The sequence below is a fragment of the Peromyscus leucopus genome, chromosome 4 (assembly GCF_004664715.2).
Source record: "Peromyscus leucopus breed LL Stock chromosome 4, UCI_PerLeu_2.1, whole genome shotgun sequence".
NCBI classification, from domain to species: Eukaryota; Metazoa; Chordata; class Mammalia; order Rodentia; family Cricetidae; genus Peromyscus; species Peromyscus leucopus.
This window is the reverse complement of record NC_051066.1, coordinates 124,881,624-125,024,018: the sequence shown is the minus strand read 5'-3', so window position 1 is coordinate 125,024,018 and position 142,395 is coordinate 124,881,624. Positions and strand designations below refer to the sequence as shown.

The window sequence follows — 142,395 nt, the reverse complement described above, 5'->3', positions numbered from 1 at the left end:
CTGAAAGGCTTGATTTCCATCTTTCCAATATGGCTATTTTAATTAAAATCCTTTCCTGCCCTTTTCCCATCACTCTGGTCTGTTTTTTCTAGGGCAAATGTGTGAGCTCAATGTGCTGGACTCCCCTGGGATTCCAGGCCTAGGATTCTGGTTATGGGAGGAGCTAAGGAAAGAGGCCTTAGCATGTTCCCTGAGCTGTACTGTGTGGGCTTTCAGCAGCATTACAAGGCCTTCAAAATGAATGGAGGGATAAACTCCACCCAGCCAGACTGGCCCCTAGGACAGTAGGCACAGATCCAAAGAGCCCTGCAAAAGCTGTGACATGGAGCCAACACTGACACCTCACCCCAGAGCGGGATCAGAATCCAGCTGTGATCAACCACCTATTGAAAAACATATTGTTGTAATCTCGGATAATCTTCAACATGTCCAAAATGCCATTCCAAATTATTCTATATTTGAAAAAGCAAGAAAATTTCAACTCCCATGCGTGGAAGGTCACTAGAAACTTCCTAATCCAGATGTTGGAATTTTAACACAGATACTAGAAAAATGTTCTAGGAAATAAACAACGTCTTATTGTTAACACTATACTCCCACAGAAGAGCATAAATCACTCGTCATAATCATATTCTTTATATTAAAATTAAATATTCTGAGAACCATTGAAATGAGTGAAGGTGTTTTCTGTTGCTGCTTAGGACACATGCTGCATACTTAGTGCCTTAAAACAGATCAAATGTATCAAATGGAGAGCAGAGTCTAACATGGCTTTCACTGGACTGAAATCAAATGTCAGCAGGGCTGTGTTCCTCCTAAAGATGCCAGTGAGAGTCCTTCTCTTTTCAGCTTCTAGGGCCGCCAGTACTTCTTGTCTTTTGGCACTTTGTTCCAGAGGCAGAGTTCTCTTGTGCTTCCATGTTCTTCTTGTGGTTCTCTGACTGTTTGTCCTCTCCCCATTCCTACAGGGACTGCTGTGACTCTGTTGGTTCTACCCAGATTACCCAAGGAGATCTCTCTCTACCAAGTTCTTTACTCACATATGCAAATATCTTCTTGCCATCTAAACCTAGCCTCAGGATCTGAATGAAGATGGAGGACATGGTGCCATAACACTTGATTTTTTTACATGCACTATATTGCTTATTTTTCTTGTTACTGTGATGAAATACATAGCAAACATCACTTAATATAGGAAAGCTTTACTGGGGCTCATGGTTTGAGAGAACAATCCAATATGGCAGGAAAGGCATGGTGGTAGGAACAGGGGATAGCTGGTCATACTGGTTCTGCAGTCAGAAACAGAGAGAAATAAATACCAGGGCTTCACTGGCTTTCTCCTTTTTATTCAGTCAGGGTTTCCAGTACAATGGTACCATCCACATTCAGGGTGAGCTTTCCTTCCTCAGTTAAATTTTTCTGGAAATACCCCCATGTATATACGTGTTTCCACAGTGGTTCTATCCGCAATCAACTTAACAAGGAAAGTTACCCATCACATGGACCTTACTTAGCTCAGGCCTCAATGTAACCCAGCCCAGATCAGCAGGACCACCTGCCTGATCACCAATAATAAGCAGAATATAAGCAGATAGACATGAGCTACAGGGGGTAGGGTGTGAGACAGAGACAAAGAAAAAGATTTCCAGCTTATGCTTTCCAAATAGTATCAACAATAAAAGGAACACTTCTAAACACCACACGACAGTCAGGACAGCCACCCATGGCTGGCCTATTAACCTCCAGTGTGGCACCTAGGGAGTCCTAGCTGTTCTAGGAGAAGGAGTTAGATTTCCTGCCAGTGTGGGTGTTTGATGGGGCTCAGCTGCTAAGGTATCTGTCTGTCTTCAAGGCTGAGAGGTAAGACTCTGGTATATTTGTTCCAAAATTAGTATAAATACATATGAGGAATTTGGGACAACCAGCAGAGTTTGTGGAAAGGGTGTTCTTGTGTACTATTGACAGAGTCTAAACCAGGAAATATAAACAGATCTATAAACAGAGTCATGCCTGAACAGACGCGCTGTACAAGATTATCCTTCAAGCAGAACTTCCACTACCTTCATAGATCTGCTATGTCCCCTTAGAAAAGATCATCACAACTATGCCTTGTTGACTATTGCCCTTCTCTCTTAGAAGGAGGGGAGAAGAGGGCTGTGGGATGTAGCCAGGCTGGCCTTAAACTCACAGGGAGCCACCTGCTATGCCTCCGGAGGACTAGAATTAAAATGTGTACCGCCATGCCCTGCTCTGGCTGCTGCCTTTCTTGCTGGCAATCAGAGAACTTAAAAACACACTAGTGCTGAAGGCTGTGTGAGAAGTTTTACACATCAACTAGTTGAACCCCTACACATTCATCTACCTGAAGCAACAGTAGGCAACCATCAGATCAACCCCAAGGCTGTAGCTTCAGACGTTAGACAATCCCCTGTAACCTTGAAAATAAATATTCTATCGAATGTAACAACAGAGTCTTTGTTATTTATGAAAACAGGTGTAAAGCTGGGTGCCAGAGAACTCAAGCTTTTCATCGTAGGTGGAAAAGCCACCTGCAATTCTTGCTGATGTCTAGAAAGGGCCGGAGGTTGGAGAGCAGGTGAGCATGAAATGGTCTCTGGTGCTCCTTCTTTCCATCCAAGTACACATCTTGGATGGGCAGACATCCAAGAATGGGCTGGGTTGAAGTCATCCTAGAATGTGAGAGACATCAAAAGGGGCCCACAAATCCCAGGAAAAAAAAGAGGAGTCTCAGAATGAAAGAGTAAGCCCAAACAGCAGAAGAGACATCATCTCTACTGCTGTGACAGAGCAATGTCCTGACCCATGCTGCCTCAGTCCAAGATTGCAAACCTGTGAATACACTGCTTCCAAGTAAAAGAGACTTTGGAGCTATAGAGAAGGGGTCTTGAGATGGTGGATGGCTTCAGTGACTGGGTAGATACCATGCAATCACAAGGGTCCTCGAGAGAGAGATGCAGAGTCATGGGAGAAGTAATGAGGGAATTCGAGGTTGGAGATTTGGCTGTTAGGAGATGGAACTTACCTTGCTGTATGCTGTTGTTTCTGGTAACTTGAAAGATAGATCATCATAGGAATCTCATCCAGCATCCAGGAGCACAGCAGAGGAGTGTATCTTAGCAGTGAGGGTGGAGAAGAACTGGGAGGGCACCCCAAGGATGTCAGATTTGCATTTCTGCCAAGGCCAGGGCTACTAGAGCTAGAGTCAAATAGCAACTTTCTAGTCCCCCCTTATTTCTCTCCTAGTCCTGGAAACAGAAAGGTCTTGAAAACCATGGCTGAGGTGGGAGACACAGAACAGAAGTAGTATTGTGATAAGAAAGAGAAGCCATCACCTCCACAGATGTAGGCCCACACAGGGAAGAAATACAGTGTGTGATTTGGAGTTTAAATGTCCCCTGAGGGCTTATGTGTGGTCCCAGCCTATGGAGCTACTAAGAAGTTATAAAGCCCTTAAGTGGTACAATCAGTAGAAGTTGGGTCATGGGAGGCAGGTCCTAGAAGGGGAGATTGGAACCCAGCCCCTTCCTGTCTATCTCACCCTGCTTCTCATGTGCCATGCAATAAGCAAACTCCTCTACCAGGCATTCTTAGCATGACATCAACCTTGATCCCTCTGGCTCATTACGCAAGCAGACCCAAATCCCAGACAGATCTCTTCTGCAACACTACCTGCTATAATGACACCAGGAGCAGTGGAGGAAGTCCTACCTTCCACTTCCGTTCTCTCCTTCTTTGGAAGTGCTCTTAGTGGTGAAGACATCAAGTAGGTATGGGGATTTGATGGTGCAAGTCTTAGACCTCAAACCCTTCCCTATGAGGATTCCCATCCAATGGGGCCTCAGATGTGGTAGCAGTGATGTGTGACTGAGAAAGGCACCCCAAGAATGAGAAAGGCATCTTGGGAACCAATGACTTTATTGGAATTATCTTCAGGAATATGGTGAGAGCTTATTTATAGACACATGAGTGACTTAAAGGGAACTCTGTTCCTGAAAAATCCCACTCCAGAATGGGTAATGGCTCATGAAACTCTTTGAGCTACTTGAGAAACTTGCAGACAACTAGGCTGGAGAGGATCATCTCCCCAGAAGTTATTGCTTATATAACCTCAGGAAGGTCCTTCAAGAACTTCCTGAGACTTCAAAGTTTTACTTCCTTAGTCTCAATGAGCCTCCCTCATTAAGAAGAGGATGCTCCAATTCATATGAAATAGCTACACAATGGCCAATGGGAATATGCACTTAGGGTAGGAATGGAGGTGCGTGTGTCTGTATGCCAGTTCATATACCAGTCTGAATGCATACTTAGAGCAGAGGTGTGGCTACATATGTTTGCATGTTTGTGCATGTCAGCATGAGTGCAGGTATATGCACTCACACCTGTGTTCTAGGACCTTTCACTACTTGTCTTGATACTGTATCCTTAGGAGCAATATTCTACAGTAATGGTTCTCAACCTTTCTAATGCTGTGACTTTTAAAAACAGTTCCTCATGCTGTAGTGACTTCCAATCATAAATGTATTTTTGTTGCCACTTTATGACTGTAATTTTGCTACAGTTATGAACTGCAATGTAAGTGTTTTTGGAGATAGAGGTTTGCCAAGGGGATCACAAGCCACAGGTTGAGAACCATTGCCCTATAGGCTTAATCCAAACATCTCATGAGCTGGCATCACACAGATGGCTGCATCCTGCCAGCCTCCATGCCTTTGACCTTGCCTTTCGATACCAAGCTGGAGCTCCTGTGGGGTCTTATCTTTCTGAAACCCAACTTGTCAGGCAGGAAACTCTTGCAATCCCCTCCTTCAACTTCCTGCTCACCTCTAAAACATGGAGTCGGCCACTCAAATGTCACCAGCTTTCCCAAGTGAGGTTCCCCAGGTCCTTGTTTCTTTCTCTCCTCCTAGTCCCTCTGCTCTTTAGACATATTGCCTAGAACCAGTGTCCCAAGAGCCAAGTCAAGGAGAGGGCTTCCTTAAAACCCAGCTCCTCCTCATGAACTTCTCCTTCCCATCATCCTGCTGGTTAGGCTATGTTTTCTGAGACCCAATACCCTTCATGTGTCCTCCATTGCCTATCCCTGAAGTGTTCTTTGGCCTCTCATGACATAAGCTCAGTGGAAAGAGGCCTCTGGCTTAGCGTCTACGAAGGGAATAACAGTCCACAGAAGTGTATGTTGCTGAAGGAGAAACCCCCACAAAATATAAGTGTGTGTATGGGTGCGTGTGTGAAATGAACTATGTAAAAAGAATGAGAGTAGACGTGAGTTTGCCAGTCATTGCAAAGTGTCCCTTGAGTAGGCAGATGGGAGGAGAAAGATAGAGCTGTGGGTGTTGCTGCATGTTGCCCTTAAGTCTGACTCAGGACAGCTGTGGTCAGTATGTCCCAACAGATGAAGACAAGGAGGAAGCTCTTCCCAATATTCTCCAGATGAATAATGATGGCCAGACTTTGGAAGGCACCACGGCTCCTGTTAGTCATTCTGGTGGCCCTTGTGGCCTTCAGCTATCAAGAAAAGAGGAAGACATTTGTAAGTGTCCACGAAGTAAATGCAATAGAAGTTTCTGTCCCAGGCACATTGAAGTATGTCACAGAAACATACAACAAAGAAAGTGATGACTTGTACAACTTCAGGATCATCCGCATCCTGAAGATTGAGAAGCAGGTGAGTACGTGGCATCCCTGTCTCTCCTCCATAGTGGGACCCAGTGCTCTGGTAAAACCCCAGGTATATGGATAGGATCTCACTAGACAGACTAGGTCAGCCTCAACCTCACAGCCTTTTGCCTCCGTCTTCCCAGTACTATAATTACAGGTATATGCTACCATTCCCAACTGAAAGTGGGTGCTTTAAGAGAAATGTACATTTGCTAAAGTGAATGAATCTGTTGTTTCCATGATAACCAACAAATTACACACCCAGGTCCAACTGTCCTGGTCGTGTGCCTTTTAAAGCAGTGCTATTGGAGCCGTCTGTGCTGTGTCCATCTGGGGCTGCCATGCTGCCGAGGTCAGTCTGTAAAGTTACAACACAGAACACATGGCCTACAGAGATTAACCTGTTTACTATCTAGCCATTCTCAGAAAACTTGTACACAGTTCTGCCTGGAACTATTAGCCTTTTCAATGCTGCCCGAAAGATAGAGAACGACAGGTTTTCTGGTAGTCTTGGTGAGATTTCAATGTCTCCTAGTAGTCTTGGTGCTATCCCAATGAGTGACTAAAAGAGGCCTGGAGTCCAGCAGGAAGGAGAGCAAGGATCCTACAATTGTGCAAGACTGGGCCCTTGCCATTGAGCATGGTGTAGAGCTGTCCCCTCATCTAGAAGCCACAATGGGGAGAAGAAGCCATCCTTCATTTCCCTTCCCTCACTACCCACAGATAACAGACCACATGGAGTTACACATCAGAGTGGAGATGCAGAGGACCACCTGCTTCAAGACAGAGACAAGCACCTGTGATGTCCAGAGAGGGGAACTTTACAAGGTACTAGGCAAGCTCATTCACACAAAGCCATTTTCCATGGGTTTTTCTGTGGTTTTAGCATAAGGGAAGGCAGACTTATTTGGAATCTATTTAAGTTTCCTTGAAAAAATCTCATGAGTGATATTTCCTATTTCAAAGAGGAAATTAGAGATGGAAAAAGCAGAGCCATCATTTGTTGGTGCTGGAGGAATCACAAGAAGAAGGAGGGGGTCCAAAGGGAGCAGTTTGGTGGCTGAACTACAGGACACCCCAGGCCAAGGGAAGCAGTTAATTATTAACCATATTTTAGCAGGAAGTGGGAAAATGCATTCTAAAATAATTTAACTGGTGTACAGTGGACTAAGAAAAACAAGTCTGTGTAGGTGGCCTGCTGAGTGACATGCTGAGTGGTCTTTGGCCCCAAAGGCACCTCAGTCCCCTGCAGAATTCATTCTGACCTGGCAGGAGGCTGGCCAGATGCTGCACAACATCATCACCACTTCTGTGTGCATAGTCAGGGTGTGTCCAACACACACTCTGGTTATGACTCCTAACAGCCCTGTAACCATCTCTTAACTTTCCCCAGATGAATTTGAGCAAGAATGGCTGTATGTCCCTCTTTGTCTGGCATCATCCTGGTTGATGTCTAAGTTTTTAATGTAATCATTAATAGCCTCACCTTTTGCTTATAACATGTTCTTGTTCAGTTCATAAACTATACGGTAAACCCAGTAATAAGGACTTGGAGGTTCTCAACACACAAATGTATCCTTTCCTGGGCTCCCTCTTCATATTAGGACATAAAATTTTATGGACATAAAATCTGAATGAATGAAAGGAAGGATAGATAGATAAAAGGAAGGAATAGGTGGGAGGATGGAATGATAAATAGGTGAATGAATGGAACTAGAAGGGTAGATTGTGAGTGGGTGTGTGGATAGATAAGTAGACAAAAGGGAGAAAGAAAGGGAGGGAGGGAGGGAGGGAGGGAGGGAGGGAGGAAAGATATTATAAAGAAGAAGAGAGGAATTGAGAGAAGAAGGGAGATGTGGATCCAGTAGAAGCCCAGGAAGAGAAAATATGATAAACACCACAGGAGTGAAAATGATGAGAAAATAGAACCAGTAACTCCCACAGTGAGTATGGGTTGGACCTTCTATTACCACTCCAAACCTGACCACAGACAGGATAGTCTCCAGAAGAATCACAACAGTGCTTTTGTCGCATAAATGAAATCACATAAAAACCAGGATTTGGGCTGAGGGGAGCAATGAGGCGGTGCTGTTTCCCTGGCCTCCTGTTTGAGGTTCTTTTCCTTCTCACCTTGCATTTTAGCTCTTTATCTTATTTTAATAGAATCTGACTATGCACCCCACTTGAACTCTCTGTAAATGTCCAGACCTCAGATTCCCAATTCCTGCCATTGCAGAGCACTGCCATGCCTGCCTCTTGTTCATCTTTTAAAATATGCATTTTGGTTTTTTGTTTGTTTGTTTTAGAAAATCCAGTGCTACTTCTCAGTGTATGCCAAACCCGAGTTTGAAAGATACAAAATTCTCAAGAAAAACTGTACCGATAGCTGAGTGTCTTGGAGCACATGCTGTGTCCACCAAGTTTCAGCTCACCCTGCAATCAACAGTAATCCTCAATTCACACAATAAAGATGGTAGCCTGTTCTCTTCAAGGTCTTCATGTTGTGACTCCATTTTTTCCCCATAAATTCTTCAGCTGTAATAACAAAATGTGGAGGCCCACTAGGGGGAACCAGTGAGGGATAAAGATGGTTTCTGAACCCATTGGTTTTTTGTTTTGGTTTTTAAAGATTCATTTATTATGTATACAGTGTTCTGTCTGCACATATCCCCGCAGGCCAGAAGAGGGCACCAGATCTCATTACAGATGGTTGTGAACCACCATGTGCTTGCTGGGAATTGAACTCGGGACCTTTGGAAGAGCAAGCAGTGCTCTTAACCTCTGAGCCATCTCTCCAGCCCCATTGTTTATACCCTCATGATAGCGGAGCTTCATTCTCAGCTTCATAGCAAGTAGGGGACTTTAGGACGTTTTTGTCTATCTGTTTGTTTATTTTTGAGATCTGGTCTCAGGTAACCTCATGCTGACCTGGAACTCACTATGTAGCCACCTTGAACTCACTATGTAGCTGAGGATGAACTTACTATCTTCCTTTCTCCGCCTCCCAATGCTGGCAAAATAGGCATAGACCATCACACTCAGCTTTATACAGTGCTGGAGGTGACGCGGGTAGACAGCGTCAAACACAAGACTTCTTGCAGATTAAACAAACACTCTACAAACTGAGCAACATTCCCAGGCCAATTATTCTGGGTTTTAAGACTAGATGGAGAAGATATGGAGAAAGACAATAAGGAGATGGAGGGATATTTACAGTGGGTAACTGAGCAGCAGAGATGTTAGCAAGTGACTCTCACTGTGGAATTCCTCAGGAGCATGACAAAGAGCCCCCCACTAAAGTATGAAACAAGAAGGAAAAACACAAAGAACTAAGAAAGACAAGAACCTTACTCCAGGTCCAGAGTTGAGATGCCCTTTGTTTCTGTAAGGAAACACTAAACTCAGATCTAGACTCCCACCACATTACACCAGCAGCCAGGACCAGAGCAGAATACATCTTGGATTCTGGAGGTTTTATCTATGAGACAAAGGAAAATATATGCCCCGTGGGAAAGAGGACATGGTCCACAATGTCATTTTATTTTCTCCATATCAACCAATGGGATTAAATCCACTAGAAGAGAAAGGAGCATAGTCAGGGAAAAGCCAGGAACACTATATCACAGGGACTGCACTTTCTGTCTTGATCTGTTTCCTACCAATAATAACACAATACTACAAATGAGGTAAATTATTTTTAATAATAGTCTAATTGTACATTAAGAAATTTAGCTCAAAAGGAAAAAACACAAACAAATTATGAAATCTCTTTAATTTGCAATCAGACATGTTTAGGAGTGAAGTATACTGATGTCTTCAACTAAATTTGAAGTACATATGAAAAAGGAGACTGTCAGGTAAATATAAGAATGGGAAAGAGATGCTTAATACCAATACAAAATACAAATTGTAGAGTGTAAGTGGTGAGCATATAGTTGTTCTTTGCAAAATTATTTCAACTTTAGATCCTAAGTTTTAAAATGTTTACCAGTGTTCTGGAAGAAAAAAAACATGAATGCATACATTAAACTACAGAGTTGGACTTTAAATAACTTGCCAGAATGTGCTTGTATTGTTTAAAATAGCTCACACTGGAGCTGAAGAAATGGCTCACAGGTTAAAAGTACATTCTGTCTTGCAAAGGACCTGAATTCTATTCCCAGGACCCATGTCAGGCAGGTCACAAACACCTGTAATTCCAGCTCCTGAGATATCCAAGGCCTGTGACCTCAGTGGGCACCTACACACACACACACACACACACACACACACACACACACACACACACACGCTAAAATAAAATAAAACATCTCACATTAGATGAAATCTATGAATAAAATTGTAGTTATTTATGACATTGTTTGCAATTTATCCTGTGCTCATTATATACAAGAAACTTACAAAATGCCAAAAACTGATATAAAACTTAAACATTCACAGGTATCATTTAAAATATGAATTAGGCTCCTTATTTAACAAGTTAGAGAATAAAAGGCAGAAGATTATATCATTTGTAGGAGGAATCAAGAGGTGAAGTTAATGTTTTCAGCCACTACATTCTAAAAGGATATTTAAATAGAGATTATTAGAGTTTCTACTTCAATTTCTTCAAGTGAAGTAATGACAAAATAACTAAACAAACAAACAAACAAACAAATGCCTCAGTATCACTAGAATCCCAGAATTTCTATTCTGACCAAGGTCTTTTCCACTTACATAGGATTTAAGTGTAGTTTTAAAACATATTTTCATTAACCCTATGGGAATTTTATACATGCATACAATTCTTTTGGTCACTCCTCTCCCTAACTCCTCCCTCTAACTCCTCCCAGATCCACCCCAAACCCTCTCAACTTCATGTTCTCATTAAGAGTGCGGCCCTTGGTAGGATCACCACATTCCAGTGATTGTCCTCACACCCATGAGTATATGACAACAGAAACATGACTGGACTCTGTAGGTTATAAAATAGACTAGTAAATTATAAAGAAAGCTATGTGGACTCATGGTTCTGGTCTAAGGTTAAATAGCACCATCTAGTGATAGCCTTCTTTTTAAAGGCCCAGACCTGAGGTAGCACAGGACATCACATGGTGAGTGCGGCAGGGAGTGGCAGAGACCTTTCTAAACTGACTGGCTCTCAAGATGATTCAGTAAGTCATTAACACAGATTTATCAGACAAGTGAGTTCATCCGCTTACATGGACAGAGACCCACTAACTTCCTAAAAGTCCCAGTGGATCCCGCCTCTTCTCATGATGTAGATGTACGTCTCCACAGGAGTTTAGGAGCACCTTCCGTGACAGCACATTAACAATGGGGACACCCCAAAACTTCAGTTCAGGAACTCAATGTCCCCAGGCTCCTTTCACACAGCTCCCCCCATTTTGTCTCAGGAGAACTATCAGCAATTCACATGTGCTCATTCCCATCTGGTAGAGAAAGATCTCATGCCAAGACTCCAGCAAAAGGCCTGGAGAGATGGCCTGGTGGTTAAGAGCACCTGCTGTTCTTCCAAAGGACCAGAGTTCAATTCCCAGCTCACAAACATCTTAACCTTTAGCTCCGGGGGTGGGGGGTGGGGTCTGACACCCTCTTCTAGCCTCCATGAACATTGGCATCCATATTTAACACAGATACAAACAGACACATAAATAAAGATTCTTTTAAATTGACAAACGCATTCAGCAAAAGTCCAGGGCTTAATACTGTTAGTAGATCCTGCTGACATCATAGAGTCTCTCTCTCTCTCTCTCTCTCTCTCTCTCTCTCTCGCTCTCTCTCTCTCTCTCTCTCTCTCTCTCTCACACACACACACACACACACACACACACACACACACACACACACACACACACTCACCACAGGAGTGGAGCAGCTGGCGGAGTCAAGGTGTTTGTCCAGTTAGGATTTGCCAAGGGTGGCTGCAAGCACTGAGATTTCCCTGCCCCCTATGAGTTGGGGTAGCTCTAGGTCAGAAAAGGCCACAGAGTGCTCAAAGGGAAATGAGCTGGCATACCCCGAAAGGGTAAGTCTACAGGACACAAGCAGAGGACCAACAAGTGTGAACTGTCATCTTGAGTGAACAGAAGACTTACCAAGGCTCCCCAAGTTGGGGGTCGATAGGAATTTATAGCATCTACTCACCCCATTAAAACTCTAGAATATTTGGGGGGCAGCTGGAATTCCTTCTTCCAAATATCTGGGATCACACTAATCTACAACTTTTATTCTTCAGCTGAGGAAAACAGGATATCCTCTTGGAGTTGTTACAACATGTGAAAGTAATGATGCTTATGATGAAGGCAGGAATCAAAACACATGTAGCCTAGAGCAGGAACTCAGTGGAAGCCATGGTAGTAATTTACTGTGAATCACATCCATACTATTGACACATTTGAGCTATTTCATCCCCCAGACAGTGACTGTCCTTTGAGAGAAAGACAGAGATGGAACATTTGGGGCCATTAGTCTTTTGGATTTTTCAGTCAATGTTTGGCTGAAATGTATTTTGGAAATAATCCTATTTTTACAAGAAGTTACAAAGGCAGCAAAGAGAAGTGCCCTGGACCCCTCCCTCTGGTTTTCTCTGATGGCAAAATTTTCATAATTAAGGAAAACAGAGCACCTAGTGGGGATCAGTACAGTGTGTGTGTGTGTGTGTTGTGTGTGTGTGTGTGTGTGTGTGTGTGTGTGTGTGTGTGTGTGATTCATGTAGATTCCTCTAAGTACCACTATAGTGGAGATATGCAGGACCATTCCTACTGGGCCAGGACTTCCATTTACTTACCCTTCATGCAGCCTGCTTACCCAGTTCTTCCTGTTTGTGGATTGAAAAGGCAAAATAGGTTGGATGGGAAAGAGAAAGTTCACTTGTTTAATAAATTTCGAAACAATGAACAAAGGAGATGTTTCAAAAGTTAAGAGCACATAGTGCTCTTGCAGAGGATCTGAGTTCAGTTCTCAGGACTCATGTCAGGCTGCCCACAACTGCCTGTGGCTCCAGATGCAGGAGGATCTGGTGCCTCTGACTTCCACAGGCATCTGAACACATATGCACATAAGGACACACATGAGTGCACATATCCAGAGAGAAGAACAGCGTTAAAAATTCAAAGCAGGACTGGAATGTAGCTCAGTAGCAGAGCACTTGCTGGTGTGCAGAAAGCCCTGTGAGCAAACTGCAACACTGTTCATAATAACACACTCAGGAGGCAGAGGCAGGCAGATCTCTGTGAGTTCAAGACCAGCCTGGTCTAGAAAGTGAGTTGCAGGACAGCCAGTACTGTTACACAGAGAAACTCTGTTTCAGAAAACCAATAAATAAATAAACAAATAAATAAATAAATAAATAAATAAATAAATAAATAATAAATAATAAAAATAGATATAATAAATGACAATAATAAGAGGGCCAGTGAGACAGCTCACAAAGATAAAATGCTTGCCATGCAAGTCTGACAGTCTGAGTTTGATTTCTGGAACCTATAACTGTCAGAAAGAAGCAAACCCTGAAAGTCCTCCTTTGACTTCCACATGAGCACTGTGGCAAGAGCACACTTGCATTCACACTCACATGTTGCACACACATACAACACAACAAATACATTTTTTAAAAAAAGAACCATGTCCATATGAAATCACATAAAATCAAAAACAAATTGAACACTAGTCTCACCATGCAACAAGAAATGAATAAGAACTTAGCTCAAACCAATACCATGGTCTCTTTCTTTCTTCTTTCTTTTTCTTTCTTTCTCTCTTTCTTTTTTGATTTTTTTGAAACAGTGTTTCCCTGTGTAACAGCCCTAATGTCCTAAAACTCACTCTGTAGACCAGTTTGGCCTCGAACTCACAGAGATCTACCTGCCTCCGCCTCCCAAGTTCTGGGATTAAAAGAGTGTGCCAGCACCGCCTGGCCAGTTTATTTCTTTAATATTTATTCATTTGTTAATTTTGAGACAGTACCTCTCTATATAGCTCTGAATGGCATCTCTAACTCATAATAACTCCTCTGACTCAACCTCTTGAATGCTGAGATTCCACTACCATGTCAATGCGTGAAGTAACTAACAATGGAAATGCAAAGTAAGTTAGGGAGAGTGAAAATAAGTCCAGAGCAGAATAGCTTATGCTGTACAAATGCACACCCTGTGGCCTCAGCAAATACCCAACAGAGACACACACATGTCTGCCTTTTACACAGATACACACATGCTTATTGACAAAAGGTATTACTAGAAACTGAAAACTATTTGGGTATGATGGTGCATGCTTGTGATACTAGCACTTAGGAGTTTGAGGCAGGAGGATCTCAAGTTCAAGGCCAACTTGGTCTACTTAGCTAAACACTACCTTAAAAATCAAAATTAAAATAAAAACTCCTAAAAAACACAGGTTTATTGTTGAGTAATGGATAAGAATGGTATGTTTAGGGAGGGGAGAGATGACTCGGTGGGTACATAGAGAAAGTGGAGGGGCATGTCGGACCTCAGAGGCCCCAATGGCATTGAATTTGAATGGCAGGGTGCTTTGGGCTCTCTCTACTAATGTGTAACCTTCCACTCATTTCCTGTGCCCCTTCTCCTCCAGGCATCTTGGTTAATCTGAGGCTCTCACTTGGGGATCTACATTTTTCTCCCCTAAGTGATTCTCAAGTTTCCTTCTGACTGAAAAAGTGGCAGATTCAGGGAGGAAGCCAAGTATCACACGATACACTCAATATGTTCTCAGCTCAAGGCTGTGCCCTCTCTTACTGAGCTATGAGTCAATGGAGGAAGGTAGCTGTAGGGAAGTAAGAATTCACCATGCCTGTGGTCTGGAGACCTAGAGGGAAAGCATTCAGCACAGTGATGGAAGTCCTACCAAAGGGCCTCCATATGTCCGCACCCCACACACACCCCAAACAACACCTGAGCACTGAGTCTCTGACCCTAGTCCCTAGAAGATGGTGTGCTACAGACATCCTCACAGCTTGTGGCTGGGGATTAAGTGCACCCTGTCGCTGTAACGGGCAAGGGCTCTGGAAGTTTCTGTCTTCCCCTGGGACACTATCCTCTACCTTTTTGTGGTGGTCTGAATGAAAATGGCCCCCATAGGCTCATAGCAAGTTGACACTACTAGGTATGGCCTTGTTAGAGGAAATGTGTCTCGGGGTGGGATCTGAGGTTTCAAATGCTCAGTCCAGGCCCAGTGTCACTTTCTCTTCCTGATGCCTGAGGATCCATATGTAGAACTCTAAGATATTTCTCCAGCACCATGTCTGCCTTTATACTGCCATGCTTCTCTCCATGACAATAATGGACTAAACCTCTGAACTGTAAGTGAGTCTCTTCACAGCAACAAAGCCCTGAGCTAAGACATCCCTGCTACTGCTGCTGCCTGCTGACCTATAGCCACTGTAAGTCACAGCCTTGCTACAAGTGCACTTAATCAACACTGGTTACTCAGCCCTGTTTAGTCATGGGACTTCAGACATGCTCACTGTGGCATGTGTGAGTCACAGTGTTGTGTGTAGTGGTAGGGTATAGCGTTCCTCATGCCCAGGCCAGAGTTAATGACCATGCCTGGGCCCAGAGATAGAAGAAGCATAAAGTTGATACAGACAGAACAGTGAGGCTCCCCAAAGCATAGCAGTCCCTGGTGACCACTGCATATCTGCGAAGTGTATGTGAGCTGCAAGTGTGGGAAAGCACAGAGGTTCACGTGTGGAAGTGTTTGTTATGTGTTTGCATGGTGACTGTAAGTGTATGAGAGCAGAGGTATGCATGCCTGTGTGTATGTGAGTGGAAAGTACATGTGTCAGTAAAGGTGCTGCTACTATGCATGTTGTTGAAGTGTCAGTGTTGTGAGAGTGAGTGAGCATGTGTGTGTGTGTAGATACACCCCCAGAGAGAAGCACAAGTCCTCTTAGAGCTCTATAAAAACCAGTACACAACACAGGCATCTGGGTGTCAGTAGGAGCTCTTCACATGGACCCTCTGTGATCCTGGCAAGAGTTGTTCCAGAGCTGGTAGTAGTTTGCCCAGGGCACAGTGTATATCAGTGATGTGCAAATCAGGCTCTGTGGAAGAAAAAGGAAGATAATCAGCTTTGGGGAAAAATAGTTTTCAAAGGTGGAAGAGAAGGCTCTAACTCCTCAGGCCCTGGAGAACCCAGAAAGGAAATGCTCCTCTGAGATGCATGGCAGGTGCCTCTGGAGCCCCAGTCAAAGGAGGACCTGGGATTCCAGGATGGGAGGATACTCTCTCCTCCCATCCCTGCACCTACACCCTGGGACAGAAAGAGGCCCCAACAAGGGACCAGCCAACATAGAAAGGGACAATAGAACTAAGAAGACACAGAGGAGACGGGGACAGTCTTCAGTGCCCCCAAAGAATGGAAGCAAGATAATAACAAAGGCCCTGAGAAGGAACAAACAATGCTTGTACCCTGGAGCTCTGTGGGGAGAAGCAGAAGCCTAGGTCCAGGGCTGTGCCTGCTTGGGTGGCCAGACTGCCCATGCCAACAGCCTTCTTCCTTCTTGGATGCACCAAGAACTGTCAGGTAACCTTACGGCTGGGCATTTGCTGGCCCTGACTCTCAGTTTGAAGATGTTCATTCCCCATCCTTGGACTTGAGGCTTTCTCAGAGGACTCCCACAACACACCTTTTTCATCTTGCTGCTTTGCAGAGGACAGGAAGCTTTCTTTGTCTCATTTTTCTTGCATTTGGTCCTGCCAATCTTCACAGTGACGAAATACTCCACTCCTGTGGTCAGCTGTAAAGGAGCAATTGCACTGCTAATTTCCACACTTGAGTGTCCAGTGTCTGACCCTCTCCAGAAGGACTAAGTGTGACCCCTCTTCCCAGAACTCATCCATCAAAACTCAGCTCCTTCCTCCCCTCCCATTGAGTGAGTCTCAATGGTAACTAGGGTCCCTAATCAGCCACAATCTTTTGCTCTGGACTTTGCTGTGGCAGCCACTTAGTGCTTCTTGTCTCCCATCCATTGTCATGATAAGACAAGCTGGGTTGCCTGGTAACAACAGACCACTGTGGTCCTCATAATGTCCTGAGCTATCTGGCCCTATTCCTTCCCAGTCTTCTCACTCCTTACTCTCCTTCCCAGCCAATCATAAAGTAGACAATTTAGCAACACATCTAAATGTTAACTAGAGGGATGGTTTAAAAGCATGTGTTGATCTTGCAGAGGACCAAAGTTTGGTTCCTAGAACCCACATGGCAGTTCATAACTACCTGCAACTCCAGTTTCTGGACATCCAATGCCCTCTTCTGGTCTCTGCAAGCACTGTGTATATGTGGTACACTTATATACATATACTTTAAGGCAGAACACTCATACATATAAAACTATAAATCTTTAAAAATGAGCTTGGGGGTCAAATTTATTTCAGACATTCACTACCCATATATTAGCTCTGAAACCTTGAGAAAGTAATATAGCAGCCTCCATTTCTTCATTTGAAAGGTACACATAATCATTCGATCTGTGGATTCTGTGGACAAAACAGAAGCACTTCCACTAATGCATAAAAACCAACCTATTGTGTAGCTATTTCCTCCCAACTGAAACATTCCCTCTGGAGTGTGGAGGCTGGCTCATAAGATTCAGCAATCAAATGAAACAAGATTGTAAGGCCTCCTACCCAAGGTCATTGCGGAGACTTTTGGGCTAGCTGAGCCACCTGCAGGAACTTCTGAGATGCTGTCATCATCCTGAGCCATCACCCTTACTGGGATAGGCTTTTTGGTGATATAGCTGCTTTTGAGTCCTCCATATTTTTTTAAGCATCCCCCACCGGTAAACTAAGCTAGACTTGGTTGGAATCATTCCTTTGGTGTGTTGTTAGCGCCCTGTCTGTAGTAAGTAGATGCTGATTCAGGTCTCCCCAGGAAAAGCCACACAATGGTAGCTTAAGAGAATTCAAATATTTAAGTTACTAAATGTTTCTGCCAACTGTGTGGACCAGCTATGACATTGGGAGAGCCAAGGACAGAGGAATGACATGAGCTAAAGGTCTTGTTTTATCTCCTAGGAGCTTTCCACTTGATACCCCCTGTGCCCGGAATCTGTTTCCTCCTGGGGAAGTGGACAGTGTAAGATGATGTGCTAGCCAGAATATGAACAGTCATAACAGTAAATATTTTGACAAGTGCTACTAGGTGGCAGCATTGCGCTAAATTGTTACTTGTTCTGACCCAGTTTGCAGGTGAAGAAGCAGTCCTGAAGGAGTCTAGATAACACCTAACCAAGATCCCACAGCTGGGAACAGCTGAAAGTTGAAAGCAGGCCCACCAGCCCACCATGCTTGTCTACAACCCACTCTTTGCCGCACTGAGGCTTTTAAAGTCACATCCGGATATTGAGATGTCTGGAAACCTGTGTCCATGATCCTCCCCTTCCCATCAGCAAGCCTGCACTGTCCATTTATCACTTAAAGTAACATCAAGGTTTTTTTCTATAACTTTTAAGAAACTATTCTTGACCAGTTAACTGTTAGTGGTAAAAGGTTGGTTTCACACATTAAATTGGTCTCAGCCATACCTAAAGGAAATTGATTCGAGTAAAAAAGTCAAATGAGAACAGCACCGTCTTGTGGTCATAGTGCATAGTAGCCAGGAATCCCTGGGAATGTCTGTGGTGAGAACAGCACCATCTTGTGGTCATAGTGGATAATAGCCAGGAATCCTCGGGAAATGTCTGTGCCAGGATTTAGGAATCCTCTGGCCTGGATATAACACTAATATCGCCACCCCACTCCCATGCCTTCCCCTCTTTCTGCTTACTCCTGTTCCATCTGCCTCCAATTATCTCATCTCCAGTAGTCTTTCCTCCTAGTGAATTATTTCTCCCCAAACCTAACTAGGATGTAACCATCGTTTCTGACTAATTTACATATTTTACTATCTGACCTTGAGGGAACATTGGATCAACAGTTTTCAAACAAATCCTCCCCTCTACCATCTTTCAAGTGATACGATTCACAAGAAATACATGTGTAAAATTGTGTGTAAAACAAAAGAGAAGCTACGGTGACACACATGTGTGATCCTAGCACTCACATTCAGTAGGGTAAGGCGGGAGGTTGAGGGTAGAGAGAAACAGGCCAGCCAGGGCTAAATGCAGAGACTCTGCCTCAGAAGGGGTGGAACTATCTGACTGAAGCCCCTTGGCTCATTCCCTGCCTCTTCCCCACTGCTATCCCCGAAGACTTGTGATTCTAGATGTCTCAAACAGAAAGTGCAGTCCTAATTGACAGTCCTGGACACTGAAAAGAAATGCTGTCAGAAATAAGGACTCTGCAGAGAGTGCTCATGTTTTGTCCAGACAAAACCATTACAGAAAGCAAAACCAGCCCCGTTGCTGCTGTCTGGTAGGCAAAATGAAATGCAGTCCCCTCCCTGGAACAATGGAGAACCTCTACAAACCAGCTTTTGGCTAAGAAGAAGGGAGTAATATTGGCTCCAGACCTCAGGGCCATCTAGATTATGTGGCTGTAGTGATGGAGGGACCTGCTTAGCCCAGAAGCGTCAAGTGCACCCACCGCATATGACGCTCCCCAAAGAGTTATGGGTACTCCAATGTCCCAGGAGCCCAGTCAGAATCCCCATATGTCTGAAAAAGCAAGATGGGGGCTGCGCTGATGTCCAGAAAACCAAGGCACAAACCTGCATCTGACTTTGAATTAGCTTCTGAACTCGAAACAAGTAGGTGTCGTTGCTTGCATTGTTGTAGAACTGGATGAAGAAATGGAGTGTAGAGTTCATGTTTTTCGTGCTTGTGGCCTTCTCCTTGAAGCCCCCCCACCTTTGGATGTAAGTCACATTGGCCATTGCAACTACAGTCACCAGCAACAGCAGCAAGGGGATCCTCAAGCCTCTGGCGTTCATCTCCACGGCTTCAGAAGGCACTTCTCTGCAGTGTTGCCAGGGTAGAAGCGCAGGGACTATCGCCTCGCTCTGCCACGGCAGTCTTACCAGCACAGGCTTTCCTGGGAGACAGCTTCACCTGCACTTAAGCCAAGGATTAAGATCTCAAGTTGGTTTTTCCACGGTGCTAAGGACACTACCCATGGAAAGCTTCCCAGGGGGCCACACACCCTGCTACCCAGCAGTGTTCCTCCCACGTGCAATGACATTCTGTTCTGTAGCAGTCCAGGTAAGGGGTTGTCTCTGCACACTGCCAAGCCAGGGGAGTCCCTACCCGTGCCCGTGTACGCAGTGTGCAAGAAATCCCAAGAGCAGACCTGTTCAGAGCTCTGCAATAAAAAGCTGCTGTGGTAGACAGAGGTCGCTATGTATGGCAGTGGGTGAATGTTTATGGAAAGTCGCATTTGAACTGAGACATGGGACTCAACCACATGGAACCTGGGAGTACATCCAACAATCTTACCAAGCCACCAACATCTCTTTGTGCTTCTTCGGTCAGGTTCCTCTTAATCACTTGCCTCCCACCTGTCACAGATTTCTCCCTGCTGTTTCCCACTCGGCTGGCAAGTTCACATAGTCTCACTTGTAATCCTGTTGTGACCCAGTAGAGCTTTGTGAGGTAACCCCAATCTCCCATGTGAAATCAGCCAGGAGCCTTCCTCAGAAATCAGCCCTGCCCAGGGCCGCCTGTGTGTAGGAGCTCATTAAAGAGCCTTGTATTTTGCTCCAGGAAAAGAATAATAGTAAGAGAATCAAAGAAACCTGGGGGCTACAGAGATGGCTCAGTTCATATCCTCAGCACCCAAATAAAAGACAGATTTGGCGGTGAACATCTGTAACCCTAGTGTTGGGGAGCAAAGACGGGTGAGTCCTAGGGGTCACCAGTCAATCAGTGGGGCCAAAACGCTAAGTTGCAGGTTCACCGAGAGACCCTGTCTCACAAAATAAGGTGGAGAGTAATGCAGTAAGACACAACAGCAGCCTTGGGCCTTCATACACCCCCAGTCCCCCACACCGCACCCCCACAATCTGAATATAATTCAGTGCTTGTATTGTCAAATATTAGCTTCTGAGTTTTACACTTATCCTACGATTATGCCATTGTTTGGGGAGGTTAAGGCCTAAGACAGATTTTACATTTTTTTTCAGCCTTTTTGCAAGGCATATTATTTCTAATTAAAACTTAAAATATTCAAAACTAAATACTAGTCAGTGAGAAGCAGAGTCATATGGCAGACAACACACACATTTTATTATCCAGATATATTCTAGGGATTCTGGGCTAGTTAATCTCCCTTAGCCTAGATTTTTCATCTCCCTACAATATGGATTATTCTTTTTTGAAATAAGGTCTCTTTACATAATCCTGGATGGCCTGGAACTCAGTTTATAGACAAAGCTGGCCTAAAACTCACAGAGATCCAGTTGATTATGCCCCATATTGTGGTTAAAGGCATGTGCCACCACACCTGACATCCCTACAATATGAAAATGGACGAAGGCAAAGAACTTACTTCTGTGTCTGCCTTTGGTGATTTCTCATAAACATCTGTGTGATCCTTCCCTGACTCTGATTCATATGCTGGAACTATTGTCTATGGAACTCCTAGCCCTTGTCCAAGCCACTCTCCATGTGACAGTGTACAATCCTGCTAGGATACATCATGGTATCCATACAGTGCTCCATGGAGTACTAGAACTGTCCGGCTCCAGACATGGCAGCTTTGGAACACTCCAGTTGCATAAGTCAGGGTCACTGTAGAGTAGATGTCTCAACTGTAGCCTAATTCCTACCCTTTCCCCTCTGTACTATAAATGGCTTATAGTAAACTCTGCTGCTTGGGGTGGGGGGAGATTCTGCCTGTGGGACAATGCAACAAACTCTATTAATTAAGCTAAATATAGACAATCAAAAATATGTCACTCGGGACTGCTATGTGGGGAGCCCAGCAGGGGGACAGATGGGCATAAAACAATCTGTTTAACTGAACTTGGGGCTCATGTTCTTCTTTTGTATTTCTACATTTTGTTTTTTGTATGTGAATGTACCATTTGCCTGGATGTATGTATTGTACCATTTGTGTGCTTGGTGTCTGAGGAAGTCAGAAGAGGGCTTCAGATTCCCAGGAACTAGAGTCATGCATAGTTTTGAACCACCAATGTGGGTGCTGGGAATTGAATCCAGGTATTCTACAAGAGCAACAAGTACTCATAACTGCTGAGCCATCTCTTCAGCCCCGGGGCTCAGCTTTTTAAACCAGCCTCTGCTGACCCTGTGTGTGTCAACACTGCAAATTAAACTGCTTTCTGGCCCCTATCAGTTCAGGCATCTTGTTTCCTGATCCAGTTTTCCCTGAACAATACCAAGAAGATCCATGGTATGAGGGAGAAACAGGTATTTAGTTAAAACCATGGAACAAAGGAGAAATAATTGGCCTAATTGTATCAATGGAATAAATGGGCAGTATTTTAGTGTCAAGAAACTAAGGGGATATAGAGTACCAACATGTCCGTGGATATGTGGGAAGTGGGGATCATGTTATATTTGTGGAATAAATATAAAATAAAGACCCTAGTTACAACCATAAGTATGAGAAATATGGTGAATATTGGGAGCCTGACCATGAATTAAGAGGGGCCAGGAGAAATACAATACAATGAGGACAAAAGAAGGAGCTTGTTTATCTTCACAGAATTGGGAAACTGGATTCCTGATTATAGCTGTGAAATAAGAGGAGCATGACAGCCTCGTTACATCCAGGAATGAAAAGAAACACACGGACAGGCCATGTCCAAGCAGCTGTGGAGAATGTTTAAACTTGGCCACACCCAAAGGAAAGGGAAAAATAAGGCTCTTTGCAGGTTATGAAAGTGGAAGTAAAATGCCTCGTAATTTTACAGGCTATAGGGAAGATGGGGACTTGAGAATTCCATGGACTAAAGGGGAACTTACAGGGGTCTTGTTCCACCCATAGCAAAGGAGAAACATGAACTTTGGCTGGATCCATGTAAAGAGGCAATTACAGGGACCTTGGTCTTGTCCATAGGACATGAGAAAAATCCATGGGATGGGATGAGGCCTTATTGGGAAAATTCATGAATAGGAAATATTTAAGCCTTATGTTGTTTATGAAACAGGGAGACTATATTGTTTATGAAATGGAAAATTGTGAGCTCAGACTTTTTGCATGGAAAATAGACACTGTAGATGTCTGGGGATATAAGGAAATCAGAAACATGAGTACATATGTGGAATAAGAGGAAAAGAGTTTCACTGGTCTTGTTAACGGAGGATAGCATGGAATAGCAGAAAATGTGGGATCTGCTTATCCACAGAGGAAGAAAAGGGCATGGGGGGGTGGGGAAATGTCAAAGAGAGGAGAAACTTAGATAATAGATACGTTCATTAGGTAGATTTCAGTGAGTGATGATTCTGCAAGTGAACACAAGTATTAAAAACTTCAAATTGTTCACTATAAATACATGTGATTATTTGTCAATTACAACTCATAATGTGGTGTGGATGGATGGATGGGTGGGTGTATGGGATAAATGGATGCATGATAGTTAAATAGACAGATGGATGGGTTGGGGTGTGGATAGGGAGGCGAATGGCTAGGTAGATACATAAAAGGCATGTGACACTACCCAGAGTACTTCCTATGGAATATGCAATCAGTCAGAAGACACTTCCTTCCACCACTGTTCTCCTTTTCATGACCTATGCTTATGGCTGAGAGAAAAAGGATTGACTTTGGCCAAAGCCATCAGAAGACTAACACAGTGGAGCCTGCCCCATAGCCCCTCTTGCCTACCTGTACCCAAGCCGTCTTATCATTTGCCACCTCCACCTAAAGGAAGACAGCTTCTAGGTAGCTATTTCTTTTTTCAAAAAGGAGTCTTTCCAACATGCTTAGCAAATCTGGCCTTCTATCTGATGAACAAAATTTGGTAACCTGGCCCCTGATGGATGAGTGGTACCCGGCAGATAGGTGGGATTCATCCGAGATCTGCCTGTAATGGTTGAGTGGTGTTTAGGTCCCTCAAGGAACTTGCATGAGTTGCACTACTTCCTCATTTTGCATATGAACATCTAGGTTTGAGATTCGTCAGTCCAGCTCCCAGAAGAAAACAAGCAAGAAATAGAAAAATAATGTGCTTTATCACCACAGGCAGTGTGCACTGCTGTGTGGACTGAGCAGTCTGCAGGCAAGGATGTTTCCTGGCTGCAGCTTTTAGTCATCCTTCTCCTAGTCTGTCCTTGCTGATGCTGCTTTCCCTTACATCATACCCCACCTATAAAGATAAACTACTCAGGCTTCTGCTTGACCTTGACTGAGGTTTCCTGGACCTGCACTAAACCACCCATCAGTCTGGTCCAAAGGCATTGCTCATGGTATTCTACCTCTCACTTGAAACCTGAAGTGGAGTGCCCTTGCTCCATGATGAGGTCAGTTAGCAAACATCAAGAATGCTGGGCTTTTTCCAGTCTAGGCAACAGGATAGACCATATCCTGACCCGGCAGCCCTGTCTAGACATTCGCACTTCTTAGTCCTGGTCTCAGTTGGGGGACCCTGAAAGGTGCAGGAGAGCTGCTGAAAAGAGCATGCAGCTGAGAAAAAAAGTACTCCTTTCCATGGCTGCTCGGCCAGTTGCCTCACCTCCTTAGCTTCACTTTCTCTTTAGCTGGAATTCTAGCATATAATCATAAAAGTAAGTATCTCATAGGATGACGTGCTGGCTTTTCATTAATATGACTAAATATCTCATGGCAGGCAGGACACAGACAGAAAGCAGCAGATCGTGCTCCAGGGGAAATAAATACTCCTCTAGGGTATGCTCCCTCGCTAATCTACTTCCTCAAATTAAACTTCACCTCATAGTTTTTATCACCTCCTAATCACGCCATCTAATTATTAGTGCATCCATAGAATAATCCACTGAGGTTGCAGACTTCAAAGCCCATTAGACGGCAACAAAGTCTTTAACACATGAGCTTTTGCTAGGTTACATTTCACAGCTAAAGTATTATAGATGCTTGAGAATTTTAAATTATAAATTGCACAGATACTTAGCATTTGTAGGTTAAGAGACATCAGGGCTCATATTGACATTAGTGTGGCACCTATTTCAATAAGAAAAGAAAATAAATAAATAAACAAACAAATAAATAAATGTGTAGGGGAGAGGTGACTCAGTGATTAAGAGCACTGACTGATTTTCCAGAGGAACTGGGTTCAATTCCCAAGCTGGCTGGCCAGTGTCCAATCATGCCAGGAGAATAAATAAATAAATAAATACATAAATAAATAAGAAGAGGAACCCTTCACTAGGGAGTGTTAAAAGTGGAGCTGCCTCGGGGCTCCTTGCTATTTCCTGTGAACTTAACCCTAGCTGAGCAGCGGACATCTGTTACCTGTGAATTCAGTAACTATGGAGGCAGTCAAATATGAATAGAGAACTCCTAAAAAAAAATAGTTCTGGACCAAGCCTGTGCCTGAAAAATGGAATACTTACATAGAGCTTTGTGTTTTATTAGGGATTTTAAGAGATGCAGGGGCAGTGAAAAGGATAGAGAGGTATGTACAGGTCTTATGCAAACACTATGCTGTTTTGTAAGAAGGCTAGAGCATCCACAGAGTTTTGGTATCTGCAGAGGCCCCTGGAAGCAATCTCCATGGGTACCAAGGGACATCTGTTTTCCACTGATAAATACAGTGTCAGAACTTGGAGAAGAGTCACAATGTGGCACTCTTTTAAAAAGCCTACACCTATATCTGATGTCTGGACCTTCTTTTCCCACAGGGTAAATAAATAAAATAATTCCTTACAAACAAGAAGGCTGGTATCATTTGGTTTCTTTTCTGGACTTTTCTTCTTAAGCTTTTAAAAGAAGCGTTTATTTATTTTGTAATATGTGCATTATAGGAAACAACACAAGAAGCCAAGAACAGCACCCCCCCCCCAGTCACAAGCAGCTCAGCTTGATGTGTCCTTCTAGATGCTTCAAGTGTACATACATTTAGGGAATATTTACCAACTAAAAACCCCACATTACATGAGTATTTTGATAACCAAGAATATACCATGCTTTTAAAAAATATATTTCTGTACCCCAAATAGTCTGCTCTGGCAGGATACTGACCTGGATATAACACAGACAGGAAGCAAATCTATTTAAGATCCAACCGGTTGCCAGGCACCCTTCCAAGATGGCCATGAAAGAAACAATCAGCAGTCTGCCACCTGCTCAAGTATCCCAGGCTTGACTGTGGGACAGTACTGCCCAGGAAGCCATCAGCAGTCCCCACAGCAGCCCTGGACCCTCATCTCTGGCGCTACCACAGACGGATGTGGCTGACCTTGGCTAGAGATGCCTTCTGGTCCTGAGAAGCAAGCCTGCAGCAGGCACACAGGATGTTAGAGACACACGGTGGTGTTACAGATGGCTCAGGTTGGAATTGACCCAAAGTGCTCTGTACATTTTCTCCTCTAGACTAAGAAAGCTGAGAAGTCACAAGGCCAAGAAAGAGCATTCTCACAGTTACACAGTGCTTCCCTGGGAGGGAAGAGCCGGCTAAGGACTTCAGGGTGGAGTAGCTGGTGGTAGCTTGTCCTCTTCACCCAAACTTAAGTATTTTTTTCCGTCAGGTGCTTTCCATGTTAAAAATAATTTAACAGTTCCTAATCATACTCCCCCATCTAAAGAAACAAGAGGCTCCTATTACGAGAAATCCACAGAGTCTGCTTAAAGCGTAAAGGAATTTATTAGAAAGGGAGACTCATTACAGAACAGGAGATTTATCATAGGGTCCTGGAAGGTCGAGGTACAGTCCCACACTGTTCGTCTGCCTGAGTTCGTCCCAGCACCCAAGCCCATGAGGGAGACAAGAGCAAGCCATATCCGCATCTCAGGTCTTAAGGGTAGCCCTGAGGCCATGTCCCAGGGGCAGGCACTTCAAGGTCATAGGTAGGTAGGACAGTTACCTGCTACATCTCTAGAGGTGGTGCTTCAAGTCATAGAATAGATATCCACTACATCTCCCCCTTCTGTCTAAATAAGAAAGTTCTAACCTAATGTAAAATTGTATATACTAGGAACGATTATCAAGTATTGTCCAGGAGAGGGGAAAGGTAATAACATAAACAAAAAGAAATACAACCAGCAAGAACAACATCAGAGACATATACTAAAATCCAGAAATGTCCAGATCATAGGTAAATGGCATGTTACAGAGATTATTCCAATAGCTGTCCCAAAAGGTGCCTCTAGTTGGGGGCCAAACATTTAACATGTGATCCTGTGTCCGAACTGTGTCTACTATGAGTAGAGAGAACCTGGAACATGGAAAGAGAGATGGCTCAACAGGGAAAGCACTTGCCACTCAAACCTAAGGATCTGAGTTCTGATTCCTGGAACCCATGGGAATACCAGACAGTAGTAAAGCCTCTGTCATCCCAGGGCATCCCTACCCAAAGATGTGGTGCAGAAACAGGAGAATCACAGAAAGTCATGGGCCGGCTCCCCTGGCACATACAGCGGAAAAACAAGAGACCTTGTTTCAAACAAGGTGAAGGATGAGGACCGACACTTGAGGTTGTCCTCTGACCTCCCTATGAACACACAGGAACACAGACAGAGAAAGAGAGAGACACACACACAGAGACAGACAGAGACAGAGAGGGTGAGAGAGAGACAGAGAGAGACAGCAAATGCAACATATTAATGGCTATTATGTACCCATTAAAAAGCATGATATCTTGCCAGGCCTAGTGGGACATGCCTGTAGTCCTAGCAATATGAGCTCTAAAAGTAGAAGAATCATGAATTGAAGGTCACTATGGGATGCATAATAAGGACCTATCTTAAAACAAAACAACAAAATGTTATCCAGGCTTGGAGAGATGGCTTAGCAGTTAAGAGCACTTGCTGCTCTTCCAGAACACCCAAGTTGAGTTCCCAGAACCCACATCAGGAAGTTCACAACCATCTGTACCTCCAGCTACAGGGGATCTGATGTCTCTGGCCTCCTTGAACACCTACATTTTTGTACACATACCCACATGCACACACACACACACACACACACACACACACACACACACACACACGCTTAATAAGCTAAATGTGGAATAGTAATAGGGGAAAATGGGAAGTTGGAGAGCAAGCACCAAAACACCAGGAGTTAGAAAAAGTAAATCTACAGCACAGTGGGTATCTGTAGTCACAGTAGCCTAGTATGCATTTTATAAATAACTCTGAGGAATTTAATACAATGATAAGGAGATGGACAATTAATCACCCTGAGCTGATCATTACATGTGTATTGAATTATCACACTATATGCATTAAATGTGTACAATTAAATAATAATTATTAATCTAAACTTTTTTTTACCAGGTGTGGTGACACATATCTATGATCCCCGAATTCAGAAGGCTGAGGTAGGATTGGGAGTTAAAGGATAGCCTGGCTTCACACTGGCTTTGTCTCAAAACACAAAACAAAACTTTAAAAAAAAATACAGGTAGAAAAAGTAAATTCTAAGGCTCTGTAACCATATAGAAGGGTGAGTGCTGCTCACAGTCATGTGTTATGGAGTCCACAATAGTTCCCAACAGTTCCTATTCTGAAAGAAAATGAAAAGCAAGTGACTCTGGAGCCTGCTCACCAACCGGGAAAGCTAAAGGCCAAGCATGTGTTGAAATCCTCTAAATCTGAAAGTTCAAGGCCTCTGCCCTCCTCTCTATTTGACTGTTTGTGTCCATTGATTTGGAAGATTTCTTTACCCTGGATGATTCTTTTGATTTGGGTATACATATTACAAATATCTTTTTCTGGGTTGTGGCTTGCCTTTTCATTTTATTTTTGGTACATTAGAGGAGAGAAATTCTTAACCTTAATGGAGTGGATGTATTGATTTTCTCTCTTCTGGTTTGCAATTTTGATGTCTTAGGAAGTCAAGGTCAGAAAGCTGCTTAAACATTTTAATAATGCTACTTTCCTCCATGTTTTCCCAAACATTTTAAACTTTAGCATTTCCATGTATGTCAGCAATCCATCCGGATTTTGTGCATGGTATGTGTATTGTGCTTGGTTCATACTCTATTATAGTCATGAATGAAATTGCCCTTTGTTTCTCCATTCATGTTGTTCTCTTCTGGTTTGGGGTTCAGGATCATACTAGCCTTATACAATGAGTTGGGAACACGTCAATGAGGATCTTTGCAGTGAGCAGTGGCAAGATAGCAAGAAAAATTCAAGAAAGCGAGTGCTAGTGCACGCCTTTAATCTCAACACTCAGGAGGCAGAGACAAGTAGATCTCTAAGTTCAAAGCCAGCCTAGTCTACAGAGAGAGTTCCAGGATAGCCAGGGATATACAAACAAACCCTGTCAAGAAAAGAAAAGAAGGAAGAAAGTAAGAAAGAAAGGAGGGAAGGAAGGGAGAAAGAAAGAAAGAAAAGAAAAGAAAAAAGGAAGGAAGAAAATTCAAGATGGTTGATCTAAATAGAATTCTACATAATGGTGAAAATGCAAAGGAACCAGGGGACACAGGGGACAGGGAAGTCTTCTTCGGGTAGCAGTACCCATGCCAGAACTCCTAAGCAAGAACAATGAGGAGAAAGGAATAATCCAGAAAGAGTCAGGGAGTGTCAAGTGGCCACTTTGTGGAGGGACTAGGGAACAAATGCTGTATTAGCACTCACCCCTTGACCTCTCCCTTATGAATGGCTGGCTAAATTCAAGACTCATTGATGGAATCCCTGCAATGCCCTGGAAAAGGGTAGTAGAGAGTAGATGAATTGAGAGACACAGAACCAGTAGGAACGTGTGTGTGTGTGTGTGTGTGTGTGTGTGTGTGTGTGTGTGTGTGTGCATATTTACATATACATATGGAGAGATTTGTTATTCAAGATTGGCTCATGTAGTTATGGAGGCTGAAAGTCAACAATGTTCCATCTGCAAGTTGGAGATCCACAAAATCCTTCAATATAAAAAAATCCCTAAAATGAAAAGTTATGGCACTACAGAGGCTATGAAAGGGGTGCTTATTAACAGAAATGGACCCAGAAGTCTGAGGCTACTGTATTCAATCTTAGGTGGAACACACATGTCAGTCCATTCATGTCTTTCACCACTCTGAATATGTTTACAGTGGCTACAAGAACATCACAAGTGTTAGCAAGTAAGTGAATTTACAAACATGGAATATAGGAATAAGGATTGGCTGTATCCTCAATGCCAATTATTCCAATGTAGAGCAAGTCTGTAGAAAACTCAGATCTTCCAACTGATCAGGAAGAATTGCTAGCATTCTCTTAAGTCAGCTGGTGGCAGGGTGTTCCAGATAAGAGCAATTTCCCTCCTTTTCAGGACAGATGTGAAAATTTCCACAGAAGCCAAATTTCATACAACTCAACTATGCCTCCACGGGAAAGAGTTATATAAATCTAATGTGTTCAACGATTGGCACTTAACAATTATAGTCATGTCTCCTGAGTGCTTTGCATTGGAAATGTTCCCTCTTAGCTGATGCCCTAAAGGCTTGGCACACAAAAAACATAAACTACAAATTTGCACCTTGATGATGTCTATGTATTTTTAAGTTTATGGATGAAGATTAAATGGGAATGCATGTGTTAAAAGTGAAAGAGTGGTTGGGGGATGCCTCTGTGGATTAGAAGCTTGTGGTACAAGCATGGGGATGAATTTGGATCTGCATCACTCATCAAAATCAGGCACAATGGTATCTGTAACCTTGGTGCTGGGGAGTGACAGGAAAGGCTGATTCCACTCACCCACTGGCTGGCTGTTCTACAGTCTAGCCTAAGCAGTGGGTTATAGTTCAATGGGAGACCTTGTCTCAAAAATAAGATGGGGAACAATTAAGGAAACATTCAGCCAGTGTCAACCACATGCACTTACACATTCTCTCTCTCTCTCTCTCTCTCTCTCTCTCTCTCTCTCTCTCTCTCTCTCTCTCTCTCTCCCCAGTTGTGTCTGCACACCTTTTGGCTGCATCTGCAAGGACTTTGAATTGTCATGCTTTGTTCTCTGAAGATAGGCTTCATTTCTCTTTTTTTCCCAAAACGGGGGCCATGGCCCTACAGGTCCCCCTTTTATTAAAAAATGAGCTTCTGACTTGGGTTGCGTGGGACATCAGCAGGTCACCTTACCTGTCACGGAGACGCCTGCCCAGGCCACACAGGTGCTCTGTCTTAGGTTGGTGAGTGCCCCCCAGGCATTACCTGCCTCTGAATACTCATTATCATACAGGCTCAATCGTGTGTGAGCTGCATAGTTGCTGCCAAAGATCTCAAAGTGGCACTGGGCTTGCAATCTGTGTGTTCGATACAGAAAAGACCAACAGAGGTCCTATCTCACCCATAGCCAGTAGGCTAAAGGCAACTGTAGGCTTCATTTCTTTAGCTATGTTTTGCTTTCCAGTCCCCATAGTGTATCCATGAGGAGTTCTAAATCATCAGAAACTCTCATTTGGCAGTGATTCCACTTGCCTCACCACCTCTACATTAGCACTGCCAAGCCTAGACGGTCTAGACATTGTATTAAAAAACAGCTCCCTCTGGGACAGGCCTAGAAGACATTGGCACAGGATTGCAACTATCTATGGATATTTAGTAGATTAAAAATCTTCCTGGCAGACAGGAATTTTGTCAAGATCCACCCACTGTGGCCAGCATTATGTAAAGGATAAAGGAGTTCACTGGCTCATAGCCATTTAACAGAATTCGGTCAATAAAATGAGTGGATTATGCCTACATGGAAGATATGCAACTCATTCTAAACAAGAGGACCAATAGAAATAGAAAGTTGCAGTTTGGGGACGCTTAAAAACAACCCTGAATTTATATTGGGGAAGATGATGCATTTTTAACGTCTTGCTCTCAGAAATTAAAAATAACTCTTTTGGCCAGCTGTTGCTCTTTTTCTGGGAGAGTTGGGAGATGAGGGCACCACGTGGTTGACGAAATTGTGCTGAACTGCTGCATTAAATTATGTTTTGCAGTTGCAGTACCTGCATATGGGTTGAGCATTCGCGGTTTTTTTTTTTTTTTTTTTTTTTTTTAACATTGCCTGGTCAACTGTCTACCCATTGCCAGGTCTCAAGTCATGGTCAGTGATTCCTGATGCTGCGTATCTTAGGTTATCTCTCCTGGAAGCCACCGGTCATTTTCTAATTCTGCACTACTTAAAACCTTGAAGTCCACCTTGGCACAAGACCCCTCCAGAGGGCCACGCCCCTTCTCCCTCCTCCCTGAGCCCGGGGAACTCGGGGTCCTCAAGACAGGCTCCCGTCCGGCCCTGCCCAGCAGCCTTCTGGGAACTGTAGTTATAGCTTCTGACACAGCTGTCACTATAATGGAGTCTAGGACTACAGCTCCCTACAGGCCCCACGCACCGCGCCTGCGTGCCGGCACCTGCTGGAGGAAGGGTTAAGTCGTCCCGCGAGCATCACAAGTCGGTGGAGGAGGCTTTGGCGGCTGCGGGCGACATGGACAACGCAGGGAAGGAGCGAGAAGCGGTCCAGCTGATGGCGGAGGCCGAGAAACGAGTGAAGGCCTCACACTCCTTCCTCCGAGGACTGTTCGGGTGAGCACCAGAGTTCTTGCCCTTAGGGTTCTTGGTGCCTGGTCCTCTGCCCAGCCGGCTGCCACCGCAGAGTGCCCCGCGCAACTGCTTAGGTTTCCTGGATTCCCACATCCTTCAGAACACATCCAAGTGGCCCACGTTCTGCCTTGGGTCCCGCAGCCCCTAGGGACCATCGCATCCCGTGGGCCATGCCTAGGGCGCTCTAGTCTGCACACACTGCAAGACCCAGAACCTTTCAAGGATCCTCAGGCCTTGGGCACCCCCACCTCCCCCCGCGCCCGAAGAACCGGTAGCCCTCACCCCCCCCCCAGGCACCCTTTAACAGCCCAGAACGCCTACACGCCCCCGGAGACTTCTGTGACACCTCCCCCTGCCCCCTCGCGTCGCCTATGGTCGGGTGTTGGTGCCAGGGTCCGCTGCTCCTCTGGGAACGCCACCTTCCTTGCGGACCGGATTCATTAATTTATCCTGGTTCGGGCCTTTTATCATCTAGGGGAGCCAGGACGGGTAGGTCCTGGAACTCAGCCTGGCGCCTGGCAACTGTTAGCACCTCCCAGGGAGCGCGAGGTTGGCGCCCCTATATCCTGGGCACTTGGCGGCTGGCCTCAGCCCACGGGCCTTACAGTCATTTCCTCGGATGGTGTGTTTTTCCTTTGCCCGAGTGATTTGTATTCGTAGCCCAGGCCTCCTGTTTGATGGGCCGTAACATTGCCTCTGTTTAAAGTCAGTATCTTTGGGGATTCCCGTGATTTCGTCTTAACAGGCTGTAGTAGCGAAGGCTTTGCATTCTGAGCTTTCAAAAAGCAGAACCTGAACTGAGAGCTTGTGGAAGAATTCTGGGCTGTTGGTTATGCGAATGATTCAGCTGTTTATGACAGCGGCAGAAATTACGTGTGTGCCTCATTTTTTTTTCCCTCATTTGAAAGCGAAAGATCTTTACTAAGAGCAGATTTTAATTATCGGGAAGGACTAGTGGTACACACTTAACTACTGCATTATGAGACACAATTTTATTTCTGTACAAATTCTATTTGGACGCTTAGTTCTGAAAACACGCACAATGAGCTTTGACTTGCTTTTTCCAACTTCATCCATTTGACTGCTAATTATAATATTTGTTATTATGTAACAGTTTAGTGAAACCCTGTTATGTTTCTATCTCCAGGAAATGCTTAGGGTCACTTTGATACAGTGCATGGTAGCATGATAGCCAAGATAAAGAGGAGACCATCCTTGGGGACCTCTAAGGGCATTTATCACTACTAGGTCCAAAATTTCTCATGTAATATGAGGCTTGAAACCATAGCTGTAAGTTATGGATACTCTGTTTCCCCTTCAAAAGGGACAAGGAGCATTGCTTCGTATTTAATGCAGGTACCAATTACTAATTCCTGTCTATGAGTCACAAAACACAAGAGATTCACTGTGTGAAATTTGGTGGCAGAGTGCCTCACTGTGGGAGGTGATTTTAATGCACAACATATTTCAAATCAGGATATTTGAGCCAGCTATGGACATTTCTTTTGGTCAAGAGGTCCATTGTTTTGGGGAAACTAGGTCAAATCTTGAGGCAGTCATCTAACAGGATTTTGAGGAATATTTTTGAAGAAACATCATTTTGACTGTTGCTGCCCTGTCAGTGACAGGCCATTTAGGAAGACTTTCATCTTCCTTTATTCACCCTCAGTTTGCATAGAGTTACTACATCCTACTCATGTAGAAGCAGCAGGTCAGGTTATTGTCATAGCTTTGGAACCTGAAACAGGTTGACTTTGCTTCTTTGGGCCTCAGTTTCTTCTGCTATAATCCACAGTTTATCACGTGATTAGTGATCAGTGAGTTTATTTTTTTTTTAAATACTTAGGTCTATGGATGCTGGAAACAGCTGTCCGATGATTATCCACATATTCATAAAAGCTGTCAACTCCTCTTATCAGGGAAGTAGAAGGGCAGATGGATTGAATTTTGCAGGATTTTGGAGCCAAAAGCTTGGTCACTAGTCTTTTAGTAAATAAATACCTTAAGAGTTTTGGCCAGGTCAAGTGTCCTTTGCATTATGAAGACTGGGAGGTTTCCAGCAATATTTGGTCCTGGAAAGTTTAGGGGAAGAAGAATATATAGAGCTTCATGAGATTTATTCTAAGTATGTAGTATTTGAAACCCCAAACCAGACCTATTTCTCTTTGAGTTTTAATGGGAAGACTAAGGTTTTGTATCAGAGTTCTATGGTTGTGACATTATGTGCATCTGTCATCACCTTACATGTTTCCCTGCCTGCCTCCCTTAGGTTTTGTCTTTCATTTGTGGTAGTGTCATCTATCCCCATGTGATATCCTCAGGGTAAAAGAGAATTAATAATCACATGTCTTGGTTCACCTAAGTATCATCAGAGTTCTTATTTAAGAGATGCACAGGTGGTTTTTTGAGGACTTGGCTGACATTTGAAAAGGCATTTGGCTTATTGCAGATGTTTCATGTCACTGACTGTTAATCTCCCAGCTGCAGATTAAAGCCTAGCTTGAGTTCATCTGTATGCTGCACAATGCTTTTGTGGCAATACTGTGTTCTCATATTGCTCCATAACTCTGACTTTCTGTTGTTGCTTTAGATGGAAATATGCATGGATATTCTCGAGAGTGGGTCCATTGGATGGTTCCTCGGTGTTTAAGCTACAGGCCTTTTCTGCCTGGAAGCTGAAGTGGGAAGGGGGCATCAGTGCATTTTCTTTCCCCAGCAAAGTCCCTTGCAGCTCCCCTCCAGGAGAGTCTTTGAGGAAGGATGCAGACATGTCTGTCACCAGTGTTACTTTTGTTTGGTTTTCTATCAATTCTGGCTGAAGAAAGATGTGTCTTTTTAGCTGGGGAGTCAAATTAGTTCTCACTTTTTCTGAAGAGCACAGTATAAAACTACCACTGAAAAAGTCGAATTTTCACCTAGTGCATTGCCAGAGAGGAGCTGTGGAAATATGTAGTTAATTTCAAATTCTAGTTTAGAATCTCAACAATCTGCTAGAATGATCATAAGGTTGGCCAAACTGACAGTAGGATACTTTCTAATTGCAAAGACCTGCTTGCTCTCTTCATTTGTTGCTAGGGGAACACAAGTTGAGGCTGTCTTACACAGTGCACGTTCTATACTTAGGGAATGACAGGACAGTTTTTCTGAGCTACCTTTATGTGTTTGTTTGTTTGTTTTCATTTTGTTTGGATGCAGCCCCCAGGCCTTGTACATGCTAGACAAGCATTTATCCTACCACTGAGCTATATTCCCAGCCCCCGATGGTTTCTTTGCTGAAATGTTCCTCAATCTTGGGGCTAATTAAAGAGCTATATATTTGGTGGTCTCAGTGTAAATTTAGTGATGGATCCTTTTGGGTTACTGCAACTAAGCATGAGTCTACTTACTTTGTGAAATTCAAATATTTCTTAGGTTTTTGTAGGCTATATCTATATTCTTCACTTGTTTTTATTCCAGTGAAGATTGTGTTTCCATGTTTAGCATGGTCATGTGATAGCCTTGATAGCGTTTACATCATTCTCAGTTATAATTAATACTTAAATGTAGATTCAACTTTTTAAAAAGTCATTAATCAGCTGGATTAATGGTGGTGCTCACCTTTAATTCCAGCACTAAGGAGGCAGAAGCAGGTGGATCTCTGTGAGTACGAGGCCAGCCTGGTCTACAGAGCAAGTTCAGCCTGGTCTACATAGTGAGTCCCAGGACAGCCAGGAATATGTAGAGAAACATCTCAGAAACAAGAAGAGAAAAAGCAACAGAAAAATCATTACCCATGTCTATGATCCCAGCAATCAGGAGGCTGGAGCAGGAGGGTCTTGAGCTTCAGGCCAGCCTGTCTCAAAAACAAGACAGTGAATGTAGATTACATGTAGGTTTACTTACACAGACGGATGTTACTGTGTAAGAAGATGGGAGTATTTGTGTATGTTTCTTATAATGTAAGAACTAAAATGTGGATAATTGTGTATTATATAGAAGAGAAATAATAATAAATACCATCAAAATCTGTAATTCTGGGATTTTGTACTTTGGATTTTTTCAGATATTCCTTATTTCTGAGAATTACTCATGAATGGTTGTAAATAATATTGCCCTGTCCTGGTTAATTTTTTTGTTTGTTTGTTTTTGTTTTTGTCAAAAAAACTGATCTTCTGATTTTCTTTATCATTTATTTTTCTCCGTGACTCTTTTTTTGCAGGGGTTATTAATTTGCTGTCTCTATTTTACTTATATGAATCTAGTTTGGGTGTGAATTTTTAAACTGCTTTTATTGTTGTGCTGTAGAACCTGATACTTGGGGTTTTTATCTTCCTTTGTTTCTCCTTTGATCCAGGCGTTGTTCTGGGGCATCCTTCTCGGCCCAAGAGCCTTTTTGTGTATTTCTGGTAAATTCCCATCTTATTTCCTTATGATTAGAAAACTAGCAGCTATTTCTTTGCTTTCTTTGCTGCCTAATATGTTATCAGTACTCTTGGATGGTCCTTGTGAGCTCACAAGAAGGTAGATGTTTGCTTCCCAGTTTGATAGAGATCCATAATATCTAACTACTGACTATATAATTAGGACTAGGCCTTTTGTGTCTTTTTTAAAGTATTTGATCTGCTTTTGACTAAGAGAGGTGTGTTAATGTGTTCTCTTCATGTGTTTCTCTCTGTGGCTCTCTTGTAGTTTCTGCTTTAAGAAAGTACTACTTTCATATAAAGATATTCACTTCCATTGTGAGCTTTATCTTTAGTATTATGGAATGAACTTGCTTATCTTATTTGGTGCTTTTGAGCCCAAATTCTACCTTGTCCATTTTTTATTGTGTGCATTTCCTACATTGGAACTATGTATTATATAAGAAGGATCACACATTCATCCAGTGGCCGTGTGCCCTGTGTCAGCCAGCTCCCCCTTCCCCACGAGCCTGCTGTAGCTACATGACTGACTCTGGGGAAGTTCAGTGGAAGAGACATTTGCTTCCCCTTGGAAATGCAGAACCACCCTGTGCTTCTGCTGAATCTTCATTCTATTGAGAAATTATAAAGAGGATAGCCTTTGGTAGAGAGTGAGAACCCTTAGGAAAGAACCAACATCAAACCTACCTGCAGGTGAATTGAGCAAGCAAAGCCTTTGCAAGATGTCAGGGCTGTTTGAGGTTTTAACACATCTAACCAAAATTGGCTGGTGTATTCTGGTTTTATTTTATTTTTAATATAGGGTCTTACTCTTTAGCTGGCCTAAAACTCATTTATCTAGACCAGGCTGGACTCTAACTTTATATATATAACCAGCAGCAATGAAAAGCAGTGATGTAGACAGAGTCTTCCATCCACACAGCAGCTAGCATTGCCGTTATACCCTTTGTGCCAGGCCCTGTGCAGACCTCTCTCTATCGGTTAGGCTAATACCTTCCTGCTGGTGAAGAAGTGTTGTCCTGGGTGACAGCCTCCCACACACACCTCACCATGCTCCCAGGAATTAGTACAGTGGTCCTTGTCTTTGTAGTTTGGTGTGGCTGGATAGCCCTCAGGGTATCCTCATTATAGACCTGAATTCTTTCTGGTTGTGCCTGCACACTGATGCAGGGCTGTAACTGTCATTATTTGAGATGTTTCTACTCTAGTATCTTGTGATTTTAGAGCCAGCTTTATTTCTGCCTCGGCAGTTGTCACCTTTTCCTTTTGGGTACATCTTATGATGTGTGTGTGCCATTAGTTCCCACAAGTCTACTTTGATACCTCCCTCCTCCCACCCACAGTTTTAAAATAGTATGTATTATAGCTGCCAGTGTGGCTCTGTGCTCCAAACAGTGATTCTGCAGGGTGGGGGAAAGTAGGGCTTCGGAGGATTTGGGGATCAATTGGGTTTTGACCGCTTTGCGGTTCAATGACCCTTGGTGGGCTGCCTTGGGGTTTTGAACACAGTGGAGCAGGCTGGGGCTGGATGTGCTGTCTCAGGCGACTTCATTCCCAAAGCATGAGGTTTTGTGAGCACTCGACCTCCCTCCTTAGTGTCGTGTGGCACATACTGACCTCAGCAGCTGTTCGCTCAGTAAGTGACCAAGAAGCTTCTGCCTCCGAAATGAACGGGTGTCAGGCTGGGGCCTCCAGGTGGAGGCAGGGCTTGTGCCTGCTAGTGTTTCCTTTCTTGGTGGAGAAGGTATTTCCTTGTTCAAGGTCAGAAACCTCTAATACCAAAAGACACTGGCTTTAGCTCAGTTCAGCTTCCTTCATGGCACTTAGTGCTGTGTGCTGGCTGACATAATGTTACTTCATAGCAGAGATTCTCTTCAAAATCTGTTGTTTCCAAGACTGTTCTACCTATGGAGCTCAGGGTAGCCATCAGTTAAATTATTTGTAAATTCTGAGTCGTGGTCTTTAAAACCTGTAATATTTAATGTTCATGTACATGAAGTAAGTAATTGAGGTACTTTTCCGAAAGACATTTTCCAAAATGTTTACAGTTATTTGTGGAGTCTGTACTTTCCTTCTGTCTTTACATGGATTGGAGATTGAATTTAGGTTGCCAGGCTTGTGTGGCAGGAATCTTTACCCTATCAGCAGCATACTTTTTGTGTTTATGTGGCTTCCTAAAGGACCCTACCCCCACCCCTTTGGAGACAGAGTCTCATGTTCCCAGGGCTGGCATGATTCATTGTATGGTGGATGACCTTGAACTTCTGATCCTCCTGCCTTTACTTTCCAAGTGCTAATATTACAGGTACGGGCCATCATGTACAGTTTATATGGATTGGGTGAGGATCAAACCCAGGGCTTTGTGCATGCTAGGCAAGCACTCTCCCAGCTGAGCCACATCCCCAGACTGTATTCCCCTTTTTTGATAATGAGTCTTCCTTAGGTTTTTGTTGTTGTTGTTGTTATTTGTTTGTGTTATTTGTTTTGAGACAGGTTCTCATATAGGACAGACTGGCCTCAAACTTGCTGAGGATGACCTTAAATTCCTGATCATTATGCCTCTACCTTCCAAATTTTAGGGTGATAGGCATATGCTACCATGCCTGGCTTTCTTCAATTTTCTTTAAGGTTGATTTTTATGTGTACTTCTGTGTATCTGTGTATGGGGATGTGCACATGAGAGCAGGTGCCTTTTAAGATCAGAGGCACGGGATCTGGATCTAGAGTCACAGGCTGTTGTGAGCCACCCGGTGTGGGTACTGGGAACCAAATTCAGGTCTTCTGCAAGAGCAGTATGTGTTCTTAACCACTAAGCTATCACTCCAGCCCCTTTCTCTAGTGTTGAGAATGCTTGTAGTAATTCTGTTCAGGACAGGTAAGTGTTTCGTGATCTAATCCAGCTGGCTCATCCAGCCTTTTCACAACGATCTCTAAATTTGAAGTCAGGACTCAGCTGCATTGCTAGCCTGTGCTGAGTGGCCAAGGTGAACCACTGGCCTCCAGATGCCAGTGTCTCTTTTATAAGATGAAAGTAGTGTCCTCCCGTTATTATAATGATATATAATGATTAAAAGAAAATAACCTGATGTGGCAATATCTGGTGTGAACTTAGCACAGTTGTTGTTCGCATTTCTACTTGAAAGTAAGATAAGGTACATTTTAATTAAGCTAGTTTTATTTAGAAACTTAATAAGAATGACTGCACTACACTGTAATTACAGTTAAAGATTTCTGGTACTTGACAGAAAAACAAGACACGGGAAAAGGCTAGCTTGTGTTAACTCTGTGGAGCTGTGACTAACAGTGAGAAACTTCTCATGAGGAATTTTCCACTAGGGAAGCCTATTAGTTCATTGCTTTAAAAAAAAAGAAAAAGAAAAAAGAAAAAGAAAAAGAAATGTGGATGGGTTGGAGAGATGGCCCAGAGCTTAAGAGTACTGGCTGTTCTTCTCATCTGGGTTCAGTTCCCAGCACCTACATGGCAGCTTATAATCTTACGTAATTCCAGTTTAGGGGATCTGACACCCTCTTCTAACTTCTGTAGGCACCAGGCACACAAATGGTGCACGTTCATAAATGCAGGCAAAACACTCATACACATAAAGAAAGTAAATCTTTAAAGAAATTAATGTAGATTTGAAGTGGAGAAAAGGGACCAGAAGGTTGAGGTCGAAAACTTTGCTTGTTTTGGCTCTTTGGTTTTGGAATGGCTTGATGACATCCTGTCATTCTTTGTGTGACATGGCCCTAGGTTATTTTATTTGGCAGGCAGTCATAGCCTTTTATTGAGATATAAACTGGCAGATAGGTTACCTGTCGGAAATGTTTGCTGATTTTTAAAAATCTTTGCGTAGTGGAGCTGTGCATCCATGACAATAACCACCCCCGAATGAAACAACACACCTTTTGCCTATGATACCCCTTCCTGCTTCTTTCTCCCCAACACTCTTGGCTTTGATGTGTTAAGTCTGGCTTGTGACATCAGAATGCCTGAGACAGAATAGTTTAAAGGAAGAACAGAGGTGTTTTTCTCAATCCTGGAGAGTAGACCTGGAAAGTCAAGGTGCTGGCATCTGGCGTTATCCTTTCCTGTCCTCACATGGTGGAGGTCTGTTTGTAGGGAAAGAATGTTGCATACTTGGCAATGGAGCAAAGGAGAGAGATTCTACTCCACCGGCCCTTGCTTTATCTGTACTAGTTCACTTACGATCTACCCGAGCTCACGGGAGATGTGCTTGTCTTCCTTCGTCCACTCCTTGTCAAGTCTGTGTTTCCGCACTCTGAAGTTCACATCGTATGTGCTGCACAGTCAGAGTCTCTTGGGCCTTGGTCTTCCCCTGAGATTTTGTTTTTGCAGTATACACAGACAAAATAGACAAATATCTTGTTTGGAAGGGCCTGAGCTAATTAGAAGCAGAGTTGAATTCAGAACTATAGGTGAATCACCAAAGACTAATGTGGTTTTGTGTATGAAGAAATTGCTGAGTGTATACAGCTATCCCGTAGAGGATGGAGAGATGGCTCAGTGGTTAAGAACACTGGCTGCTCTTTCAGAGGACCTGGGTTCAAGTCCCAACATCCACATGGTGGCTCCCAACCATCTGTAATTCCAGATTCAAGGAGCTCTGATGCCCTTTCTGAGATACATACCAACAAAACACTCATAAAATAATTTTTACATTATTATTACATAACAAATTATTATATAAAATAATTTTTGTAATTAAAAATAAACAAAAATTAAGCTATCCATCAGTAGGAATTAGCTGCCCAATGAAGAACTTTCTAGAACTACATGCATTCTTGTTGCTTGTGGAGTGTCCTCTTCTCAAGATGTTTACACAATGCTTTTCTGTACCTAGTGAGAATAGGACTCTGAGGTTCTTCCATTTTGGAGACAGGCTGACCCCTACCAAAGCTGACAGTTTTGTGACTTTTCTGGGGGTTGGGTAGTTGCTTTTCAGACAAGGTCTCACCATTGAGTTCAAGCTGGCCTGGAACTCACCATTCTCTTGCCTTTGCTGCTCCAGTGTGGGGGTTACACGCCTGGACCACCACATCTGGCTTTTAGGATTTATGCTAAACTGTTAAAGAGTGGCAAGATAAGGTATCTTCCTTCAAAATGCAATCTTCTTTGAGAAATACACTTTAATATAAAGAAGTCTATTTACCTAGCCTGATAGAAAACTTGCATTTCTAAAAATTTTTAGATATTATTGCTGCCTAGAGGGCCAGGCCCCAACAGTACAGGGCTCAAAGGGAAATCCACAGAGTCAGCACATACTAGACTTTTCTATCTGAAGGAGTTAGGGGAAAGCAACACTCACACTCTGTCTTGATGGTTTCCTTCTTTATTCTCTATTCTTCTGTGTTCTTTCTACTGTATACTTTTTTCCTACAGCTTATATAACCCAACAAATTTTCAGGCAATATAGGAATTATAATGTGGTTACATTTTGGTTTTCAAGTGAATGATTACAATGAATACAAAACAAACAGTAAAAAAAAGCATGTTTTTTAAAATTTATTCATTTATTTTTCTATTATCAGCTTTCTACAGTACAAATTCTTATCCTAATAGTGAAATGTTTCACTGAGGCTTGCCTAGTAATTGAGTAAAACCAAAACTTATTATCAGCCACAGTCATCCTAGGGTCCCCCCTGCTATGTAGCCTCCCTGGTTCTGTGGGTTGCAGTCTGGTTGTTCTTTAACAGCATGTTTTTTATCCCTTACATGATTAAACATTTTAAGTATGACAGGTGAAAACCAAATTATCCCAAGAACCCACGTACATTCATACCCAAGCAACTTGTTATAGATTAACAGTGTAAGCAAGCAAAGTATTCTTTCACTGGTAGGCTGCATTTTGCAGTTACAAAGAAAGGACCATTGGGGTTAGGGATTTAGCTCAGTGGTAGAGCGCTTGCCTAGCAAGCACAAGGCCCTGGGTTCGGTCCTCAGCTCTGGGAAAAAAAAGAAAGAGAGAGAGAGAGAGAGAGAGAGAGAGAGAGAGAGAGAGAGAGAGAGAGAGAGAGAGAGAGAGAGAGAAAGAACCACTTTATTACTTATCTTGAAAGGTAATCTGTGGTGGTATTGTGTTCCCCAAAATATTGTGCACCCTAATAAACTTATCTGGGGTCAGAGACAGAACAGCCACTAGATACAAAGGCTAGAAAATGGTGTCACTCACACCTTTAATCCTAGCATTACAGAGGTAGAAATCCCTCTGGATCTCCGTGAGTTCAAGGCTACATTAGAAACAGCCAGGCATGGTGACACATGCCTTTAATCCTAGGGAATGGTGGTAGAAAGCAGAAAGGTATATAAGGCATGAGGACCAGAAACTAGAAGCATTTGGCTGGTTAAGCATTCAGGCTTTCGAGCAGCACAGTTCAGCTGAGATTCATTCTGGATGAGGACTCAGAGGCTTCCAGTCTGAGGAAACAGGATCAGCTGAGGAACTGGTGAGGTGAGGTGGCTGTGGCTTGTTCTGCTTCTCTGATCTTCCAGCGTTCACCCCAATAACTGGCCTCAGGTTTGATTTTATTAATAAGATCTTTAAGATTCATGCTACAGTAATCTTATAAGGAATCATAAAGCTAAACTTTTATACATGAAAAACAGTCAGCTTTACTTTAAATCTTGGGCTGCATATCCACTCATCAATAGTTTCTTATATCAGAAGATTGAGGGCAAAAATGGGCACAAAGAATTAATTATCACCTTTGATCATCAACCAAACCTAGCAAGGAAAGTACGTCAGCTAGCAACAATTGGGCCTGCTTTGTATTTTTGACCCTAACCTAATGAATCTATAACTCAGCTATGTGTCCTTGTGAGCGTTAGATTATTTTCTGGGGTTTTTCATCTCAAAGCTATTATCAAAACATCTGATCTAACCTGAAGTTATTTTGAGGCATTGTTTCAGCTAATGATACCTGTGAACATACCTCCCAGCATTACGATTAGAAGAATTTAAACTAGCTATGCTATTGGGACTCACTTGTTTTCCTTAATCATTAACCTAAGTGACAGTCTATATGACTCCTCAGTAGAAACTCATGTGTTCTAGCTGTGTGACACTAACTGGTTTTATTTTTTATCATCAAAACTCAATTTAAACTAACATTATTATTATCAATTAGACAGTACAGTTTAGGAAGAAATCATCTTCATAATAATCCACAGGTGAATGGGATGTTTCCATGAGATAAACACACTACATTACAGACAGTGGGGATCTCCCCACCCTCATTCACACCATGCCAGATACCAGAGAAAGATGGCAGCGGCAAACATGTAAAGGCTCAGCAGAAGCAAAAGACATTCTGGAGTCTGTGGTCTCAGGGCCTTGCCTATCTGAGAGTCACCTCAGGGAGTTGCCTCCTAGTGGGCTGACACCCTTTCAATTGCCACCTGCTGCTCCTCTGACATGGCCACTAGCAAGATATATTTATTTTTGTGTGTATGAGTGCTTTGCCAACATATATGTATATATACCATGAGCATGCCTGCTGCCCACAGAAGTCAGAAGTGGGTATCAGATCCTCCTGGAACTGGAGTTACAGATGGTTGTGAGCCTCCATTTAAGTGATAGAAACCAAACCCAGGTCCTCTGCAAGAACAAGTGTTTTTAACCACTGAGCCCCAAACTTGCATTTGTTATACCTAGAACACTCTAGTTAACGTTGTAGACTCTGGATTCACCAGGTCTTTGTCTAGGTGAATGGCATTGAGTATGTGGCCCAGGACAGTAACTTTAGCCTTCCTCAGCCTCCTCATCCAGAATTTGGGGTCAGGAACAGTATTTAGCTGTTAAGATTCTGTAGTTTGTCTCATGCATAGGAGAGCTCATTGAGTATTTCAGGGTTATAATAATATAGTAATAATTCATGATAAATAATAAAATAATGTCCTTATTGTTTCAGGGAGGGAGGAGAGATGTGGATGATTATTAACAAGTGTAACCTTTAAATTTCTCTTAGAGGAAACACGAGAATAGAAGAAGCATGTGAAATGTATACCAGAGCCGCAAATATGTTCAAGATGGCCAAGAATTGGAGTGGTATGTACGACATTTTGTTTACTTCTCAGGCAAACACTTTAGAACATAATTCTGTAGGAAGACAGGACTGTGTATTTCCTTTAGAGAGTGAGACTGTTGGTCCCAAATCTGAAAGAAGCATTTCATAGACTAGGAAAAGTAGGTGTGCTTCTTAGAATTGTATTCCAGTAAATACAATGCTGTAATTATAGGAAAACTCATTGAGAACTAACAAGATGGATAGAAATGGCCTTAGCATGAGTTGAGAATTTCAAAACAATTCTCTACTCTGAATTCACTGAGAACTGAGTGACAGCGAGAGATCTTTACATAAGCCCCCATTAGCTAACACATTCTTTAAAGTAAGTCCTCACACTAAGATTCTTCTTTTCCTTGTCTGGGGGGATTGCCCTTGCTAACACAAATTGGAAAGAAAAATACCTCTTTTTCCCTTGGAGAAAGAGACTTCTATAGCTCAGATGGTGGTGGGATCTTTATGCAAGTGATTGTCGAGGCAGGCTTGGGCCAGAGAGAACATGGGTCTCTTGCTTAGCAAACAGCTGTTGTAAGGTGCAGAATGGCTCCTGCCTTTTACTAGCTGCTGTTTCCCATGGCCTTTAAGGCACACACTTTGTTTCAGAGGAGAAGATGCTTTTGAGCTGGGTGGATCTGAATGTCAGCATCTGGCTCTGAAGTTCCTTTATCAGCTTAGTTTGCAGTAGAGCTTTAGTTAAAAGGGAGATGGAAGGGTTTCAGAAGGACTTAGGCCCACGTTGTATTTTACTGAAGAACAAATGGAAGACAAACAGAATTGTCCCAGCAGTCCATCTTTTCTATTCAAGTCCTATAATCCCAGGTAAAAGGGGATCTTACCCAGGAATGCTTACCTGTTTCCTCTGAAGGTCAGGTCCTAGGAAATTCACTTGGAGAGGCCCTTGTTCTCTGTGTACCTGTGGAGGCCTTACAAGCACCCTGCCTCTGTCTGTTGCCAGGATAGTGTCCCCAGTGTCCCCAAGTTCTGCCCTTTCTCAGTTTTGTTTTGACAGTGTAACTGACTATGGAGCCTGGGCTGTCCTGGAACTCATTATAAGCCCAGATAGGTCTTGTACTTGGAGCTGTCTTCCTGCCCCATCTCCCAGGTCCTAGGATAGTAGGCATGTGCCACCATGCTGAGCTCCTGGTCAGTCTTACTGAGGCAGAGTAAGTCAGGTCATGTATTGGGTCTGTACACTGACCTTCCAGGACTGTCTTCATCCTTTTTCTGATCTGCTCTGCTCATGCTCATGTGCCTGGCTCCCACCCCACAGCCTTGGCATGTGCTGTTACCTCTGTCTGCATACTCTGCCCTCATTGATTGCTTTCTTCAGGTCCATCTTCAAATGTTACCTTCTCAGCCAGCTCTCTTTTGACTACCTCTTATAAGCAATAATCTACTTCCTGGAAACTCACTACTCTTCCCCACTAGCCATATTACTACCTACCAAAAAACATGGACGTTACATGGTGTTTTAGTTATTTATATTTACATGTATTCATCACATAGTGGCCCTCACTAGCATGTTCTTTTGAAGGTCAGAGTGTTTATGTGTTTCCATTATGACTGCATCTCCAGGGTCCACATCGTGTCTCTGATGTGGTAGATATTCAGTATATTTACTTAGTAAATATAAATAAAGCTTCTAGAACTAACCAAAATAGTACTGCCTGCTAGAGAACAAGCATTCAGACCATGAGCCTGGGCACATGCCTATCTGTAGTCCTGACACTTGGGAGGCTGAGGCAGAAGAGGATTGTGAGTGGAGCTTCAGGGAAGGCAAGATCCTGTCGTAGCAAATCATATCATATCTTCCCCCCAAGGATTTTAAACTCTAAGTCAGTGGTTCTCAACCTGTGGGTCACAACTCCTTGGAGACTGAAGACCCTTTCACAGGAGTCACCTAAGACCATCAGAAAACATAGATGTTTACTTTACTATTCATAACAGTAGCAAAATTACAATTATGAATTAGCAATGAAAATAATTTTATGGTAGGGGTCACCACAGCATGAAGAACTGTATTAAAGGGTCGCAGCATTAGGAAGGTTGAGAACCATTGAATTATGGTTTTAATGCCATTCTAAGTCATGATTTTCCTAGTGGAGTGACATGACACCTGAGTGACATGGGCACTGGGATTGAGAAATGAGTAGATGAATAGCCTTGGCTTCAGTGCTTGGCCTTTAACTGTGTGAGGCTGACTACCCCTTGTTGGGCTGATCTTATGGTATGGGATAGAGCTCAAGAGCCCAGATGTTGGCTGTCAGTCATTGAAGGGTGGGCCAGAGAAAGGTGACTTGGTGTCCAGGATGCCTGGCAGATCCTTTGGAACTATCAGGGAAAGGTGACCAACACCCAGATGCACATGTCTTGATACCCATGGTCTCTGGCTGCGGGCCTTTTTTAGAGACCTGTACCTTATCCTGTGGGCCCTGGAGCCTTCTTTGGGAAGGCTGTTCCTCACTATTTAACTGTGGCATCTTCTTCAGCTGCAGGAAATGCGTTTTGTCAAGCCGCCAAGCTCCACATGCAGCTTCAGAGCAAACATGACTCTGCCACGAGCTTTGTCGATGCTGGAAATGCTTACAAGAAGGCAGACCCTCAAGGTAAGGCCACTTGGTGGCTCTGTGTCACTGGCCAGCAGCATTTCCTATGGTGTTGAAGTTGGTGTGCCATTCTGAGTCCTGGTAATAAGAATTCTTGCATTATGAGATAAAAAAGAAATTTTGGTCATTTTAATAATGTCTACTCTAATCATAAAGACATCGATTTGGAGGAGTTAAAGGACATTTGAGACAGTTTTTCATCATGTAGCTAAAGCTGGCCTCAAACTAGAAGCTCTGTACTCTCCTGCCTCTGCCTCTCATGTGCTGGGATTACAGGCACCTTATCTCATCTTCATGAAATATGTTCTTGAACTAAGAAGGAAATCCTGGTGTTCCCATCCTCCTAAATGTATTTCATTTAGTGAAGGAATAGAGTATTCAGTGGTTAAAAGTATTGTGTCTTAGCCACACAATACTTTTCATTGTTTTTCTAATTGCTTTTCAAAGCTTTTTTTTTTTTTTTTTTTTGGAAAGAATATTGGACATTAAATTAGTAAAATTCTTGCAAATGTTACTTCTTTTTGGAGAATAATTAAACTAAGATATTAAAATCCCATACATGTACATGGTTATCTTTAAGTCGTCTTTTATCTAAACTTCTAGGAATATAGTCCAAAGAAAAATGTCATCAAGCTTTGTTGTGTAAAGATCAGCCATGTTTTTATTTCCAACAGTGAAAGACTGGGCATGGCGGGTGTGAGCTGAATGACTCCATAGTGTAGGATATCACACAGGCATCCAAGCCCCTGGTTTGGGGCTGGTTGTGGTGACACACACCCATGACCACAGCCCTTGGGAGACAGAGGCTGGAGACTCTGGAGTTGCAGACCAGCCTGGGATATGAGACCCTACCTCAAAGAAACCAAAGTGCTGGGTTTCATAGAATGTTTGTTGACCTGGTAAATGGTCACATGCTAATTAAATTAAGGAACCGAGTGTTGCGTGGCCACAATTTCTGAAAAAACCCTTGTGCGTGTAGAAACACATCCAGAACACTGTAAGGTGCTGAAGTGGGAATGCCGGGCTTGAGTGGCGTTATGGATAGGTTCGCTCTCTGTTTTCCTGTAATTTGTAAGGTATAGTGGTGCGTGTACATTTTTAAATACACTTTAGGGGAAGTGGCTTTTTATTTTTGTTGCTCTAGTCACTTCTGTTTCTCTGGTCAAGCTTGCCTCCTTGCTCCCTTTCAAACTGAAGGCAAACTTGGTGCTGTTGGCTACACTGTTCTGTGAGAGGACATTTTCTGGCTCAGCATCTTAGGAAACAAATATAATTTATTAGCATTGCCATGTAACGTTTTCCCTTCATTTCATGGATATGTATACCACTGTAACTTTTATGTAACTTTCAGTATACCAAAAGTTAGCATCTTTGAGCAGTATACACATTTATATATTTGGCTTAAGAGCTGAACAAGCATTACAAAGTGCTTTTGATGTTGGCTACATGAAGAGTGGAGACTACTGAAATGGTCTTCCTTGTGAAGAAGTGATATTTGCCAAAATGAATATAAACACACATGATATTAATGAAGACTGGATTTGCCTTGTATAGTAGTAGGTGTGATTTACCAGTGTGGGTGGCAATCCCTGTGGTCTTGTTTCCTTTGTAATAGAATCTGCCACCTTGATGGACCGCCCTAAGAGTTACTGAACCAGTTACTACTGCAACCACACTGCTTTAAATACCAGTGCAGCTGCTAGGAACAAAGCCACGCTAATGAATCTGGACTGTGCATGATTGTGTCTGCTCCCACTAACCAGCCTGCCCACCCGCTACCTAAAATTTTACCTCCTTACCATCAGTAGCAGCCAAGAAACAGGCTCAGCTGAACCCTCTTTCACTGAATGAATTTTTCATTGTTTTTCTTAAATGCCCACGCTTCAGAGGCTATCAACTGCTTAAATGCAGCCATCGACATTTACACAGACATGGTAAGACATTGCATTGCTTGAATGGCTGTGGGGTGGAGTCCTTGAGCTGCTTTAGAGTTGTATTTTTTCCTGTTCCCAAACTGATTGGTGATTGTGTAGGTAAAGCAGGTGTATGACTCTGCTTTCTCCCCTAGGGAAGGTTTACAATCGCAGCCAAGCACCACATCACGATTGCAGAGATCTATGAGACTGAGCTTGTGGACATTGAGAAGGTAAGCACAGACCACGCCCATGAGCTTGGTGCAGAAGGTGGATGCTTGGCCTCTTAGGAATCCACTCCTCCTCTTTCCCAGCTGACTGGAGTGGTCCAGAATCATTCCAGGTGTCCTGAAGGAGACCGCCTGGGCCTAGCTGGCTGAGTAAAGAGCCGGTTTACCTGCAGTGCCAGGGGTTTCCTGAGCTTCCCTGATGTTGGTGCTGTGAGTCATGTCAAAATGGTCGAAAGGCTTTATACCTGTCTGCTGAAGTTCTCTAAGGCTCTGGAGAGGTGGAAGGCAAACTGCATCCTCGGTCAGCATCACTGCTCTCATCTGTGGCCTGCTTGCCAGCTTTTCTTCTTGGGTCCCACAGTCATCTCTGAGCCAGTGGGTTTTAGACCAGATTCTCTTCTCAAGTGCTGCCCCTACTCCTGAGTTCTCCAGTCAGCAGGTTTCCTTGCCATTTCTCTAGCCCCATCTAGTTTGTGAGGAGGTTTTCGGGTACTGTTCTCACTACTCCCGTGTCTCAGCTCTTCTCCGTACCTGTCCCCAGTTTCATGTGATCAGAGCCCCCAGCTGGTCTCTCACATCTGCTCCCTAGTTCCCTTATCCCAGACTCTCAACCAGCAAAGCAGCCACAGTGAGCCTTGATACTGGTATGCCGGTCTGTCTCTACGGTCTTTTTTCTCTGTCTCTCTCTCTCTTTCTCTCTTTTAAGGTTCATTTTAAGCTGTGCTGTGGTGGTGCATACCTTTAATTCCAGAACTCTGGAGGTAGAGGCAGGCAGACCTATGAGTTTGAGGCCACCTTGGTCTACAGAGCTAGTTCTAGTACAGCCAAGGCTACACAGAAACCCTGTCTCAAAAAAACAAACAAAAAATCATTTATGTGTTTGGGTGTTTTGTCTACATGTGCCCTTGGAGGCCAGAAGAGAGTATTGGATCCCCCTGGAACTGAAGTTACAGATGGTTTGAGCCTCCCTGTGGGTGCTGAGAATCGAGCCTCGGTCCTGTGTAAGAAGTCAGTGCTGTTGACACTGACTATCACCCCAGCCCCTGTGTACAGCCTTTTGTTGACATACACTTCGGGAACAGCTGGAGACCTGCACTAGGTCTTCATGACCCACTCCTGTATCTCTGGGACCTCACATTTATCCTGTTCTTTTGTTCTGTCCACCTTGCTCTAGCCACTGCGACCTCCATGCTGTTCCTTTCCTGATCCAGTGGAGCTCCTGCCCTGGGACCTGGGTACAAGCTGTTCCCTCTGCCTGCCCAACTCTTCTTCACACATCCACAAGCTGAGGCCTTGTGTCCTTTATCACCTTTTCTAGCTCATGGCCCCCTAGTTAAGATTATAGACCCCAGGAGTACTTATTCAGATGACACTCCCGCAAATACGCACTCCTTACTCAGCCCCACCCCATTTTACAGCCACGTGTCACCTTTTATCCTGTGGCATATGCTTGTTCACGATTCTCTTGTTTCTGTCTCCTTCCCACCTCTGGTCTTGATGTCACGACTGCCAAGTTCTGCCACTACTTTTCTTATAGGCCCCCAAGGCCAGGACGTAGTAGGTTCTAAACAAATACTTGTGAGTAAGCAAACATACTGTGCCCTCTCTCTGACATAGTCAAAGATTCAGGAAGCATCCGAGACTGATATCATACCAGCTGCCACAATTGTTGTTTTCTGAACACAGAAATTGCTTTCATTTGCTTCATGCTGTTCACCACCCAACACACACAGACACACAGACACAGACACACACACACACACATACACACACACACACACACACTGCCCCACTCCCTAGTCTCTTTTCTGGGGAAGCTCTGGTCTTATTCTGAAGAGGACTATCCCACATGTGTATGTGTTGGTTGCATGGGGTTAATGGGGGCAGGGAGTGGGGAATAAATAGAGTCCACAATTTATCTCTGGTGTAGGATTAATAAAAGGATAGGAAGGGACAGGTCTGCTGTGACTGGGACTTAGTTTTCTCAGCAGCTGGGATGGACATTATCTTTTCACTCAGTAGAGTGGGTCTTGTGGAGGACATGTAATATGTACAAATATTATTCTGGGTTGCTATAGCAAGTTTCAGGCCGGTTCCAATGACACTGTCTGAAAAATAAATAAAACTTATAATGGATATCTTCCTAATAAATACTAAGTTAGACCAAATGGTTAAGTATGGACTTCTGCCCACCTTCCTGTGTGAGATAGCAGCTCCATATGGCTCAACTCAACCCTGTTCGCTGCTCTCAGTGAAAAACTAGGAAGAGGGTACCTCCCTCTCCCTAGGAGGAGGGTCTGTGGTCCAGGTTTTTCACAGGAGACATGGCTTTTTTTTTTTTTTTTTTTTTTTTTTTTTTGTGCCCTGATCCCTTTGTTACAGTGGAAACAATGCTAAGTAGTTCAGAGAATAAGAATCATTCAGAGGGGGCAAGAGGATGAGGCCAGCCATCAAATCCAAAGCCTCATGGAGGCCAAGCATGTACTCTACCACTAGGCAACACCCCAGGCCCAAAGGCTTTTCTCCCCCCCCCCCCCATCATAAATTTGCTGAAATTTTTTGGTCCTTTGTATTACTTGGAATATTGATAGTGGTCTAGTACAGGCCTTTTATTCATTCACTTCTGGTTACTGAGCACCTGCCATATGGTAGGCATTATCCTGGGCTCAGGGATGCTATGGTCAACAGCAGTCCTGGGTCTTCCCTCATAGAATTTGCTTCTGTGGGATATGGAACCATGTGTGTGACAGTTCTGAGAAGGATTCCAAGTGATTGTATTGTCCTGCTGTTTTTTGTATGGACTTTTGTATCTGTTAAATGGGGTGATAGTATACCTAACCTTTTTCTATCTTGGCACTTTTACCCATTACCTTTAACTGTGTAGCTCACATGTTTAACCAGTGAAGTTGGTGTCTTATTGAAGAATTGTTCAAGGTGGGTGTTCTTGGGATGCCCCACACCCCAGAGACTTCAGTAGTGTTGGCTCCATCAGCTGTAATCACGCTCTACAGACAGGCAGAGGGTATCCGATGCAGTTCTCAAGCCTGCTCTGTTCCATTTGTTTTCTTATTTCTGTGCCCAGCACCTTTAGTCTGACTTTCTTGTGCCACTAGCTGTGTATTTGGGGCTTATTGGGAAAGCCTTGTAAATTAAGGCACAGGACTGAAAACCTATTATTGCTTGTGTACATCTACAAGCCAACAAAGGTGTTTTACTGCTTAATCATCAGAAGCAAAAACATTTGTGGCACATAAAAATCTTTGAAATTGGGCCAGTGAGGTGGCTCAGGGGGTAAAGCACCCGTGTAAGCCTGAGGAACTAGTCCAATCCCCAGAACCCAGACAGCGTGGAAAGGGAAAACCAACTTCACAGTGTCCACTGACTTCCACGTGCCTCTGACCCTCCCTCCCAAAATTAACTTGTTTAAATGTTTAAGTGATGCAAAACTGAAGTTTTACTGTCAATCTCAAGACACAGCACTTATTCCCATGTTGTTGGTGGCTGTACTGTTACAGGATCACTGAGTACTTGCCAGCAGAACTCAATCAGCTCCTAGATCCCAAAGTAGGATTTAAGCCACTGCAGAAAATGCTTACCTGATCTGTTTTATAGTCTCCTATAGACATACTTGTAGACGAATTTCTAAATGGTCTTATTAAATAAAAAACACAGAGCCAAATATAGGGGTGAAAGCCGTAGAGATCAGGGAAATAGTGAGAGCCACCAACCAACCTTACCTCACCAGCTCTGCAGCTCCTGAAAGTGAGCTACTTGCCGTCTACCCACGCCTTTATTGCCTTGCTGTTCTGCCCTCTCATTGGTTCTTAGCCCAGGTACCTCACTTCCTTGTCACTGCCTATCTGTACAGACCTCCAGGTCTCTATGGTTTGTACTGAGACTAAACGTGTGTGTCACCAAGCTTGGCTCTGTTCCCTAGTGTGGCCTTGAACACACAGCGAGCGACCCTGCCTGCCAAGTGATTGGATTAAGGGCATGTGTTACCACTGCCTGACATTTATGTTTACTTAAAATGGCTTAAACTTTATTTATTAACATACAAATAAAATATCACATCAACACAAATAAAATATCACCACACATACTGATGCCATTTGGGCCGTAGAAGTCATTGATTGGTTTTCCAGGCCCTTACCCGTGTACGTTGCCTGTTGCTAATTATTTCCAGATTCATCCTCATTAGGCCTTTTTTTTTTTTTTTTTTTTTTTTTTTTTTTTTTTTTTTTTTTTTTTTTTTCGAGACAGGGTTTCTCTGTGTAGCTTTGTGCCTTTCCTGGGACTCACTTGGTAGTCCAGGCTGGCCTCGAACTCACAGAGATCCGCCTGCCTCTGCCTCCCGAGTGCTGGGATTAAAGGCGTGCGCCACCACCGCCCGGCCTTTTTTTTTTTTTTTTTTTTTTTTTTTTTTTGAGACAGGGTTTCTCTGTGTAGTTTTAGCTGTCCTGGAACTCTCTCTGTAGACCAGGATGGCCTCAGATCCATAGAGATCCACCTGCCTCTGCCTCCCAAGTGCTGGCATTAAAGGAGTGTGTCACCAACACCCGGCTCTCATCAGGCTTAATTATACTGTTCTTGTAGCTGCTTTGCATTACTTTGGGGCTCTGGTAGTATGTTCTACCTTCTGAATGTCAGGGGGGTCTGATTTCACTAATACTCTGTCAGCCTGATGAGGGCTTCTAGCTTTCTTCTCTCTCCATTTGACTGTTGCTTGGGGTCACATGTTTTAAATGGGAGGAACACCTTTGCTCAGGTGGTACTTGTGGTAGTAGGAACAGTCAAAGCTGTTGCAGTAAGTTGTAGAGTATGAGTATGCTGGGATAACAGTTAGTTAGGAAGCAGGTTGATAGAATCCTGCCCTCTTCAGTCTGTGGCTTCCGTCACCCCCGACCTGGCCATGTCTTAGCTTTTAGGAAGTGGAAAAGATGAAGGAAAAGGTACAGAGTAAGATGTTTGGCTAGTCACAGTCTATCAGAGAACTAGTCATGGGGCCACCCTGACTGCAGTGGAAGCTGGACCGTTTGCCATGTGTGAGGGAAACTATTGGTTACTTTTCTGTTGCTGTACATAAAACAGCGTGACCAAAAGCAATTTATGGAACAAAGAACTTATTTTGGTTTAGAGTCCCAGGGGGATAGAGTCCATCATGATAGGGAAGCATGACAGCAATCGACAGGCATTGTGGCAGATGCAGGAAGCCAGGAGATCACATCTTCCACCTCAAACACAAGGGTTTTGTCTTCAGGAGGCTTCAGGGTCACATGCTTTACTGTATTTGCTGAGAAGGCCAAGTTCTGAAAGATTTATCACTGGAATAAGCTTTGTTATAGGGGAAAATATCAGTGTACGTATAGTTTTAATTTTTTTATTACATTTATTCATTTATTTTATGTGTGCACATGTGTGCCATGACACGCTTGTGGAGGTCAGGGGTAACTGGTAGGACTCCCTTTTCTCCTACCACCATCAGAGTCCAGGAGTCAAACTCGGATTGTCAGGCCTGGCAGCAAACGTGTTTACCTACTGAGTCATCTTACCAGCCCCCATGTGTAGTTTTTAAATACAATTCCATGAATGAATTGTTTGTAAAGTAAATGTATGTACTTTCAGGCTATTGCACATTATGAACAATCTGCTGATTATTACAAAGGAGAAGAGTCTAACAGGTATGTGCTCTTCTTTGTATCAGTCATGGCTTTTCATAGGTGGTAAAGGATACAGCATCTTTGTCGTCTGAGCATCTCTGCCAGGAGCAAGTGTCCTCAGGCCATGTCTCCTCAGTTTTGTCACTTACTCTGCACTGTCCCACTTTCAGCTCTGCTAACAAGTGTCTGCTGAAGGTGGCAGCCTACGCAGCACAGCTGGAGCAGTATCAGAAAGCCATCGAGATCTACGAGCAGGTGAGCACTCTGTTGTCACCCTGACAATGTTTGTAACAGTCACTACTACCTACTAATTAAGACATCCCCATCACTCCCAGAAGAAGCTTGGAAAGACAACCTGCTTTCTATTTCCCTGATTTGCCATTCTTGACCCTTTCACATATACGGAATACTGCGCTGTCTGTTCTTTGGGACTGACTTCGTCATTTGTCATAGTGTTTTCAAGGTTCTTCATATTGTAACAGGTGTCAATGTTTCATTGATTTTCATGGTTGAATAATACTTACTCTGGCTTATATGTTCGTCTGTTGATAAGCATTTGGGTGCTTCCACTTGGGGTCTATTGAGGATGTACTGCTGTGGACATTTGCACTTAACTTTTGTGGGAGCATGTTCTCAGTTGTCTTTGCTGCATACTTGGGGATGGAATAGAGATTGTTGGGCTTCATGGTACCCCCAAGCCTACCTTGCTGAGAAGCTACCAGACTCTTACAGAGTACTAGATCATTGAGCACAGTGCCCAGGGCTCAGCTTCTCCACATCCTCACTGGCATCTCTCTGTGATCCTTAATGAATGTGAAGGGTCATCATCTCATCTTTCTCTCATGATAAGTGATATTAATTTTTGTGTGCTCACTGGCCATTTTCCATCTTTGGTGAAATGTCTGAGTCCTTTGTTCATTTTGAGATTTAGGAGTTCTTTTAATCCTAGATATTAGGATACAGGTTCTTTATGGTCAGTAATATCTTACAAATATTTTTTCCCATTGCATGGATTTTACTTTTATTCTGTTGTTTATTTGCCTTGGTCTAGATTTTTTTAATCTTTAAAATAAATTTTTACAGTTACTTACTTTGTGTGTGTGAGTGCAGAAAGTAGAGTACAGAAAACCTTTTTAGCCAGTGATTTGTTCTAAGACTCTTAAGATTTCTGCCCTTAGGTTCAAGTCTTTGATCCATTCTGAATTTTGTGTGCATGTTAGACAGGGACCAACCTTCACTCTGACATATGGACATCACTTTACTCATTGTCATTTGTTAAATACATTCTTCAGTGGTCTGGGGCCGCTGCCGGAAGTTGTCTCACTAGTACAGGGGCCTCATTCTGGGCTTCGTACTCCACCCATCTGTTTAGCTTTATGCTAGTATCACTTTGTTCTGACAACTGTATCTTTACAGGGAAGTTTGAAATCAGAAACTGTCAGTCCTGCAGTTGACTCTTATTTCTCAAGGTTGTCCTCCTTCTGGATCTCTTGAAATCCCAGTACTCGGGAGGCAGAGCCAGGCAGATCTCTGTGAGTTCGAGGCCAGCCTGGGCTACCAAGTAAGCTCCAGGAAAGGCGCAAAGCTACACAGAGAAACCCTGTCTCGAAAAAAAAAAAAAAAATTGGGATAAGTGGGTCATCCTGCAGTGAATCTAGCTTCACTGTTAATGGGACTTGAACTGGGTGTGTAGGGCAATTCAAAGAGCATATTAGTCAAGAGAAATAGAGCCAAAAGATTGGAGTGCAGGAAGAAAAGAGAGAAGACTTTAGGGGTTCACTCTCAATGGTAGATGTTGAGATGGCCCAGATCTGTCATGAAAATAGATCATATGAGCTCTACTCTGAATGCAGGAGAGCAGTGTCTCAATGCTAGAACTATCAGGTGAGGAGGATCAGCTGTCCTTTTCTTAAACTTAAAAAAAAAAGTATATTTTTATTACATTTATTTGTTTATTGGGGCAGGGGGCCAAATGCAAGGACAACTTGCAGAAGTTAGTTCTCTCACCAGGAATCCAGGAAATCAACAGGCTGCCAGCTTGACGGTGAGCACCTTTGCTCTCTGAGCCATCTCACTAGCCTCTTTGCCTAGACTTGTAATTGGTCCATGTATCAGTAAGTTGGCTGAGGCCCATCTCTGTTGGGGAAGGAAGTCTGCTTTTCTCCTCTGATGATTAAAATACAAATCTTACACAGAAACATGCAGAATGATATTTAGCCAGTATCTGGGCACCCATGATCTACTCGTGTTGACACATAGGATTAATCTTCAGAGAATATTGCCATTTATGAGTATTTAGACATATGATCTAAACACTTAGTTTTTGTGTTGTTGCGATTAAATGACTGACAAAAGTAATTTAAAGACAGAAAGATTTAGCCAGGCAGTGGTGGCGCATGCCTTTAGTCCCAGCACTTGGGAGACAAAGGGAGGTGGCTCTCTGTGAGTTTGAGGCCAGCCTGGTCTATAGAGTGAGTTCCTGAATAGCCAGGGTTACACAGAGAAACTCTGTCTTGAAAAACCAAAACCAAAAGGGGGGTATATTTTGGCTTACTAGGGTATAAGTCCTTTATGGTCAGAACTCACAGCAGCAGGAATATGAGGCAGCTGGTCACATGGCAGTCACAGTCAGGAGGCAGAGAGTGATGAAAGCTGATTGATAGTCAGCTTCCTTCTTCCTCTTTATGTGTGGCACAGTTAAGATGGGTATACCCACCTCAGTTCACCTAGTTTAGTTTAGAATCTCTCATGGACATTCTCAGAGGCTAACCCAGTTTAGGTAATCTATCACAAGAAGCCCAAGGGCTTGCCTCCTAGATAACTATGAATCCTGTCAAGTTGAAGATCACATTTTATTTATTTATCTGCTTCATGTATATGAATGTTTTGCACACCTATATGTATGTGCACCATATGCATGTATTGTACTTGGTGCCTGTGGAAGAGGGTATAGGATCCTCTGGAACTGGAGTTACAGATGGTTGTGAGCTGACATGTGGGTGTTGAGACTTGAACTAGGGTCCTCCGCAAGCAACAAGTGCTCTAAACTGCTGAGCTGTTATTCTAGTCCCAAGTTGGTACTCGTATTAACCATCACATTATTCATACAGGATGTTTTCCACATACTTACATCTTTTTTGCTTGTTCAGTTGTGTTTTGTTGTTAAATATGTTCCTTAGTATCTTGTTCTTCTTAACATTACTGCAAACACGGTTGCCTTAGTTTCCTCCTCAGGTTGTAGACTGTTGTTTTGCTTCTTTATATATCTTCTATGCTGCCACCCTGCTGTGCCCATTTATTAGCTCTAATGATTTTGTAAATTTCATAGAACTTTTATATACAAGATGTTTAGGTTTTCCTCCCCAGTCTGAATGTCTTTTAATGTCACTTTTTTGTCAGTTCACTTACTCTCTGATTGGAACCTCCATTACAGTATTTAATAGAGAAATGGTGAACACAGGCATCCTCATCTTTCTTGGTCCTAATTGCAGAGGAAAAGCTTTCAGTCTCTCACCACTAAGTAGGCTGCCAGCTGTGGGGTTGCTCTTAATGCTTTTTGTCAATTTGAGGAAGCTCTTGTTTCTTCCTTTTTTATTCAGTGCTTGTTCCATCAAAGGATGTTGGATTTTGTTAGATCCTTTCATGCATGTGTTTAAAAAAAGCTTGCAGTTTTGTCCTCTATTACATTAATACAGTGTGTGTTAAGTCAGTCATACATTCTAGGATAAATCCTACTTGATCATCAGAAGTTTCAGGGCCTCCAAACATGCACTGATAATTTCCTGAAGCAACTCAGAACCCACTAACACGCATGGCTGCCATTTACCACATTTGAGGACAAAGGTGAAATCAGCAGGAGATGCTTGGACATAAGGCAGCCTGAGAGAGGCCGCGTCAGAGTGCCCTGTTGTCCTCTCCACTTCCTTTTCCAGAGGAATGGAAATGTGTGTTGGCTCTTGCCAGCTAGGGAAGTTCACCTGAACCCAATGACTATAGATGTTGTGAGCCACCGCGTGGGTGCTGCAAATCAAACCCAAGACCTCTGGAAGAGCAGCCAGAGCTGCAACACAGCTCTAGCCCCATGTTTTTTGAAAGTATTTATGATGGTTGATTTTAATATTTAAACATTGGGTAGAATTTAATGATTTATTTCTTGTGCTTTTGTATTTTCATTTTTATGTATTTCTGTGTATTCTTTAGATCTCTCTGTCTCTGTCTTTCTGGGACATTTGAGATGGAAGCTTAGTTGCTTACTGATTTTCCTGTGTGGTATCTGTGTTTCTACTGATAGTGGTTGTCTGTAAGATGAATTGCTAAATGGTCTTATTAATAAAAAACCTGGAGCCAGATATTGGGGTGAAAACTTAGAGATCAGAGAAGCAGAAAGAAGCCAGCCACGTTCTTCTTCTTCTTCTTTTTTTTTTTTTCATTTTTATTTATTTATTATGTATACAATGTTCTGCCTGCATGTACACCTGCAGGCCAGAAGAGGGCACCAGATCTCATTGTTGATGGTTGTGAGCCACCATGTGGTTGCTGGGAATTGAACTCAGGACCTCAGGAAGAACAGCCAGTGCTCTTAACCTCTGAGTCATCTCTCCAGCCCTATTTATTTATTTTTCTATTATCAGCTTGATACAGTATAAATTCTTATCCTAATAGTGATAGTGAATTGTTTCATTGAGGCTTGCCAAGTAATTGAGTAAAACCAAAACTTATTATAAGCCACAGTCATCCTAGGGTCCCCCCTGCTTTGTAGCCTCCCTGGATCTGTGGGTTGCAGTCTGATTGTTCTTTGCTTTATATCTAGTATCCACTTATGAGTGAGTATATACCATGTTTGTCCTTCTGGGTTTGGGTTACCTCACTCAGGATGATATTTTCTAGTTCCATCCATTTGCCTGCAAATCATGCTGTCATTGTTTTCCTCTGCTGTGTAGTACTCCATTGTGTATATGTACCACATTTTCTTAATCCATTCTTTGGTTGACGGGTATCTAGGTTGTTTCCAGGTTCTGACTATTATGAATAGTGCTGCTATGAACATAGTTGAACATGTATCTTTGGGTATGATTGAGCATTCCTTGGGTATATGCCCAAGAGTGGTATGGCCAGCCACGTTCTTACTGCTAGGAAATCCTCAGCCAAGAGAGAGCTACTTCCTGTATGCTCACACTTTTATACCTTTCTGTGCCCTGCCATCTTACTTCCTCTCTCTGCCCAGCTACATCACTTTCCTCTTTCCGCCCAGCTCTATCACTTCCTGTCTGTCTGTTCAGACCTCTAGTGCTGGGATTAAAGGTGTGTGCCACCACGCCTGACCTCTATGTCTAATTTGGTGGCTGGCTCTGTTCTCTGATACCTAGATAAGTTTTATTGGAGTGCACAAATAAAATATCACCACAGTTGTCTTTTCATAGCTGCCTTAAGTGTGTCTCGTGATTACTTTGTTGTATTTTCATTTTAACTCAACTCATTGTACCTATTATTTTCCCTTGAGATTTGCAGACTCATAGACACTTTAGAAGTATTTATTGTCAGTCAGGTGGTAGTGGCGGCATATGCCTGCAATCTAAGCACCCAGGAAGCAGAGGCAGGGGGATCTCTGAGTTCAAGGCCAGCCTGGTCTACAGAGCAAGTTCCAGGACAACCAGGGCTACACAGAGAAACACTGTCTTGAAAAGTTTTTAAAAAGTATGTCTAAGTGTTTGCTGATTATCCTGTAATCGTTCTCTTTGGTTCTATTGTGATTAGAGAGCATGCTCTGTGTGATTTCTTTTAGAAACTTGTTGAAGATTATTGTAGGATGCAGAGTGTGTCTTGGCTTGTGCTTTGTGGTTCTGCCCTTGCTGCATGGCCTGCTCTCTGTGTTGATTAAACCTTATTAGCTGATTAGAACCACTGGGTTTCTTGATGGTTTTCTGTTTGTTTCTGCTGTATATTGAAGGCCTCAGCTGTCACTGTGGCCTTACCCACCATTCTGCTCACCATGTCACCCTTGGCTTCTGTGTGTCTGGGTCATGGTTCTCATCAGATTTATCCTTTTATCATTCTATAACATCCTGTATCTTTGGTAATTATGCTTGTGCTAAAGACTTAAAGCCTCTCCTATTTCTTTCCTGTTTTCCTTTTCGGTGATGTTTATACATCTTTTACTTCTTTCTGTACCATTATAATGCAAGTAAAGTTTTTGAATTTCTTATAATTGAGATACATTTTTCATCCACTCTGCAATCTGTCTTTTTTTTTCCTTGCTAACAGCTGATGATTGAACTCAAGGCCCCATGTTTTCAAGGAAAGCACTTTATCAACTGAAGTATTTTCAGCTCAAATCTGTCCTTTCATTGATGTGATTATATCTTGCACATTTGATTAATTGTTGGTATGTTAGAGCTTAATTCTACCATTTTGTATTTTACTTTCTAACTGTGCTCTGGTTTTTGTTGTCATTTTCTCTCCCCTGCCTCTTGTTGGTTACTTGGTTATCTGTAATGTCCTGAAGATTTATTTCTTCCAGCTGGGTGTGGTGGTGCACACCTTTAATCTCAGCATTTGGGAGGCAGAGGCAGGCAGATCTGTGCAAGTTCAAGGCCAGCCTGGTCTACAAAGTGAGTTTCATGACAGTAAGGGCTGTTCCACAGAGAAACTCTGTCTTGAGGGGCAGGGGGGATACATTTCTTCTAGTGATATTTTCTTAAGCAGTTGCCCTCCTGTGTCATCATGTTGACATGGCTCATCAAAGACTAGTGTAGTCGTCATTTTATTAATTCGAGTGAAATGTAAAAAATCTTGCCTCATTTGATGCTCCTTGGTTCTGCAATTAATTGTCTTTAATGTACTGTGCACACATTAGGACTTCATCCAGCAGTGTTGGAATTTTTGCTTCGGCCATCAAACATAGTTTAGAAAAAGTTAAGAAGGAAAGCCTGTGGTACTTGAATTTTTGCTTACTATGTTTTTCCTTCCTATTCCTCCAGAATGCATTATTTTACTGTTTTCTCTCTATTTAAAGTGCATACTTGTGCCATTTTTTAAAAGGCAGACCTTTGCTAACAAATTATCTTAATTTCTGTCCATCTGGTAATGTCTTCATATTTCTCTCCATTCTAGAAACATTTTCCCTAAAGGTAGGACTCTGGGTTGATAGTTCCTTGTCTTCAGGTTCATGAGTTTAACTCTAATGTGGCTTGCGTGCAGATGTCTGGGTCTCTGCTGCTTGATTTTCACTCCACTGCAGTCTATAGGCTTATTTCTTGTCAGATGGCCAAGTGTTGATTTGTCATTTCTTCAGGTACTTTCCAGCATTTACACTGCACTTCCAGCAAATGGCATGAAGGGTAGACCTACTACCTCTCTGTTACTCTGAGAAACTTCTGTCCTGTGCCATCCTGTTCAGTTTCTCTGTGTCCCATCCCCCCTGCTGTTGAGCCCATTTAGTGCATATACAGAAGTCACTGCGGGTTTGGGTTCTAAAACTTCCATTTGTGTTTTTCTTTCTTTTGTGTATGTGGTGTGTGTGTATGTGCATGGTCATGTGCTTTTGTACACAATGTGCATGTGTGTAGAAGTTCCAGTGCAGGGATTCTATGCCCATGCTGCCTTGTTTTTCTTTTTAAAGTGAGAGCTGGGGTTCAAACTCAGGTCCTTGAGCTTGCACAGCAGTTTCTTTCTTTCTTTTTTTTTTTTCTTTTTCTTTTTCTTTTCTTTTTGGAGCTGAGGACCAAACCTGGGGCCTTGTGCTTGCTAGGCAAGTACTCTACCACTGAGCTAAATCCCCAACCCTTCACAGCAGTTTCTTTACCGGCTGAGCCATCTCCCCAGAATCACGAAAATATTCCTTCATTTTGTTCTCCCATCACATCTTCATTTGTGTGTGTGTATTTTTCTCTCTTTTAAGATTTATTTGTATTATGTGTAGTGTGTGTGTGTGTGTGTGTGTGTGCGTGCGCGCGCGCGCGCGCGCGCGCGCGTCACAGGCCGTGACATAAATATAACAAATGGCAATTAATAATTCAGGTGTCAGCCTACCAGATGAGTAACTCTATGATGGAGGAACCCCAAAAGCCTTGCTTCCATAGCCCATTGATGGTGTGTTTTGTACTTTGGGGCACATATATCTGTGGATGGTCAGGAAGATGATTTTGTCTTAAGCTGTCTAATTTTGATGACTAGATATAATATTAGGATATTTTTCACAACTCAGATTGACATAGGAAAGTAACAGTATTCTCAGCTACAAAGACAGACTTTTACCAATCTAGCTAATTTTAGCCCTCAGAGCAAATTCAAAGTAAACTAGTTGCCCCTGCAAATGATTGCACAAAGACAGATTCCCAGGTGTATGTTTAACCAAGGTCAGGCACAAAACAACTTTAGTAGACATAACTCCCTGCAACAGTTGACTTTCTGCACGTACTCCTAAACCTCAGTTTTATGACTCAAGGCTCAAGGTTCAGCCAAATAACTGTTTATTGTTTAGGTCCTGAATTTCAGTGTCACTCTCTGTCCGGAAACATTAGGCTCTGGATGTCTACGTGCCATTTTGCTTTGCTTTACAGACTGCCTGTCAGGGACCTGGCTGACAGCCAAGCATTGCCATAGCTACAGTCAGTGTGACATTTCAGGAGGCCATGTGATTTCTCATGTGTTACCAGAATGGCTCTGTTTCTTATTGTTTACTCAAGTAAGGCTATGTGACCCTGATTATGTAATTTATTTATTGTCCAGAGTTTGTTCTGTAAGTAGCAGTAAGTAGTGAGTGAGTGAAGAGGTGAGTGAGTGAATGAGTGTGTGAGTGAGTGTGTGAGTGATTGAGAAGAGAAATGTAGCTGTATGTGAAGAAATATAGCAGGGTAGAAAGAAGTGTGTGTAGAAGAGAGATGTGTTGAGAAAAGAGATGTAGCTGTTGAGAGATATATGGATAGAAGAGAACTATGTAGATGAAATGTATAGCTGTGTAGAAGAGGTATGTAGAAAATGTGGCTGTGTGGAGACAGAGATTTACAGAAAGGGATATTTCAAGATGAAGTAAACGAAAAAGTTACCATCAAAAAGCATGTGTTTCTTTCTTATTCCCCTCAAATAGAAAAAGTCTAGCCCTCACTGCATTCATGGAATTTTTTTGCATACCCTGGGTGCTGCCTGGAGGCTGGCCCCCCAGAGGCAGCTTTACGTGTGTATTCATGTGTATGTGTGTACAGATGTCCAGGAGGCCATGGGAGGATATCAGATACCCTGTTACTGGAGTTACCCATGGTTGTGAGCCACCTGATATGAATTCTGGGAGCTGAACTTGAATCCTCTGGGAGAACAGCAAGTGCTCTTCACTGCTGAGCTGTCTCTCTAGCTCCAAATATTTCTTTCTTTCCTTTTTGTTGTTTTGTTTTGTTTTGTTTTGTTTTGTTTTGTCTTGTTTTGTTTTGTTTTGTCTTGTTTTGTTTTTGTTTTGTTGTTTCATTTTCAAGAAACTGGGTTCTACTGTTTTGGACCTTGCTATATAGAGGAGACTGCTCTTTAACTCACAGAGATCTACCTGCCTCTGCCTCCCTAATGCTGGGATTAAAGGTGTGCACTACCACCCAGCTCCAAGTGTTTCTTTATTGTTGCTTTTTTACTTTTGTGATTCTGGAGATTGAGCTCCGTGGTGCTCCACCACAAAGCTCTACCACTTGCTCTGATTTTTCTTTTCTTTTTTATTAGCGTCAAGCATTTTTGTAAGCTTGTTGAGGAATTTTTCCTGAGGACTTCTTTAAGCAAACTTAGACAGGTCTAACATTTCTGTCCCCCTGATTGTCTACTGCCTCTGTGGTCAACTTCAGATTGTGCTGTGATTGATGAACTTCAGATTGTGCTCTGAGGCTGCATCTGATTTTTATTGGCCCTCTTTAGCACCATTTGGAGAGCTAGGGGTACTGATAGAGGTGGAAGCTCAGGCTCCCCTAGGCCTTTGCTAATACCTAGAAAGGAGACTCTGGGCAGAGGAAGGTAACATTACCATTATGATGTGGAAGTTCCCACCCCTGTTAGGCCCCTTAAGACCTTTACCTGTTCTATTTTATTTTATTTTATTTTATTTATTTATTTTTGGTTTTTCAAGACAGGGTTTCTCTGTGTAGTTTTGGTGCCTGTCCTGGATCTCATTCTGTAGACCAAGCTGGCCTCAAACTCAAAGAGATCCACCTGCCTCTGCCTCCCGAGTGCTGGGATTAAAGGTGTGCGCCACCACCGCCCAGCACCTGTTCTCTTTTCATTGGCTTCTCCTGGAGCTTCTGGATGCTGGGTTCTTAATTTCTATGTTGGGGTTGTAGTAAAGAATAAAACCCAGTAGCCCCGCCCCCGAGTCCCCAGGTGATTTACTGCTTGGCTATCCTGTGCCTTCTGTCCACAGACATTTGTAGCATTTATCTAATTATTCTTTATTAATAGAAATCAGGAGTCAGATATCAGGGTAAGAACCTGAATGATCAAAGAAGCGATGGAGATCTTTTCTCAGCCCCACTTTACTACTTCCTGTCTCCTATCTGTCTTCAGTCTTTCAAGACCTCTATGGTTAATTTTGGTCAGCTAATGGCTAGCTCTGCCCTCTGACTCAGAGCAAACTTTACTGTTATAGTGCAATCAAGATATCATACAACAGGCATTTTTCTTAAAATAACAAACTCTAGTTGTCTTTCATAGGAAGAATGGTGCAAAGCTGAGACTTTTTCATCGTCTCAGAAGCAGAGGTCTTCTAGGCATTTTTAACAGTTCATGTGCCTAATAATTATTTCTTATCTAGTAAAACTTTGTCCTATCTAGTATTGAGTATATCAGTATAAGATACTGAAAAATATTTTTTTAAAACAAAACAAAACAGGCGAGTAGGCAGTGGGTTATTTTGCCTTTGCTATTGACTTGCTGTCTTCTCCGCCTAGGTAGGAGCAAACACTATGGATAACCCCTTGTTGAAGTACAGTGCAAAGGATTACTTCTTCAAGGCAGCACTCTGTCACTTTATAGTGGATGAGCTGAATGCCAAGGTGAGAAGATGCTTGATTCTGATGACTTACTTTACCCTTGAGAAGAGATGCTTTGTTGTTCTTGATGTCTTTTCATGCAGGTCTTGTGAACTGTGGCAACGGCTCAGTTGATAACACACTGAACTCACAAACCTGCAGACCGAGTTCACATGCCCAGCACCCATGTAAAAGCCAGATGCAGTGGCTCACATCTGTCTTTCCTGCGTTGAGGAGGAGGGCAGAAATAAGTGGTTCCCTGAAGCTTGCTGGCCAGCCAGTCCAGCCAAGTGGTGAACTTCAGGTTCAAGGAGATGACCCATCTCAAAAAAGAAAGTGGAGGGTAATTGAGAAAGACACTTGACTGACCTCTGGCCTCCACATATACATACTTACGTGCATATGCGCCCTCCCTAACATGCTTGGGCACACAGCCACAAGAATACATACTCACTGTGCCCCAACACATACAAGTAAAAGTAATAGTTCTTCCATGATGTGTGAGTGTGAATCTTTCGGACAGCTGCGGTGCTGGCCTCTTCAAGTTTCCTGTAGTGGTTGCTTTAAATGGAATGGGGAACTAAAAGAGGGACAGTAAAGCTAACGTCCTCTGTCCCTCTTTTTACATTTGTTTGTTATTTATTTTTTGTGGGGAAGGGAGAGCATATGAATATGTCACAGCAGACATGTGGAAGCTAGAGAACACCCTTTAGGAGTTAGTCTTCTTCCACCATACAGGATCCATGGGTCAAACTCAATCCAGGCATGGCAGCAAATGCCTTTACCTGCTAAACTACAACACTGGGCCTAATAGCCTTTGTTGTTGTTGTTGAGACAGGGTCTCCCTATGTAGCTCAGGCAGTCCTGGAACTTACTGTATGGGCCAGGATAACCTCGAATTCAGAGAGATCCACCTGCCTCTGCCTCCCAAATGCTGAGATTAAAGGCCTGCGCCACCACACCCAGCTTCTAAGCCCTCTTTTAAAAAAAATGGCCAGGCGGTGGTGGTTCACGCCTTTAATTCCATCACTGGGGAGGCAGGGACAGGCGGATCTCTCTGAGTTCGAGGCCAGCCTGGTATACAGAGTAAGATCTAGGACAGGCACCAAAACTACACAGAGAAACCCTGTCTCAAAAACAACAACAACAATAAAAAAGTACACAAACAAGCCCAGAAGTGGAATTAGAATAGAATGAAGGTCGAGGCTGCAAATTACGATGGCAGCTAGAAAGCAAGACTGACCAAGCAGCCTTGGCACTGGCCATCTAGAGTTCAAAGAGCTACAAAGAAAAACCATCCTAGAGTACCTCCTACCCTATGGGTATTTGACATTTGGAGGTGTGAAGGAAGGTCTCTGTTTAGTAGACAAATGTAGATCCTGGTGTGAATTAGACTTTATTCAGTTTCTTCTCTTGAGTAGCCCAACTGAAATCTAAAAACTTAGAAATTTTATTCTCAATTGAAATTGAATATCCAAATAAATAGGTTCCCTGTGTTACGATGTGGAGTTTAACATGATATTTCTCCAACAGTTAAATGGGATAAAATAAGTTTTTGGATTAATAGGACATTGACAATGTCCCTAGTTCACTAAGTTTCACATTGACCGGTCTTTTTTTTCCTCAGCTGGCTCTTGAGAAGTACGAGGAAATGTTCCCAGCATTTACTGACTCCAGAGAATGCAAATTATTGAAAGTAAGTACTGAAGCCATTTTGAAGACAGAAGCCTTTACTCTCAGGTGATAGCACTTAAGACTGCTGATGGCTGGAGTTTTAGTAAGTCTTCTGAGGGTTTATTGGTTACTGGACTTATTGCTGTAATGAAATAACCCAACAACAGGCAACTTAAAAGAGGAAGTATATTTGGGCTACATTTTGGTGGCACCAGGAACATGATATGTCTGGTCACAATGCATCTTCAAAGTGTAAGCAGAGAGAAATGAGTGCTAATGCCCCTCTTGCGCTTCCTTTGTATCCAGTCCAGGACTCGGGGTGGTGGGTCTTCCCTCTTTAGCTCTTCCTTCTTCAGTTAAACCTTTCTAGAAACACCCCGAGATGTGTTTGAATAGTGACTCTAAACTGGGTCAAGTTGACAGTGAAGACAAGCCATCACTTGGGTACCTCAGCCTTGGCCTTTTCATTGGTGATATTCATATGTTAAGAGGGTTAGACTGTTTAACACTGTGCCGGAGTAGGCAGAATTGAAATAGCAGTATAAAGCTAGACCTTTTTCTTGGGTAATTCTTATATTTGGATATATCCTGCTTTTGTGAGATACTAGGAACTTCAGTTCATGAGATACCAAGGTGATTTGTGTTTAAAGTATTCCTTCAGAAACAGGACTTTCTAGCTTAAAGCACTTTCTTGATTTTTTTTTTTTTTTAATGCCACCAGAAACTTCTAGAAGCTCATGAAGAACAGAACAGTGAAGCTTACACTGAAGCGGTAAGTTACACCTTCAGGAAGTTTTGCATTTTTAAAGGTTTACAGTATAAAAATTCCTTTTTCTTTACATTGTATAAATTCTGAACATTTATTTAAATGTGGTTCAACTTGCTTGTATTTTTTTAAAGATGTCTTACATGTCCCACAAACTACTTCCATTAAGGAAGGGTTGGAGAGATGGCTTTGTGGTTTGGAACATTTGTTTCTCTTGTAGAGGTCCAGAGTTGGGTTCCCAGCACCCCACAGCTCATAACCATCTGTGACTCCAGTTCCAGAGGACCCAGTACCCTCTTCTGACCTCTGTGGGCACCCGACGCACACATTGTGTACATACATTCATACACATAAAATTAATAAATCTAAAAAAAATTATTTAGTTCCATTAACCCATCACCATGCAGAAGTTCTCATTGTATTGAGCCCTGATTCTTGATTTCCACTGAGAACTAACTTAGCTGTGCTGTTTCTTCAGAAACATGTGACAGAGTCGTAACATGCTGTTTTGGTGATTAAAGAACAGGGCCCGGCGTTGGTGGCGCACGCCTTTAATCCAGCATGGAGCAGAGCAGGGATCTCTGTGAGTTCGAGGCCTGGCTACAAGTGAGCTCAGAAAGGCAAAAACAAGAAACTGTCGAAAAAAAAAAAAAAAAAAAAAAAAAAAAAAAAAAGAACAGTCTGTCAGTGTAGAGAAGGGCTTATGGTTAAAACTAAAATATCAAAACTGGGCCTTTGGTGGACTTTGGTGTATTTGTGATATAGATTACTTTCTTTGTACTTGTCTTTTTTGGTTTTGTTTTTGTTTAATCTGTTGCAGTCTTGTGTTCAGAATCAAAGCAGATTTCTCAGTGGCCTGGAATGAGTTCCACTCCAGTCCTAAAGTGACAGTGAAAAGGACTATCTTCACTTCTACCCTTAACTGCTTTCACTCAATGTCACTGTCTTTCTTTGCATGTGCTAAAATCCATCAAGGGAATTCTGCTCCCCATCCCCTAATTATTTGATTGTATGTTTTCATGGTCAGTAAATAATAGTTTTCTTATGTCTTTCTGATTCTTATGCCATGCCCACTGACCTCTGTCACATAGAATTCACCTTTCTGTTTATAATAGCTTTTGTGGGGTTTTGCCATACACATATTCACATCCAGAGAAAAATTAAATGCACAGGCTTATGGCATAAAGGAAAACTTTTTTTGGGGGGGGGTTGTTTGTTTGTTTGTTTGGCTTGGCTTTCTCTGTGCAACAGTCCTGACTGTCCTGGATCTCGCTCTGTAGACCAGACTGGCCTTAAACTCACAGAGATCTGCCTGCCTCTGCCTTCCAAGTTCTGGGATTAAAGATATGCACCACTACCACCCAGCTAGGAAAACTGTTTTTAGTGAGTAAAGTTATAAATTAGAATGAGTAATTTCTAATCAAAGTCAGTGGGTTTTTTTCAGTAACATCTTCGAACAGCTTAGGTCACTATCATCTTGAGTTTTCAATGTGTTTTGGGGTATAATTCCTATTCTTCATTCCTTAAACCAGGTGAAGGAGTTTGACTCAATATCACGCTTGGATCAGTGGCTGACCACCATGTTGCTTCGAATCAAGAAGTCCATCCAAGGGGATGGAGAAGGAGATGGAGACCTCAAGTGAAGTGCTGACATCTTTGTGGCATGCAGCTAATTCCTTTTTAGTTTTGTCTTCAAGCAAGGCAATCTTTCCGGGATGCCCATTTAATGACTTATTTTGTTGTAAATAAGCCACACAATTTATGTGTTGTTTCAGCTTGCCATGTCTGTGTTACTGTGAGAATGGGAGGCTTGTATTCATTTGGTGGTTAAGACAACCAAAGTATATAATGCTTATCAGAATCCTCATAGTTTTCTGAGATGTACTGCCGAATCTTATTCCTGTTCTTCTGATATTTTCAGGGCCCACGTTCAATGTTGCCATGTGCTTTTCTTTTTTCCTAAACTCTGGTACTTGACCCAGTTTTATAGATGCTTTGCAAAGACGTTGTGTATTGGTATTGGATGGACCCTTTATACAAGTGGCTTAGTTTAGGATGATTATTAGGAATAAATTTGTAGTTGAGTAGAAACTGTCTAGCTTTCTTTTATAGTTATTTTGATGGTGCTAGTGATGAATTCATTTGCTTTTTTTTTTTTTTTTTTTTTTTTGCCCCATATGCTCCCACATACATGGCAAACACTGAGACTAGCTGGGATCTGTTGGCATCACTTGCATTATAAGGGAAAGGAACATGCTGGCAGGTCGTGTGGTCCTGTTTCTTGTATAGATGAATGTCGGGGTGGATTTCATTGATATTTTTAACTTACACACAAAACCTATGAGAAATGGATTTTTCCTCTTCTCGAGAGTTTCCACTTTTAGTCGTAATGGAAATCCCTTCTTCATATTTGCATAAAAATATTATAACTGGCATTTCCTTTGTTCTCACATTTATACACTCCTCACATTGTCTTCTGGACCATGGGTATGCCAAGCTTGAGCAGAGCTGCATAAAAGATTCCAGCTGAAGCTTGAGAATATGTGTGGTTAAGTGTCCATTTGTTGGACATGGTGGTTAAGTGGGGGTCAGTGTGGCATAAGAATTTATGTTATATCTGGTTGAATAAGAACCTAACCTATGTCTGATGGTCCCTGGTTTATTTCTTAGCTGGTGGTGTGATTTCACTTGTGTGTATGCACTCTGTTGTCCCATTTGATTTATATAAGATGTATGCTCTGTTATTTCAGATTCTGACACTCCCTGCTTATATGCTGATACAGTACTGTAGACATGGCCTTGCTTCCTGAGTCTCTTGTGCATACTTGTATGCTGAGATGATTTGTGCTTGAAGAGCATGTGTTACTAGAAATACTTCATAGTCCTAATGTGCTGCTGTCATGTGACAGACAATGAAACTCCTGATTAATCAGGTATGAAATGGCACTGGAATGGTGTTTTCATCTTTGGATGGCCCTAGAGTAGGGTCGGTGGTTCTTCCTGTGCCAGGCCCAGGGCTCAAAGAGGAGAGTTTGAGGACAGATAAGCAAGTCAGGTCTTTCAGAAGAGAAAGGAAGTGGCAGGATGGGGCTAGAGACATGGTTCCTGCTCTTCCAGGGGGCCCAAGTTTGATGCCCAGCACCCATGTTGGGTGGCTCAAAACCACCTGTAACTCCAGTTCCCCTAGGAGTTCTGGTACCTTCTTCTGCCCTCAATAAGCACATGCATACAGATAAACACATACAGGTGAATGAATATATACATACATGCACATGCATATATACATACATGAGGCAAAACACTCATATGTAAAATCATAAATCAATCTTTTAAATATTAAAGACAAAATTAGGAGATGAATTTGAAATTGGTCCCATGAGGACGGGTGGTCGGTGTCTGTCAGGCATTGTGAAGACTCTATAGCCCTGCCATGGTAGTCATGGTGTGTGCAGGAAGCTCAAAGTCCTCTGTATGTCGGGAAAAGAAAGAATGTGCCCTAGAATCTGATGAGGATTCCTTTTCCCCTCAATGCTTTTTGGGGTTTCCGGACAAAAGCTGGCTGTACCAAAGGTACAATTTGCACTCAAGCCTAGTGGATCCTTTTTGACTCCATTAGAATCTCTTATGAAAAGACAGAAAAGTGAGTGGCTGAGGCTGGAGAGACACCTTGTCTACTCTTCCAGTGGACCCGTGTTTAAGTCCCAGCAACCATATGGGGACTCACAGCTGTCTGTAAACTCCAGTCCTAAGGGATCGATCATCCTCTTCTCACCTCCCCAGGCACCAGGCATGCATGAAGTGCGCAAACATACATGTAGACAAAACACGCATACACTTAAAAATAAGTTTTTTTAAAACTCTGGTTTATAGAAAAGTGAGTTATTGCTTTATTCACAACCAACTACAGGCAGCCTTCCTTGGAAGTGAGGTGTGTAAATGGCTCTAAGTCAGTTCCAGTGGGAGAGCATCTGAACACTGGTCAGTCTCTACTCTGCCCTCACTAATTCAGTCTTCTGGTGTGACCATTTAACCACATGGTATCTTGTAAGACACTTTGGTTTAGCTTTCATCACGATTCCCTAACATACCTATCGATTGAGAGAAGTGTTGGGTTTTTAAAGTAGTGTTTATATTTTTTAAGGCAGTTATTTGCTTTTACTGAAGTTAAGTGCTCGGTCAAGCATCACGAACACTTGTAATCCTATAGTATTTACGAGGTTAAAGCTAGAGAACGGGTTTGAGTTTGAGGCCAGCCTGGGCTACCCAGTGAATTCCAGGCCAGCCTGGGTTACAATGTGCTGTGGATGATTGATTGATAAATAAAGTGCTGATTGGCCAGCAGCCAGGCAGGAAGTATAGGCAGGACAAGGAGAGAGGAGAATTCTGGGAAGAAGGCTGAGTCAGTGAGAAGCTGCCAGCCGCTGCCATGAAAGCGAGATGTAAAGTACCGGTAAGCCACGAGCTACATGGCAACATATAGATTAATAGACATGGGTTAAATTAAGATAGAAGAACTAGATAGCAAGAAGCCTAAACCATTAGGCCAAACAGTTTAAATAATATAAGTGTCTATGTGTTTATTTGAGTCTGAGTGGTTGCCAGCCCAGGCAGGACTGGAGATAACTCCAGCTACAACAATGTGAGACTTTATCTTGAAAAACAAACCAAAAAAAAAAGGAAAGACTGAGTGAGATCAGTCAGCACTTGGGAGATCGAGGCAGGAAGAGCATAATTTTCAGAATAAACTGGAATAAACATCATAGCAAGGTCATCTAAGAACAGACCTGGTAGAAGGTACAAGAATGAGGAAAATGTCTGGACAGTAGTATGTGAGCTTACTTCCTCCAAATGTCCTGTGGACACAGGGCAGTGCATTGTCTCAAGATGCCTAGGCTTCAGCTTTAAGGTTTCTAGATTATTATGAACAAAAACAGTGATCATTTGTTGTAGTTCTCATACTTGAAAGCATCTGGGGATAGTTCATAGTATGTCAGTCGAAAAGCTTTGCTTTTGTGGCAACATTTTTATAGCTTGCGTGAATTCCTTTTTTATTTAACGACACAAAACAGTATTTTTGCACAGTTGTAACCATGTGTGGTGGTGTCACTATAACCAAAGTATATGTACCAGCCCTTGTGCATTTATTGTTCCCTCTGGTGTTGTGCACTTAAAAATGTCCAAATACAAACCTTTGTGACTGTGGAGGATCTGGCAGCACAGCATGCCCGTGATCTGCCTGCTGCAGTGTGAGCTGTGACCAGTAGCAGGCCCTGTGAAGTCCTGAGTTGCTCAGGCAAGGGAGTACATTATAAAAACTAACCATGTAACAATAAATCTACCTTAGCTGAAAAAGATGTTTTATGTGAACTTGTACAGTAAATAAAGTGGAAATTATCAGTAACGGTTTGACTAGTCTTTGCTTGCTAAATTGACTCTGGCCAGACTAGTTGCTTTGAAGTTGTTCCCATCAGATAGTTTACAGCACTGACATTACCAATGTTAGGCTTTTTGTGCCTTGCTCACCTGATGGTTCTGCTGGCTGTTAGAAGGAAACCCTGGTGTCCTCTCTTCCTGCAAGTGAAGTGCCAGTGGCTGCGAAGCTCATGTCTTCCTTCCTTGAATCCTTAGAGCTTCACAGTCACTTGCAAGGCAGACAGAAGAGTGGCTGCTGGAAACAGTTGAGTTCTGGGAGGGTCCTGGAAGCTCAATGTCCCCCTTCCCTGAAGAGGTCATATGTGGCCTTCTCAATTTTGTAAGCAGGTGTCTCCACAGGAACTATAGTTGCCCTTGGAGGTGGGAAGTACAGACCCTTGCCACCGAGTCACAGAACTTTGCCAGTGCTAAAGCAGATTCCCAACTTAAAGTGAATGTGCAGTTGGCCATCAGAAATTGGTTGCTGCAGGTCTGGTCACCCCAGTGTCTCTCCTTGGTTGGTTTCCTTACTCGGAAGGAAGTCAGAGCCTGGCTTCATTAGCTTGTACAAACGGCCAGAGTGAACATTAAACAAGCTAAACTTGTGACTGGAGACAAGGCTTGGTGATTAAGAGGACTGGCTCCTCTTCTAGAGGACCCTGGCTGGATTCGTAGCATCCACATGGTAGCTTACAACTGTCTGTCTAATTCCCATTCCAGGGTGTCTGATGCCTCTTCCAGTACCAGTGTGCGTGCAGTACACAGACATACAAATGTTCAGGCAAAATACCTGTACACATAAAATCTTTAGAAAGTTAAATTATAATCTACAATCCCATTTAGATAATTACTAACAGCAGAAATCCAAAGGTTCTCACTACTTCCTGGTCCACTTTTTAAACTACTACAGAAAACTTTAGTAAAACCAAAGGCTGTGGAGCCCTCTGGACTTTGGACTACGTTGTGACACAAAATGGTTGAAATGGCACCAGATCGCCTCTTCAGTAACCCTAACTGAAGCTCTGAGTAGTGTGCTGTCAGGACACATTTGGGACCATCTCACTGAAGGCAGTCTTGCTTTCTCACAGAGTAACTTCTTTGATTGATAGGAAGACACCACAAAGTGGTAATAACTCCAAGGTTTATATCCTTAGGGATCACCTTCCTCTCTTGGGAAGAGACAAAAACCTTTATAGCAAAGTGGTCACTCAATGCCTGCTGTGACTTCAGCACAGGCCACTTGCTGAGCAGGGACCCTTCTTCTATCTGCTACTGTGGAGTTCAAGAACGTAAGTCAATCACCTGTGGTGATTGCATAACTAGAAGTCTACAGACCCTGATTTTAAGTTTTAATGTTCATGCTATTTTCAGTTAATCTTTTTCTCTACAGATCCTGTTATAGTAATGTAAATAAATTTAGAATTGCAGAACCTTTACAAAGACATTTATTAACATTAAACAATTTTATTTAGAATTTCTAAAGAAACAAACTCAAGACAGTTCTTCCAGTAGGTAACAAAATAATCTATTGTTTAAATTCCTTCTCATCAAGATGACTTTATTCCATAACAGTACATCAGCTGGGCAGGTTTACTCTTAACCAGTTGAAATGGTCATGTACCAGTCACTAGTCTATTGTTTTGTTTGTTTTTGTCTGTAAACACAACTAGGAGAGCCAGGTCATAACTGAATGTGAGATAATTCAGCCCTGAACCTTCAAGAGCAAGTTTGAAATATTACAAGTCTCTGGAACACCTTTTGGTGGCTTCAACAGCTTTTTGAAGGTGTTACCACAAAAGTTAGCACTAGGAAAGAACTTTCAGTTTCTATCATAGTGCTCTGTCTTCACCCTGAACTTAAGATACCTTCGTCCTAGAAACCAGAGTGTTCTCACAGCAAGCTTAGTAAGTTAAAAACAGATCAACTAGAGCAGAATAATTCTCCCATTAAGGCGCTCTTAAAATTAATGCTTAAGGGTCACAGGTAGCAAGTGTCCACATACCCAAGGCCCTGCAACCACACTTCAGGAATAGCAAATGCCACAAACTGCAATTTTCATAGTGAAGTTTGTTGAGCAATAATTAAATTCAGCATAAGAAAGCCAAAGGAACATTTGAGACAACATTCCTCCTTCTTTATCCACTTGTTAAGGCATAGGAATTGAGCATGTCAAGGCTTCTGGTACCCTCTAGATCAGTGGTTCTCAACCTTCCTAATGCTGCAACCCTTTAATGCTACTACTCTTAATTGTAATGTAAATATGATATGCAACTTTATGAAAGGTTCGTTTGACGCCAAAAGGGGTCGCTACCCATATGTTGAAAACCACCGCTCTAGATTCTTACATGCTCCTCCTAAAGAGGCGGATTTGTAGCAGTTACTAGTCTGTGTCACCGTCCACTATGGAAATGGCTATTTTGGGACTCTGAACGTTATAGAAAAGCCTGGCAGAAGTACTTGAGATTTGCCAGGCTCACTCAACATGCTGGTTGTGAAAATGTGACTAGTCAAATGCTCTGACGCCTCTTCATTTCTCACACCTCTGCAAACGAGACAACTATTTTGCTAGATTCTTTGGTAGGACAGCTTTGACTTAATCTGGTTTAGGGAATGAAATTGAACAGCCACATCTCATCCCAGGTTGAATTTTATGACAGACTCCCTACCTGCACACATGCTGAGGTACTACACTGAAAACGTTCAATTTGTCATTCCTCTTTTTGTGCGTACAAATAGGGGGTTGGGGAAGAACAAATGCAATCATTTACTTCTTCAGTCCCATCTTAGGGTCCCCAGAACAAATTTGCTTTTATTTCAGTAAGGAAGAAACAGCTGAAATAAGTGGCCCCAGTTTTACTTTAACTTTGTAGAAAAATGCCCTAAAAGGATCAGAGTGAAGTAAACACACATGGAAGAATAAGGCAGGGCAAGACCAGGAGACCACAAACAGCACTTTCCTAAGTTGGGTCAATGCTGTGTACTGTGATTAAGACAAGCAATGGTTTCAACATCAACAGAATCAAGCATTAGTGTGATTGACATGTGTAGCTATACCAGGGTTCAGTGAGCTAAGCTAACTGCCATGTTTGTTGATGAAATGTAGCTGAGATCATGCAGATCAGAATGTTTATGGAAAAGCTTTAAGTGTGATACAGACGTGCAAGGTCATGGAAGTCTGGGGAAATGTCAAGGCTAGTCTTGCCTGTGTCTTTGCACAGACAACTTTTTTTCTTAGCCCCTGGCATTACCTGGAATACAGCAATCACACAGACTGTTTGGCACACAACTTCAAGCTCTCACTCCATGTTGGTCAACGAGGGAAGGTGTGTAGGCATTGGGCCTGTCTGTGGAGTCAGCTCACTAAGCTCACTGATGGCAGTGGTGAGCAGAGCATCCTGAGACACCACGGCTTTGCAAGCAGTGTCTGTAGAGCTATTCTCCTGCATGGCAGGCACATTACCTTGAACTTCCAATAGGTTGTTAAAATGGCTATTTTCACCAAAAGATAGTAATCTATCTGAAAGTTTGGGTGATGCACATTCATCATCGGGTTGGTCTGTCTTATGTCCTTCATCATTCTTGGGGGAGCCATCTACAATGACAAGGAAAGACTTCCACGGTGTATTCTTATCATGTATCTACAAATAAAACAAAACAAAAGTCACTACATGTGTCCCAATTTACAGATACTTATTAATGACACATGCATCTTTTAAAACAACATGCTCTCTTCAGGGTCTGGCAGCATGGCACACACTCATTAAACAAAACCATGGTGTATAGGAGGGTCATGCATGAGTCTGAGGTCAGCCTGGACTACAGAGCTAGACTGTCTATCAATCAAAAAGTAAATATTGAGGAGATGAAACAAAAGCTCTCCCTGCCTTTTAAATCTGCTTTCTAGTGTATCACCTCTGCACTAATTACCAAATCTCTGCCTGGCACAGCAGCCACTTTAGGGAAGTGTTTGGCATAGACTTGGCAGTAGGGGGCCTTAACCCTTTACCTTATTCCCTGGATGTCACTGCAGGACACCCCAGGAGAGAACCTGCTACCACCTCTGACCCTCTGGACCGGAATAATGACAGGTTTTCAGGGTTAGCAACCTACAGACCAGAGGGCTTTGTTTTTAAGCAGCCTACCCATCACTTACTGAGGTGTGCCTCCGGAGAGTGGACTTGTCAGTAAATGTCCGTCCACACGCATTGCACATGAATGGCTTCTCTCCTGTGTGGATTCGATGGTGGCGCTGGAGGGCATTTACCTGGGTGAACTGCTTCCCACACTGGTCACAACAATAAGGCCGCTCTCCTGAACACAGAAAGAGAAGGAAACTACTCAATGATCTCTTCAGTCCACTTTATTTAACTCTGTATACACATCTGCATTCCCTGGATAGTCTTGAGCACTCCCCAAAAGGGAAAGCAATATTACAATGACTCAAGAGAGAGACACTTGGCAGAAGTGCCAATGCACTATAACACTACAATAACCAAGAACTTAAAATTGTACCAAAATAGGTCAATTCTGTGTATGCAGCTAGCACTGTATCTGTGAAATACAAATCTACTATTCACAGTAATAAACTGTCCTAAATAAACACACACACATAATGTGTGTGTGTGCACGTATGTATACTAACATCCATTCTTTATCCCTGTTTATATCTGGAGGATGCGAATCCATACAAACATCCATAGTCAAGCTGTCATACCACAGGAAGCTATGTGCCCTTTCAATAAACACCCCATGCTGCCAACAGACTCTCCCCCATTTGCATACTAAAGTGTTCCCATTTTTCACTTTATCAAAACCACAAACTGGGCCTACCAGGTGGCTCAGTGAGCAAAGGCACCTGCCACCAAGCTGGAGCATCTGAGTTCAATCTGCAGGACCCACATGGTTAAAGGCAAGAACCAACTCCCACAAGTTGTCCTCTGACCTCCACATGTGTCGGGCACTTAGTCACCCACCACATATTGTACAAAATAAACGTAGTTAAAACAACAACAAAAAAATCAGAAACTACAAACTCAAAAGCATGAAAACTAGGTGGGAAGCCAGGCCAGTAACCTCGGTACTTGCGAGGTAGAAGGAGGCGGCTCAGGATTTGAAGGTCATTCTGGGTTACATAGCAAGTTCAAGGGCTATGGGAAAATCTATCTCAAAAAAGAAGACATAAAAATAGGGTCCATGAATTAATGTAGTGGCACAGCATTCATATAGCATGTACAAGGCTATATGTTTGATAATAAGCCTGGAGGAGGTAAAAAGGTTTAAAAATACTATCATATGTAATTATACTTTAACTTCAAAAAATCACTTTAAAAATGCTATTATAGCAAAGTTTGACCATTTTTATCTCCTAACGCTTCTGATTCAGAATGAATTTGAAATGTGCCTCACAGGGTCATGTTCTTAATGTTGTTCACTATTTTGAAGGCTGTGGAATCTTTCTGGAACTGGCTACTTCCTGGCTGGCTGGAAGTAGAACATATCTTTAGGATTCTACTAGCCTCTGGTTCCAGCTAGCTCTCTCTAGTCTACATAATGTAAGGAACCCCTATAAGCTCCTGCTGCCATGAACCTGGCCATGCTTTTCCCACCATGAGAGAATAAACCCTGGGAAACTCTGAGCCACTATCAGTCATCCCTGGGAAGTTATTATAGTCATAATAACACCAAAGTGACACTCTCCAAGTGATTTGCTAATAAATCTAAAACTTGTGAACTGTTTTCCTTGCCAGACTGAACTCTTCTCTGGTACTATGCAGTCATACCTGTGTGGACTTTAGCATGCTGGTAAAGGGAATTCCGCTGGGCAAAGGTCCGAAAACACACTTCACATTTAAAGGGTTTAGATCCAGTGTGGATTCTATTATGGTGTTTTAAGTACTCCTTAGAAGCAAAACTCTTGCCACATGTCTCACACATAAAAGGCTTTTCACCTACATGAAAAGATGAGACAAAAGTAGAAATGGTAGTCATTAAAAACACCCAGAAGAGTTAGTCGTCTCTCTACACCTTGGCAAACAGCATCAGACACTTTCTAATTAATCATCAAATATATTACTCCTGCTACTTGCTAAAAGTGGTGAATATCCTAGGAAATCCAAACAGCAATCTACTGGACTAGAATCAATGATTACAGTTCAGCCAGCTCAAATTTAATAAATTTAGTTACTGAAAATAAGAAAATTTTACAACTTTAGGGATTTGCTGGATTATTTTCAACAACTGTTTCTGTAGCTCCATCAGAATAAAAAGTCCTTCACAATAGATTATCAGGTAGCTTCTAGGCTAGCGACACCAGTCAACTTGACTAGACTACAGGACAATTTCAATGACACCTCACTTTTTGTACTTTTAAGTTCTTTGTTTATTCTCCCAACTCACTCATACAGTCAACTGGTGTGCCCCTGGCTTTACAAACATTAAAACATTGGCTTTCATAAAATTTCAACACATTAGCAGTCATATACAATGAGCAAGTCAAGTTTGTGATGTGAGACTGACTTCTCCACAGCTTCTACTGGTGGTCTACATTCCAGCAACACATGGTCCACACCTCATCTCTCAGGACTGTATGTGACCCTGACACCTGTGTGAGTGCTTAGACATAAATAATGTAAGCAAAGGAAGACCTGGGTGAGTGCATACAGTATACAGTAATAGACTACGTTCTGTGCCCTATATGGTTTACATCAACATTTCAACCACAGGACTGCAATGCTGAACCAGAATAAAGCCAACTGAAACTGTCCCTCTCATGGTAAACTATCACAATGATTTTTAGAAGTAGAGATAATCTCATATTTAATATGATTATTTATCATGTATGTATTTGCTCCTGGTTTCTGCCCAGGTTTTCAACAGTTGGCACTGACCATGTTTAACTGTTCATTGCTATAGTCAACATTCAAGCACAGATGTGCCTGTGCAATTCAAGAGGCCTTCCTCTGAGGCCATGTCATGAGCTGGGGCATGGATTTCCAGCCCATTGACATTTCCTTGAGGTTGGCCCATTGTGTTGTTCCCAGTTCTGTTAGTAAACACAGCAGAAGAGAGCTGATCACACAACTTTTCTCAGGTTTTTGGATAATTTCTTTAGGACAGACTCCTGGAAATGGACTAAGAGTTACAACAATAAGAACTGTCTCATACCTCCAAATATCTAAGACCTGTGTGCCCCATTTTAGCGCCTCATGGCACAGACCATGCCACATGTACAGCACAGTACAGGCAGCAAGTCTATCTGCAATCCTCTCTTACTAGATGGAAAAGCTTCGTGCCCTGCACTGCTGTGGTGGATGCCAACTTCTAATAAGCAACTGCAATTTTCTTCTATGGCTAGAAAAAACAGTCAATCACAAGAGCGTGGGTATTTACCTGTGTGGCACCTTTTATGATAAATCAGCATGTGGTTCTGAGTGAATCTTGCACCACATTCATCACAGACAAAAGGCCTTTCCCCTGTATGAATTCTGAAAGTACAACATTCAGATGATAACTCAGGGCATATTTCAAAGGTCACTTTGCAATACAATTCCCAATTTCTTCTGTATTGTGCAAGAACCATTTCCTCCAAGACAGCTGAGAAAAAATGACTGGTTGGGCAAGTCAAGAGTTCACCATATGCTGGGGGTTGGGGGGTGGTCCACACCTTTAATTCCAGCACTTGGGGGGCAGGCGCAGGTGAATCTCTGATTTTGAGGCCAGCCTGGTCTATAGAGCAAGTTCCAGGATGGCCAGAGCTATATAGAAAAACCCCATTTCAGGGGGAAAAAAAGCAAACAAACAAACAAAAGAAGAGTTTACCATACATTCCAACACAAGTGGAGTTTCTGTGCAAGATCCAATGATTGATATCTCCACTTAGTTCCACATACCAGGGTAGAACCACTGAGCAGCTCCTACATCTCTCCAGGACCTTATTTATGCTGGGAAGCAGTGGAAGGCAGAGAGTGTGCCTTCACATATTTTAGTATTAAAGGGTATCACTTAATATTTGAAGCTTCTTCATTTGGAATAACCTCAGGAACTCCTGCTGACAAAGTACCATATGACTGAACATATTACCACCATTTCTTAACACATGACCAGTCAGTCAGTCTAAAGAGAGAAACTGCTCTCAAGCTGCTGAGAACCACACAGGAGTATTTCAGTTACAATCAGCATGGTGTAGCACTCAGCCATGATCTGCTGAGCACATTCCACACAAGCACTTTGAACTCAGGCAAACTGAAAGATGACAGACACCTGTTCCCTCCCCAGTCTGTTCTAGTTTGGAAGGCAAAGGCAGAGTATAGTAGAAAATTCAACTGCTTGACTGGTATGAGAACGTATAGACTTAGAAGTATAAAGTGGCCCACGTCTTTGATCCCAGCGCTTGGGAGGCAGAGGCAGGCCCGTCTGAAAATTCAAAGCAAGCATAGTCTATGTAGCCCAGTTCAGACCAACGAGGACGAAACAGTGAGAAACTGCCTAAAACAGTGGTTCTTAACCTTCCTAATGCCGTGACCCTTTAATACAGTTCCTCATGTTGTGGTGACCCCCAACCATAAAACTATTTTCATTGCTACTTCATTACTGTAATTTTGCTACTTTTGTGAATTCTAATGTAAATATCTGATATGCAACCTCTGTGAAAAAGTCGTTGGACACCCCTCCAAAGAGGTTGTGACTTGTCACAGGTTGAGATCTGCTGGTCTAAAACAACAAAGAAAAAACTATAAAGAAAGTTAAAAGAACTCACTATTCACCTATAGTCTGAAAACAAATAGAAAGCATTGTTCAGAGGCTGAAGAGATGGCTCAGCAGTTAAGAGCACTTGCTGCTATAGCAGAGGACCAGCTCTCAGTTCCCAGCGCCCACATGTGGCTCACAACCATTGGTTACTTCAGTTCCAGGGCATCTGACATTTGCCTTCTGACCTCTGAGGGCACCAGGCATTTACATTACACATGCAGGCAAAACACCATATACATGAAATAAAAACAAACACATCTTTTAAAAAAAATTAAAAAGTGTTGTCTGATTCTTAGATCCTCATTCTTAGATCAACCAATGAATGGCACTTTCCAAGCCCTAAGAACTAAAAGACCACTAAAGAAGTGCCCTACAGCACTACATATCACCTCACAGAACTTCACTGGAACTGAGTGAAGAAAAAGCCCAGCTCTCATTTAAGTACAGAGCAACTGGAGGTACACAGCACCCAGAGTTCTAGATGGCTCTGCTGTGCCAGGGCCTCTATACTTGGGAGGCAGGGCCAAAGGAGAAGCTGAAGAACCATTTCCCAGACTTCCACACCTCCAAAGAGGATTCAAAGTTGCCTCAATTTCCCAAGCCGTAGACAGCACCAGTGGGGAAATGGAGATCAACAGACACAGACATGCTGGTCTAAGTCCTAAAGCCATCTCCAACACCCAGTGCACCTTAGCACTTGGGAACCCATAGCACTTGGGAACCCACATCCCTGCATCCAGGCCAGCCCTGCTCCACACAGCAATGTTCCCAGGCAGCCGCACCTCATGTGGGTCTTGAGCGCTGAGGGCTGCGAGAACTTGGCCTCACAATTGGTGCAGCCATAGGGCCTGTCACCCGTGTGTGTGCGCTCGTGCAGCCGCAGAGAAGTCTTGGAGCTCAGGCCCTTGCCACACTGGCCACATCGGTGCCGCTCGCCGCCACCCTCATGCACCTGGAGCACATGCCGTTTCACGTCCTTCTTACGCTTGAACTTCTTTGCACACATCTCACATGGGAAGTGGCGCTCAGTGCTGTGCACGTGGCGCTGGTGGCTCTTCAGGTTGCAGCTGTTGGCGAAGGTCTGGCCACAAGTGTCGCATCGGAACACTACCTCCGTGGTCACACCGTAGTGGAGCCTGATATGTTTCAGGAAACTCTTCTCATACAGGAAGGACTTATCACAGACTGTGCACTGGAAGTTACTCTTCTTCTCCCCATCTTTCCCTTCTTCCTCCTCCTTCATCCCCTCCTGTTCCTTCCTCTGCAGTCCTTCCTCCAGTTCCACACTAGCAGGGCAAGCCTCACTTTTGGAAGCTGGCTCCGTCTCTGTCCTTTCATCGTCTGGGGTTTGGTCCTGGGGACCCCTGTCGTTCTCTGCAGCTTCCTCTGCACGTTTCTGCTGTTCTCGGAGCCTTCTTGTATATTTCTTTTTAGGGATTTCCACAAACACCTTTCTTCCAGCCAGCCTCCCACTAGCTCTTCCGATTTTAGGGTAGGGAGGCTTAGCCACATCTTTCTTCTTGTCCAGTTTCTCCTTGCACTTCCTGGATGGCGTTTCTGGCAAAAGGCCATTGTCCATTCTCTCTATGGGATAGTCAGAGGAATCTACAATGCCGTTGGAGTGAGCATCCTCTCCTGGTACACTTGCTTTGGAGCTGGGGGTCACACTCACCTGGGGGCCACTGCTGGCCTCCACTTCCTGAGACTCAGAGAAAGTCTGCAATTCCAAAAGGACTGACTCCAGCATCTGCTTCTTTAGCTGTAAGCATGTTTCAGACAGGTCCAAACACTTTAACTTTTCAGCCACTTCTAGCATCCGCTGCACTCGATCTTCTTCCACCCGCACCCTGGCAGTATAGACAAACTCCAGAAATGAAGCAAAGTCATCAACCTGAACTTCATTTAAACAGACGTTAGTCTTGGTACCGTCTACACTCTTCTCATTCAGGAACACTTCCTTAAAAAACTTGCTGGTGGCTGCCAGCACTGCTTTATGGGCCATGAAGTCTTCATGGACACCCTGATACTCTACACTGACTGTGACATCACACAGATGTCCCAGAAGTCGGAGCTCATGCATCTCATGCAGAAGGTTCAACGGTGAAGATTTGGATTCCAGCAAAACTGTGCTACTTTCCATCTTCATTCCAAGAACAGCTTGGAAAACAAAAACAAGAATTAATTAGCTCATGTACAAATAATCCCTAAAGAAAAAGGACTTGAAATTATGAGGATTACACTAGTTCTTGAGAAGATAAATAGTAATTAACAAACCTAACTTTTCTCAAAAAGAAGGATTCAAATAGCAGCTGGATGTGGTAGTGTGATCTTTAACCCCATGTACAATCCAGCATTTAGAAGGCAGAGACAGGGGCTGGAGAAATGGGTCAGCGGTTAAGAGCACTGGCTGTTCTTCCAGAGGTCCCGAGTTCAATTCCCAGCTACCACATGGTGGCTCACAACCATCTATAATGAGATCTGGCGCCTTCTTTTGGCCTGCAAGCAGAACACTGTATACATAATAAATAAATAAATCTTAAAAAAAAAGAAGGCAGAGACAGGAAGATCAGCTCAAACCAATCTCAGCTACACAGCAACTCTGAGGCTAGCCTGAACTATATATGAGAACCTAACACAGCAACTCTGAGGCTAGCCTTAACTATATATGAGAACCTATCTCAAAACAACGAAAGCAAGCAAACCAACAAAGTACACAGACAGGGCTGGAGAGATGGCTCAGCAGTTAAGAGCACATACTGATCTTGCAGAGGACCCAAGTTTAATTCTTAGCACTCACACTGGGTGACTCATAACTGCCTCTAACTCTAATTCTAGGGGATTTAATTTCTCAGGCATCTGTATTCACATGCCCATACTCCCAACAAAGAAATATGCAATTATTAAAAACAAAATGAATCTTAAAAAATAACCTCACACATAGACATACAGAGTCAAATTACACTTCATTCTTAGCAGTTTTCTAAAGCTCCTAAATACCTTTCATGAGATAATATTCTTATGAAAACAATCCTGGCAAGACCTTCCCCCAATGATAAGCACAAATGATTAGTTTTCCTTTAGTGAAACTCGTTAAGACAACAATTTGCTTATCAAGCTCATTTTCTAATCTACTCAGAGACATATGCAGGAAAATTTATGTCTAGTTCTTTGAGCAAGAAACAGTCATTTGATAATCACTTCTACCACTGAAAACTGTGAGTACTTCCTGGAAAAATAGTTCAAAACCCAATCCTCATTTGCAGTGTCCTTAACTACCTGGTAAATTGAGTTACTCTCCTGAAATGAAGTTCCATAGCTTTTATAAACTGTGTTACCCTGAGCAGGTTAGAGCCTCTCTGAACCTTCACTTCTTCCTCTTGGAAGGCCCTGTTATCATGAGGCTTTAAGGAGCACAGCATACCAAACAGGTCCAGCTGGCCTGACATTTGCTGGCTTGTGGAGGGCTTCCTACATACTTGTAAAGGTACTGATGGCACCTCATCTCACAGGTGACAAGCTAGTAAGATAATTGATGGGGTCTTGAACCTAAGCCTCGTGGCCCTGTCTATGTTTAACTGAAGTTTCTCAACACATTTCTCACCCCAGCCTCACCAAATGAAGGATGCTTCCCCTGCAGTTGCCATCCCTCAGATCTCTTCTCCTGGACTCTAAAATGCTAGCCCAATTTCATGTTTTCTACTCTGTGGACTCTTCTCAGAAACCTCTGTCCCTGAATCTAACTTCCCTTTCCAGGTTCGATTTGATTTCCAAGTCTCCACTATCCAGGGCACTCCTGCTGATCTCCTTCACCATTGCCTGTCCATCTCATGCAAGGGACCACAACCCACAGTACCCAGTCTCAAACACAGAGAAGACTCTCCTAGGGAGTGCAAATGTTACAAAATCAGCACCTGTGGAAGGACTGAAGGGGACTCCACAGGAAACACTACCTATTGAGGAAGCTTAACTAAAGGAAACACTGGGGTGAAGGAGACCTGAAGAAGTACTGGTGAGCCGATGCTCTTCAGAGTCCCAGTGAAGAGCCCAGGAATATGAAAAAATGTATGCTTATGGCCTATATGCATATTTCTGTATTAGGACTGATAGCCGCTTTGAAAACCCTTTGCCCTGCATTCTCCCAGACAAGGGAAAGGCGATTTAAAGGAACCCAGGGACTATAAACATTTTGAACTAACACCCTGTAATCAGAGGTCTTAAATCCTGTAGTTGGAGCTCAGGTCAACATTCCTGAGATCAAGCTCAGATGATAACACTCCCTAGACGCTCAGACGCCAAGATGCTGTGAATCCCATTTACTTTCTGTCCTGTGGATAACCTTTGACTATAAAAAGAAGCTTACAGCCCTTTCTCCGGGTCGCAGAACCAAATAATTTTTCTAACTAGTTAGAAGTTTTCCCACCGCGGTGTTCTTGAATAAAGTTGCTTAATAAACTTCGGTGGTCTGCTCCTCGTTACTTGCGCGATTCCAGGACCCAACCAACACCCGGTCCCAGCCTGGGGACAAAGGCTACTGACCCCTCTACCTGATGCTCATATGGCCAGTCTAACTTCTTAACACCTTGCCTTGCCTCCTCAAGGGAACTTGAGAGTTCTTCCAGGAGACCTGGCAGCGACTTCACTATCAATCAAGGAGATCCTGGGCAGATTTCCCCGTTTACCTCCCACGAGGGCAGACACCGGTCAAGTCCCAGCGACTATTTTTGGCCTGGTGACTGCTGTGTTCCACTGTAACTTACTGGTATTCGGCCGCCTCTGGATGGGCCAAACATCCTCACCAAGGTCGCCAATTATCTCCGGACTCCCAGGCTAGGCCTCCAGGAGACGCTGCTCTCCGCAGCCTGTCCACCCTACAGGGATCCTGCCTCCCTCTCTCACTCAGGGTACAAAGTAGTATGGGTAGCTGTGGCCTCTCTGACTGCACCACCTCCGTCCCCACTGTGATCCCCCAGAGTCCCAACGACCAAGGATCCTCCAAAGCTTCAGGGAGAACGAACTCTTGCGGCCAGGATCCAGCCCCTCGTCCCCGACTCCGGCCTCCAGAGCCAAAAGGGTCCAGTCTACCCCTCTCGGTCTGGGTCCCCACAGCCGGCCGTTCCAAGGCGCAGCAGGCGGAGGACAACCTGGAAGCCAGACGGTCGACAACACACTCACCTCGCAGTCGGTGCCTCCACCGGGCCCGTATCCAGGACCAGGCCCGCAGGAACAGCGGGCCTCAAAGGTCCACCGATTGGTCGCCACGAGCGCGCCCCGCCCCCTGGTGGGCCCCGCCCCCCGCCGGCAAGACAGGCGCTGCGCGCGCACGTCCAGCTGCAGAGGCGGTTCCGGCGGTTGTGTTGCGTGGTCTTACGTGATTTGGGGCAGGGCGACAGGCTGGTAGCTCCGGGTGTCACCTGCATTGAGCCAAGGCCGCGCCTGCGCAGAAGACAGCAATGGCGGGGGGTGGAGTGGCGGAGTGGTGGTGGTGGGCAGTGTTAGTTGGCCAAGTTGGAACAACCTCCCGCCACGTTAAACGCGTTCTTGTCCCGATCGTTGTGTTGCTAGAAGCAGAACTTTTAGGCCCTCCTGGGTGCCGCGGTGGTCCAAGTCTCGGCGTAGGGCTGCGGCCATGCTCGCTGTGGTGTGGTGGAAAGGATGGCGCAGCCTTGTATTCTTTGAATCCTTCCGCTCTAAATCCCATCCCCTTGATCTTTTGTGTGTGTGTGTGTGTTTTGGTTTTTGTTTAGGCTGTCCTGGAACTAGCTCTGTAGACCAGGCTGGCCTCAAACTCACAAATATCCGCCCGCCTCTGCGTCCTGAGTGCTGGGATTAAAGGTGTGAGCTCCCACCGCCTGGCCCCATCCATCCATCCTTGACTTTTTTTTTTTTTTTTTTTTTTGGTTTTTCAAGACAGGGTTTCTCTGTAGCTTTGGAGCCTTGTCCTGGAACTCACTCTGTAGCCCAGGCTGGCCTCAAACTCACAGAGATCCGCCTGCCTCGGCCTCCCGAGTGCTGGGATTAAAGGCATGTGTCACCACCGCCCGGCTCCATCCTTGATCTTAAAACCTGGTAATTTGGAAGTCCTGTGTTGTTGGGTTTTTTTTTTGTTTTTTTTTTTCGGCTCTTTTTGGGGGGGTGCCCGCCACTCAGCTCCCAAATAAATCACACGGAGGCTTATTATTGCTTATGAATGTCTGGCCTTAGCTTGGGTTAGTTGCTAGCCAGCTTTCCTTAATTTATCCCAATTTCTTTTTGCCTCTGGGCTTTTCCCGTTCTATACCTGTATACCTTTCTTTGTTTCTTACTCCATGGCTGGCCCCTGGAGTCATCCTCCTCCTCTGGCTGCTAGATCTTAGATCCTTCTTCCCAGTTTTCTCCTTCTATTTATACTCTTTGCCTGCCATCCCTGTCTATCCTTTCTCCTGTCTTGCTATTGGCTAGTTCTTTATTAGACCATCAGGTTTTTTTAGACAGGCATAGTAACACAGCTTCACAGAATTAAACAAATGCAGCATAAACAAAAGTAACACACTTTAAAAATAATATTCCCCAACAGTACTGCCTTAGATTTCCAGTTTCTGTTAAACAGTGATCATGCTTGAGGCTTCCAACCACTGCTAAAGCTTTACCAAGTTGCCTCTGTACTGCTACCAGCCAACAAGACCTCTTCCTGCTGAGAATAGATGGTCTCTGGTCACTCTCTCCCTTTGTTGAGCATTTACTTTAGTGAGATGGTGCTTTCCCTTCTCTTTGAAATGTGTGTAATCCTCTAGAAGACTAACTTCTGTCTGCATACAGACGCCATTTTTCTGTAGATTGAGGAAGCTGCCTATTACAACTAGAAATGCCCACCAGGATTGATAGCTTCTTCAACTTTGCAAATGACTTGCTCTTCTTTAAACTAGCCCCTGCTGCAGAGAGGCAATCTAGTTTTTTGAATTAAACCAATTACCTGAAATAAAGGTTCAATTACAAGATGAAATTAATTTATGTATGGGAATGCCATTAAATTATATTTGAAGATTGTATCTTGAAATATATATGTATAATATATGTGTAATAAGTATAACTGCTTTGCTACACAGAAGAATTAAATCTCATTTTACAACTCTGTTGGGAACATAAGTGAAACCATTTTGTGTAACTTGGAAACCACTTTCTGTCACTTTGAATAATGTAATACTTGCAAAATGTGTTAAGGAGCCAACCACTAGGCAGTTCCCATGACCAAGGAGGCTTTGGTATGTTGGTGAACCAACCCTAAATTGTGAGCCCCTTAATCTTTATAATAGCATGGTATTATAGGAATGTTTGTGTGAATAAACTGAGCTTATTTGAAAGGTGAATCTTGTATGTGTAAAAAAACAATGGGGCAGAGAAGCGTTTAGACTCTTACCTCATGCTTTATTGGTACACCAAGGGGCCCCAACCTTTTTGGGATTAAAGTTGAATGCTTTTATAGGGACTGTCAGGCAGGTATACACACACACACATATATGTGGGTAGCTACCAGGAAGTTATAGTGTCCCCCCAGCCCCCTGCGTGTGTATGTGTGTGTGGTTTAATTGGGATCAGGGTGTTTTGTTTTTAAAGATTTTTTTTTTTTTTGTTATGTATACAGTGTTCTGCCTGCATGCCAGGAGAGGGCACCGGATCTCGTACAGATGGTTGTGAGCCACCATGTGGTTGCTGAGAATTGAACTGAACGGGAAGAGCCATTAGTGCTCTTAATCTCTCCAGCCCCGCAGGGTGGGTTTTTTTTTATACTCAGGCATATTGCTTCTGTAGGTGGAACTGAAAGGTCAGACATTGGCCAGGCAATTCTTCATGGCTAGAGGCTATTACTCAGTATAGCCTGACTCCATTTCTCAAGACCTGATGCTATTACCCAACAGTATGAACATCCTAATTGCTGAGCTCCTCACAGCCCACCAGCCCTGCTCTTCACAAACTCTTAATGGATTTGTATCTTAGAATACTTTTTCTAGAAAATACGGACTCCTTACTGTTGTTTTTTACCACGCTCTTGCCCCAAAGGAAAAGTCAGGACACACACGACAAAATCCACTAACAAGAGTTTTATCAAGACAAAGAGAAAGGGATAGATGTCATCAGGCCTGTGGAAAGACATGTGCGAGAAGGTGTGTGTGGTGGGGGGGCGGACACGGACATGGCGAAGCCTTATAAAGGCCAGGATGCACCTGCGCACACAGGCCCACACGCAGAGACCACGCAGTCATGTCCTCGTGACTACAAGACCGCATAACCATGGGGCATGGGTCACGCAGGACGTATGACCCGGAAATGACTAGGCAGAGATGACTAAGTATCCGGCTAGGCATGCACAACCGTGCACGACCGTGGGGGTGTGGTGGGAATTTCTATTACTTACACCCACAAAGTTGTTCTAGAAATATGCCTTCCCAGCAAGAAGTCACTCTGAACACTTAGAGATTAATGAAGGAAAAGCGCTTTACTAAAGCACCTGGCCAACTGGGGCTGAGGCCCAAATAAGGGTTGGCACCCAGCAGAGGGTTTTATTAGCTTACATATATATACTTTAGACTTACGAATTTTACATATGCTTTCATTTTTAAATCTCTTTTGGGTTCTGGCCTCAGGTTACACTTTGAGCAATTTAAACAGAGACAAGAGACTGCATGTTTGGCTGCTTAGGCAAGATAGGATATTTACACAGCAAAGATATAACATTTTGTCAGAATTTTTGTTTGTTTGTTTGTTTGTTTTTTGAGACAGGGTTTCTCCATGTAGTTTTGGTTCCTGTCCTGGATCTCCCTCTGTAGACTAGGTTGGCCTCGAACTCACAGAGATCCACCTGGCTTTGCCTCCTGCGTGCTGGGATTAAAGGTGAGTGCCACCACCGCCTGACCACATCAGAATTATTTTAAGCACGCCAATTTTGTTGTTTTGTTTTGTTTTTGAACGGTTGCTACTCAAGGTCATCTTGCCCACAGGGCAGAATTATGTTTTTCCCAATAAGAGCACAGGGGACTTGATGGCAGACCAGGACTTAATGGTGGTGTGACCTTGTGCTGCCCTGCTTCAGCTGCCTCTGAGAGGTATGTCTTTGGGGATGGGCCTAATGGCTAGCCAATGGTGGTGAATACACATTTGCATCCTAACATCCTAAACTTTGTGTCTCTCTAAGAGGCCGAGTTAGCATACTATTTATGTTTTGGGGTGTTTTGAAGGCAGCTCCTTTAGCTAAATTCCACTTGTGTGACTTAATGTCTCCTATGCAAATCTTTTAGTAAATCCTTTATAACACCTGAATTTCTTCTACATCAAAGTAATTAAAATCTGAATGAAAGCCTAGTCACTGCTTTCATTTTGTGTCTCCCTGACTTTGGCTCAGACACCTGCTTTACTCTGCTGACCTCACCTCATTCCCCCTCAGTAAGTCATTCATTTTCTTAAACTTTTTTCTTTTTTTGTTTTTTTCCGAGACAGGGTTTCTCTGTGTAGTTTTGGTGCCTGTCCTGAATCTTGCTCTGTAGCCCAGGCTGGCCTCGAATAGATCTGCCCTCATAGAGATCTGCCTGGCTCTGCCTCCTGAGTGCTGAGATTAAAGGCGTGCGCCACCACCGCTGGCTTAAACTCTTTCTTAAGATTACCTTAGATTTCAGAACTACGCATCTGGCCCATAAGCATCCTTGTGGCAAAGCACTACCCGGAAGCAATGGTAAGACAGCAGGACAGACCTCAAAGAACCTCTGGAAATCAACAACAGATAAAGAATGCTGGGATACAATTCTCATAGAGTACGAGTAGAAGAATCCCCTGGAAATGGAGCAGCATATAAGCCACTGCATGCAGTCAAACTGACCGAGTTCAACAGTGTTTGATCCTAAGTACAAAAAGTGCAATCTCAGCAGTGAGGAGGTTAAAGCAAAGATGGACACATGTTTCTCTGTGTGTATAAAACTCTCCCTACCTGCTAGTCATCCTAAAGAAGTAAATGGAAGTCAACTATAATGTATGTTCGCTTCAAGGCGCTTATTTTGAAAACAATCTACACAGTCCTAAGGAGACAAGTGAACAGCAGGTTAGATAATGCAGGGTAGCATTCCGGAATACCCAACAAGCCGGGCCACGACCTCTATGATGAGCATCCAGGGTCTCCATAGGCCTAGCCTAGCGGCCTGGTGGGTGCTTTGTCCCTCACTCTGGGAGACTCAGGCAGCTGGGGGCCCAGGTCACGTGGTATGCCGCTGCGTTTTCCAGGGAACAGTCTTGCAATTGGCTTTGGGTGGTTGCTGAGTGTTGATGCTACACCCTCAGTCCTAAAGGTCGAGTGTGTTATGTCGATCCTCACACGGTTACAAGTGAGAGGCTGTGGCGGTGGTCTGCGGTCCTTTGACATCCCCACCAGGTTGCACAGCCCTCACTCTAAAACACGGCCACGCTGGAGCCTCCACGCGGCACGGAGAGTGGGTGTTGATGGAGGAACCACGCAGCGGTGTAGTGACGTGTGATTACCAGGCTCCAAAATCCTGCCAGTGGTGTTACTTTCTAGTGTGTCAGTTCAAGAGTTGAGTTTTAACAGACCACAAGTCTTTGCCTGCTTCAAATTCAAATCATCATTTAAACTATTTCCCCAATACACAACCCGACTTAAGCCATTTCTCACAGGTGTATTTGATAATCACAAATTAAGGTAGGTGTGTTTTTGTAAAGCTATCTATTTCCATTACTCATGTTGGACTGTTTTTGCAGATTCCAAAACCCAAACGCTTCATCTCTGGCTTTTTAAACACATTAGAGGACTCATTTTTTAAAAAAAATTACATTGGGAGAGGATCATACTTTGGGGAGATCAGAGCAACATGCATGTGTCTCTTCTCTCCTTCCCACTATGCTGGGCCCGGCAATTGATTATTAAAATACTAGAAGCCAGTGCCTGAGAAACAGCTCTGATTTTTGATCAATGTTTTTAGAATTTTCATGTCTACTATATATAAATTCATTTTAAATTCACAAGTCAATTACCTTATCAGTAATAAGCTGAAAATAGTGCAACACACCTTGAGTGGCTCTTGGGACATTTGTGATGTTTCTGGCTCTGTTATCCTCAAAGTCTGTGCGTTTTTGCTACTAAACTCAAATATTTCGTAAGAATCTTATCACATAGAAGTCTGCTCCTTCTTTTTTCAGACTGCACAATCATCTCCCTTGTGGCAATATTATAATTTAAAATAATCATATTAGTAGACATTTGGAGTTCCCACCATTTTCACTTCACAAAGGATGCCCGTGATAATTATCTCATAAGCCATGTGTGGTAGCCCAGGCTAATCTCAGCACTTCAATGGAAGATCTTTTTTAAAAGACTGAAAATAAGTAGGAGGAAGAAAATCACCAAGAGCAAAGGCCAACTAAACTGAAAACAGAAAAATCACTGACACAAGCTGTTTCTTTGAAAACTCAGTAAAATTGGTAATTCCCTGGGAAGACAAACATTACCGATGACAGGAAGACACTTTTCTAATACCAAGACCATGGGTGCAGCTGCATGTGCCTGTAGTCCTGGCTATTCCATGGGGAGTCAGGAGGAACATGTGAGCAATGTTGTGAGCCCCCCCCTCCCCCCATCTCAGAAAAACGCCACCTCCTGCATTTACTGTTTCTATTCACTGTACTGTGGCCAGCATTAACATGACAAGGTCTTCTGCTGTTTGTTCACAAAAAATTTTAGTGGGCTGTGGATGCTTAATCCTGCCTCACAAGTGCTTGGAATATAGCATGTCCTGAGGCTGACCAAATGATGCCTGGGCATAAGATTCCCCCAAGGACTCCATGCCCCACACTACCCTGGTTGCCTCAGAGAAGCTGGACCTATGCTACTAGCTTTCTTCTGACCAGGATCCACCAGAAGAGGATTAACAGTGAGTGTGAAGATGTCATAGTCTATGGATCAGGATCAAGTTTGCCCACTTTTAACAAAATTTTACTGTGTGGCTGTTTTGTCTGCATGTATGTCTGCGTGCCACTTGTGGGCCTAGTGGCCATGGAGTCTGGAAAGGGCATCAGACCTCCTGGAACTGGACTTCCAAACAGCTGTGAAACCCTATGTCGATGCTAAGAATTGAACCTGGTTCTCTGGAAGAGCAGCAAGTGCTCTTACCTGCTGAGCCATCTCCAGCCCCTAAGCCTGTCCACTCTGGTCCCCAAAGTCCTGCCCTTCAGTGCCAATCCTAAAGCATTTCTCACAGTTCCTTCCAGGGACAGTGACCCCACCTGACCAGGGCATGGGGGTGTGAATTAGAGCTAGAGAGATGTTCCTAGAGCCTTGGGAGCTTGAAAATAGGAGTCCAGTTTTGTCATTACGACTCCATCACAACTGAGAGCAAAGAAAACTTTGCAAAGAATTAACTAATTTTGCCCTCACTGTTAAATATGATTATTTTCACACTTTTCCAACAAGGCAGCACCAAAGATGTAAAGCATCTTGTCTTTGTTAAAGCAAAATACAGGTTATAACAGAATCTAGACTTCTCAATTTGGCAGACACCCTAGCAGAGAACCTGAAATACAGACTACAAATGAGGATTTGTGTTTAAAGCAAACTTTGCCTTTAATGCTCCAAAATAAAATGCGGCTGTCACAGAGCAAAGAAGGCATTTTCTTTCTTACTGAGTACTTTCTCCAGGTTCCTGGGTGCATTCCTTAGTTTGCAGTCTGACAGCAGGTAGCCTGGTGGTGAAAGCTGGGTGTGTTTGCCTTTCGTTTATGTGTGAAGTGCATTCTGGTGGGGCAGGGTGGGCAGGGAGAGCAAAAGGAAAGGTGGGTTGATGTGAGGGGAAACCCTAACAGGGCAGGGCGTAAGGAACAAGAACCTGGAGAACTGAGATAAAAGGGAGAATTGGAGGACTCTAGCAGAAAGAAATGAGGGGTGTGTGTGTAAAATGGCTATTGAGCAAAGCTTGTCTTTGAGAACCATGTTAATTCAGATTCAAAACATCCCCAGAGCGCCAGGAAATTGGGAACCTTGAGAATATGTCTGTTCCAAGCCTGGAAAGTGAACACTATTCTGTTCTTGCTATTTTGGACAGTTATGATAGAGTTTAAAGAACTTAATTCTTTGACTCCAGGGCATTTGTATTAAGGTCTCACCTCTGGTGACAGTCTGTGATACTTAAAGCTCAGCAGCATGTCCCTCCAAATCACTAACTTCTCATTCTCCTCCTCTTCCCTGTGTCTTCCTAAGGGATCATGTTTAGTGTTCATGGATCTTAGTTAATTCATGGCGGAAACCTCACTTTGCTATTTCATACATTTTAGCAGCATCTCAGCTTGAATTTCGAGTCTCATCTTGTTGCCAAGTCTGTAGGACTGGTTTGACTGCTCTAGATGTGGCTTTGGAGTTATTTCATGGGTATGACTGGCCAAGACATAAAGTAGTATAATCATAGGTTAACTAGGGCTACTCTGGCAGTTGTGGTCACCAGAGACCCTATGTACTTCATGAGGACTCTACCTCTAGGTCACAGCCAGACTGCCTGGTCACCCAAGATGAAGCCATGACCAGTGTTCTACCAGCCAGAGAGGAAATGAGGGTTTACTGAAACAAAATTCCCCAGTTCAAACCTTCAGCTTCTGCTTCATTGGCCATAATCTAATCACATGTCAAATCTAGTGATAACTCAGACTGAAAAGTAAGTTTTAGGTGGGTCCTCTGTAGTTACAGCTTCTGATGTTCCCTCCCAACCTTGGTGCTTCCAATAGGAGCAGCATCCTGCTCTCAGCTAACTCTTCACATTTATCATAACTCCCATCCCAGGTACTAAGGGCAAAGCCAACTGTCAGGTAAATCATCTTTTTTATAAATCATACATTAAGACAAAGGTGCTTTTGAAAAAATAAAATGCCATTGCCCATATCTTATTTGTGGTGAAAGTACTGGCTAGAGATATGGCCCAGGACAGGTAATTGCCAATGTTTTGAGGATTCTAGTGTGGTTAGGGTTACCAACCATAGCCCTGGATTCCCCAAGGTTAGACTGGGGTGGGAGCTCATCCAGGACTCTCCCACCTCTATAGATGCTTCCTACTATGTTTTCTGCTCCTTCATCCTTCTCAAAATTTAGAAACGTAAGGCAGAGAAGCAGTATTTATATTATTTATTTGTCAATTTCCAGAAACAATGTTTCTACTGATTAAGTAGAAAAATAAAGTTTACTACTTTTAAAATGCAACCATGACAAACCAGTATATAACCAGGAAAGGGTTTCTAGGAGTCAAACATCCAGTTTGCAGTGCTGCTGTGACAACAAAAATGAACTGTGTTCTCCACATCCTGAGATCTGAGACTGGCATTGCTCCGCAGAGCTCGGCCGAAGCCATGAAGCCTTTCTCACTCCTACTAGCTGGCCCAGTCCTGGAACCGGAAGCAGTCACTTGCTATCTTCCACACTGTGTTATTGGGTGAGGCCTGGGCGGTCAAGATGAAGTTCTGGTTGAAGTCCCGCTGTTTGTTGCCCTCAAATTTCACGCTTCCACAGATCACTACAAGGACTGTGGTCTGGCTAGGTGTAGCTTCATCATGAACAGGTTGGCAGTCTACCACGCTGATTTGGAACTCACTGGAAGGCAACATCTCAAAAAACTCATTCAAGGATTCTTGTCCTGAAACAGCATTTCCATTCCAAACTAAAGTGGCAGTGCCCATGTACAGACGGGATAGCAGCCGCCGCCGCTTATCCATGGTAGTGTAGTAGACATTGACAAATTCCTCTGCAGCCCTGCAGGCCTGGTCCACGTAGGTCTTGAAATCTACTGATGCCATCTCTGGCTCTGCTGACAGAGGCCCCCGTCAGAGTGCTTCTTCTGTGAGGATCCAGGGACTGTAGGACAGCAAAGATGAAAGGAACACATGTCAATATCAAAGTCTACTCTGCTCTGATAAAACTTTTCTTTCAAGTTTTAATGTTTAAAGTTATATTTGTGTGTATGAGGGTTGGCACATGCTATGGCTCATTTGAGGTCAGAGGACAACCTGCAAGAGTCTTCTCTGCCCCATGTGGGTCCTAGGGATCAAAGTGAGGTTGTTAGGCTTGACAGCAAGCACCTCTACCTATTAACCCATCTGGCCCCAACCCTCCTTTTCTATTGGTGACAGAATATTTACATACTGCAACCAGATAACTTTAGGCTCAAACTGTGACCGATTTATTTTAAAGGCAGGGTCTCAATATGTAGTCCTGGCTGGCCTGGAACTGAGAGATTCATTTACCTCTCTCTGTCAAGTGCTGGGATCAAAGGCATTCACCACCAAGCTCAGCAATTGTTGCCTGTTTAATCTTACTAATCCTCAGTTTCCTCACTAAAACACACACACTAGGAACATGAAAATTAAACTAGATAATACATATCCAGAAGTTTAAGCCAGGAGTCATGGGGCACACTGAAGAAGCTGAGGCAGGTGCGAGCCTGGTCTCAAAAACAACAGACAGAGCAAACCTGGCTTCAAACAACAACAACACTTTCCTGAAAGCTTGGAATAGGTGTGGCTCATGCTGAAGAAATAAGTGGTTACTGGCCCAACAAAGGCTACCAGAGGCAGAGCAGGTGCCTGTCTGGGAAGACTGCAATGAACTAATCGAACAAGGACCCAGAAGATGCATGGAATGGCAGATTACTCAGGAAAGTGGAGGATAGTGATCACAATCCCTGAAAGAAGTAAACCCAAGATTGACAGGAATTTACATCTTTAGCACTAATGCCCACCATGTAAGACCAGAGGGGCCTTAACCATAGCAGAAAGACCCTAGGATTCAAACAGATTCTAAAGGGGGGGGGCACAATTTTATTTCTATCGTAAAGATCATGGCTCCTTAAAACATTTAAGTTCTAACACATAAACAGCATTTTTTTTTTTCCTATAACAGATGTGACTGTTTTATTTCTTCTTCTTTTTTGGTTTTTCGAGACAGGGTTTCTCTGTGTAGTTTTGCGCCTTTCCTGGAACTCACTTTGTAGACCAGCCTTGGCCTTGAACTCACAGAGATCCGCCTGGCTCAGCCTCCCGAGTGCTGGGATTAAAGGGGTGCGCCACTACCTCCTGGCTTGTTTTATTTCTTCTAATTAAAAATTTCCACTTAAAAGAAACCAGTATTGACCAATGTTACTGAAAATAGTAGACATGGTAATTTATACTATTTGTCTATTTCCAGAAATTTTCAATCTCTACTGAGTAAGTTTAGAACTTAGGTAGTGAACACTTCTTTTTCATTTCAAGTACCTTTATTTCATTAAGACAAGGTCTCTCTATGTACTTCTGGAACTTGCTATGTAGACCAGGCTGGCCTAGAATTCAGAGATCCACCTGCCTCTGCTGGGACAAAAGGTATGCACCACCATGCCCTACCCACCTTTTATTTATTTTTTAACTATCAGCTTATGAACAATGATTCCACACAGGGCTGGGAGGAAGCTGGTCCTATAGATGAGCAGTTCAGAGCCAGTTTGATATTGCTCTTTCCACTCTCTCCAAGGACCTCAGACTGAAGATTCAACTAATCAATCTGAAGTGATATTTGCTAAGTAATTTAGGAACATGCCCTCAATCATCAGTGCACAAATGGGTATCACTATAACAACTTTACTAAAGAGGAAGAGGAGTTCGCACACTCTTGCTCGATTCAAAGTTGATTTAGGAAAATCGAGGGGGTCAGGGCCATGTTTACTAAGTTCCTAGACTTTTAAAAGTAGGTCTATATGAACACAGCTCCAGGAATGCCGGCTTGGGAATGTCCTCCCAAGTAACCACATATCTCTCTGCCCAACTAACTCATCTATACAAACGCTGCTTCCGTCAGACCACGATGCTCCGGGTTGACATTTTTCTCTTCTGCTTCCTCCAAACACAATCCAACAATGGTCACGCCCCCCCAAAAGATGATCACTCCTATTTGCGGTCTTCAGCTACCCACAGAACCTGCTCCGCTCTCTCACATCAGGGGAAAACAGTAAGACCGAAACACAGTAGAGTGAGAGGCCAGGAGGAGGCTCCACGCCGTGGTTCCTAACTCTAGCTTTCTGGAGCTGGACCCCAGGAACCGCAGCCGCGCTCCGGGCCTCAGGTCCAGCCGGGCGAGCCGCTGGCAGATGGCAGCACGCTCTTCAGAGCCATCCTCCTGCCCCCAAACTGCTGCTCTCCTCCAGGCAGGGCAAACTCACCGCCACCGCTTTGCACAGAAAAAAGCCTGATGCCCAGCTGCAAAGACACCACGTAGGGAAAAGACAACACCCAGGTCTTATTGAGCCTGAGGGGAGGCAAGGGGTTCCCGGTGCCGCGCGCTGCCCGATGGCCACAGCGCAGTCAGGCAGGGAGGGGCGGCCACCTTACCTGCTCCGCCCCGGTCAGCGTCTCCAAGGCGACTCGGTCCCGGGTCCGCCCCGGCCGCGGTCCCGGGCCAGAGGAGATACTCTCTTGCCCTCCTCTTCCTCCCAGAGGCTCCGCCTGTGGCGCCGGCGTCCCGAGGCAGAGGACGGTTGGGGGCCCGTAGCGGCTTCCCGCGCGCGGCGTGCTGTGGTCTGCGCAGGCGCCAGGGGCCCCCTTTTCCCAACGGTTCCCGCCTCCGCGCGACGGGCAGCTACGGGAGCCAGTAAAAAGGCTGGCTCCGCCCAGGTGTGGCTGCAAAGAGGGAGCGGCTTCCGGGGCAGGCATCAACCTAGAAGATCCGGTCGAGGAAGCTCCGATTGGAGGGCGTGAGAGGAGGCGGGGTTAAGCGCTCAGCTGGGGAAGACTTGGCTCTCGAGAGACCTGCCGCACCGGCGCATCTGGCTCCCTTCTTCTGTTAGGTTGATTACGTGTGGAGAGTCGTGAAGGTTCACGGCTTGGCGCCATCTAGGGAAATAGCAGCATGGCTGCTGTAAGGCTCTGGACTGAACCTAGCACATAGGACGCCCACGCTATTGAAGCCCGAGTGGAAAGCTAAGTGAGAGAGTCCTGTGGAGGTCCGTGGGGTCAAGCATCTTATCCGATCGCGCCCTTTCTTAGGTAAAGCCGCTTAGAGTAGACATTGCAGATGTGCTTATACGAGAGAACCAATTTTAGTCAAGTGAGAGAAGAATTGAGGGTAGGACCGAGGTTGCAGGAGAGGCAGCAAACAGTGGCAGTTGATTTTCTGTGTGCTGTAAGTTGAGCTCTCAGCTGGCTCTAGCTGTGGCGCACTGTTCTTCCGCATATAAGGCTTTTTGTTTGTTTGTTTGGTCAATCTAGAGCAGTCTAGATACTTAGCGTTAAAATGGAACCATTTAGTGTGAGAACTTTAGAAACTGCCGAAGGTAAAATAAAACCCGAAAAGCTCATTTTCCCGAGACACACGATTCTCTGCTTCACCTGTCCTGCTGAGAGAGCCCTCTGGAAGTGTCTAGGTTTTAAAGAAGTACTGTATTTTGTTGGCAAACTCGTGGGCCCTTTTGTTCATGTTCATAAGGTAACCTTTGCTTTTAGACTTAAGAAACCAGCTATTTAATATCGGCCACTCCCCACTGTAGTCAAGTAGGTGACAAGTTTGCATTATTGAAAGAAGTAAGTTGGAGGCTGAGTTTACAGGATGAATAAGTGCCTTTGGAACAATGATTATAGCAAAATGGCTTTATAAACCCGGTGGTAGGCAGTGATAGGTCCTAGGACTTTTCTTGAGAGATAACTTGACTTTTATTCTTTCTGTAAGTAGCCCTTGAGTTTGCGGAGATTAGATATACCCGAATCCACGGGACAGATCAATGACACAGTTGAGTGTTGTAAAATATTAATTTAAGGTGTGTTACTTTTGTTTATGTTGCATTTGTTTAACTCTGAAGCTGTGTTACTGTGCCTGTAAAACACCTGATGGTCTAATAAAGAACTGAATGGCCAATAGCAAGGCAGGAGAAAGGATATGTGGGGCTGGCAGGCAGAGAGGATATATAGAAGGAGAAATCTGGGAGGAGGAGAAAAAGAGAGATGGAGGAGTGAGGAGATCTAGCAGCCAGAGAAGGAGGACTCCAGGGGCCAGCCACCCAGCTACACAGCAAATCTTGGAGTAAGAGTAAGATTTCCAGAAGTAAGAACAGGAAAAGCCCTGAGGCAAAAGATACAAAAGTTAAGGAAATAAGGCAAGCTAAGACCATGCATTCATAAGTAAGAATAAGCCTCCATGTGTGATTTATTTGGGAGCTAGGTGGTGGGCCCCCACAAAAGAGTAAAATACCAATAACAACAGTTAAGGGTGTGTATTAGTCAAGATTCTCTATAGAATGAATTAGTCTCTCTCTCTCTCTCTCTTCTCTCTCTCTCTCTCTCTCTCACTGTGGTCCAGCTAGCTCAACAGTGGCTGTGGAGTCTCACCCAAGAATCCGCTGACAAGGGTGAGAGCAAGCAAAGAGTTTCCTTCTTCCATGTTCCTTACATAGACTGCCAGCAGTAGGTGTGGTCCATATTAAAGGTGGATCTTCTCATCTCAAAAGATACAGATTAAAGATTTATCTTCCCACCTCAGAAATCCAGATTAAAAGTGGGTCTTCCACTTCAAATAATTTAAGAAAAAAATTGAGCCGGCGGTGGTGGCTCACGCCTTTAATCCCAACACTCGGGAGGCAGAGCCAGGTGGCTCTCTATGAGTTCAAGGCCAGCCTGGTCTACAGAGCTAGATCCAGGAAAGGTGCAAAGCTACACAAAGAAACACTGTCTCGAAAAACAAAAAACAAAAAAAAAAAAAAAAAAAAAAAAAAAAAATTCCCTCACAGGTTTGCCCAGTCGTTTGTTTGGGTTTTAATGAATTCCAGATGTAGTCAAGATGACAACCAAGAATAGCCATCACAGGGTCTTTGGGGGCCCAGTTATTCTCACTGGACTGGAGAAGGAGTTTGCATTCTGGGAAAGGAGCTTTTTTTTTTTCTTTCCTTTTTGAATATGGGTACGGACAGCAGTGCTTCAGTCTTCTTGCTCCCCAGAGGAGAAACTGTCTCAGCAGTGATAAGGCAGACAGGAAGGGTGAGAAGAAATCAGAAATCAGGTCTTCTGTGAATGTTAGGACTATCATCTTCAGTGTATGTGTGTATCTGTGTGTGTGAGAGAGAGAGGGAGAGGGAGAGAGAATGTGGTGGCGGTTGAACCCAGGGCCTCAACATGTTAACCAAATGCTTTGCCACTGTATCACACTTCAGCCCCAGTCTTCAGTTTTGGATTTCTCAGTTTCTAGAATCAGTGTTTAAAGCTGGGCATAATTTTAGCTACTTGTGTGTCTTTGAGTATCAGCAGTGTGGTTGTGGCCTGTGAGTTTGCCTATCTGGGGACCAGCTGCCTTCTCTGTAAAGCAGGGACACTGATGATATTCTTGGGAATGGCTTCACATGGGTCTGAGTCCAAATTAGCATCCAGAAGCATTAATGGGACCGAATTATATTTTATATTTTATGTCAACAGCAAATTCTTCATTTGTCAACAGTCTTTTTAATGAAATGATTGGCTTTTACAGTTTGGAACAAGCATAGGACAAATTGGTGGGACTTGTTACCTGATCACAGGGGCACTTTTGATAAATGAGGCTGGCCTAAGCAGCTGTGAAGCCAATGTTCCCATTTGCCCCATGGAGCCAGTCCAGGAAGAAGGACACATGTGGTCCACACACAGAGTTGGGCCTGACTTAAGAATCTTAAAATCTATCAACACAGGCTTGCTGTCCCTCCCCCGCATTGTCTGTGCTCTTCTCCAGGACAGAACCTGAACAACATGTTTTCTAAGGCAGCTGTGTGACTTGCAGTCAGTGAATGCACAGCTGTGTCTGGGCAGCTGTGTCTTGACTTCACTGTCACCTGAACCACATCTGTTTCTTCCAGACTCTTGACCTTGGCAGGCCCATCTGAGTTCTGGTGGACCAGGGTGAGCTAGGGCTGTGTTTCTCTGAGCTCATTTAGGGACTGGACTGTGTGGAGACGATGGGAGAACACTGAAGAAGCACACTCAATAGAACCAGGTAGTCTTCTGTAAAAATCCGTGCTCTGCCTTCTCTATTGCCAAGGAACGGAATGTAGATACCTGGGAATGTGGCTTCTGTAGACATCACATGGAAGTACTCCCTGTGATGTCACTGTTTGCCTAAGAAGGTTGTAATGATTGCTATTGACTAAGTCTCAGGTGTGTCTTTTCCCATCTCTGCTATCAGCAATGTGAACTGGTGGGACAGGTCACACGTGCTTACAGAGCCTCTGTGTGGTCAAAGTGGGACATCTATACTTATCAGTAGTTGCAAAGTACAAGAAACCGATTTTAGTTAATTTAAGCCAAAAACGTCTTTATGGGAAGGCTGCTAGTAGAGTCAACAGCAGGCATTAGGAAGGTGATTCCTGGAGTCGGGGAATAAGAACTGGACAGAATTGCATAAAGAGCTGGGTGCTAGGTGCGCTGGTTAGTTAGTTTTTTTGTTTGTTTTTGTTGTCAGCTTGATGCTTGATATAAGCTAAGGTCCAAGCTCAAGGGAGAAAATGCCTCCATAAGATTGTCCCATAGGAGGCTGGAGAGATGGCTTAGTGGTTCAGAGCACTTGAAGACCTGGTTTTGGAAAGCTCACAAGCACCTGTAGCTGCAGTTTCAGGAGCTCCGATACCCTTTTCTGGGCACCAGGCACACAAATCTTGCATAGACACACATGCAGGCAAAACACTCATACACATAAGGTGAAATAAAACAAAATAGCATGTAAAGAAATGTATTGGCTCGTAAGCAAGTCATGGGGGGCTTAACATTGAAGTACCTGGCCTGCTGTGGATGGTGTAGCTCCTGGACAAGTGATCCTGAGTTGTGTAAAACAGCATGTGCTCCCATGGTCTCTGCTATCCTGCCTACAGGTTTGTTTCTTGAATTCCTGCCTTGACTTCCCTTCATGATGTACTATTTAAGCTGTAAGATGAAACAGACCCTTTTGTCTCCCACATTGCTTTTAGTCATGGTATTTGTCACAGTAATAGAAAGCAAACTAGAATAGAATGCAATGGGATAATGTAGACGAATTGCAGAAGCCAGCTATTGGGATGAATGTTGAAAGATCAGAGAGACAGAACAAGCCACATCCAACCTCACCTTGCCAACTTCTCAGCTGATCTTGTTTCCTCAAACTGGAAGCCTCTGAGTCCTCATCTGAATGGATCTCAGCTGAACTGCTGCTAAAATCCTAAAAGCTTAAAAATCTAAAGTTCCTGGTCCTCGTGCCTCATATACCTTTCTGCTTCCTGCAATCACTTCCTGAGATTAAAGGCGTGTTTCTTCCCAAGCAAGACTTGAGATCTCAAGTGCTGGGATTAAAGGTGTGTGTCACCATGCCTGGCTATTTCCAGTGTGGCCTTGAACTCACAGAGATCCAGATGGATCTCTGCCTCTGGAATGCTAGGATTAAAGTCATGTGCTACCACTGCCTAACCTTTATGTTTAATATAGTGGCTTTTCTGTTCTCTGACCCCCAGATAAGTTTATTGGGATGCATAATGTAGCAGGAATCTTAGAAGGTCTTATTAATAAATCAAACCTGAAGCCAGGTATTATGGTGAATGCTGGAAGATCAGAGAAACAGAACAAGCCCCAGCTAACCTCACCTTGCCTATTCTTCAGCTGACCTTGTTTCCTCAGACTGAAAGCCTTTGAGTCCTCATTCAAATGAATCTCAGCTGAACTGCTGCTCAAAAGCCTAAAAGCTTAACCAACCTAGTTCTTGGTTTTCATGCCTTATATAACTTTCTGCTTTCTGCCATTACTTCCTGGGATTAAAGGCGTGAGTCACCATGCTTGGCTATTTCCAGTGTGGCTTTGAACTCACAGAGACCCAGATGGATTTTTGCCTCTAGAAGGCTAGGAATAAAAGTGTGAGTGCCACCATTTTCTGGCCTCTGTCTGTCTAGTGGCTGTTCTGTTCTCTGACCCCAGATAAATTTATTAGGATGCACAGTATATTGGGGGACACAATATATCACCACAGCATAATATATCAACCACAGGATAATGGATCTGTGAGCAATTTCTAGCCTCTGGGATTCGCCACTCAAGTTAGATTCCTGGGAAATGGAGTTAGATTGACCCAGTTCCAGCCATGTTCTATTCACCTGCCAGGCAGTCCAACCAGAACCACTTGAGGGAACAATTCTTGCAGAAATAGATAAATGAGCTATCCCCAAAGGATAGGGAAAGGGATTCAGGAAGGCAAAAAGAACTGAGGCCAATAAACTTAGGAATTTTGGTGTAGCTGTGAGCACAAACAGGAGCAGAGGAAAAGAGCACATGAGCAGTCTGAAAGGAGGGCTGGAATAAGATGTCTGTGCACTATCACACATACACTCTGAGATGCCTGTTTGCATATGTGCACAGTGTGGTGCACAGCTGCATCATTCATATTATGTAAATGCACATGCAGTACAGTCACAAGGGTTTCTCATTCTTTATTGTGGCAGACTATACCTTCCAAAATTGGTCACAAACACATTTTTCAGTTGCACACTTTCCAAGTACCTTATCTTGTACTGCTAAGGATGTTTTGAGTCTCTTCTCAAAGATATACTTTAAAAGATTTATTTACTTTCATTTTGTGTGTCTGTGTTTTGCTTGCATGTCTGTCTGCATTGTATGTAGTGCAGTGCCCATGGAAACCAAAAGCCATCAGAATCACTGAAACTGCAATTAGGGATGGTTGTGAACCAATATGTGCTAGGAATCAAACCTAAGTTCTCTGGAACAGCAACCAGTGCTCTTAACTGCTGAGCCTTTCATCTCTCCAGTCCTTCTTTTGTCATATTTGTTGGCTTATTTCTGGGTTCCTTCTTTTATTCTATTGGTTTGCATATATTTTTATGGTAGATAATTTTTTAAAAAATTATCTTCATTTATGTGTTTGGGTGTTTTCCTGCATATATTTCTGTACACCATGTGTGTGCCTGGTGCCTGTGGAGGCTGGAAGAGGTCATTGGATCCCCTGGAACTGGAGTTACAGATGGTAGTGAGCTACCATGTGGGTGCTTGGAATTGAACTTGGGTTCAATCCAGAAGATCAACAAGTACTCTTAATCACTGAGCCATCTCTCTGGCACCAAAGAGTATGTTTTTATGACTATGGCGCTGTACTCTAGTTTAAAACTAGGTATTGTGGTATCTCCAGCATGACTCTATCTGCCTAGTATTACTTTGTGTGTGTGTGTGTATGTGTGTGTGTGTGTGTGTGTGTGTGTGTGTATGTGCACACGTGCAGTTCCAAATGAATTTTAGGATTGTTTTTTTCTGATTCTATGAAGAATGTTGCTGGGCATGGTGGCACACCTATAATTCCAGCACTCAGGTGACCGAGGCAGGTGGTTCTCTACAAGGTCAGTTTGGTCCACAAATCAAGTTCTTGGCTAGCCAAGGCTACATAGTGAGTCCCTGTCTCAAAAGAAAAATGTCATTGGAATTTTGATAAATATTGTAGACCTTGTAAATCACTTTTGGTAAAATCGCCATGTCTATAATATTAATTCTGCTGATCTATGGGATGGGGGCCTTTGCATTGCTGTGGGATGGTCTGTATGTCAAATTGCTCTGATTGGTCAGTAAATAAAACACTGATTGGCCAGTGGCTAGGCAGGAAGTATAGGCGGGACTAACAGAGAGGAGAAAAAAAGAACAGGAAGGCAGAAGGAGTCACTGCCAGCCGCCACCAGGACAAGCAGCATGTGAGATTCTGGTAAGCCATGAGCCATGTGGCAAGGTATAGACTTATGGAAATGGGTTAAGTTAAGCTATAAGAACAGTTAGCAAGAAGCCTGCCACGGCCATACAGTTTGTAAGCAATATAAGTCTCTGTGTTTACTTGGTTGAGTCTGAGCAGCTGTGGGACTGGCAAGTGAGAGAGATTTGTCCTGACTGAGGGCCAGGCAGGAAAACTCTAGCTACATTGCATCTTCTTCTAGAGTCTTCATTTTCTTTCTTCAATGCTTAAAGTTTTCATTGTAAAAATCTTTCACTTCTGTGTTTATTATTTTTAATTTCTTACTCAGCATATTAGGTTTTAGTAATAAATTTTGGTATGTTGATTCTGTATGCTGCTGCTGTACATAAAGTGTTCTCTTGTAGAGTCTTTAGTTTTTTTGTTTGTTGGTCCATGATGTAGGTGAATTTTTCTGTCCCTCCAGCTGCTCCCCAAATAACCACACAAAGACTTATTATTAATTATAAATGCTTGACTGATAGCTTAGGCTTGTCTCCAGTCAGCTCTTACAACTTAAATTAACACATTTCTATTAATCTATGTGCTGCCCCGAGGCTCATTTACCTCATCTATGAACTTCCCATGTTGCTTCTTCCATATCTGGATCAACTTTCATGACTCCCTAACTCTGCCCTTCTTCTCCCCAGCATTCTCTCTGTCCTGAAAATCCTGCCTTGCTATTGACTAATCAGCTTTTTATTAACAGTGAGAGCAATACATCTTCACAGTATACAGAAGGATTATTCCACAGCATCATGGAGAAGGAGAGATGAAATGGCTTAGTGATTAAGCACACTAGCTGCTTTTCCAGAGGACTAGTGTTTGATTCCCAGTACCCACATGGCAGCTCACAACCATCTGTAACTTAGGTTCCAGGGAATATGATGCTCTCTTCTGTGCTGTGCAGTCACCAGACACTCACACAGTGCACAGACGTACACACAGGGAAAACACCCAGCACATAAAGAGTTAAATCTAAATTAAAAAATAAAAAAAATAGTGTAGGATCATATATTTTCACAAAGATAGTTTGATTTTTTTCTTTCCTATTTATAATCTTTTTTCCCTTGTCTTATTGCTTTAGTTAGGACTTCAGTCATTATATTGAACTGAATGAGCAGAGTGGACGGCCTTGTCCCGTTCTTACTTTAGAAGATTTGACTTAGTTTTCCCCCATGAGTATAATGTTGGCTGTGTGTTTGTAGTATGTAGCCTGCCTTAGGGGGAGGTATTTTCCCTGTATTCTGAGTTCCTCATGTCTTTTATCGTGAAGAGGTATTGAACTTTGATGTCAAATATTTCATTCTGTCATACATTTGTGGCCAGGAACCTCCTTTCTCTTAGTGGTAACATTGCTTATGACCCTTCCTGTGGATCTGGCAGGCTATTTGACTATGATGATTGTCCTGCTGACAACTCTTGGGGACATTCTTGCTTTTCCGTTTCTTAGAGATTTCTGTTAATTAATGTGTGTGAAGTGCCTGGAGCTTAGTTTGAACTCCTTTATTTAATTTTTAAAAAAGATTTATTTGTTTTGTCTTTGAATGTTTTTTTCTACCTTTATGTGTATGTACATTCCTTATGTGCCTGGTGCCTACAGAGGCCAGAAGAGGTTGTCAGTGCCTTGGAACTAGAGTTATGGAAAGCTGTAAGTCAGTGGTTCTTAATCTTCCTAATGCTGGGATGCTTTAATACAGTTCTTCATGTTGTGGAGACCCCCCAACCATAACATTACTTTAGTTGCTGCTTCATAACTATAATTCCACTACTGTTATGAAATCACAATGTAAATATTTTTAGAAATAGAAGTCTGCCAATGGGGTCTCAACCCACAGGTTGAAAACCACTGCTGTAAGCTGTCATGTGGGTTCTGGGAATAGAACCTAGGTCTTCTGCAAGATGCTTAACCATCTCTTCAATCCCTACTTTAATTTAAAAAAATCTATTTGGGGGGGGCAGGAAAAGGTGAGTGTGTGTGTGTAGAAGTCTGGATAACTTAAGGGAATTAATTCCCCCTTCCATGATACAGGTTCTGGGGATTGAACCATGTCATCAGGCTTGGTGACAAGTGCCCTTACTTGCTGTGGGCTGCAGGAATATATCATAAGAACTCAACTGGTTATGGCAAAGTCACTACCTGGAGGGATCAAGGATTTCCTCAAAGGAAGCCAAATTTCAAGGAGCTTTTGGGGTTACTTGGCTAGTTATATATCAGCTGTCTTCTGTTATGAAAATCATGTGTGCCTTCATAGTTTTCCCAATTGACTTTTCCCTAAGAAGGGCTAACAATGTGGACTGATCACTCTCTAGACATACACATTCCAGGTATTTGGAGAACAGCCTCAGGAAAGGCTTTCTCTGGAATCAGATATCTCCCTTAGCCACTTTCAAGAACTAGCAGTAATAACAGTCCGCATGCAAGTCTCCTGATTTAAGATAAATTCCACAAGGAGACACCGCCTAAGTCAGGTGGACCTTAAGTAATAGCTTTACACAGTTTAGCTCGGACCCTCCTTTCTTACAGCCTTACTAACTTTATAGACCTTTAACTCCTTACCTAACCACTTCTAGGAATATTTAGATAATTTCCATGCTGACAGCTATGCTCAGCCAGAACCCCAGTTCAAGCCTCCCTGTAATTATCATCATTGGCAGCATCTGGCCAGGTCAATCCCCAGATGGAGGAAAGTACCTTATCAGAGACCTCTGTACTCTCTAAGAACAGACTTAAGCATCCAGGCCACCCGTTTGAGAAGGCCTGGCGGTTGTGCCAATTAAGCTTTACTTTCTACTTTCCCAAACCTTACCTCCAATTCCAGATTTCCCTTTAACTCTCACCAGAGGCATCTAGCTGTACACAGGTTGCCTAGTGACTGAGCACACTTTCTCCCACCCTGCAGAAAAACAGCAGATAGCTTGGACAGGTAGGAGCTACAGAAAAAAAGAAGGCAGTTTTATTTTCTCCCATTGACCTAGCAACTTATAGATTTTTTTTTTTTTTTGGTTTTTCGAGACAGGGTTTCTCTGTGTAGCTTTGCGCCTTTCCTGGAGCTCACTTGGTAGCCCAGGCTGGCCTCGAACTCACAGAGATCCGCCTGGCTCTGCCTCCCAAGTGCTGGGATTAAAGGCGTGCGCCACCACCGCCCGGGCAACTTATAGATTCTTAACATTTTCTACTAATCATGTTTAAGACTATAGTTGAGCACATAAGATTCCCTCTTCTTAGATATTACCCGAATTTAGCCTTTAGTTAATTCATTTCCCCATTGGTCACTTCCCTTTGGGGTTGCAGATGATAATTAATGGTTATTGCCTCTCAGTGTGATTCTTATTACCCCTCCACTTGACCCTGGAAGCCTGTCTCTATATACCAGGTCTTCCAGGGCACAAGGGACGGAGAAGAGAAAAGCAAATGGAAGAACTAGACGGGCAAGAACTTGCAAGGAACAAACTGAGTTGGGGAAGAACTAGATTGAAGGGCTAGAAGAGAGTACTAGAGGAATGAGATGGAAGATGAGGAAGAGCCAGATGGGAAAGTACTAGCTGAGTAAGAACAGGCTGAAAAGGACCTAGATGAGGCACAATTAAGATGAGAGAATTAAGATAGAACTTAGAGGGAGCAATAGATAAGTATAGAGAGAAATCAGGTAAGAAAGGAGCTAGACATGAGAACAGAACTGAAGCTGTGTATAAAGGATGTTATGCCAGAGGAATTAAAGCAAGTGGACAATAGAGCTCGGTGTGCTCAGATTTTATTTCCCAAAAATAGTCCTCGCCATTAGTAGTTCTGTCTCCTGAGCTCCTGGGATGTATGATATTAAGGCTGGTCTCTCTAATATTATACAAGACCTACTTACTGAGCCATCTTGTCAGTACCAATTCCTTTATTTTTGTCTTTATTTGTGTATGTGTGGTGTATATGTGTTCAGACTTGTTCATGAGCATGGGGAGGCCAGAGGTCATCAAGTGTCTTCTTCTACCTTATATTCAGAGACAGAGTCTCTTCATTGAACTTAGAGCTCATGCCTTTAGCTAGACTGGCTGGCTAGCAAGCCCCAGGGATTCTGCTTGTGCCTCGCCAGTGCCAGGATTGCAGGTGCAACCTGCTGTGCCAGGCTTTTTATGTAGGTGCTGGGGATCTGAACTCGGGTCTTCATGCTCACATGGCAGGGCACTTTACTGGCTGAGCCATTCCCCAGACATTTAGTTTGTGTTTAAAAAAAATTAAATTTGCACTCATTTATTATTTACTCTATGTCATGAAAAGTGCACCCCCACACACGTGCATCTGTGCTGTGGTATATATGTGGAGGTAGAGGACTACTTTCAGTAGTCAGCTCTCTCCTAACTACCACGTGGGTCCTTGGACTTCAAGTCAGGTTCTAGGGCTTGGGGGCAAGTGGCTTGACCTGTTGAACCCTCTCACTTGCTCAAGAATGCACTCTTTAAGAAGAGATTCAGGGGCTTGATGGAATGGTTCCGTGGTTTAGATTATTTACTGCATTTCTAGAGGACATGAGTTTATACATTGGGGCACACTGCCTGTAACCCCAGCTTTGGGGGATCCAACCCTCAAAGGCACCTGCACTCGTGTGCACATACTCTTAACACAGATACACTCAGATATGCATAATTAAAAATAATAAAAAAATGAATCTTTAAAAATAATTTAGATCAGGGAGCTAGGCATGGTAGTTCAGGCCTTGAATCCCAGCACTTGGAAGACAGAGTCATTGTATGTCTCTGAGTTTGAGGCCAGCCTATTCCACATAAGGAGGTCCAGCCCGGCCTACAGCAATATAGTGACACTTGTCTTAGAAACAAAACAAAACAAAATAAAACAAGATACACAACAGGGTTCCAGTACAAGGTATTGATTGGGAATGTGTAGGAGAACAGGTAACTCAAGTGGAGAGGGTAGGAGTATTTAGGCAGCTGCCATTGTGGAATCACACTGTGGAACCCAGCATAGACCAGCATAGACAACTCTGAGCACAGGCTTCGGAGTTCTCAATGGAGGTGCTGTAGGAGGGGTTGGGGCCTGAGAAAGTGAATTGGGGTGGGAAGTGAAATTACACACCCCTCTTGAGCATGGAGACTGCTTGGGAAGTTCTTACTTTACTGGTATTTTTGGCTGCCTAGAAAGAGATCTACAGAAACTATCAGGGGTCCCTCCAAATAGTCACTAGGTATTGAGAAATCAGCCGAGTCCTCTGATGTGGGAAGTCCCAGGCTGCAATGCACAGTACAGTGCTGATTGTAGCAGGGACTGTAAGTAGTTTCACAAGTGGCCTGGGATGACCCAGCGCATTTTGTGTGCTTCGTAGACATCTTGGTGACATTGAATAGAACCTTTCAAGAGGTTGTTGCCATCAGACACCCAACCATGTGGATCAGCTGCCAGTCTGTGTGGAGAGAGACTGGGTGCCACATGAAGCCAAGGGGACACTGAGCTGAGGACATAGAGAAAAAGTGAGACATGACATGACCTCTGCCGTCAGTGAGCCAGTCTTGGGCTGAGGGCATGACACCTGTGAACTGAGGGAACAGTTCTTGGTCTTGTTTGTTTTGGCACTAGCCATTAAACCCATGGCCTGTGCATGTAAGCTAACTGCCCTACCATTTAGCTATTCCTCCAGCCATCTTTGTACTTTTAGAATTATGTTTGGTGCGTGCGTGCGTGCGTGTATTGCTTGTCAGTGTACATGTGAAGATCAGAGGACAACTCTGAGTATCAGTTTTCTTCTTGTAGGTGCCAGGGATTAAACTCAGGTTGTCAGGGTTGGTGGCAAGGGCCCTTACTGACAGAGCCATCTCAACCAGCTCTCATTGTAGTTTTTATTTTTGACACTGGGCCTTCTAAATTGCTCAGGCTGGATTCCGGGTCTCATTGAGTCTAGGCTGGCCTTGAGCACATTCTAATTGGCTTTGGAATTTGATGGTCTTGCCTCAGCTTCCCTAATAGTAGGAATTGCAGGTACATTACAAGATTGGTCAGGAACTGTGACCTTTCCTGAGTGTGCAAATCAAAACCCCAGTGGAGTGCCACTGAAAAATAATGAATGCTAATGCGATGGTTGAGAAATTAGAAGCCTTGTACACTATAGGATTGTAAAATGGTCACTGTGGGGTGTGGCACGGCAGTTGCTTCCCCTGCCCGAAATTAAACTGATTTACCATATGATCAAGCAGGTCTACTTCTTGATATATACTCTAAAGAATTGAAAACAGGTGCTCAAGCAAACATTTATATATGAATATTTATAATAGCCCAAAGCAGGAAACAACTCAAATGTCCATCTATGGTTGAATGAATAAGCAAAATGTGGTCTGACTATATGATGGAATTGAATTCAGCCATGAAAAATGAATGAGGTATTGCTATATGCTACAGTGTGGATGAACCTTGAAAGCACACCATGTGAAGGAAGCCAGACACAAAAGGTCACCTAGAATATGTTTTCACTTATGTGAAATATCCAGATTAGGTAAATCCATATTAACAGAACACAGACTGGCATTTTCTAGGGATTATGGACAAGGAGGAGTTGGGGAGAAGCAACCCAATAGAAAAGGGGTTCCATGGTGCACTTGTGGGAACACTTTGGAACTACAGAGAAGTTGAGTAAGAGTGAATGTGCTAATTGTCATCAAATTATTCACTTTAAAATGATCTAATGTTGTGTAGGGTTTTTGGTTTTGTTTTGTTTTTTCTTTTTCATTTTTTTGAGACAGGGTTTCTCTGTGTAGCAGTCCTGGCTGTCCTGGAACTCACACTGTAGACCAGGCTGGCCTTGAACTCACAGAGATGCACCTGCTTCTGCTTCTTTATCTCCAATTTTAAACAAAGGGGAAGGAAGAAGGCCCTTCTTTCAAGACTCAGTTCAAATGCCACTTGTTCTTTGGTACCTCCTCTGGCTTGTCAGAACTTGAGAATTTTTTTTTCTATCCCGTGCCGTCTGTCTGTACCTCTGACTGTGAGCAGAGGGCCACAGTCTGAGTAATGTTCCTTTCCCCCTGTGAGGCCCACACTACATCAGCCTCACAGGGTCACTTAGGCCTCATAGTTCCTACTAAAACTACAGTGAGAGAGCCTCATTGGCTTTTGGGATCATTAGAAAAAATCCAGGCAGAGGAAGCAGAAAGAAAGGGGTAGAGCCAGGTAGACCTGCAAGGTCAAGTGTGAATTGTCTGATTCCTGAGGGCTCATCTTCCCAATCTGCACAGTTGGTGCCCTTCCTAATACTGACACATGGATAGATGAGTTGATGCCAGGTGGTGGGTACAGCTCTGGACGTGACTAGGTCCCCTTACCACAAACTCTGTCTCTGCCTTCCTTTCCTCTTCTAATTGGTGTATTGGCTCTTCTATGCTGAATCTTAAAAGCTTTCAAAGGGAGTTTTCTTCAGGCAGAGAGCTCACTTGGGACATGGCCAGCTCTCCTAGACAGGGTATCTTTATGACCCCAAATAGCTATGGGACTTCCTGCTGCCCTAAGCACCCTACCCTTCACATCTGGAAGTAAGAAGAGGAAACCTAGAATGTTCTATAATAACCTGCCTTCTCGTGACTAGAAGCTGAGGGTCCTCTGTGGATGTGATACTTCTCACTCTTAGCTGACATTTGGCCAACAAGATGTGGCTGTCTAGGTGGGGTGGAGGGCATGGCTGGTTCTTTCATCGTTCATCCTCCCTGCCTGGTATATACTACCCGCCTGGAACCATGCTTGGCACAAAGTTCCAAGTTGGCATATTGGTCTAGTGTACATTTGGCAGTTGGCATGGGTGTGATGGTTCATCGGGTAAAGGCACCTGCTGCCTAGCCTGATGATCGGGGTCCAGTCCCTGGAACCTATGTGGTAGAAAGAGAGAACCGACTCTTCCCTGTTCTCACGTGCTGACCCTGTCTTGTCTCAGTCCCTGAACCCCACCAGATGCACTTCTACACTAATGTGATTATGTCATGGCTGCTGCAGGGGACTCTCTCTCTCTCTCTCTCTCTCTCTCTCTCTCTCCCTCCCTCTCCCTCTGTGTGTGTGTGTGTGTGTGTGTGTGTGTGTGTGTGTGTGTGTGTGTCTCCATTCTGGGGGCTGAGACAGGAGAATCCCTAGCCAATTTGGCTGAATTGAGCTCCAGATTCAGTGAGAGACCCTACCTCAAAAAATAAGGTAAAAAAGGTAGATGAGTCTACACAAAGCTGGAGTTACATGTACATATGGGAGTACATGTGCATATGCATATACAAACACAAGAAATATAAATAAAAATAAGATGAAGAGCCATTAAAGAAAACATCCAATATTGATGTATGCCTTCTACACACATGCATATATGTGCATACATACCCATACCTGTACACACACACGTGAACACATATACCACATATGAACACACATGAATAAGCTTCAGAATTCAAAGAGGGCATGTTGATAGGAGGGCTAGACCCTCAACTTCCCAGTGTCGAAAGAGTAGCAATTTGCATTGCTAACCAATTCCCAGAGAGACTGCTGTTGTCATGGGTCACACAGCGGGACCTCTGCTCTGACTATAGTACAAAAACACTCAGAGTACGGAAATGCTACAAGCTCACTCAATAAAGCAATTTTACACTATTCGACTGTTGATTCAGGCTCAAAGGCTGAGTGAGCTTCATTCCCTGGTTTTGAAGCTGTCTGCATTTGGCCTGCTTTTGGAGTCTTGAGTAGATATTCAAAGCTTCTGCCACATGAGGGCGCTCTTGCCTTTGCGAAGGGAGCTGCTGCATTGAATTCCTCTTATCCCGTGGAAGGCATTTACTTCGCCCCTAACCCAAACTTTTGACAAGCCAGAAAATCCCAAGGATGTCTCCGTTGTCTGGACAGGTGGTGGTGCACAGGGGCTTGGTTGTCGTTTCATTTCTTTGAGGGAGTTTAGAGGGAGTTCCTTTAGAAGCTCTGGGTTTGTGTCTGCTGACCAAAGCATCTGAACTTGTGCGTCTCAGGAGTGCTTGCTCAGAATGCTTCTTAGTTAGCATTTTAGGTACCTGGCTAGCCCCTGGGACTTTGTACCAGGCATGATTCCAGGTGAGTAGAACACAGAAGGGACAGTCAGTGAGAGGACCAGCCCTGGGGGCCTCCAGGCAGCCACATCTTTTTGGCCAGATGCCTCTGACTGAGAATGAGCTGCCCAAGGAGGATCTACTTCCACAGAGAAGCCTCACTTCTATCTATGAGAAGGCAGGTTATCATAGAACATTCTAGGTTTCCTTTTCCTCCTTCCAGCCATGGAAGGTAGGTGCTCAGGGCATCAGGAAGTCCCATCTCTATAGGGGCCGTAAGAATCCCCTAACAAGGTGAGCTGGCCTTGCCTCAGCTAATGAAACTGGCCAAGATTTTCTTGTCAATTTTCCCCTGTAATAGTCACTGGTGAATGACTAGAGTTGAATTTAGAGGTTGCTAATAGAAAAGGTTGTGGTGAGTACGTGAATGTGTTAGTTACACTGGTGTAGCATTGCCCTAAATACCTGACGGAAAACCTAAAGGGAAGAGGATTTGTTTCAGCTCACTGTTCAGAGAGTGCCTGGGCAGAATTTCATACGGCGTGGATGTGACACACGAGGCTCTCTTCACTGCATTCAGGAAGCAGAGATAGGCAGGAATAAGCTGGTACAAGATACTCCCAACAGCACACCCCTAGTGGCCTACCTCCTTTAGCTACATCCCACATCCTAAAATATCCAGGACCTCCCCAAACAATGCCGCCAGCTGAGACCAAGTCCTAAACACATGGGCCTTTGGTGGGATATTTTTTACTTTAGTTAATTGTTGACAAAAAGTAACCTAAAGAAAAAGGTGTATTTTGCCTCATAGTTTGAGGGGGTACTCCGCTAAGCTGGGGAAAGCATGGTACTCAGGTTGCTTTAAAATTTTTATTTTCATAGTAAATATAATAATTGATTTTTGTATTTTTTTTGAGAGAAAGAGCAAGAATTAAGCTCTCTCTCTCTCTCTCTCTCTTTCTCTCTCTCTCTCTCTCTCTCTCTCTCTCTGTGTGTGTGTGTGTGTGTGTGTGTGTGTGTGTGTGTGTGTGTATGTGTATGTGTGTGCACGCACGTGTAAGAGTATGAGTGCATGCACGCCTTGGCACACATGTGAAGGTAAGAGACAGCTTTTAAGAGTTGGTCCTTGTTATAGAGGATGGTTAATGAATATTAGTTTGCAGTGAATAATTATTAGGAAAAATGCATCATGAGCACATTCCCAGTATTTCCTGGAACATCAAGGAGCATCTTAACAGTTTCATTGCTGTTTGCTCATCCAGGTTGACATCAAAGCTGTCTCTGCTAATACAGCATCACAGGATGACAGAGCCTACAATGCCTGAGATGCCTCACAAGGAAAAAGCTTTAATTCCAAGTCAAAGATTACATTTTAATGCCTATGTTCAGTGGATATAATCGTGAACTAAATCCCATTGCTATTGTAGTTCCATCATACATGTAAATGATAAAATACTTTCTCCGTTTCATTACTTTCCTGGTGTAAGCTGATAGTCTTGCACTAAGCAACCTCAATTGTTAGTGTGTATGCAGGACAAGTACCACACAGGAGAAAGGAAGAATAAAGAAGGAAGGCAAAAATCTGTCTCCGTGGATTAAGTCTGCCTTAAACCGGGGAAGAATGGGGAAAAAGTCTACTTTTGGATGAAATTTTTGACAAAGAACCACAATTCTATCTACCAAACTCATGAAGAGAGTCTTGTTTTTCTATGTTAGTACATTTCACCTCTTTATAAATAACCAACTTATATGGTAGTTTTATTTGTCTGGGTGTTAGTTTCCAGCCAGGAAAACAAAAAGCATTTGTGTTCTTTCTTTCTTTTTTTATAAGAGATTTATTAGAAGACATCAATTCCATAGTCTGGTAATTTTTCCACTATTGTGACTTATAATGTAAATATCTGATATGCAGGATATCTGATATGCAACCCCCAAAGGAGTCGTGACCCTCAGATTGAGAATGACTACAGATGTTTCTTTGACGATTTCCTCAGATTTCAGATGCATCTTTGCATGTTTTCAGTGTACTTAAGATTATATACCATCTTGCTTAATGAACGTTGTCGTTGTCTTACTTGCAAATGGTCCTCAGATGCTGTGCTGGCTCTCAGGGCTTCAGGGTCATTTCTGTCTGGGATGCTGATGTTTCTTACAGAGTTCTACAGAGCACACTCCTTACATTAATAAAGCCATTCTGTATAAAACCAGTTTTTCAAGATAATGAGATACTGCTTAATAGCCAGCAAATCATTTATTTTTTAAAAAGTCATCCTTAGGGGGTTAGGAGGGGCAGTACTCAAAGAGCTGACTGGAAAGGGGATCATTTTCAGGATTAGGAAGAAACCTGGTACAAGAGAAACTCCAGGAATCTACAACGATGTCCCCAGCTAAGACTCCTAGCAATAGGGGATATGTAGTCTGAACTGGCCACCTCCTGTGACCAGGCAAGACTACCAGTGGAAGGACTGGGACACCAACTGAGCAACATGACCTTTGACCTACAGTCTGTCCTGCCTATGGGATGTACTGGGGGAAGGGTGACAGAGATTGTGGGAGTGGCCAACCAATGACTGATTCAGCCTGAGACCCATGCCATGCAAGTGAACCCACCCTTGACACTGCCTGGAGTGCCAAGACCCAGAGTCTGGATGGTCCAGAGACGTAGGATAGAACCAAAAATGACTGGAGAAAAAAATGTCAATGTAGTGATGCCTACCGATATTCTGTTATACTCAGATTTGTGCTTGGCCAGTAGTTATCAGAGAGGCTTCGTCCAGCAACTGGTGGAAACAGATACAGACACCCATAGTCAAATATACTGGGCCAAGCTCAGGGAATCCTGCTGAAGAGAGGGACGAAGGATTGTAGGAGCCAGAGGAGTCAAGGACAGCACAAGAAAACCCACAGAATCAACTAACCTGGGCTCATAGGAGCTCAAAGAGACTGAACCGACAACCAGGGAGCCTGCATGGGACTGACCTAGGCCCTCTGCATATATGTGACAGTTGTGTAGCTTGGTCTTCTTGTACAGCTCCTAACAGTGGGAGCAGGGGCTGTCTCTGACTCTTTTGCTAGCTTCTGGGACCCTATCCCTCATACTGGGTTACCTGCCCAGCCTTAATACAAGGTGAGGTGCTTAGTCTTACTACAACTCGATATGCCATGTTTTGTCGATACCCATGGGAGGCTTGCCCCTTTCTGAATAGAAACAGAAGAGGACTGGATGCAGCAGGGGTGGGGTGGGGTGGGGCCTGTGGAGGGGAGGTAGGGGAAGAGACTGGGAGAAGAGAAGGGCAGGGAAACTGGTGGGGATGTAAAATGAATAAATAAATGTCAAAAAAAAAAAAAAAGAGAGTTGGTCTTTGATTCTGTGTGCAAGCTTCCAGGTGATTCTTCTATCCCGTATCACAAGAGTACTGGGATGTGCAGAAAACTGTGAGACATGGAGACTGACTGCAGGGGGTGGGGAAAGAATGATGAGGGAGGGATATGGATTTCCTACTTGGGTAATTCTGCACATTGCAATTCAGCAAGATGCAATGGAGACCACCACTGATGGTGCTGATCGGGAAAAGATGGATGCAATTGGGGAATACTCGGCTGGGTGTGGGAGCATGGCAGATATTAAGTGGAAAGGCATTTGGTGTTCAGGCTGGAGCACAGATGACACACGGGTTAAAGGTATATCTCTGAGGATCAGAATACAGATGAAAGATAAAGCCACACTAATGCTACCCTGATTGTTCTGTTTCAGCCTATGGTGCCACCAGAAGACAGGGCCCGGTTTGTTATGCACCTGCACATTACATTTTTGTTGCTGTGACAAAAGTCTAAGAAGAAAGTTGAAAGGAGAGAGTTGTTTTGACTCATGGTTTCAAAGGTTTCCACCCACAGTTGCATGGCACCATTGCTGTAGTCCTGAGGTGAAGCAGACTACCACTACAGTAAGAACATGTTGGGGAGCAAAGTCATGGTGACTATGAAGCAAAGGGGAGGAACTGAGAAGATATATTCCTAGTGATCCATTTCTTCCGTTAGACCCCATCTCCTACTTCCACCATATTCCAATAATACTTTCATATTATGAATCCATCAAGGGATTGATGCATGATCAGGTTGGAGCCTAAGCCATGCTGTGCCCCATAAATAAGAAAAGCTTGCACATTTTCTCAAAGGTACTCCAGAAAGTATAATAAAAAATTCACAGAACTGTACTGAAAAGCAAGAACTGTAGAAAGCCTGAGAGAAGCCATCTGGTTTGAATGAGATTTGTTCTCTATAGGCTTTTAGGTATTTGAATACTTGGTCCCCAGTTGGTGACACTGTTTGGGAGGCTGTAGAATCTAGAAGAGGTGCAGCTCTCTGGAGGAAGTATGTCACTGGGGACGGGCTTTGAGAGTTTATAGCCTCAATCTTCTCCCAGTTAGCTCTCTGCTTTGCCGTTGAAGATGTGATCTCAGCTTCCTGTTCCTGCCACGTACTGCCATGCCTCCCATGCCATTGTAGGCTCTCCCCCTGGAACCACAAGCTAAAATCATTTCTTTGTTCCATAAGTAGTTTTTGGTTACAGTATTTTATCACAGCAACAGAAAAATAGCTATTACAGGTGACTAGGACTTCAACACATGAGTCATCAGGGAATATTTCATATCCAAACCATAACAATCTGGCCTAGGACATCTCATCATAAATAGTAGCCATGACATTCATTTCATATTATATGCTTTCCTGAGGGGTTCTTGGGCTTATAGCTGCTAAAATCTTAGCTGTTCTCTTTCTCTATAGGTTCTTCTGTCTGTTGAATATTAGAATTTATTATACTTCTAGTAGGAGGGGGAAATGGAAATGACAAGTTACATGAAAAATCAGAGCTATTTTCGGGACTAAATTGAGTGCAGGGAGCTTGCAAAGATGTAATGAATCAGCTTATGCAGTCACCAGGGATGCTTAAATGATTTAAGTACCTGGAAGTACAAATCATGTGATTGACTCATAGAGACAAATCTCTGTAGGGAATCAGAGGGATGTTCTAAAAGATTAAAGATGGAGAACTTAGTCATAGGCCAAGAAAAGGGAGCTGTTGGGATGTTTTCCTATTCAGATTCCCAACACACTGAGAATGGAGGCTTGCAACTTCTTGAGAGAAGGAATGAGGCACTGAGCTCGTCACTATAGCAACTAAGTGGTCAGCCTCAGGCTTGGCACTCAGGAAGAACGTGAGGGAGTCACCCAAGTTTTCCTGGCTGGTGAGACACTCTTTAGTCACTCCAAGGAGTCCCACAACCCTTGGTAAGTATTAAAAACCTTACCCTGAAACATCTCAGTGTAGGATCATTAGTCTTTCTCATTAAGCAATGAAGAAAGTATGCGTACGAAGACAATCTGGTCACATCTGAGATCCCCCCAAATGCACATCCCTCCCAGGAATGGTTGGTGGAGACTGGAGAAAGAATGCATGACTGGTGCTAATGTTATTTAACCAGAGATTGACAGAAAACAAAAGAGGACTCTGCTTCCCTGTAGGGGAGGACAAATGAGATAGGAGACTGAATTATTCATTTTTATTTACCTCTCTGGAACAAGCTGAAAAAGCTTATTTAGCAGAGGAATGAAAAAGAGAGAAACGGGACCCAGCTGGCTCTGGAGAGAGGAGAGAGGCAAAGGCAAATGACATCTGGGATCTGAATTATTTATTTGTCTTTATTCATCTGTTGGTTGCTTTTCACTCATTGTAACTCCAGAGCTGTGATCCATAGTAGACGGATTTGCAAAAAATTAACAAAAATATAAAATAAAAGTTCAGGGTTACAAACAGCATTTACTCAAGAAGTGATGTTTTACCATAAGTAAATAGCAATTAACTTTAATGAAAGCCCTCAAAGATGGTAGGTAGGGTTGATGATCTTCTTATCTATAGCCAAATACAGGTCACATTTGAAGAGAACCTTGCTTGCAGGTAGGAAGTGGAGGTGATGGGTGGGTGTGGCAGGGAGGTGAGGTTCCAAAGACAGCCTTATGTCTATGAACTATCATTTTCTTTAACTTAGGTAGAAGCAGGTTATATGATGGACTGTCTTTCTCATGTCCCAGACTTGATTCACCAGGGATAATGATCTGAGCCTTTTGGGGTACCTATTCCCTAATCACCAGAAACAACCTTTCATATTGCACACCTAATTGGGTTCAAAGCAAGAGAGAATGTGGCTGGACAGGAGTAGGTGGGTGCTTAAAGAAGATGTTACTGATATCATGGGAGAAATGATTCTTCCGGGTCTAGTGGAGTTTTTTATTTTGTTTTGTTTTTGAGAGGAAGAAAAGAGCATTAACAAAAAGAGAAAGAAAATGATTCCTTAAGTAATTTTTTAGAATTTACTGGGGCTTGAGAGAAGACTCAGTGGGTAAGAGTCTGTACTGCTCTTGTAGAGTACCTTCACTTGGTTTCTAGCAACCACATCAATTAGCTCACAACCTCCTTTAACTGTATACCCTGAGAATCTGTGACACTTTCCTGGCATCCGTGGGCACCTGCACTCATATACACATTACCACATCCAAACCCCTACACATACAAAATAAATAAATAAAAATAAAATAAAATCTTTAAAAAGAAAAACATTTTTTACCAAGCAAAAGTATGTGCAAATGCCAACAAATAACTCAAATTACTCAAAGAAGATGAGATTTTAGCTCTGGAAGTTTCTATGAGGAGATGAAGAAGTTGAGTCTTGGCTTTTTGAGATTTATAGTGAGAAGTAATGAGTGATTCATCCAGATTCCGATGTGAAAGCTTTTAATGAAGCTCTTGGGAGGGAAAGATTTGCTGATGCTTCTGGTCCCTGGGGAAGGACTTGGCCTCTCAGATGTGGCTCTGGGGAGTATTCCACAAACAGAATACTTGAAGGTCATATCTGCTAACGACACCTTTGTCTTCTGTTAGTCATGCCTTACTTATCCACCTCACCCTTCTTTCCTTCCTGAACCCTTGCTATGAGTCTCTTAGAGAATTTTCCAATAAACCTTAAAAACTACCAAAGAAGACCCATGCAAATAAATCCCCGTTCTTGGAGAAGCTATGTCTTCCCAGAGGTCATCTTCTCACAGCCACGACACCTCTTGGCAAACAGCAATAACTTTGTGTGCAGAAGGGTGCATAAACAGTTTAGGTCGAAGCCAGGTCTATCTGTGATTCTTAAGACCCTGTTTGTTTGAAGGGCCTGTATGGGCTCATTAGGTGCTCTGCTCCAATTTCTTTTACTGGCCACTTCACCAACCTAGTGTGCTGACTGTGTGTTGGCTGGTCATAACAAACACTACCATCATAACATCTCAAAATCAAAGTGGGACTCACTCACTCTACACTACAGTCCATGTCCCCAAGCTCCTATGGGTTACATTGAGGCTTGGCACCACAGAAACAAGATCCTTGCTCATTGTGCTTTCCTCCCTCTGTTGTTCTGTCCTTTTTCTCTCTCTTCAGATCCATCCCAGATGGTACTACCAGATACCCATATCCAAATCTCTGGCTCTGGTCCTAATAGAGCTAGCTTAGCCCTTCTAAATCTCCTTGTCTGCCTTCACTCTTTTTTGCTTTTCTTTTTCTTTAAATATTTATTTATTTATTAGGTTTTTTGAGACATGATTTCTTTGTGTAGGCTTGGCTGTTCTGGAACTAGCTCTGTAGACCAGGCTGGCCTCAAACTCACAGAGATCCACCTGTCTCTGCCTCCCGAGCGCTGGGGTTAAAGGCATGTGCCACCACTGCCCTGCTGTTTATTTGTTTTTATTTTCTGTATATGATTGCTTTACCTGCATGTATGTAAATGCACTGTGTGCATGCCCGGTACCTATGGGCACCACACCCTCTATAACTGGAGTTGAGGAGAGTATGGCGGTGCTGCGACCCAAACCCTGCTCCTCTAGAACAGCAGCAGCTGCTCTTAACCAGAGTCACCCCTCTAGCCCCCATCGATTTTGCTCTTCCTAAAAAACGTATTTACTTTTATTCACATGTGTGTTCATGTTGTAAGTGTTTGTACATTTGTGTGTAGGTGCCTGCTTTGGCCAGAAGAGGGTATAGAATCCCTTGGAGCTGGAATTACAGGCAGGTATGAGCTGTGCAACATGACTTCTGGGAACCAAACTCCAGCATTCTGAAAAAGAAGCAAATGCTCTTAACCACTGAAATATGGCATTTTGGCATTTTAGTCCCATCCTCACGCTGGTTCTGTACTCCTATCTCCTTGTTATCCCACGCAACCCGAGTTTTCTCATCTTTAAGATCCCCTAGTGCATATTACATATGATGCTAGACAACACTGTCTAAAACGCAGCTTCAGTAGTATATTCTTGGTCTTAATATTCACAGTAGTTCTCAAACTTAAAGTGTTGTGAGGTTTAATTTGTCAGCTTGAAAGGATTTTTGAATTACCTAGGAGACAAACTTCTGGGAGTGTCTCTGAGGAAGTTTGTAGACTGGGTTCATTGAGTAGGCATCATTTCATGGGCTTGTGCCCCAGACTAAATAAACAGGACAAGGTGGACTGAACATCACCATTTATCTTTCTGCTTCCTGACTGTGGATGCAATGTGACCAGCTGCCTCGCTCCTGCAGCCCTGCGTTAATGATCTGCACACTCTAACCATGAGCCAAAATGAACCCCATTTCTCTTAAGTTGGTTCTGTTAGGTTTTGGTCACAGCTACAAGAAAAGTAATTAATACAAAATGTGCAACTGCAAAAAAAAAGTCCCAAATGCCCTTCTCTGGCATTTAAACCCAGTCCCTCTGAACAGGATCTGAGAATCCGCACTGTAATGTTTCGGTTATGTGCATATTCATTCCCCTTTCTAAACTGTCCTTGAGCTCTGTGACCCTTTCATCTTTGTGGAACACAGTTTGGCCAAGGCTCTGAGTGTGCTAAACCCTATCATGAACACTTAATGAAAAAGAAAGAAAAGAGAGGAAGTAGTTAGACTCAGTGAGCAGGCAGCGAGTGGTTACCCCGAACTTCATCTTCTTTGGTATATTAGTGCTCCCCAGAAGAAAAACATGCTTTCTGTTCTATATACAAAAATACATATTTCATATTAGCATAAAATTATATAAATTAAAATATGATGTACTATAAATGTTATGCATAAATTATAAATTATGAAGTATAAATATAACAAATTATATAAAAATCATGCATCTAGATATATGTCTAGGGGCAGATTTATAATATATAATTTATTTTCTTTTTATTTCTTTTTAAAATATTTTCATGTCTTTTTTTTTTTTTTTTTGAGACAGGGTCTCTCTACATGGCCTTGGCTGTTCTGGAACTCACTATGTAAACCAGGATAGCCTCAAACTCACAGAGATCCACCTGCCTCTACCTCCCAAGTGCTGGGATTAAAGTGATTCATCACCATGTTTGGCTTTCTTTTCTTTTCCTTTCTTCTTCTTCTCTCTTTCCTTTCCTTTTTAAAAATCCAGGTTCTTGCTATGTGGTCCCAGATAGCCTTGAACTTGCTGTCCTCCTGCCTCAGCGATGAGGTGCTAGGATTACAAGTGTGTACCACTAAATCTGAATTCAATGAACACTTTATCAGCCATATTTCACTATTTGGACAATGACAAAAGTCAGCAATTCTCTCTCATTGCCAAACTGGTTAGCAGAAATGTTTTCCTATAGTGTTCCACTGGGACAGGAACAGATATATGCCACCACTTTTTGCTATAATTTTTTACATGTTATCTAAGAAGAGATTTATTTTAGTTATGAAGGCCGACAAAGACTACAAGCTGGAAAACCAGGAAGTCCAGCAGAATAATTCAGAAACTTAGGGGGTGAGGATATGAGGTTCCAGTCCAAACTGAAGACTTGGGAACCATAAGTACCAAAGACAGATTAGCATTGTGGTTCAGGCAGTCAGGAAAGTAACTTCAATCTTTCCTCTTTCTTCTGTAATATACTCAGCAGATTGGGTGACAGCCTGGAGAGGGTCACCTGCCATACTCAGTCTACAGTTCAGATGCTAAGGTCTTTCAGAAACATTCTCTCAGATACAACTCAGAAAAATGCTCCAGCAGCTAGCTACCTGGGCACCTTGTGACTTAGTCAAGCTGACTTATTAAGTGACATTCACACTTGGTCATGTTTGATTGTGTCCTTGAACTGTATATGACAGGCTGTGAATACATTTGTGCCAAAGGCAACAGAGTGCCAGAGATGGTGTTTAATGGAGAATTTCTCCCAATTTCATTCATTGGTTTTGGCAATGAAGAATAAATTCAAGATGAATCATGAGCCAAGAATAGCATCTCACTTTTTTAGATAAACTCGAGTGTAGGTGTAAATTTCAGCTTCTGAGGACTTTATTTTTTTTTTTCATTTTCAAATTTCTTTTTTTTTGGTTTTTCAAGACAGCGTTGAAAAAACAGCGTTTTTGGTTTTCTGCGTAGTTTTGCGCCTTTCCTGGAGCTCCCTTGGTAGCCCAGGCTGGCCTCGAACTCACAGAGATCCACCTGGCTCTGCCTCCCGAGTGCTGGGATTAAAGGCGTGTGCCACCACCGCCGCCGCCGCCGCCGCCGCCGCCGCCGCTGCCGCCGCCGCCGCCGCCGCTGCCTGGCTTTAATTTTCAAATTTTTAATATTTATTTTTTAGTTTATTTTATTTTCATACAATGCACTTTGTTCATATTCTTTCCCTTCTCCCAACTCTTCCCAGATCCTCTTCACTCCTACCTACCCAACTTCATGTTGTTTCTTTCTCTATTTCTTAAAAAAAAAAAAAAAAAAAGGCCGGGCAGTGGTGGTGGTGCACACCTTTAATCCAGCACTCGGGAGGCAGAGGCAGGTGGATCTTTGTGAGTTCAAGGCTAGCCTGGTCTACAGAGCGAGATCCAGGAAAGGCACAAAGCTACACAGAGAAACCTTGTCTTGAAAAACCAAAAAAAAACCCCAAAAACCAAAAAACACAAAACCCCCAAGAAAACAACAAAAATCAACACAGGCAAACAAACTAAGAAGAGGAAAATCAATAAGGTATAAAAACAACAACAACAACAACAAAAAACCAGCATCAACAAACCCACCAAAACAAAACAAAAGAGGAAGCATAGAAAGAATCAGGAAGTCCTTTTTGTGTTGGTCAACTGCTCTTGAAAATGAGGCCTGCTCTGGAGTGTGGTTGATTTACCCAGTGTTACTCCATTGGAGAAAACTCATTTCCTTTTTTCCCAGCAGGTATTTAGTTTAAAAAAAAAACAAAAACCAAAAAACTGGGTGGGACTTTGTGTTCACTTCCCCTTTTCTTTTTTTTTTAAATTTTATAATTTGATTTAATTTTACATATCAGTCACGGATTCCCCTGTCCTCCCTCCTCCCACCCTCCCCACCCTCCCCTCAGCCCCCCCACTTCCCATTTCCTCCAGGGCAAGGACTCCCCTGGGGATTCAGCTCAACCTGGTAGATTGAGTCCAGACAAGTCCAGTCCCCTCCTCCCTTTACCCAGGCTGAGAAAGTGTCCCTGCATAGGCCTCAGGTTCCAAACAGCCAGCTCATGCACTAAGGACAGGTCCCAGTCCCACTGCCTGGGTGCCTCCCAAACAGTTCAAGCTAATCAACTGTCTCACTTATCCAGAGGGCCTGATCCAGTTGGGGGCTCCCAAGCTATTGGTTCATAGTTCATGTGTTTCCACTAGTTTGGCTATTTGTCCCTGTGCTTTATCCAACCTTGGTCTCAACAATCCCTCCTCTTTCTCACTGATTGGACTCCTGGAGCTCCACCTGGGGCCTGGCCTAACTGCATCCACTTCCATCAGTCATTGGATGAGATTTCTAGCAGGACAGTTAGGGTGTTTGGCCACCCTATCACCAGAGTAGATCATTTCGGGCTTTCTCTCAACCATTGCCAGTAGTCTATTGTGGAGGTATCTCTGTGGATTTCTGGGGACCTCTCTAGCACTTTGCTTCTTCCTATTCCCATCGGGTCTTCATTTATCATGATCTCTTTTTCCTTGTTCTCCTTCTCTGTTCTTGATCCAACTGGGATCTCCCATTCCCCTAAGCTCTCTTTCCCTCAACCCTTACCCTTCATTACCCCCCTCACGTCCAGTTTGCTCATGTAGATCTCATCCATTTCTCTGTCTTGGGTGATCCCTGTGTCTTTCTAAGGGTCCACTTTTCTAGGTAGCCTCCCTGGAATTGTGAGTAGCAGTCTAGTCATCCTTTGTTTTACATCTAGTATCCATCTATGAGTAAGTCTGGTTCCTTTTGTTCTTGTCAATATTTCTAAATGCATCTGGGTGTTGCTTAGGAACGAACCCTGCAATTTGGAAATCAGATCAGACATGTTTTATTTTAAAGAACTTGTGTCAAATGACTGCAAACGTATCATTCATTTTTTTTTATCAGGATTCATGATTGGCAGCAGCTCCCAAACAGCAGATTCTTTTATCTTATAAAGCAAATCCTTGTTCTAAACTATTGCTGGAGTCTGCTTCCATTGCCTGTTGATTACTATGCGTGGCCTTGTTTCCAGACCTCTTTACAATAGCCCATGGGGTGGAATTTGTGATACTGGCCACTGTAGATAGGAAACCAGTGTGAGCAGCCTCAGCTCCCAGCAAAGCAGGACCACAGAGAAGGACTAAAGAATAGCAAGAGGCCAGTTGGTAAGAATAGAGCTGGCTTGCTCACACCCTGAGGCCTGTACCTTTTTTCTAGCTCCTTCTCCATCTCTTATACTCATCCACCTTCCAGTGCCTGATGTCAGCCTGAGATGCCTCTCAGATCTCTCACCTTCAGATTCATATGAGGACAAACTTGAGTTGTCAGTGGTTTTTGGTAACCTGTTCCAAGCCCCAGGAAATAATATAAACTTGGAAGTTTCTGCACCTCCTCTGTGTCACACCCACACCTAAACCCTCAACAAGCGCATCAATTGCACTTCAAGAATGTTCTCAGAGTTTGATTGATTCCCAGTATTCCTCAGCCTTACTACATCAAGTTAAGCCCATTATCTCTTCTGTAGCCTGGTAGCCTCTGAGGTAGAAATGGCACATGGTCTCTCCATATCTGTTTTCCTATTTCACCTAGCAATGAAACTCTTGAGCTTTTTGAAGTGGGAAGGTACTTGGTGGCCCAGAATAAAGGCCTGCCTTTGCTAGCCTCTCTTGGAGTTTTGACCAGTAGCTGGCTGGAATGCAGATGTGCTAGTTGGAGCCGAAGCAGTATGTGCAACCCTGAGGCACAGTGGAGGATGGCACAAAAGCAAGCTGGGAAGAAATTTGGAGTCAGCAGGCACCCTCTACTTGCTTATCTCTGTAATGGTTTATTAAAGTCATCCTTTGGGGGCACTTCAGGCCATCTCTATGCAATTCTTTTTTGTTTTTTGTTTTTGTTTTTTTTTTTTTTTTTTTTTTTTTTTTTTTGGTCCTGCCTGTGCTAAACCCACCTGAACTACTTATTCTCATGTACTAACCTGGGTGGCTCTTCTAATTGTGATTATTTAGGATTCTTCCTCTGAAGAAATATCACATTCTTCTGGTTCCTCCTGGTAAGTCTCTTTTCAAAGATTCCCAGAGAATGTCTGGAGATAACGTTGGAATTGGGGGGTGCAGTAGCACTGAGTGAGGAGAGGCAGAAGTGTTACCGGAACCTGCAATGTGCAGACCAGCTTCCAGTTGGGACTGGAGGAGATCATCCCACTTCAGCTGTCAACAGTCCTTAAACACAGCCTGTGATATCCTTGTGTTCAAGTCCCTTTGCCTTCTGCTGGTGTGGAGTGCTTGACTCTGTGACTCTCTTCAAGTTTAGAGATGAGTGTGCACTTGCACCCACCTGTAATCCTAGCACTTATGAGGCAGAGGCAAACAGATCAGTTCAAGGCAATCCGTAGCGATGTAGTGAGTTTAATGCAAGCCTTGGCTACTTGAGACTCTGTCCCAAAGAAATAAAAACAGGACTGGAGATGTGACTCGGTTGGTAGAGTACTGGTCTAGCATGCTTGAATCTCTAAGCTCAGTACTCCAGCACCAGATAAACCAGGTATGGTGGAGCACACAGGAGGGTCACAAGTTCAAGATCATCTTTAGTTACATAATCCGCCTGGGATACATGAAATTGTATTTCAAAGAAGACAAAAAGAAAATGAGTAACAACAATAAAAGCTGGGTAATCAAAGACTCCCTTTGCTTTTAGGATCCTTAGTTGTTTACAAGTGTTTCTGTAAGTAGATCAGTAACTGAACAAGGGCCCTCTCAACTCCCCATATGTGGGGGTACACTGCCTAATATCTTTTTGTTTTATTTCCCCCCCTAAGTCTCACCATACATCTAACATAGGGTAGTTTTGAACTCATAATGCTTCTTCCTCAGCCTCTTGCATGCTGAGATTAGAGGCATCTGTCCCACACTCCATAAATTTCCATTCTTTCTTCTTTTTCCTGTAGGTTCCTATCCTGACAAAGGCTTCTGTCCTTTGTCACTGGGTTTTCAGTCTTAACACACACTGAAACTTCGGCTAAAGAATGAATGAATGAGGGAATGAATGAAGTGTATGCAAGAAGGAGTCCAGCAGATAGCCTTTGGGAGTCAGCACTGTCCCCTGTAGCTTTTCTTCATGCCACCTTGTTTAATTAGAGCTCAGTTCTCTTAGTTATGGGGAAACCCAAACATCCAATGAGTCCTGGGTCTCATCCTCTCTTCTGGTTGGACTCTGCTAAAAGCAAATATTCAGAGTCATACAATTTGAATATTGTGTCTACTCTGGTTCTGATGAACAAGGCCTCAGTTTGAATGAGAACAGAGAGTTATGAAACGCAAACTGGCAGGGACATGATGGGGAAGAGCCTGTGATATTCAGTGCAGCACAGCAAATCCCTCCTAGGATTTCCTTGAAGGGTCACCTTCTTCTGCATCCCAGGAGTAAACCAGAATTTCAGTCTCCTTGTACTCTTTGTAGAATCCAGTCATTGGATCTGTGTTCATGTATGTGCATGTGGCATCCAGAGGTCAGCCTTGGGTCCATTTGTCAGGAGACATCCACCTTTTTACTTTTTTAAAAATGAGGGTGTTACTATGTATCTCTGGCTGGCTTGAAACTCACTATGTAGTGTGATGAATTGCTAAATGGTCTTATTAAATAAAAAAAACCCAGAGCCAGATATCAGGGTTAAAACCTGAGCAATCAGAGGAATAGGAAAAGCCACAAGCCATCTTCACCTTGCTGACCCTCAGCTTCCAAAATGAAGCTACTTCCTGTCTACCCACGCCTATATGCCTTTCTGTTCTGCTATCTCATTTGCTCTCTCTGTCTAGCTACAACTCTTTCTCTTTTTACCCAGCTCTGTCACTTCCTGTCAGTCTGTCCAGACCTCCAGGCCTTTATGGTTAACTAGTGTTGGAATTTAAGGCATGTGCCACCATGCCTGGCTCTGTTCCCAGTGTGGCCTTGATCTCACAGAGATCCAGACAGATCCCTGCCTCCCGAATGATAGAAGTGAAGGCGTATGCTACCATTGCCTGACTTCTATGTTTAATATAATGGCTGACTTTTTCCTCTGATCCTCAAATAAACTTCATTGGGTTGCACAAATAAAATACCACCACAATGTAGACCCTTCAGATGTGAGGTAATCACATGGCTACTGGGAACTGAATTTGGGTCCTCTGCCAGAATAGTATCTCATCTTCATGGCAGAGCCATCTCTCTAGCCCCTAACTTGTTTGCCCCCAACTTGTTTTTTATTTTACTCCTTTCTTTTTTTTATTTATTTTTTTTTGTTGTTTTTTTATTTTTTTCTTTTATTTTACAATACTATTCAGTTCTACATAACAGCCACAGATTCCCTTGTTCTCCCCCTTCATGCCCCCTCCCCTTCCCCCCAGCCCACCCCCTATTCCCAACACCTCCAGATCAAGGCCACCCCGAGGACTGAGATCGACCTGATAGACTCAGTCCAGGCAGGTCCAGTCTCCTCCTCCCAGATTGAGCCAAGGGTCCCTGCATAAGTCCCAGGTTTCAAACAGCTATCTCATGCAGCGAGCTCAGGACCTGGTACCACTGCCTAGATGCCTCCCAAACAGATCAAGCCAATCAACTGTCTCACCTATTCAGAGGGCCTGATCCAGTTGGGGGCCCCTCAGCCTTTGGTTCATAGTTCATGTGTTTCCATTCATTTGGCTATTTGTCCCTGTGCTTTATCTAACCTTGGTTTCAACAATTCTGGCTCATATAAACCCTCCTCTTTCTCGCTAATTAGACTCCCAGCGCTCCACCCGGGGGCCTAGCTGTGGATGTCTGCATCCAGATTCCTCTGTCCTTGGATGGGGTTTCTGGCACAACTATTAGGGTGTTTGGCCATCCCATCACCAGAGTAGGTCAGTCCTGACTGTCTCTCAGCCATTGCCAGCAGTCTTTTGTGGGGGTATCTTTGTGGATTTCTGTGGGCCTCTTTAGCACTTTGTTTCTTCCTTTTCTCATGTGGTCTTCATTTACCATGGTCTCCTATTCCTTGTTCTCCCTCTCTGTTCTTGATCCAGGTGGGATCTCCCGCTCTCTTTCCCTCGACCCTCGCCGTTCATTGCTCCCACTTATCAGCATTGTTTGTAATAGCCAAAACCTGGAAACAACCTAGATGCCCTTCAACTGAAGAATGGATAAATAAATTGTGACACATATACACAATGGAATAATACTCAGCAGAGAGAAACAATGACATCATGAGGTTTGCAGGCAAATGGATGGATCTAGAAACAATCATCCTGAGTGAGGTAACCCAGACTCAGAAAGACAAATATGCCATGTACTCACTCATAGGAGGATACTAGATGTGGAACAAGGATGACTGGACTGTTACTCACATCACCAGTGAGGCTACCTGTAAAATAGGATCCCAAGAAAGACACGGGGATCACCCAATGACGGATAAATGGATGAGATCTACATGAACAGCCTGGACATGAGTTATTTTACTTATTTCTTAAGATGGCATTTCCCAATGGAACCTGGGGATTGCCAATTAGGCAAGACTGGTGGTGAGAAAGAACCAGAGATCTGTAAGCACTGGGATTGTAAGCTCATGCCACTAACCAGGCTTTCTATGTAAGTGCTGGAAATTGAACTTGGATCCTTGTGCTTGCATAGCAAACATTTTATTGGTACAACTATCAGCTCAGACCTTACCACTGGAATATTTTAATAGACTATTTAATATCTTTTGATTTCTTCTAGTACTTATAATAAATGCAGTGCATCTCCACTGCATTTTAAGAATGAGAATGTCTGAAATTAGCAGGGAAGAACACATCCATGTGGCTATGTGAGCCTAAATGTAATGAAAACCAGTTTCCGTCTCTGGCCATAACATAGCTGTGTGTGGGGGCTTCATGCATCACCCTCTGGGCTACTTATGACATCTGCTCCTTACTCTGGGGAATTCTAGATCCTGCTGGCAAAGGTAAAGGACAGAATGAACAAGCACAGTTGCTCCATGCCTGCAAGATCTGGATGCAACGGGAGCTCACAGGGAAGGCTATTTTGGTTTTACCATCTCGCTGTTGTTAGCTTAATTGCTGTTTATTTGGAAGAACAGAGCAGACTAAAACAAAATAAAAAAGACTAGGATTGAATTTTTTTTCAAACACAAGCTGTTGACAAAATAAGCCCATTAGCCAGGCTGTGTGGGTGGGAGCTTTGTACTAGTGTGCTTGCTCTCAAGACCTCTCCAAGACTTCCAGTGGATGTGGACATAGAGCTGTAGTGACAGTAGCAGAGATACTGTAGGAAATTACTGGACCCTTCCCAGCAGGGAAGGATGGGTAGGTGGTTCATCTTTGTGGTTGTTGCGATTTGAATGTGAAATGTCTCCCACGGGCTTATGTGTTGAACATAAGGTCTCAACTGATGGTTGTTTCAAGAGGTTGTGGGGACTTTAGGAGGTGGGGGTAGTTAGAGGAAGTAGGTAACTGGGGTGTGTATACTTGGGGATTATGTTGTCCTTGGTGACTTCCCGATGTTCTATCTGCTATGAGAACATTTCTTCCAACCACACATTCTGGCCATTACCTCACCAAATGCTTACAACCAATCAACTGTGGACTGAATAGTCTGAGACCATGAGCCAAATAAGTCCTTCCTTTTACGGTTCTCTGTCAGGTACTGTGCTCACACCAACACAAAATTCTAATACAATCGTCTACTTCAGCGCCTTTCTCTTGAGAAATACTTTTGAGTTCAGGGTACATGGACAGGGCAGGCTGAGCTCTCTAGTAGGGGTGAAAAGGATGGCCACTCTGACCTAGTTATAAAATGAAAACAAAAACTTCCTTCAAGCAAGTGACTCCCACAGCATGCTTTTGACGGTCAGGAAGGGTGGGAACACAGAAAAGGTCAGGAACACCACATGCTCCTCACCGCTTCCTCCTAGGTTCCTTCTCTCCTTCCTCCCTCCTCAAGATTATTAAATTTATTTACTGAGCTCCATCTCTAGGCTTCATGTTTTCAAATGAATTCAGAAGAATTATACAAACTTATGGATATCAATGTGAAGTTTCCATATACATATGTCTTATGCAATGATCAAATCAGAGTAAGTAACATATCTGTAACCTCAAACATTTATCCTTTCTTTGTTTGCTTTCTTTCTTTTCACCTCCTTTTGAGACAGGATTTCATGTATCTTAGACTCGCCTTGAACTTGATACATATCAAAGATGACCTTGAACTTTTGACTCATCGGTTTCTACCTCCTGAAAAGGAGGTGACATGGCTGTGTCACTGTGCTTTATACATGCTGGGGATCAAAGCCAGGACTTTATGCATTCTGAGAAAACACTCTACCAACTGAGCTGTATCCTCAGCCCTACAATGCATTATTTTTTTTAATTAAATTTTTTTCATGCAATGTGTTTTGATCATGTTTTCCTCCTCCAAATTCTCCCAGGTCGTCCACACCTCCCTACCTACCCAACTTAATGATCTCTCTATCTCTGTCTGTCTCTGTCTGTCTCTGTCTCTCTCTCTCTCACACAAAAACAAAACCAACACACACACACAAAGAAACCAAGAAACTAAAAAACACAAAAGTGAAAGTCAAAATAAGCAAAAGACCAATAAAATAAAATGCCCAAACAAAGCAAAGCAAAAATGAACCAAAAAGTACACAAAAATACCACTGAGTTCATTTTGTGTTAGCCAACTACTCATGCTTATGGGGCCTTCCCTGGAGTGTGCTTGATGTGCCCAATGAGTCTCTGTTGGAGATAACTGATTTTCCCTTTCACAGTTGGTATCAACTGCAGATAGCTTTTTGGTTAGGGGTGGGATTCCATGTCTGCTTCCTCTTCTCAATATATCATTAATGAGAGTCACCGTACTGAGCAATAGAATACCATAACTCATTCCTACTTTCTAATTAACCAGTTCAGCCAACAGTCCTTTTTTTCCTAAGTCAGCCAGCTTCAGATAACGTTGCTTGTGAACAAGATTGTTGGCTGTTCTGTGCAGTCTTTCAGGGTACGTATGGAGTTAGGATTTTCACCAGAATTAGTTCTGTGAGTAAGATGCACAGGGAAGATCTTGCTAGGCTGGGGCCTATAGCTAGTCAGAGTGCATTGAAATCCTGTCAGACATGGTGGTATAAAAAGTAGGGGGCACTTACTCATTGCGATTTGTCAGGACACTAGTGTGCCTATTTAGAAAGCTGGCCTGATACTCCTGAGCTAATGGGGTTGGATGTCAGGAGACAGCACTGAAGCTGCTTCTCAGCAAGCTTCACCTACCACCCTGTGAGCTCCTGTCCTTAGTTGGGGTATGTTTTGTGCTGAGCAGACCTTTAGCTCTTTTGAAAGTAAGTTTGTTCAGTGGCTGGAGATGTATGACATGCTCCATCCCTCGGGGAATAGAACTGCTGAACCAGAAGTATTCAGCCCACAAGCAACCCATGTTTGCTTGGGTCAGCCAGAGTCTGGAGGTGCCTCGGATGACCAATCTGTCTTGGAGTAAGAGTGAATAATTTACCTTTGGCCCAAAGCGAGGCCAGGAAAATGCATTTCCTCATGGATGTGCTTGCTGAGTAAGCCGCTGACCTGCACTGGCTGTGTCATAGCCCCAGATGAGTGTGTGCAATAGGCATTTCTGTGTGGGAAGCATCCCGGGTAAAGGCCACAGCAGATGTTCCTGATGGCCATTTTCTGAGGAGCTTGAAGACAACATGTTAATAATCCTGTGAGACAGGTGCAAAGGGACAGTTTTGACATTGGGGCCACCCTTCTATATCTGACAGCCTGGTCCTTGGTAACAGAGGCTCTCTGGGAGATGCTTGCAGAAGTCAATATGTACCATATCAGCTAAGCATGTTAGCTCATGCCTATATTCCCAGAGGCTGGGGCCAGCCTTGGTTATACAAAAAGTTCCAGGCTAGCCTTAGCTACAGAGTGAGACATTATCTCAATATCCCACCTCTACACCTGAAAATAGACGAACTCAACATATTGCATCTTCTGAGGTCTGCATGTCCTTTGGCTGACACTGTGACAGAGATGATAACAATGGCCCATAGTGTCCACCTTCTGCAGTCCCTTCACTGTTGATGCCCCTACCAGTCTCATCAAGAGGTGGAGCCTGATTCTCTGTTCCTTGAATCTGGGCAGGCTGTGAATTGCTGTGATAAGCAGAATAGGAAGGAGAGTAGTTCAAATCCTACGGCTTCAAGAGCCTCTGAAACCTCCATTCCACTTCCTCATGGCCTGAGACCTCTAGGGTAGGTGAAAGTCTGAGTAGACCGCAGAGGGCCTGAGGCTTCCCAGACAACAGACAGTATTGGTCAGCAACTAGTCATTAGGTTAAGGCTGTCCTAAACCAGCCAGCTCAACCCAGCCATCAGATGAGCTCAGAGAAGTAGGAGAGAATTTCCTAGGCAGCCCACAACACTGTAGGAAATAGCACATGGTTGTTGAAAGTCACAAACTATTAGGTTGCTTTGTTACGAAGCAAATCAATCCTGAAATGGACACATTTGGCTCTCTTTTTAGAGAGAATTGTACTGGTCAGTTTTCCATCATTAGATCCAATACCTGAGATGATCAACTTATGAAGAGAAAAGGTTCGTCGAGTAGGCCCATTGTTTCTAGGCCCTGGTGGGTATACTGGATGGCAATGATGGGGAGAGAGGGCATAGGTAGAGCAAACTTCTTGCTTCGTGGCCAAAAAAACAAAAAAACAGAAAGAAAGGGCTAGGGTCCCACTATCTCCTTCAAAATCATGCTCACAATGGCATAAAGACCAGTCTACTCAGTCCCATCGCCCTCCCACCCAGACATCCTTAACCTCTACCAAAAATGATGTCTTTCCAGGTGTCCATTCTCCTCTTCTACCTTTCTGCCCTCACCTACCCCTTAATCCAGACATCTTACCAAGCCCGGGTGATTACTAGTAAGTAGAGCCAGAAGCTGAGTATTAGCTCAGTAACACCAGAGGCAGCCCCAGAACAATGGATGTGTTTATTGGGAAGTGGTCAAAGCCACTTAGCTTCCAGTGTAGGAAACAGCCTGACAGCTTCTGCCCTACTATCTATTCTAGAAATAAATCGTGTCACCATAGACCCTTGGTAGACTCGGCAGCAGCCCGAGTTGACCTGATGTATCAGCACTTTATGTGACTTTTCGGAGTAAAAATGAGAACGCCCCTTCCTTGAGTCTGTGGGTAAAGGTGCTGCCTTCCTGTCATTAACCAGCTTCTGGATTTTTGTCACGTTTGTCAGTGTTTCTGAAAGGTCACATACAACAGAAGGCATTCAGATAACACTGGATATCTGTCTTAGTCAGTGTTCTCTTTCTATGAAAAGGCACCATGGCCAAGGCAACTCTTCAAAGAAAACATTTAATTGGGGGCTTGCTTAAAGTTTCAGAGGGTGAGTCTGTTATCATCATGGCAGGAGCATGGCACTGAAGCAGTGTCTGAGAGGTACATCTTGATCTGCAGGCAGTAGGCAGAGAGAGACAGTGGGTCTGGTGTGGTCTTTTTGAAACTGCAAAGCTAGCAATACACTTCTTCCAACAAGGCCACACCTCCTAATTCTTCTAATTGGTCTCAAATAGTGTCATTCTCTGGTGACTAAGCATTCAAATGTATGAGCCTCTGGGGGGGGGGTCATTCTTATTCAGACCACCACAGTATCATTCCTCATTTTCTAGGATTAAGGGTTACAAATGAAAACCCTGCAGGTGTCCTTGGTGCATGGTCACACTCTCTCATTCTTTTAGTTATTCATTCACTTGTTAACTTGTTCACTGTTACTCATTCACTCACTTGTTTACTTACTCACACGCTTGTTCATTCACTCACTCACTGAACTTAGTGCCAGATATGCGGGTTTTTTAATTTTTTTTTTTTTATTTAAGTTGCAGCAAAGTGTAGGAGTCTAACCCGAACCGGAACTCTTGTATTCGAGTGGTTAAAGCAGACAACGTGTGTGTGTGTGTGTGTGTGTGTGTGTGTGTGTGTGTGTGTGTGTGTGTGTGTACATGCAGAAGTGGGTGAAGAAGGTTGGGACACACTTGTGCATGGAGAGCAACAGAAGAGCTAGAACCCAGGACCCTGCCTGGCTCATTTGTAAGTAAATGAATCAAAAGGAATAAATGATTAGGAAGTATGAGAGTGAAACCTGGTTTTAGGTCATCAGGGGAAGGCCCCTCAGAGAGCAGATATGTACACCAAATCCTAAAATAAGAGGAAGAAAAAACATTGTTAGGCAAAGGGAACAACTAGGGCAAAGGTTTTGAAATGGGCAAGGTTTGGGAGTGCTCAAACCTGGCAAAAAAGATGACCTCAATGGAGGGTGCTCCATGTTGATGTGAGAAAATGGCTGGAGACAAGGAGCCTGTGAAGATAGATCATGCCTGGCTTCATATAGCAAGAGACCAAAAGAAATGTTCTTATCCAAGAGGAGGTCAGTGGGAACTTTAGGCACAACAGTGATATTATCAACACATAAAGGGTATCTTCTTGTGGTTCTGTGGGAAAGGGGCTAGAGAGAATCAGAGAGACTGGGAGGTGTAAGAGAGGGGGCACAATTTGGAGCTTTTGAAGTGGTTGGTTTGGAAAAGAGATCACAGTGGCTGGGGGATATAATGGGACCAAAGAAAGGAAAAGATAGACTACAGGCGAGGTGCATTTTAGAGACTGTATTCAAGGGTTGCTGATGAGGTTGAGGGAAAGGAAGAGACAAGGTGTCTGTCTGATGCCTGGAACTACTGGAGAGAAGCAGGCACACATGAATCCTTTCAGTGTGTGATGCCTACAAGGCACCCATATGTGCATCCTGTGGTCACTGGAAAATCAATAGTAGCCCTCAGGGAGCCAATTGTATGGGGTTACCATGGAGGATTGTTGTGGTCAATAGTGTTATTCAGATTTTAGAGAGCAGAGGAACTTATTCACAGTAAGAATTCTAAGACTCTAGAGAGATAGGTCACATGGTGAACTGCTTGCCTTTACAAGCCTCAGAACCTGAGTTTAATCTCCAGAATTCATGTGAAAAGCCAGGCATGGTGGAATACATTTGTAATTCCTGTGCTGGGGAGGAGGAGATAGATTCCTGGAGCTCAATGGCCAGCTAGCCTAACCTATGTAACAAGCTCCAGTTTCTAAGGAGCATCTCATCTAAGTCACGTGGGGTTCCTTTTAATGTTCTCAGAACACCAGGGATGGCGATGAGGCATTTCTAGTTTTCCAAGATAACAGCTCTCATGTAAGGCTCAGTATCACCATTGTGTTATTAAGAAAGACCATGTGGGAATGCACTGATCTGCCCCCACAAAGAACAAGGCTCACTTTAAGGATGTGTTGGTAGTGGAGCCAGCCGTCCCTGTATGTGGCACCTGCAGGAGTCAGTCCCCTATCGCTGCAGGCATTAAACACAGATGGGCTAATAGCATGAAGGACTCTAATGTAAAGACTGGCCAGTGTGGAGCTCTTGCCTCTTGAAGTCTCTGAGTTGATCTGGAGTGTATAAGGGATTGATGCAGTTAAGTGAGAGAGACCTGGATGCCTTTCACTCATCTTTCTTGTCAGCTCTTGGGAAATCCATGTTGTTGTGAGGGTGGTGTTGGATACGTGATTCAAAGTTTCTTTCATTTTTTCGAAGGATGCATATCTGCAAAACAAGTGTCAGAGAATTCCTCACAAAACCAAGGCTTCTTGTCATTTTTTAAAACTTTCACACTGTGGCCCAGCTTTCAGAACAGGAAGCTTGGTGGTACTTGAAGCCCATGATTGATTCATCCACCTAAGTCACACAGCCTAGGATGTAGCACTTCTGACCCAAAGTGCAGCCAGCACAGGAGTTTTTTGTCTTCATCTCTGTTAGGACTTCCATGGCTCTTCTGTGAGAGAGTCGCAGCATAGTGTTGGCACCAGGGTATCAGTAAAACTGTTTTGCAGATGACCATCCTCCTGGCCTTAGGCATTCATGGCCATCACACAGAGAATATAATAGTTAAGCAATTAACTCCGTGAAGATTTGTTAGGAAATTTCAGATTTTCATGCATTTCACCTTTTTGGCATTTTATGACTTAATGGTGGCAAATTTTCATGGACTCGTGAAAAGCTCTGGCTTCAGACCTCTGAGTTGGATGTGCAGTGCTGAGTATACTGCTCCAGGGGAAGCACAAACTTAGCTGGAGGGGTGAAAACTACTTTTAATCACACATAGTCCATAGTCCATAGAAACAGGCAGGCCCTGGAGGTCCTTGCTGCTGGAATCAGTAGCTGTGAGTGAGAAGTACAGAGTTCTGGGGAGAGGGGTGATGATAAATGTTCTCGTTGTGTGTGTGTGTGGTGTGTGTGTGTGTGTGTGTGTGTGTGTGTGTGTGTGTGTGTGCTTCCAGGCCCCAGACTTTGCAAGTATGAGGCTTATCTAATGTCAGTTAGGGTGTGTTCCTGTAATGGTTTATGTCGGTTGGCAATTTGGCAGCTTCCAGAATCACCTTGGAGACAGGTATGTGGGGATTTCTATGAGGGAGATTGTAGACTGGTTAATTGAGGTAGGAAGACCAACCCTAAATGTGGGTAGCACCATCCCATGGACTGGGCTCCTGGACTTCATGGAAAGGGGTGAACCTACTTCTAATCACACATAGTCCATGGAGACAATCAGGGCTTGGAGGTCCTTGTTGCTGGAATCAGTAGCTGTGATTTGGCAAATAGTTTCAGTCTGCCTAGTGTCTAGTGTCTTGTGGAGTGTGTGTGTGTGTGTGTGTGTGTGTGTGTGTGTGTGTGTGTGTTGTGCATGACAACTTCTAAATAAGACTTGCTCAATGAGACAAATAAAACTCTTCTCAGTTCAGCTGTCCTCTACACATCAGAGCCTCTGTCCATTGTATCAGATGTCCACTGCTGGGCTCAGGAAGAGTAGGAGGAGCCAAGGAGCAGGAAAGGCAGGCTGTGTGGCCCTTCTTTCTCTAGCTTAGCACTTGTCCCTTAGTGGCTTCACTTGCCTCACCAGCTCTGGCATCAAGGGCCACAGTGACACAGGGCAGCCCTGCCCCGTCCACTCCCAGGGGTTGCCTGTTCTAGGATCTTGTGTCATCCTAGATCTGTTCCCTCATGTCTGAATATTTCCCCTTCTAGATGAAACGCACCGTGTAGAAAACATTTTGCCTGTGCCTTGGTGATACTGTAAGAAAGAACTTTGGAACTCTACCAAAGTGGAACAGGTGCCTCGGAGTTTCTTGCAGGAGAAAAGCCCGAGATGATCCAGATGATGAGTCAGTTTTTTTGAAAGGCAGATGGCAAATCAGACTTGGAGGAGTTTGCCTGTCATAGGAAGGGGATTGAGGGAGCAAGCTTGCTGCAGCATGATATTATTGTATATTTTAAAAATCTAAAGGTTACAAGTTACAAGTAGGTTACAGCG

At 43.5% G+C, this 142,395-nt stretch overlaps 5 protein-coding genes and 1 long non-coding RNA gene across 11 annotated transcripts in view; 3 read left to right on the top strand and 3 right to left on the bottom strand.

Annotated features, from left to right (window-relative positions):
- Positions 1-5,380: 5,380 nt before the first annotated feature.
- On the top strand, positions 5,381-8,174 carry Cst11 (cystatin 11). The gene is made up of 3 exons (XM_028881830.2): positions 5,381-5,686; positions 6,403-6,507; positions 7,986-8,174. Exons 1-3 carry the CDS (start codon positions 5,459-5,461, stop codon positions 8,067-8,069), a joined length of 417 nt encoding a protein of 138 aa, XP_028737663.1. The 5' UTR covers positions 5,381-5,458; the 3' UTR covers positions 8,070-8,174.
- Positions 8,175-15,583: 7,409 nt separating this feature from the next.
- Cstl1 (cystatin like 1) lies at positions 15,584-20,174 on the bottom strand. Of its 2 annotated transcripts, none has more exons than XM_037205273.1 (4): positions 20,075-20,174; positions 19,351-19,695; positions 16,328-16,438; positions 15,584-15,742 (listed from the first exon to the last, which is right to left on the bottom strand). In XM_037205273.1, exons 2-4 carry the CDS (start codon positions 19,570-19,572, stop codon positions 15,647-15,649), a joined length of 429 nt encoding a protein of 142 aa, XP_037061168.1. In that variant the 5' UTR covers positions 19,573-19,695; positions 20,075-20,174; the 3' UTR covers positions 15,584-15,646. The 2 variants fall into 2 exon arrangements, with proteins under 2 accessions (XP_037061168.1, XP_037061167.1); XM_037205272.1 differs by having other exon boundaries at positions 19,351-19,690.
- An 11,866-nt stretch (positions 20,175-32,040) lies between these two features.
- On the top strand, positions 32,041-71,838 carry Napb (NSF attachment protein beta). 2 transcript variants are annotated; one of them, XM_028881832.2, is made up of 11 exons: positions 32,041-32,226; positions 44,631-44,710; positions 47,216-47,332; positions 49,220-49,266; positions 49,401-49,478; positions 55,101-55,156; positions 55,306-55,390; positions 66,049-66,153; positions 67,757-67,825; positions 68,525-68,575; positions 70,102-71,838. In XM_028881832.2, exons 1-11 carry the CDS (start codon positions 32,129-32,131, stop codon positions 70,210-70,212), a joined length of 897 nt encoding a protein of 298 aa, XP_028737665.1. In that variant the 5' UTR covers positions 32,041-32,128; the 3' UTR covers positions 70,213-71,838. The 2 variants fall into 2 exon arrangements, with proteins under 2 accessions (XP_028737665.1, XP_028737666.1); XM_028881833.2 differs by lacking the exons at positions 32,041-32,226; positions 44,631-44,710; positions 49,220-49,266 and having other exon boundaries at positions 47,273-47,332.
- A 3,570-nt stretch (positions 71,839-75,408) lies between these two features.
- Gzf1 (GDNF inducible zinc finger protein 1) lies at positions 75,409-87,992 on the bottom strand. 2 transcript variants are annotated; one of them, XM_028881834.2, is made up of 6 exons: positions 87,902-87,992; positions 83,512-84,886; positions 81,371-81,465; positions 79,762-79,929; positions 78,135-78,292; positions 75,409-77,619 (listed from the first exon to the last, which is right to left on the bottom strand). In XM_028881834.2, exons 2-6 carry the CDS (start codon positions 84,873-84,875, stop codon positions 77,278-77,280), a joined length of 2,127 nt encoding a protein of 708 aa, XP_028737667.1. In that variant the 5' UTR covers positions 84,876-84,886; positions 87,902-87,992; the 3' UTR covers positions 75,409-77,277. The 2 variants fall into 2 exon arrangements, with proteins under 2 accessions (XP_028737667.1, XP_028737668.1); XM_028881835.2 differs by lacking the exon at positions 87,902-87,992 and adding an exon at positions 87,487-87,894.
- Positions 87,993-96,851: 8,859 nt separating this feature from the next.
- Positions 96,852-100,304, bottom strand: Nxt1 (nuclear transport factor 2 like export factor 1). 2 transcript variants are annotated; one of them, XM_028881836.2, is made up of 2 exons: positions 100,094-100,304; positions 96,852-97,589 (listed from the first exon to the last, which is right to left on the bottom strand). In XM_028881836.2, exon 2 carries the CDS (start codon positions 97,529-97,531, stop codon positions 97,109-97,111), a length of 423 nt encoding a protein of 140 aa, XP_028737669.1. In that variant the 5' UTR covers positions 97,532-97,589; positions 100,094-100,304; the 3' UTR covers positions 96,852-97,108. The 2 variants fall into 2 exon arrangements, with proteins under 2 accessions (XP_028737669.1, XP_037061166.1); XM_037205271.1 differs by lacking the exon at positions 100,094-100,304 and adding an exon at positions 99,925-100,077.
- Positions 100,305-138,951: 38,647 nt separating this feature from the next.
- LOC119087795 overlaps positions 138,952-142,395 on the top strand; it is a 5,701-nt gene continuing 2,257 nt past the window's right edge. Inside the window, exon 1 of one of the 2 annotated variants that reach the window (XR_005091273.1) lies at positions 138,952-139,090. This is a non-coding gene — a long non-coding RNA (uncharacterized LOC119087795). Of the gene's footprint in view, positions 139,091-139,209; positions 139,428-142,395 lie in introns of those variants that run through there. The other variant, XR_005091274.1, reaches the window with a different exon arrangement.

What these genes read in the sequence shown, in the direction of transcription:
- Cst11 (XM_028881830.2), top strand. Translation starts at nt 5,459, where the DNA reads ATGATGGCCAGACTTTGGAAGGCACCACGGCTCCTGTTAGTCATTCTG. An exon ending in TCCTGAAGATTGAGAAGCAG is followed by an intron (nt 5,687 to 6,402) that starts GTGAGTACGTGG and finishes CACTACCCACAG; the next exon opens with ATAACAGACCACATGGAGTT. An exon ending in AGAGAGGGGAACTTTACAAG is followed by an intron (nt 6,508 to 7,985) that starts GTACTAGGCAAG and finishes TGTTTGTTTTAG; the next exon opens with AAAATCCAGTGCTACTTCTC.
- Cstl1 (XM_037205273.1), bottom strand. Translation starts at nt 19,572, where the DNA reads ATGAACGCCAGAGGCTTGAGGATCCCCTTGCTGCTGTTGCTGGTGACT. An exon ending in TAATTCAAAGTCAGATGCAG is followed by an intron (nt 16,439 to 19,350) that starts GTTTGTGCCTTG and finishes GCTCCTTTACAG; the next exon opens with CTGACCACAGGAGTGGAGTA. An exon ending in AAAGCAGCAAGATGAAAAAG is followed by an intron (nt 15,743 to 16,327) that starts GTGTGTTGTGGG and finishes TTTCTTCCACAG; the next exon opens with AGCCTGATTTGCACATCACT.
- Napb (XM_028881832.2), top strand. Translation starts at nt 32,129, where the DNA reads ATGGACAACGCAGGGAAGGAGCGAGAAGCGGTCCAGCTGATGGCGGAG. An exon ending in TTCCTCCGAGGACTGTTCGG is followed by an intron (nt 32,227 to 44,630) that starts GTGAGCACCAGA and finishes AATTTCTCTTAG; the next exon opens with AGGAAACACGAGAATAGAAG. An exon ending in CCATCGAGATCTACGAGCAG is followed by an intron (nt 55,391 to 66,048) that starts GTGAGCACTCTG and finishes TTCTCCGCCTAG; the next exon opens with GTAGGAGCAAACACTATGGA.
- Gzf1 (XM_028881834.2), bottom strand. Translation starts at nt 84,875, where the DNA reads ATGAAGATGGAAAGTAGCACAGTTTTGCTGGAATCCAAATCTTCACCG. An exon ending in GCGCTCAAGACCCACATGAG is followed by an intron (nt 81,466 to 83,511) that starts GTGCGGCTGCCT and finishes TTGTACTTTCAG; the next exon opens with AATTCATACAGGGGAAAGGC. An exon ending in GCATGCTAAAGTCCACACAG is followed by an intron (nt 78,293 to 79,761) that starts GTATGACTGCAT and finishes TTCTGTGTTCAG; the next exon opens with GAGAGCGGCCTTATTGTTGT.
- Nxt1 (XM_028881836.2), bottom strand. Translation starts at nt 97,531, where the DNA reads ATGGCATCAGTAGATTTCAAGACCTACGTGGACCAGGCCTGCAGGGCT.